This window comes from Stenella coeruleoalba, assembly GCF_951394435.1.
Source record: "Stenella coeruleoalba genome assembly, chromosome: 3".
Taxonomy (NCBI): Eukaryota; Metazoa; Chordata; class Mammalia; order Artiodactyla; family Delphinidae; genus Stenella; species Stenella coeruleoalba.
Window position 1 is genome coordinate 173530208 of NC_137148.1, and position 121896 is coordinate 173652103.

The window sequence follows — 121896 nt, forward strand, 5'->3', positions numbered from 1 at the left end:
TGTCTTTCCTTTCGTTGATGTGGTGTATCACATTGATTTGCATATATTGAAGCATCCTTGTGACCCTGGGATGAATCTAGGTGGCACTTTTAAGAAGAGTGTCCCTTGTGTGTGAAACGTATTTATTGTAGACTTTGGTGCCTAAGCACGTGCCTCCCGTGGTGCCATCTCGGGGGTGGGGCCACCTCACTTCCTGGTCTTTACTAACAGTGGGGGTGTCCTGCTGTCTCAGATGGGCCGTGGCACAGGGTTGAGGTCCCTGCCTGTGTTAGTTTGCACGGCTGCTATAACAAAACCCCACAGACCAGGGGCATAAACAGACAGTGCTTCTCTCCCAGTGCTGGGGGCCTCTTCACTGGTGTGTAGACCTCTGTCTTCTCCCTGTGTCCTCACGTGCTCGTCCCTTCCTGTGTGTCTGTGTCCTGATCTCTTAAGGACCCCAGCCTCACAACCTTGTGTTACCGTGATTACTTTTTTAAAGACCCCATTTCCAAACACAGTCTCATTCTGAGGTTCCTGGGGGTCAGGACTCCAACAGAGGGACTTCGGGGACAGGGCACTGCCGGTCGGTGGAGTGGGGTGTGAGGAGAATGGCGAGAGGCAGCGGACGTGCTGCACGCGGACTCCGGGGCTGCCCCAGCCGCCAACCTGCTGGGCTACTAGGGTCCAGCGTTCTCTCGTGTCAGGCCCCAGGCCCCGCGTGCTGCCGAGACCGTGAGGACCCCCGGTGCTGGCAGCGAGGAGCTGGGTGGGCTGTCTCTGTGCTGGGACCGTGCTCCCCGGGTCATCTTGCCTCCACTCAACTCTGAACACTCCAGCCCTTGTCTCGTGGGCCCCTGGACTAAACAAACTGCTTAGTCTGGGACTTCCCGAACCTCAGAACCGCTGAGGCACTGCGCAGACCCAGACTCCCAGACCCCACTTCCAGAAAGAGGTCCCTTAGGTCCGGGGCCCAGGGCACCTTTCAGCTCCCACGTGACATGCAGGCAGCCAGCACCCCGTTCTGGGACTGGCAGCCGGATTCTCACTCTGCAAACAGGAGGCCGAGGCCCCAGTGGGGGAGCGGCACTGCAGCGCCTTGGCAGGGGTGGGCTAGAACCCAGGTGCCGGGCAGAGGGTGAGGGGGCGGCCAGCGTCCACCAGCCTGTACTTGGTCTGCAGAGGAGCCCAAGGTGGGCATCAAGACCATCAAGGTGTACTGCCAGCGGATGCAGGAGGAGAACATCACGCGGGCCCTCATTGTGGTACAGCAGGGCATGACACCCTCCGCCAAGCAGGTGGGTGCCCGCTGCCTCTGGTCCCCGGCTGTGGGTTGGACTGGCCTAAGTGGAGGCTGGTGGTTGGGATGGGCAGCTGGCGAGCACCTTTGTCCCCGTGTGAACAAGGGGACACAGGCTGTGGGGTCCAGGGAGGGGTTGCTGCACCAGCTCCCGGCAACCGTGGGAGCATTTTGACAGACGGGCCCTCACCCTTTTTGCAATGAGACCGAGGCCTCGGTAATGTGCTGAATGCCTGGGAGGGGCAGGGTGGGCCTCTCCCCAAGTGGAAACCCTACCCACTGAGGTGGGTTTTTCTGATGTGTGACGCAGGACCCACGCAGCTTCCCGGGTGCCAGCTGCCTGCGAGGAAGGGCGTGGTGGGTGGGCCCGGGGCCAGCGCAGGGGGCGGGTGGCCGCCTCAGCTGTGCCTGAGGGTCGGTGTCTCTTCCAGTCCCTGGTCGACATGGCCCCCAAGTACATCCTGGAGCAGTTTCTGCAGCAGGAGCTGCTCATCAACATCACGGAGCATGAGGTAGGGGTGGAGGATGAGACTGGAGACCCGCCTCCTGCCCCCAGGCCCCTCACCTGTTCGGGGTTGGTGGACATCCAGGTCTTGGGGAGGCAAGTCTGGGAGCCCCTTCATGGTGGAAAAAAGGTGGGCTGGGGTCTCAGTGTGTGGCCCTTGGGCCAGGAGCAGCTGGGGCCTTGCTAGGAGGGCAGGTTCCCAGGCCCACCCAGCCTGCAGAGTCAGGAGCTTGGGGTGGGTGGAATCTGCATGTCCCCAGGAGCCTCGGAGCTCCGGGATTGTGCCCTGCGGCCCATCTGCATGCCTAGGGGTGTAGGCTCTAGGACCCCCGTCCCAGTGTGGAGTCAGGACTTGTGCAGATGCCTGGGGCCCCCACGCTGCACCCCTCCTCTGGAGGGCCTGTGGGGTCTGTCGCAGCCCTGTGGAGACCCAGGTTCTCTTCTCACAGCTGGTCCCAGAGCACGTTGTCATGACCAAGGAGGAGGTGACGGAGTTGCTGGCCCGGTAGTATCCTTTCTGGCCCCCGGCCGGGCCCGGCTCCTCTCCCCTACAGCTCTTCCCACAACACCCCCAGTCAGTCCAGCAAGACCTTTTCCCTGACCTGCTTCTCAGTAAACTCCGAGAGAACCAGCTGCCCAGGATCCAGGCGGGAGACCCCGTGGCACGTTACTTTGGGATAAAGCGAGGGCAGGTGAGAAGCCCCTCCCAGGGAGGAGCTGGGCCCACCTCCAGCCCCCTTCAGAGCCCAGGCTTCTGAGCAGGGCAGGAGAGACCCCGGGTCCCGGGAGCCAGCCCACCTGCTTTCCTGCCTCTGCAGGTGGTGAAGATCATCCGGCCCAGCGAGACTGCAGGCAGGTACATCACCTACCGGCTGGTGCAGTAGCGGCCCGACAGACAGACGAGGCGAGAGGGCGCCGAGGGCCGGGTGTGGGCGGCCGTCCCAGCCCTGTGAGTGAGCCCCGCCTGTTACGTGCTCTGGAGGGAGCTTACATCCAGCCTGTGCGCCCAGCTCATGCGACAGGTCACACTGCTGGCTGCCCCCTCTCTCTCGGCAAGTCCCCCGGGGGATGGAAAGATGGGCTGTGACGACCCACCAGGCTGGGATTGTGGTGACTGGCTGCCCGGGGGAGTCCGCTCCTCCTGGGAACCTTGCCTCTGCTCCCCTGGGCCGCAGGGTGGCCCGCCTTGGGCCTGCCTTTCCTGGCCTGAGGGTCCCCGTGGCCTCTCCTGGGCTCCTGGACGCTGAGCCCCACCCTGGATCCCACCTGATGGTGCTTTGGGAGGGGACAGGATACCGCCCGGGCTTCTGTCGCCGTGTCCCCCACACAGTGGCCCTGATGCTGCTTGTCTGGGTGCTCCGAGGGCAGCGGGGAGTGAGACCGATTGCTACGGAATGCTGGATATCTTAACGAATTAAAAATATCTTGAGTAAATAAGTTCACTTGTCTGAAAGACCAAGGCGGAATGTCTCCCCGGTTTGCTGTGAGCAGCCTTGCTCGGGCTTCTGTCCCCTCAGCGGGGTCTCGGCCCACTTCCCCCTGGTGGAGCTGTGAGGGAGGGGCTCCAGTGCCGCCTTCAGCTTTGCTTCTTGGTGCTTTTCTTGCATAGAAGTTTGGAGTCAAACTACCCCCTTTTCCCTCTACTAATTTCAGAGGCCTCCTACCCAGGCTAAGCGCAGTTGTCTGTGGTTTTGTTTAATAGCTTCATTGAAGTAGGATTTATATACCATACAGTTCACCCATTTAAAGTGTGTGGTTCCATGATTCTTAGTATATGCACAATCGGGCACCCGTCACCACAGTCAATTTTGGAACATTCCACCCTTCTAAAAAGAAAGCCTGTCCCTGTCAGCAGTCACCCCCCCTGCCCCCAGCCCCTGACAGCCACGAATCTGTGTCTGTGGATCTGCCTGTTCTGGACGTTTCCCATCAGTGGAATCACACACCGTGGGTCCTTCTGTGTCTGGCTTCTCTTATGGAGCATCGTGTTCTCACGGTTCGTCCACGTTGTAGGAGTGTCGGGGCTTCACCCCTTTTCACGGCTGAGTGATGCTCCTGTGTGTGGAGGGACACGTGTTCATTCTTCAGTTGATGGACTGTTTCCATTTGTTGGTGACTGTGCGTCATGTTGCTGTGGGCGTCCAGGTACGAGGTGGTGTGGTTGTGTTTATTTCTCTGGCTGTGGGTGTGCCTCGGAGTAGAATTGCTGGGTCCTGCAGAAGCTCTTGTTTCCTTTGGAGAGACAGGCTGTCTCCGCCGCGGCTGCCCCGGTTCCTGTTCGCGTCTCCACCTCCTCACCAAATCGTGGCCGGGGGTGAGTCGCTGTGGTTCAGATTCACTTGCCTGATGCTGAGGGTGGTGAGCACCTTTCCCCGGCTCGCCGGCCACCCGCCGGTCATCTCGGAGATGTGTCTGTGCACAGGTCCTTTGCCCCTTGTTTAACTGGGTTGTCTCTGCTGAGTTTTAGGGGTTCTTTATATATTCTAGGCTCAGGTCCCTTATTAGATATACGCTTTACAAAAAATGTTTTCCCACCTTTTGTATTTCTTAGCTAGCCCCTTGTAGCCTTTATACATAAGACTCGAATCCTGGGATTTACTTCTGGGCATCATATGACTTGGGGCTGTCACTCTCCCCCAGACAGCGGTCTTGACGCTGTTTGGTGAAGAACCAAAGGTGCTCTCCTCACTGCCTTGAGTTGCCACTCTCGTAGCATGTGGGTTCATGTGGGTCTGTGTTGAGATCCTCTTCTTTTCCATCGATGAATTTAGGTTTTAAAATCTTAGTTTTATAGTACATCTGATAGGAGAACAGGTCTCCCTTTCCCCCAGATAGACATATATCGTTTTCCAAAACGATGTTGGCCAAAAGGAGCCAGACACGGACGGATGAATCCTGTCCGATTCCACTCACAGGGGTCCCTAGAGGAATCAGGTCCACAGAGACAGGAAGCAGGTGGGGGGGGAGGGGATGGGGAGTCAGGTTTCACGAGGACAGAGTCTCCCTTTGAGAAGATGAGAAAGTTCTGGAGATGATGGTGAAGATGGTTGCACGACAATGTGAAGTTGCTTAGTGCCTGTGAACTGTGCGGTTTAAAGTGGCAAAAATGGTAAATATGTATAATTTACAGTTTTAAAAAATTGTCTTGGCTGTTCTTGAGTATTAATTCTTTCTGCTCCTGGTTAGGGTGCTTGTTCTCCCGGCTGGGCACAGACCTGTCCCCGGGTGCGGGGTCTCAGGTGCGAGGTGTGGATGCCCCTTACGCCCTCCATCCAGTGGCACCAGCTCCCCTTTGGGGTCCCCTGCTTGTTGCTGGGGCACCGGTTCTGCCTGCGCCACCACGCACAGCCTGTTCTGAGTCCCTGAGATTGTGCCTCGGGGCTTCAGGAAGTGGGCCCCCCCGGGTCTGGAGGCAGGGGCTGGCTTTCACACAGCACCCCCAGTCCCCCACTCCGGCCACCAGGACATGTTGTGAGCCTGGGCCAGGCTTGTCTGAAGGCGGTGCAACCTGTGAAGTTGTGTGGCATGATCCGCCAGGCTCCTTAGAGGTGCTTTGGCACCTGACAGTGGGGCGCTTTCTTGCCGTTACCTGTCCTGCTGAGCACTCTGAAATGTTAATAGATTTGCTCATTCTTAGCATTTTTTTTAAAAACATAGATGGGGTCAGCAACGTTTTGCTGTAAAGGGCAAGACGGTCAATATGTTGGCTTTGCTGGCCAGGTGGCCCTGCTACAGTTGCTCAACTCTACAGGGCAGAAGTGGCCACAGGCCACGTGTAACCGAGAGGGTGTGCCCCCCCCCCCCCCCCCCCCCCCGCCCATTATCTCTGTTTGCAAAACACATTGGTAGTTTGCTGGCTGCTTTTCCCTGCTCACTCTTAGGAAGCATGTGCAGGGGCAAAGCGCCCTGACTGCCACAGTGGGTCTTATCTAAGCCTGGGTGGGGGACTGAAGTTTGGGGTGAGCTGTTCTGTATCAGGAATGGAGGCCCAGCAGCTTTTACCATGACTGGGTGTGAATTCCATCTAATTCCTCAAATGAATAGTTGTGTCTCTGCTGAGCCGGCCCCAGCCCTCTGGGATAAACCCGACTGGGGCCTCTGAGCTGGGTGAGGGGTGTTCGCCTCTCCCTCGCTGTGCCGTTCCACGTGGTGGCTACTGTCTTCCAGAGGCCTTTGGTGCAAGTAGATTTCAGCTGCGGCTCCTCAGCACAGCAGCCACACCTCAGTGCTCGGGAGCCACCGGGGGCTGGCGGCCCGAGTCAGCAGTCAATGGGACTTGGGCCCCATGGCCACCTGGGCTCCCGCGCCTGACGGGGCTGCCTTGTGGTGGAATTTCTTCTTCACAGCTCCCTGCCCTGCCCCTCAAGCCCAGCGAGGAGCTGGGGATGGCGCTTAGTGCCCTGTGTGTCTGGGTCACTAGGCCACTGCTGCCAGAGAAGACAGGCTGAGGTTAAAGACTTTATTTTATGCAAAAGGAATGTGCCTGTCAAAGAACTCCATCGTGGAACTTCACTGCATCCTCAGCCCCAGGTATCCAAACCCAGTTTTCCGTAAAGGTATCCAAACCCAGTTTTCCGTAAAAGCCAGGGCATCCCAAGGCCACCCGCCCACCATCCACAAAGGCGTCCAGCCCTCCTCCCAGCTGCCGTGTGGCCTCCACGGCCCAGCGCCAGGGTGGGCAGGGCCCCTCCATCACAGCCGGGGCAACTCCAAGAGCAGAATCCCCCAGCTCAGAGGAGTGGGGCCTGGTGGGCGTGCGGAGCAGCGCGGGCAGAAGCTTCTGTAAAAGTTGGCCAGTGATGCCCTCGCCGCTGTGGGCGGAAGGAGCGGCCTCTCGGTGACGTGTCCACAGGGACAGGAGCCTGGAGCAGACCTGCCCGCTGCCCCAGCTACACGAACTCTGGCCGCCTCTCCCAGCCCGCGCCCCCTGCCAGCCGCCCGCCACGGAGCCTCACGGCTGGCAGGCGGGCCACAGCCACGTTGTTGCACTGGTTGGTATTGTGCTCGGCGAGCCGCCGGGCCGGCTCCTCCCCGAGGTCCTCCCAGACCCCAGGCCCGGGCCCATCCTCCTCCTCCCCGGTAGCAGTGCCCAGCTGCTCCTCACTGCCACTGCGGCTGTCCCGGCCACCCTCCACGCCGCCCAACTTCTCCAGGAAGCCAAGGCGGTGCAGGGCCGCCCCACCCGCTGGGGATGGCAGGTCCGAGGCCTCCTCCAGTTCTGAGTCGGAGTCATTGGAGGCAACGTGGGGTTCTGGAAAGTCCAAGGGAGAGGGACAGGGACAGAGAGAGAGAAAAAGATGGACAGCCTGTGAGCAGGGTGGGGGGCACTGGGCGGAGGACTGGGCGTCCGCCTCCCCCCAGCAGGCCCAGCTCCCCCTTTAGAACCCTCCTGGGTCAGGCGGAGGCACAGGGTCTCAGACACTGGGGTCGTTTCCACTTCGGGGTGCCCATTTCTTGGCGTTGGAAAAAACACCTCGAAAGGGTGTCTCTTTGCAAGAGTTTGTAACACGTTAAAGACAGTGAAAAAGCAGGTGTTACTCATGGTCTCCATGGGAGACAAACTGGGATGCAGCCCTTGAGGTGGACCCACTGTGTCATCCGCCGCCTAGGCCCACTGCTCACCAAGGCCCCCATCCTCAGCTTCCTCCGGCAGGGGTGAGGCCATGCCCCCGCTGGCCTCCGGATACGGCTCCTGGACCACCACCTCGGCCCCCTGGTTGGACGTCACATCCTGCAGAGGCGGAATGGAGGTCAGGGAGAGCCACAGTTCCGGCCATCCCACATTCCATTTTTCTGTCTTGTTAAACCCTAAAAACTTAACACCCGCTGCAGCTGAGCAGGTGAGGCCCCCAGATCCCAAGTCACGAGCAGGCTGAGCTCGTCCAAAGCGGGCAGAGGCCCTGGCCAGAAAGGCTGAGGCAGGCCCTGCATGGACACCAGCGTGGGAGCCACTGTCCTGAGGCCACACCCAGGCGTGTCACCTCCACAGCCAGAGATGCCAGATGAGGGGTTAAAGAGCGTGGGAGCTGATGCTGCCTGGAAGCGAACAGAAACAAGGCCTGTCGGCTGAGGAGAGCAGCAGGCTGGACCCAGAGGATGTGCTGTAGGCAGCCCAGAGACGGGAAATGGGAGAAGGGGCAGGACGGCGGGTCTAGTGCGTTCTGATGTGAGCTCCAGGGGACGTGGGGGAAGGCCGAAGGGCCTCTGCACTGCCTGGGGCTCCGTCCGCAGATCTGAACCCACACTTCATCCAGTTCTTTGCTTAAAAGATGCCTTGGGTGCCCCTGACGGGGCTCTGGCCCCGTCCGAGCCAGACATCTCCCAGCCCTTCTTTCTGTCTAATCCTGCTGTGGGTGAGTGAGATTCCCGGCCCCCATGATGTTCACAGAGCCCTACACCCCCCGCCCAGGGTGGACAACCCTCACCTGGCACCCAGATGCCACCTCGGGCTCCTCCTCAAAGACCAGGCTGTAGTGGGTGATGAGCGTCTCCAAGATGCAGGCCTGGTGTGGGTAGTCCACCAGGGAGGAGAGGGACACGGTGGCCTCAGTGGGCCGGGGCCGCAGCAGCGTGGGCCCAAACACAATGCCCAGGTTCCCCGGTGTCATCTTGTTGTCCTGCTCCACCTCCACGATCCTGGGGGTCAGAGGGTGCAGGAGCAGGTGTGAGCGCCTCCCGGGACCCCGCCGCCCTTGACCCCGGCCTGGCCAGCCCTCACCTGCGCAGGTGCCGCATCAGGTACCGCAGCGTGGCCCAGTTCTCTGGCGGCAGGTCCCGCAGGAGCTCCCGCAGCCGGCCCGCCATGGCCACGGCCACAGCCTCTCTCTCGGTGACATCCGGCCGGCCTCGGGTTGCCGCCTTGGCCTCGGCCTCTGCCTTCAGACTGTCCTTGGCCAGCCCCACAAGCTCATGGTAGAGGCGGAAGGAGATGAGCGGCTCAGGCAGCTGCAGGGTGACGGTTAGGTGTGGGGGTCAATGGGCCTGGCCCCACGCCGTCCATCCTGCACTGGCCCCGCCCCTAACAGCAGCCCCGCCCCTGACAGCCACCGGTCCCGCCCACCCTATACTGACCACGCCCCTGGCCTAGCAACCACAACCCTGCTTAGAGCTGGCCACGCCCCCCACCAAGCTCAGGTCCAGCCCAGGATCTGCTCTGCTCTGTCCCCATCTGTCTCACCTGGCGCAGGTAGAGCTTGAGGACGTTGCTGATGTCGTGGGGCGAGGCCTGCGACAGCTCCACCAGCTCTTTGCCGTTCTCGAAGGCCTGGCACAGCTTCTCCACACGCGTTTTCACCCCATTGACCCGGTAGATGCCCTGTGGGAGCCCGCAGTCAGCCTGGGCCCACACCCCTCCCCTCCCTGCATGGCCCCTCGGCTGGAGCCCCCGCAGCTGTGCCCGCGTCGGTCACCTTGGTGCGCAGCGCCCGCTGCTCGATCTCGAAGACACACTTCTTGACGATGAAGGGCACGCCGTCTGGGGTGCTGCGGGCGGCCTGGCTGAAGTCCTGGCCAAAGAGCTGCAGGCGGCCCTGCAGCTTCTTGTGGCCACACTGGATGGCCAGGGTCTCCAGGCACTTCTTGTGGCAGGCCAGGCAGCACTGGGAGCAGGCGAGGAGTGAGCAGACCTTCCTGGTGCCCCAGCTCCGCACAGACACTCGCGGCTCCCCCTTCCACCGCGACCCCCGCCGCTCTCATCACCCCCCTACAGGGCAGCTTTCACCCCTCCTGGTTGGGAAACGTGCCCCTGCCACCAGTGCAGCCTGGGCTGCTCCCACGGCCCTCTGGTTCCCTCAGCACTGGCTGAGCCCTCCTCCTGGGATGCTCTCCCCCAGAAGACTGCAAGTGCTCCTGGCTTCACTTCCCTCCAGCGCTCTGCATGGCACCGTCCTGAGGGCGCACATGCAGGTGGCTGGCTCCCCCGGGACCGCCGCTCACCTCCTCACACTCGGCGCCCTGGAAGTACACGTAGCTGTTGCACTCCCGGCACTTGGCCGGCGAGCGGAGCTTCCGGAGCCGGTGGGTACGGGCCGCCTTGGACAGCCCCACATGGCGGAAGGGCCCGCTGGGCATGGCCACAGGCAGCTCCGGGGCCATGCCATTGAGGTCATCTGGTGGGGGTGGGGGGCAGGTGGTCAGTGTTACCGAGGCAGGTCAGGGCCAGGCGCACAGAGAGTCCAAACCCCCCTCTCCCCGCTGCCCCACCCAGGGGTCCCCTCACCCTGGTCAAAGGCTGATGCGCCTGTGCTGCTCTCCTGGTCGGCCAGCTCCTCGCTGGACGACATGGTGCCACTGGAAGACATGCGCTCGAACTTCTTAAAGTCCCCTGAGCAGGAAACGGGTTGTCAGAGACTCCCCCAAGGGCCCCCGGCTGCACAATGAGCCCGCTGAAACCTGGGGGCGGCAGCTCTGCGAGCCCCCCACCCCCCCACCTGCCGGCCAGGCCCCTTCACCTGAGCCAGGGTCCAGACTGGCGTCAGAGTCTGAGATGGCGATCGGCCACGACTTGTGCACCTGGTGTCCGCGCCCACCTGCCAAGTTGTCCCCAGTGAAGGGCTGAAGGGGGCTGAAGGGGGCTGCAGGGGGGGGCCCGCGCCCGCCCCTGCCCCTGCTGGACACTCACCCCTGCGCTCCTTGGCAAGCTCCCCGTCGCCAGGCCCACCTTCCTCTGGGGGGCAGCCCGCAGCCTCCGCCACCGCAGCATCGCTGACATTGAAGCTGCCCTTTCGGGCGCGCAAGACTGGGGACCTGGTGGGACCAACAGCCAAAATAAGGGGCCACGATGGGGGTCACTGAGGCTCACTGCCCCCTCCCCCACCTCAGGAGGGAAGTCCGGCTCCCCCAGGCATGCGCAGACGGCAGGGTACCAGGCGTTGGCGGAGACGTGGGGCTCAAAGTCGTAGTGCACGTCTGGCTCCTCGCCGCGCTGCAGCTGGCGCACGTGGGAGGCGTACTGCTGGCCCGGGTCGTACAGCTTGCTGCTCTCGCACAGCATGTGGAAGTGCACAGGCAGCGGGGCCGTCTGCATGTGCATCATCTGGTAATAGGAGATGGTGGCCTACGGGCAGGCAGGTGGGAGGGGCCCTAAGTGCTGGAGGTCCTGAGGCTGGACGGGCAGCGACAGGGGCGGGGGCTGGGGGTGGGAGCACGGTGCTCACCGACTTGATGGTCTGGTCGCTCTGCCGGATGACCTCCTGGATCTGCCGGAGTGCCGTCACCTTGGTGTCCTCAAGCTCCTGCTTCTGCGTCTTAGCATCCGCCACGCACGTGCGGTACGTGGCCATGGCTTCCTCCGCCTGAGGTGGGGGTGGGGGCGGGGCAGGGTGCCCAGAGAGGCCTCAGTCTGGGGTTCAGCCCTCAGGGCATCTTCAAACCCCACATGGAAATCAGCCAGGCACAAAAGGACAGGAAGGCATTCCTGGCAGGAGGCACAACCCAGACAAAGGCCCGGCGGTGGGCAATCCCGCACAGGTCAGGCCCTGACACCATGGGTCTTGTCCCGCACCTCCTGCCCCCTGACCCGCCCTCACCTTGTTTTTGGCCTCCTCCTCCAGGCGCCGCCTCTTGTCCAGGGTCTTGGAGGCCACGCCCCCTGCACCCGGGCCAGCGCCCACCTGCTCTTCCTCTGCCTTGGCCACTAGGAAGCGGGCCTTGTCATGGTCTTCGCAGCGCTGAACGTAGCCCTGCTTGGCCTTGCGCAGATTGGACTCCGCTTCTTGCTGTGGACATGGGAAGGACCAGACCAGCACCATCAGCCAGAGACCGCATTAGGGACCTCTGCCACCCCCATCCCTTGGGCCAGAATCCCATGGCCAGTCAAGCAAACAGAGGCCCCCACCCAAGAACCAGTGGTGGAAGGACAGGAGGTGACACCTACAGGGTGACCCAGGGAGGAGCCAGTATCTGGCATGCCCATTTCACAGCCAGGGAAGCTGAGGCACAGCTAAGCTCTGAAGGAGACACCAACTACATCATCCTCTCGACACCTACACCCACACCTGCCAGAGCGACTTGTGCTTCTATCTCTTTCATTTCCTGTCTCAGAGATGAGAACAGTGAGGCTGCTCAGACAGGAAGTCAGGCATCCTCAGGGTTGGCAGGAAGAGCACTTAGTCAAAACCCAGTGGGCCTTCTGGGGGCCACACCTCACAGTCTACACGATCAGAAGCTTAAACATAAAGAAAACAGCTCACATGAGTACTAGGAGAAACCATGAGAGAATTTCTTAAACATAGCATGGGGAAGGCCTTTCCATACGTGACACAGAACCCAGAAACCATAAAAGACTGCTACTAACAATCATGGGTTTCAACTGGGAAAACAGGCAACAGGTTAAATCAAAAGTCAAAACAATAAACTGGGGGTGGGGGAGTTTGTAACACATGTCATCAAGGGCTGGGTTCTCTAATATGTAAAGAGCTCTAGCAAGTCATTAAGAAACAGGCTACTGTCCAATCCAAGGTGAGCAAAGGATATGAACTTAGAGCTCACAGAAGAGGAAAAGCATGGCTGTGGCTCAGGAGGTCAGCTTCTATGCTCATGACATCTGTGACCCAGCCATTACCTTTCGGGCATTGATCTGAGATAAATGCTAGGTCATATGTCTGAGAACAGGGGCACAAGCTCGTCACAGCAGTGGTGTTTGAAACAGCAACAGCTCAACAACAACTAAACTGTTCATCAATAGGGATTTAGTGAACTAAGCCCTGTGGCTCTGCAGCTGAGCACTTGTAGCTGAGAAAAAGGGAGGAGGAGTTTCACATGGAGTGAGATGGGGCCAGTCCCTGGATATGGAGGTGACTGTAAAAGGCCAGAAGCAGAACAGGGTACTCGGCAAGCTGTCATCAGGTGTAGAAAAGGGGGGAGAGGCTCATTTGCCAGATGTGCCACAGGACACCACTAGCTGGAGCAGGGGCCGTGGGGGCTCTTTGCACTGCAGACCCTGTTAGCAGGCCTAAAGAGCAGTGCAAAAGATTGCTAGTGCCTTTGGAACAGCCTAAAAGAGAGGTGGGAAAAGAGCAACACAGAGGAACCTGGAGCATCCACCAGACCTGAGAGAGCCTCAGTTTCCCTCTAACCCAGACCTGCTCCTGGCGGCCACGGGTGATCCGGTCCCTCCGGACATCTGACCCGTGACAGTGATGGGGGCCCCGGGCCAGGGCCTCTCCTGCTGCAGCTGCAGGTAATGGGGCTGGAGCAGTTGGGAGGCAGGACCCGCTCCAACCTGTGACGCCACAGCGAGCCCCACGCGGGCACAGGGCACTCTGCCAGGTGTCCGCAAAACTCGGGAAAGGACCACCCAGGAGTGCACCAGGGGACTGCGCATGCGCGAGCCGGCCCGCCCTGCCCCCTCCCAGCCCCACCGCCCCGCGGTACCAGCTTCCTCTGGGCGCGGTGCCAAGACTCCTTGATCTCCTTCCTGCGCTTCTCGTGCTCGAGCCGCCGCAGGTTCAGGGGCTGGGGGTGGGGAGACGGGTGTGATGGAGACCCGGGCACCCTTCACCCCACCCACCCTCCAGGGCGAAGCCTACCTGCACGAAGGTCTGGGTCTGCAGAGTGCCCACCGCCTGTACCAGGCCGTGGCCGAACTCCAGGTCCTGCTCCAGGGCCAGCGAGTAGATGGACAGGAGGGGCATGTGCGGCTGTGGGGGCGGGGCCGGCAGTCACGGGGGTGGGACAGGCGCCCTCGTGGAAGCCCTGCTGCCTCCCCAGCGCCCTCAGCTGCCCTTGCAGAGATGGGAAACCCCTTTCCTTTGGCCCATCTTTGAGGGGCGAAACACACCTAGGCTTGAGGGACCCCACCCCGTTCCCTCGAGTTCCCTACCTCCTGCATGACGCTCTGTCTGCAGTTCAGGACGATCTTCTGCAGGCCTTTGGCAAAGTCCATCTCTGCAGGCGGGGAGGGATGTGAGCGCAGGGGGGAGGGGAGGGGAGGGGTGTGAGCGCAGGGGGGAGGGGAGGGATGTGAGCGCAGGGGGGAGGGGAGGGGCCTTCCAGCCAGACCCCGCCCCGCGGGCCCCAGCTCGCACCCAGCGCGTTCCGCTTCTCCAGATAGCCGATGAGGTCCTTCATGTACTTGGCCATGTTCTTGGCGTACTGCAGCGCGGCATGCACACCCCCCTCACAGCGCTGCAGCAGCGTGTCCACCGCCTCCGGGGAGAGGCAGCCTGCGGGACAGACACCTCTCAGCCCGGGCTCCTCCCCAGCCCACCATTCCTTCCGTCCTCAGCCCTCCACCCCTAGGCTCAGAGACTCACCCTCATCACAGTCCTCACTGCTGAGGGGGGCACCCTCACTCCCCTGTCCATACAGGTTCTCCATTGACTGTACCAGAGGGAGACAGGTGAGTCCAGTCCGGGCTGGGTACTGTTTGATGCCCACCCTGCAGGAGACAGTCACCGCCCCCCCTGGACAGAGCGGGAGACCACGGTCCACAGAGCGGGCAGGGGGTACTCATCCGCCCTGCCAGCCTGACCCCGTGCAGCACCCAGGCCATCCCTGCTCACCTGGCCCGGGTCCCCAGGGGGCACTGAGAGGAGGATGCTGCTGTCCACTTCACCCATAAGGAACTCAGACACACTGCAGGGCAGGGGGCAAGTGTCAAGAGGCACATGGGTCCCCACCCTCTGCCACCCTTCCCCACCCCCACACTCACGTGCTGCTGAAGGAGACTGCGATGGTCTCCAAGGCCTTCTCAAACTCCTGCTTGTCCGAATCATTGTTGCACTCATAATGGAAGGCTAGGGACAGACAAGAACGAGAGGGGTTGGCCCAGTCTGGGAGGTGACCACCCGTGCAACTAACTGAAGGGGGAGCATTGGAGTTGTTGTGCCCATCAAACTCCTGTGCATCCTTCAAAACCCACTTCAAACATCCCCTCCTTCAGGAAGCCCGCCCAGACAGAAAGCCCTTGCTGCCCTGTCCTGGCTGACCTTTGACCTTGGCAATGAGGGTGCCGGCAGCTGTGAGCGACTCCACGGTGTTCAGCAGTGGGTACTTGGAGATGACCTGGTGCATCACGCGGAGGGCCTCACCCAGGCACTCATGGGCAAGCGGCCGGCGGGCCTCTAGGAGGTCTGCCGGGCAGAGGGGGTATGAGCAGGGAGGGAAGGAAAGCCTGCCCACCTAACCACCTAACCCTAACCCTCCTCAGAGCTCCTGTCCCCGGGTAGGGAAATTGAGGCCAAGGTGGGAGAAGATAACTGCCTGAGGCTCAGTGTGTGACCTCGTTGGGAGGTGTGTGTGTGTGTGTGTGAGGAACTGTCCCTCTCTCGACTGCTGGCCAGGTCATCAAAGGTCAGATGTCAGTCTAGGCAGTCCTGCTCAGAACACCCTTTCCTCGTCCCTCCAGAAAACAAACTCCCAGTGACCTTCAAGTTGCAGTCCTGGTGCCTCTTCCTCCAGGCAACCCACCCGGCCCCTTCCCTGCCCCAAACTCTCAGGGCTCTGTCCAGCTCTCTCCCAGCCCTGCCTGCCTGGGCACTGGGGCTTAAACACCCCGTTACCTCACTCTCTCCCGACCAGCCACCCCATGAGGCAGGTGCTGTCATCACCCCCATTCTGCAGATGACGAAACTGAGGCATACAGGGGAGAGGTCATTTCTCAAGGATCACGCAGCTTTTCCATCTCCACTAGCTTTGAAGGCATGAGAATGCCAGGCAGAAGGACACTGCCTGGCTTTACCATAAGGGCAATGGGGAGCCACAGAAGGTGTTAGGGCAAAGGAGAGTCAAGATCAGATCTGCATCTTCAAACACGGCTTTAAATGCCCTCCTCAGATGTTCTTAATTGGAAAAAAGCGCTGTGTGTGGGCAGAACACGCACCATCTAGTGGAAACAAAGCCGAAGGAATGTATGGATGGGGAAGGAATGAGCCGACCCTGAGACCCAGGAGGGACCTGGCCACCAGCTGGGAGTATATCTCCCTCACCTGTGTGCCTCTGACTCTGTGCCTGGAACCTGATGCTCAAAAATAAATAATAAATTTAAAATTTTAAAAACGGAATCTGAAAATAGGTGTCTGATCCCTTTTCAGCACTGAGGACCCCCACTGAATGCCACCGACAGGGAGACCCCCGCGGAGTCCCTGGCCCCAAATTCCTCCGAGTGCAGCCCAGTGCCTCAGCACCGGGCAGGATTTTGAATCCGAGGCCAACTCAGGGAGGTGGGAAGGAGCTTACGGAATCCATAAAAGGCCGGCTGAGGAAAGGCCGGGCCACGCCCCTTCCCGGGACATTCCTCCCACACACCAGGCCCCTCATGTCGCCTGGGCCTCGGCCACCTGGGTCCCCGCAGCACACTCACCTGGGCAGGTGGGACTCTGGAGAAGCCTGGACATGCCCAGCTCAGCACTGGCCAAGGCAAGCGCTGGGCAGCAAATGCCCCGAGTGCCACGTGCTCCTGGCCAGGCCCTGCACCCCACACCCCGCACGGGCCCCTCACCTCGGGGCCCCGCCTGGCAGCGCACCGGCGCCTGCTCCAGCGCCGGGTGCACTGTCCCGCAGATACACATGGCGCAGCCGTCAGGGCGCAGGGACCGTGAATGCGCAGGCCGGGCTAGGCAACTGGCTGGTCCGGGGTCTTTGGTGCCAGGTCCTCTGCAAGCAAACCGGCTCTGGCTGGTCCGAAGACCCGCCCCCCTCCGAGGAAAGCTCCGCCCCGGCGTCCTGCTAGCTCCCCAGCCTCAGGTAGCAGGAGCCTGGGACCCAGGGAGATGCAATTTGATTCGGGATGGGACTGGCCAAGGGCAGGCAGGGAAACAGGCCCAGGTACAGGGCGTGGGGAGGTGTGGGGAGACCCTGCCCACCTAGATCCCGCCGCCCACTGCTTCCTAGGTAGACAGCACGGGGTCCCCAAGCCCTCTCACTGTCCCCACAACAATCACTGTGAGCCGAGGACATCTGGTTACAGTCAGCAACTCCCCAGGGCGTATCATTGCCCCGTTTCACAGATGAAATGCCAGAGGCTTAGAGAAGGGACAGCTGATCCAGTCTCACAGCCTGGCAGGGGCAGCAGCAGGATGCAAACCCACATGCTCTCTGCTCCAGACCCTTCCCCTGGCCCAGGGCTGCCCCAATGCTCAAAGAAGGGTGCCCCTGCCCTGGCCCAACCTCCTGCAGGACGCCCACTGGCTCAACCCTGCCCAGGCCTGGCCTCCAAGGAAGCACCAGGATCGGACAGGAACCGAGATTAGAGAGAGTTTCCCCAGGAAACAACTCCAGCCCCACCCCAGGACCAGATAATCCTGGGGGCTGACACCCCCCGACCCAGCAGAGGCCCGGCCAGCAGAGCCCATTAGCTCCTACAAAGCTGAGGTCTCTCCAGTCTGAGGTCGAATCCGGGCTCTGGCCCCTCCTTGGCTGGTTGAGCCAGGAGTCAGAGCCCCTCTCTGGGCCTCAGTTTCCTCATCTGTAAAATGGGCACCTGTGGGGAGCAGGCCAGAGTGTTTAGCATGGCCCTGGCACTGCGGTTTCTGGCAGGAGAGATCATAGTGCCCTCCTTGGCGGCCAAAGACAAACAGGAAGCAGATGAAAATAACTCGGCAGGAAGCTGGGCTGTCAGCAGACGCGTGGAGAAAACGGAACTGCCATCCCACAGGCCGCTCACTCCTGCAGCTTACGTGCTGGTCCTGCCCCTTGTCCGTCCTGAATCTCTCTCTGTCCAGACCTCAGCCTGCCTCCAGTCCATTCCAGTCCAACGTGCAGATCTGACCTTGTTCCACCTCTGCTCTAACACCTTCTACGGCTCCCCACCACCCTCAGGATAACATCCAGGGTCCCTCTGCTTGCCATTCTCAATGCCTCCACCCTCACACATTTCATACACCCGAAACTTGTTCCCCCAAATGCACCTCCACTCCATGTTTCTGAGCCTGTGCATGTGACATTCCCTCTTCCTGGTTGCCGCCAAACTCCTATACATCCCTCAGAACCCTAGCTGCAATGACTTTTTCCGTGAAGCCCTCCCTACAACCCTCTTTGGAGCCTCCCCAAATCCCTCCCTCCATCCTGCCTCAACCCCACAGGGTTTGGGATATCTGTGTCCAACTGCCTTCCACCCAGGCCGCGGTGTCCCTGCCACTCTCACCTTCACGCAGAACACACTCCTTCAACTTCTCAAGGCCCTCGGCAAAGCGGGCCACGTCAGCCAGCAGGTGGGAGATGTCCTCCACAGTGTCGGGGCAGGGTCCCTGGATGGGTCCCTCGGCTGGGCTGGCTGTTGACAGTGGGCTGCGGTGGCCACGGCCCAGCGTCCAGGTGCTGGCTCCGGACAGTGGGAAGCCGGCAGCGCTGGCATGGCGGCTTAGGCTGGTGGGCCTCTTGAGTGTGCCTGTGGCCTTGGCATTCAAGGCCACACTTGGTGGTTCCAGGCTGGGCGCCAGGGACACTGCATCAGCCCCATCTCTCCTGGGCAGCTCCTGGGAGGGTGGGGGGAGCCACTAGAGCAGGTGCCCCCACTGGGCCCTGCCTCAGTTTTCCCAGAAGTGAAGTGGGGCTCTGGAGGGTCTTCAGCCTGACCCCACAGGGGATCAAAGGCCACAGGTCAGAGGGCTGAGATTTGGTATTGTGCCCCTCCCGCACCTGTTACCCAACATCCTCTTCCCCAGAGCTTTCACAAACAACGGCCTCTACCCAAACCACAGCCGGGGTGTGGGGGAGGGGCAACCCACTTCCTGGGAGGGGGGCGGGGTAGGGAGGGCCAGGGTCTCCTTAGCTCCCCTCAGGGGAGGCCACTGCAGACACACCTACTCACTGGTGAAGACACCTCCTCGATTCTTTTACTCTGAGGGTCCGCTAGGCCCCTCAGTCTTGCGGACACCACAGGCCTGCTTCATACAAGGCCCACCCCATGGAACTCGCCGCACACTCTGCTTGCTCTAAACATTCCCCCAGTGGCTGGGCTATAGCTCTCACATCTAACTGTGCCTGGAGGCCCCAAGTTCCCTAAGCCCTCACCCTGGAGTCCCGGACCCAGAGCACCCACACTCCCTGGACCCCACAGGCAGCCCCAGACGGGGTGGGGTGTGCAGTGGCCATCCCAAGGGCTCCTACTGTGAACTGAACGTGGGGATCCCAGCCCGTCCTGCGTGGCCCCTGCAGTCCAGCCTGGGGCCGTAGCTGGCTCCAGCCCCGCGCCGCCGGCCCAGCATGGCACTGCCGGCCCTGCCCCGCCAGGCCCGAGCGCAGGGTGTTCCCCGGTCCCCCTGCTGCCTGGGTGCCGCTCCAAGATCCCCGCCCGCTCCGGCTCCCAGCAGAGGCTCACTCACCCCCGAAGGCTGCGGACAGGGGCTTCCCGCCCGGTTCTTTTTCGAGATAGAAGGGGTTTTCATGAGCTCCCGCTTCTTCCTGGAAAACATGTTGTGGCCAGGCCAAGTGGCCCGAGGGGCCCGAGGCGGGGCGGGCCGGGGGTCTCAGCGCTGCAGCTCCTAGTGTCAGTGGCCTCGGGACCACATTGTCGCTGGCCACCACCCCCCCCCAGCTGTCAGGCCCACGTGACAGGCCCAGCCCTCATTGGCGGGCGCTTCCCCCCACAGGAAAAGGCCTCCGGAGGCGGTGACTCAGACCCACCCCTGACCCTCCGCAGCCTCAGCCTGCCCCTCCGCTCAGTGGGCTTGAAGGTGGGGTCCCAGGCTCCGCCCCCAGCTTCCGCTTTCAGGAGCTCTGCGCAGGCACGCACGTTGGTTGAGGTGCCCCTGCCTGGCACTGGCGTCCCGGGCAAGGCCCTGGCGGGCACACGGGGACGGCAGAGACGTTGACCCCCCCACTCGGCCACACCCAGATGCACCCAGGAGTGCAGACACGGGAGCACGATGACACGCAGGGACATAGGCTTGGACACATGCTGAGACGCCACCCAGCTCCGCAGATGTAACGGATACCCCTGGACACAGACACCTGCCCTCCAGTCCTCCTACCTTTCATGGGTGTGCCTGCCCTATGTCCTCTGGTGACTCCCCTACAGACCCCAGGGCCCAGGCGGCGCTGGGCATAGTGGGTCTCCTCCCCTCAGCCCAGCTCCCACCCCTCACTCCCCATTCTACATTCCGGGGACATGCACCGACCACGACCACGGGACAGCTGGCCAGCAGCAGGGCTGCTAACACTTCTGAGGCCACCACGCCGCCTCCTCCCTTCCCTGGTGGGGCTCCCCGATCTGGAGCGCTGGCGGTGTGTACAGCTTCCTGCCCCCTCCCCCCATGACCACCTCTTCTCTTCGAGCCCCCCAGTCTGAGCCTTCTCCCCTCCCCAGATCTTCCTCCCCCACCCCTCCAGAGTCCCAACACTGGCCCCCACTGACCTCAGGTGTGATCTCTGGGCACGGGGCATGCAGGCCACAGCCCCTCATGGCAAACCCGACTCTCCAGGCCCGAGTCCATCCACAGACCCCTCCCAGAAGCCCCTTAAGGAACCTCTGCCCACCACTCATTGCTCTGGAGACCAGGAGCAGGCAGCGAGGGCCGGCTGGTGGGCTTCTGACCTGGTCGGGAGGCCTGAGGTCTGGGTCGCCCCTGCTGGGCTCCTCCAGCTGCCCCAGACATTCCTGAGCCCTGACCGCAGGCCCATTTCACGACCAGCCACTCACAGGTACCGCCCTCAGACGCCAGAACCACGTGGGCACTCAGGGGCCCCGGGACCATTGTCCAGGCTCTTATGAAGGGCAAACCTGCAGAGAGACACGCCACAGCCCACCACAGAGGGCTTCAGAGCTGGGAGTCCAGTCGGCCGCAGCTGGACTCTCACCTGCCCCCTAGAGATTGCATCTGTCTCCACAGACTAACTCCTGCACACACTCGGGTGCCAGGCCCGATATCCAGACATGGAGAGCCATTTTTGGACAAGCATGCAGCCTGACGCATGGACACACGTGCGGAGGGCTTCACACCATGACTTCTCTGCATTCCCTCCAGGGCAGCAACCCCTCAGGGAGCCTGGGTCCCGGCTCCAACCCCTCTGCCCTGCCTTGGTCACTCCCAGGGCCCCCCACCAGCTCCACGGAGGAGAGGGAGGCTCAGAGCACCGTCCCGGCCATGCTGTGGTCCTCGAGGAACTGGGTGATGAGTCTGGGGTTCTGTGGGCCTGGCACAGGGTCCGCCCCCACTTCTGCGTCCTTCTCGTCCTCCTCCTTCCCCTGATCCTTGGAGAGTTACAGGAATACCTAGTGCTGGGCAGCCCAAGGAAACAGGAAGGGAGGTCAGCTGAAGGGTCTGGCCCCCAGCCCCACCTTTACCACCAGCCCCGTCCTGGCGCTGAGGTCACCTCCTCCAGCGTGGTCTGGCTCACAGAGAAGTCCTCCACACCATGCTCTGCGCCACGTGCCGCCAGCTCTCCAAAGAGGTGCCCCAAGGCGCAGCGCGCTCCCGGAGGCAGCTGGAAGCGCAGGCGGCCACCGCGCACCTCCCGCAGCTCGGCCCCCGGGAACGTGGCTGCCACGAAGGCTGCCACCGACTCGGACTGAGACTCGGACACCCGCAGGGTCAGCGTGTGGCCAGCCCCGAACCTAGGGTAGGGTAGGGTGGGGTGGGGTGGGGTGGGGTGGGGTGGAGTCCCGCAGCCCGCTCTTCCCTAAGACCCACCCACACCACCCTCCAGCTCTCTCCTAGCCCCACCCCTATACCTGGCTCCTGTTGACCCCCTGCCCAACACACCTGACCCCAACCCCTGCTCGTCCTCACCCTTCCTACATGCTCATCCCTTCTCTAACCCTGCTTCTCCCAGGCCCCGCCCATGCAATGCCACGCCCCAGTCCAACCTCTGGGCCACACCCACTTGCAGACCTTCTTGTGTCTCCGCCCATGGACCCACCCTCAGCCATCAGACCTCATCACCCCTCTCATCCTGGACAGTCCATGATGCTTGTCTCTTCCCCGCTGAGAGCCAACCTGGCCCCGCTTGATCTCCCCTCCGGCCCCACCTACACCCCCACCCGGATCTGCCCGCACCCAGGCCTTGAAGCCTCACCCCACTCACCGGCCCTGGAGGTGCTGCGTGCTGACCAGGCAGCGGAACCGCCCGTTCACCATGATGGCCAGGTGCGTGCAGAGCGCCTCTCTCCCCCATGCTGTGGGAGCCCGGAGCCGTGAGCTCTGGCCAGGCCTGGACGGGCGGTGCCGGGCACTGGGCTGCTCCTGCTGGGGACCCTCATCCTCCAGCTCTGGACCACCCTGTGCTCTGAACACTTCCTGTCAGGCCCAGACTGCTCTGTTCCCTGGGCCGGGTACCACCTCCGTGTGTTCTCCCACTCAGGCCTGGCACCCTCCCCCAAGCGAGGACCATGCCATCCCCTGTGACCCTGTGCTCTGATAGCCTCTAGCTCGGGCCTAGTCCACCTTTCTCGCCAGGATGGAACACCTGGACCCGCAGACCCAGCCGTCCGGTTCAGGGCCCACATGTGTGAGGTGGGCACCACGGCCAGAAGGCTGTTCGAGAGAAAACGCCGTGCGCCAGGGTCCGTGCCAGTGGTGGCTCGTCCTGGGAGCAGGGAGATGCTTAAGCGGGGCCCCGCCCCGCCCCTACTCTGCGCACACGCCCCCTCCCCTCCCCCTCACATACCAGAGAGACCACAGCTGGATCCCCCACCAGAGCCACGGCTGTCGCCAGTTTCCGCTTGTTGCCCCGGCTGTAGGTGCCCACGGGGCTGTCCGCACATTGAGGGAGGCCCAGGCGCCCCAGGCCCGAGCTTGCTGTCTGTGGCGGGACGAAGTGGGAGGAGCAGAGTGAGCATTGGGGGGGGGACCAGGTCAGAGTAGGGGGACCAGAGTGAGCAGGGGGGCCAGGATAGCGGGGGTCAGAGAATGGGGGGCCAGAGTGAGGAGGAGGGCCAGAATGAGGGGGGGCAGAGTGAGCATGGGGGAGCAGGGTGAGTGGGAGGGGCTAGGGCGAGGAAGGGGGTGGAAGGTAACTAAAGAGGGTGGGGCCAGAGCGAGTACAGGGGCAGGACTGCTACCTGAGGGCGGGGCCAGAGTAAGGGAGAGGCGGGACCTGGCCCAGGGCAGGAAGCCACCAGGAAGCCCTAAGCAGGAAGTGAGTAGGCGGGGCCATAGCCAGAAGGGTCAAGGAGGGAAGGGGCGGGTCCCTAAGCAGGGAGGACAGTGGGAAAGGGAGGTAGACCCAAGTGAGTATGTAGGAGCTGGGGGAGGGCAGGGGCGGGGCCAGAGGACCAAGCGTGGGTAGACCTGGGCTCAGGGTGTGGCCAAGGAGCACCAGGGTAGGCTACGGTCCAGGGGCGGGGTTGGGGGCGGAGACCGAGGGGTTGGTTGTGGGGAGTGTCACCTGGGCAACCTGGGCCTCGAGACACAGCGCAGGCGTGCAAACAGCTCCAGGTGCTCGCGGCCGGTCAGCAGCTCGAAGATGGCATCCAACTGAGGGCAGTAGCCCATGCGGCAGTAAGCTACGGCCGGTTTCCGAGCCACGCTGGGGATGGGGAACAGAGAACTTCAGGAACTAGCTGGGCCCCGGCCATACTGGGGGCAAGCAGGGGTCTCAGGGCCCGCCCACCCACCCTGGTAAGGGACAGAAGGTGTCTCAGGGCCAAGTCAACCCTGCAGAGGTGTGGGGGTCAGGGACTCAAGCCCCACCCGATCCGTGCATGCAAAGGCGGGGGTGGGGAGGAACAAAGGCTCCAGAGCCCCTCACCTATGGCCTGCCAGCACCACCTCGCCCCCGCTGGGCACCGTGTCCCCAGTCACCATGTGGAACGTGGACGTTTTCCCCGCTCCGTTCACGCCCAGCAGCCCAAAACACTGTGGGTACACCCAGAGACGGTACTCACAGAGGCCTGGACACTTGTCCCAGCATCTCTGATTTCTGGGGGTGGGTTACTCAGTTTCCACGTGGAGGGCTGTGGACAAAGGGACCCCTGGGGCAGATACTGGGGTGTGTGGGTAGGCATACAGCTGTCACACAGCAGGAATTCTGGTTGGCACACAGCATGTGTTTGATCAATCCTGGCACGCAGTACGTATCCTATAAAGGTCACACACAGCCAGTGCTCCATAAATATCGAGGCAGGAGATTTCAGAATGTTTCCTGCCGTGCAGTGGGTACCTGATGGCAATGGCACCTGCTGAGAATTCATGCTGGGTGTGCAGTCAGCCCACAGTGGAGAGGTTGGCTGCACACAGTAGGCACTTGCTAAAGAGTGACGACGACACTAACACACCACACATGTGCACAGGTATGTGCCAGCCCCTAGCAGGTGGCCAGTAAACGGCCCACAGCAGAAAAGTTTGCACAAAGCAATTGCTTGAATGTGAACTGGTACAAAGCACGTGCCTACTAAATACTGGTTGTTAGCAAGTGCTTGACACATATATAGTAGGGGCTCAACAAATGCTGTTAACTTGATAAAAGTTGATCATCACAAAGGTGATGTTCCACACACTTTTGGTACACACAGGGGGGCTCAATAATGCTTTAGTATATGCAACTGGTACTCAATAAGTGCTAGCACATAGTATAGGTGCTTGATTAAGGTAGCAGGCCTATGTATGGGAGCCCAATAGATGCTCAATAATAAATCCGTCCTCACTAGGATCTTATTCATACCTTATTGCACACAGTAGGGATCAATAAATGTAAGCATGCAGTAGGTGCTTAATGAGATTCGCTGGCTCAGAATAGGACTTCAGATATTGGCAGGCAGTAGGTACTCAATAAAAGTGCAGGGCTTCCCTGGTGGCGCAGTGGTTGAGAGTCCGCCTGCCGATGCAGGAGACACGGGTTCATGCCCCAGTCCGGGAAGATCCCACATGCTGCAGAGCGGCTGGGCCCGTGAGCCATGGCCGCTGAGCCTGCGCGTCCGGAGCCTGTGCTCCACAACAGGAGAGGCCACAACAGTGAGAGGCCCGCGTACCGCAAAAAACAAACAAACAAACAAAAGTGCACAGTAGGTGCTCAATAAAGGGAAACAGGCTCACAGTAGGTGTTCAGTAGAAGGAGGTAGGCACAAACAGTACAGAGCACTGGGTGCACAGTAGGGCAGCCTCTCACCCCTGCACCAGGACCTCCACCCTGGACTTACCTCACCAGGGGAGATCCCAAGACACAGGAGGTCGACAGCCAGTGTCCTCTGCCCAGGGCACACCTGGGAGGGATGCAGGTCCGTGAGAAAGGTGGGTGGGCCAGTGGGAGCCACCCAACCCAGCACTCTGCACCCACCTTGGTCAGGTCCCTCAGCACCAACACGTCCCTCTCGGTGGCTCCTTGTACCACCCGCCCCCGCTCACGGGCCACATCCTCATCCTCCTCTCCCAGGGCAGGCAGCAGCCTCAGCTTGGGTCTGAGGACAGAGACATGAGTGGGCCCAAAGCCAGATCCCAGCCCCTACCACCCTCCGTGGTCCCCACTGACTGTGGCAGGAGGCAGTTGTGGTGCTGCAGCAGGAGTGTAAAGAGGAGGAAGATGGGCCCCTGTATCAACATGGCCAAAAGGTTCTTGCTGACAACCTCCCAGCGCAGGGGTGACTGGAACTGCCCATCTCCTGTGAGGACATGAAGGAGGGATTGGGTCATTTTAGGGGTTTGGTTTCTGGGCCTCTCCCCATTCAGGTCACCCTGGGTTCTTAACGGAAAGGACCAAGCTGAATAGGCCACTCAACTGGGGTCTAATTGGCATGGAAAACAGCAGCATCGGGGCTTCCCTGGTGCCGCAGTGGTTAAGAATCCACCTGCCAATGCAGACGACATGGGTTTGAGCCCTAGTCCGGGAAGATCCCACATGCCGCAGAGCAATGAGGCCCATGTGCCACAACTACTGAGCCTGCGCTCTGGAGCTCGTGAGTCACAACGGCTGAGCCCGTGCACCTACAGCCCGTGCTCCGCAACAAGAGAAGCCACCACAGTGAGAAGCCCGCGCACTGCAACGAAGAGTAGCCCCCGCTCGCCGCAACTAGAGAAAGCCCTCGCGCAGCACTGAAGACCCAACGCAGCCAATAAATAAATTAAATTAATCTATTAAAACATATATATAAGAAAAAAAGAAAAGAAAAAGAAAACAGCAGTATCACCACCTCCCTTATTTAGAGCCTTAGACCTTTTACGATGTGACCAAATGGAATTAGATTTTTATGGCTGCTTTGCTGTACGTCTAACTTGGCCTTCAAGCCCTTGGGGGCCACCTAAGACCTCCAGGTCTCTTCCTGGGGGCTACTGTTTGTCCCTACCCTATAGAATTGACTCTCATCTGGCACTTCCCCACCTGGAGGGAAGTTCTCACCCAAGCGCTCAAAAGCGTCAGCCATGGCCTGGTTCCTCACCATGTCAATGAGCGCCCAGCCCAGGCAGAAGCGAGGAAAGATAAGGAAGACCCACTTCAGGATCCAGCTCACCTCCTGTAACTTCTACTCAGGGGCAGGAAGAAGGAGGTGGGTAAGGGGCCAAGGCCGATGCCCAGTCCAACCCCAGCCCGAGGCCCAACCTTGTCGGGTCCCACCTGATCAGAGAAGAGCTCGAGCACAAAGGTGGCCATGCTGCCGTTGATGCCGATAAAGAGGTTGATGCAGGTGAGCACCATGTAGGCCATGCTGGGCATGGAGAAGAAGGAGGAGGGTGGGTACGTGAGCGGTGTGATGGACCAGCTGAGGGGTAACAGGAGCCACTGTTACTGCCAGACAGGGGCTGAGCAGCCCTAAAAGTAATACAGATCTCCCTTCCTACTTCTGTGTTTTAGGCCCTTATAACGCGAATCAAGCCAAGATGAGCTTTTAAGGCCACCTCGGCACACCACTGAATTAGATCACACTTGGGGTCACTTCAGAGCTCCATACCCTCTCCTTAGGAGCTGCTACAGAGCCCCATCTCCCTCCACAGTGTTGGGGGGGGTCAGTAAGAACAAGCCCTGAAGGGCTAGGGGCCTCACTCATACAGTAGTAGCAATAACAGGAGGGCAGGCAGGTTGGCAGAGGCCACGTACGCCCTCTGCTGGAAGGCCAGAAAGATGAGCACCACGATGGACACTGGCACCAAGTAGTTACACTGCATCGGAGGTGGCAGTTTCCCCCCTCGGTGTGCAGGGGTGGGAACTGGCACCCTCGGCACTGTGCCCCACCCTGACCTCCTCCCTGTGCTTTGGGTAGCAGGACATGAGGTCTCCCACAATCCCCAAGACTTTACTTGGGCCATCCTAGACAAGTCCCTGCCCAGAAAGGGCCAGAAGGGACAGTGGCAAGTGGTGGCGGGGCCCCCACCCCTCCAGGCAGTCCCCGCACCATGTCCCAGAGAAAGTTCAAGGGTGAAGCTGGCCGGGACAAAGGACATGGCGAAGACCACACAGATGGAGACAAGCACGTCCACTGAGGAGGCCATTCTGGGGGCGAGGGTACGTGAGCTGTTCAGAGGGGAACTGTGCACACCACTGATGGGACAGAGGTCCTCAGGGCTGGGTATGGATGGGGGAGATGGCTTGAGCCATTTCGGGTCATTAGGCAGGGAGAGGTTTTCCAGGTCTCTAGTAGAATAAAAGTTGATGTGATGAGAATGTGCGGGCAGCTGGAGGAGACTGGAGCCCATGGAGCCTGATGATGTCCCATTACCCTGGCCTAGGGAGTGGAGAGGAGCAGTTCCTGTTCCCCATTTACACAGCAAGAGCGTAGCAGAGCGTAAATCCAACTCCCATCGCCCCAAACAACAGAGAAACCAACGGATGCTGGGGGGATACACAGAGCTGGGGGACTCACAGCGTGGCCTCAGACAGCTGCTCCTTGGTGAGGTTCAGGGGGTGATTGAGCGTGGTGATGCTGTGGGCACGGTGGGCGGGGCTTGGCGGCAGGCGGGCAAGTAGGAGAGCGTTGTTGGCTCGGTTGACAAAGGCCACCACGGCATGCCAGCCCTTGTTGTTGAACCAGATCTGTGGTAGGGTCAGGGCCAAGGGGTCAGCGTGCGGGGGTCAGACCTACGCCCAGCAGCGCCAGCCCACCACTCCCAGTTCCCACCTTGAAGCCATCCTGAATGTCCAGACCAAGAGCCCATACTGTGAGGTTGTTCAGGATGTGGTCGAGGGCCCCTCCCAGTTGGGGGTTCAGCAGTGCCCGCAGCTCCTCCACAGAGCGGCCCAACTCAAGCCCCGAGGGCAGGCCCGGGTCTTGGCCCCCCAGGGAGAAGCCCCCATACCTGTGAGGCAGTGGAGGAGGGGCAGCTGAGGGTCGGGGAGGATGGGGTGGCAGGTCTCCCAGCAGGCAGGCAGAGGGCACAGGAATGGAGCCCAGGCAGAGGACACTCCTCACCTGACTTCGTTCACCCACTTCTTGGTCTTCAGGCTGTGATAGAGACAAACACACAGACAAAAAGATGAGTGAGACAGAGACAGAGAGATTCTGGGGAGTTGAGTTGGGTGAGATAAATAGAAATGATGAGGTATGGAAGGCTCCTAGGAAGCCCCAGCTGGGAACCCCAGGCTGGACATCACCCTCTCCCCAACCTCCCCCAGGAACAGAACACTTCCTCCACCTGAGGACCCTGCTACGGCCGGGCACGCCAAGTCCAGGGCAGTGCTCACCCTTGGCGCACCAGGCGTGGGTAGGTCTTGACCAGGAAGTCAGACAGTTTCCAGCCTGTTAGGTCCTGGACCACTTTGCCCGAGCTGGTCGGTGCCTGGGGAGGCGGGGGGCAGCCGGCCACAGCAGGGCAGTTGGGCAGCAGGCGGTGGGCACCAGGCTGGCTGCACTGGCAGGCAGGGGACGGAGACTCCGGAGTCCAGTTGCCGCTGGCCAGGACCTTAGCCACATCTGCAGGAACCTCGGGCACCGAGAACTGGCAGACGGCAGGCTGTGTGCACTCAGGTGCCCTGCGGGGGTGGGTGCAGGGCTGGGGCACCCGGCTTCCAGGGTTCCTGGAATGTGGGGGCGCCCAGCTCCCAAGCAGGCATGGGGGATACCCGAGGCACCTGAGGCCCACTGGCCAGAGCCCAGATAGGGAAACTGAGACCAGAGAGGAGAAAGGTCCAGGCTGGCGGGCCCTCACCTGTTGGAGTTATTTTTCAGGTAAGCCTCCTCCAATCCGGCCTCTTCCAGCAGCACCTCGAGCAGGCAGGCACATTCAGGGTCCCCTGGGGCATCCTCGCTGCGCAAAGGGGGCGCAAGTCAGGGCTGTACCCACAGGCTCCTGGCGCTCCCACCACCAGGCCCCTCTCCTCTGCACTCACCTGAAGAAGGACACTTGGGAGCCATACATGCTGGGACTGAGCTGCAGAGCTGGGTAGTATCCGAAAGGAGGCATGATGAGGCTGAACACCAGTGCCAAGCCCACGAAGAGGGCAGGCAGCACAATCTGAAGGACCAGCCCATCAGCTGCCCTCCTGGTCTGCCCTCCAAGCTTGCCTGCACCCTTCCCTGATCCCGCTCTAGAACCATCCATAGCTCCCCAGTGCTCTCAAAAAGTGTTCAGAGTAGGGGATACACCTGGGATTAGGCTGTTGAATTAGGTCACAGAGTGGAGAACAGGCACTCAGGGTCCCCCACACGCCCTCCCTCGTGCCTGGCCCCCCTCACCTGTGCGAACAGGCCACAGCGGCTGCAGCAGGCAAGCAGGAAGCGCTTGAGAAGCAAGGCCCGGAGCTGCTGGTGGGCCAGCACCCAGCCATGTACACAGCCTGCGGCGTCTGGCCCAGAGCTCTGCAAGGCCTGTGTCTCGGGGGCAGATCCCGCTGTGAGGGATAGGAGGGTCAGTGCTCATGCCCCGGGGACCAGGAGGGGCCACAGGGCCGGGTGGGGACAACTCACCCAGCCCCCCCATTCTCCAGGGCTGATTCCTCTAGCAGAATCTGCAGCCTTGCAGTCGTGTCCAGATGAGCAATGCCTGAGCACGGGTGCTGCCTGGGCCTACCATCTGTGGAGTTACCAGTGTTGGGGTCAGGTTCAGGGTCAGGGTTAGTGTTCAGCCTGGGGTCTGGGCTAACGTCAAGGTTCACAGTGGAGGGGTCAGGAATCAGGGGTGGAGGTCAGGGCTATGCCTTGGGCCACGTCAGCCAGGGATGGGGACTTGGTCTAAAGTCAGGTCCAACTCTGGACCAGGTTGAGGGATCAAGACAGAGACCTACGGCCGCACCCCCTGGGCCTGTGTCCACAGCACAGTCCTCCACCACCTTCAGGAAGATCTGGGGAGACGAAGCAGGGCGCTCAGAGCCTGGGGACACAGGGGAGGGAGGGGGACTTGGGAGCCACCACCCCTCATACACTGGGGGTCCCCAGGCCTCCCGGAGGGCCCCTGAGTCTCCAGGCTTCTGTGTGTGCCGACTCCACCCTGGGACACCCAGCTGTCAATAGGCAGACGTCTGCCTCTTCATCCTTCCAAGCACCACCTCCTCCAGGCAGCCCTCCTCCTGGCACCCCCACACCTCCCCCAGGAGCCACACCTCCTCCAGGCTGGTGTCGGAGATCCCGAAGCCGGCCAGTCCCAGCTTCCCCAACCGCTGGTCCAGCTCGCAGAAGAGCTCAGCGAAGCTACTGTCCAGGGCACACTGGTAGGGCAGCGCCAGCACCAGCTCGTGTGGCAGCTCTTTGACCAGCCGTGCCCCGGGCACGTGGCTCTGCACCAGGGCCAGCAGCTGAGCATGTCAGGGGCCCTGGAGGCGTGGGCAGCCGTGGCTCCTGCCCCACCCCCCCATCCCTGCCCCCCTGGAGAAGGGGCTTGGGTGACCCATGAGGGACCTGTCCCTGAGGGCAGAGGACGTCAGGATTAGGTACCCAAGGGCAGGACTTGACCCGGGGTCAGAGCCAGAGTCCACCCAGGGTCAGAGTCCAGGAGTAGGTCCATGTGTGGGCTCAGCCTGGTGTCAGGAGTCAAGCCCGGGGTTGTGAAGCCCTGTTGCCCTGAACCAAGCCACTGTCACCCAACAGCCCCTCACTCTGGCTCTCCCACCCCGGCCCTCACCGGCAGTGCTGGCCTGGCTGCCTGGCTCCCTTTCCTGCCCAGGATCCATGTTGTCCTTCAAGTCAGTGTCACCCTGCGGGCAGGGCTGGCCAGAGCCTTGAGAGACAGTGGATGGAGGTCAGCTCCAGCCCTCACTTTTTTTTTTTTTTTTTGCGGTACGCGGGCCTCTCACCGCTGTGGCCTCTCCCGTTGTGGAGCACAGGCTCCGGACGCGCAGGCTCAGCGGCCATGGCTCACGGGCCCAGCCGCTCCACGGCATGTGGGATCTTCCCAGACCGGGGCACGAACCCGTGTCCCCTGCATCGGCAGGCGGACTCTCCACCACTGCGCCACCAGGGAAGCCCAGCCCTCACCTTTTTGCTGGTGGCCAGGGCTGGGGGACACTTCACCAGTGTCAGGTAGTATCTGGAGACCAAATGACACCACAGGAAGAGCGGGGAGCCACAGCAGCACAAGCGGCCGCCCGCCACCACTGCCACACGATCTCCCAACAGCTCTGCCTCATCCAGGTGGTGGGTGGAGAGGATCAATGTGCGATCTGGGCATGGGACCCAACCCACTCACGCCATCAGGCTGCCGAAGCTGTGGTCTCTGCCCCATGCAGTGAACTCCTACTCATCCCTCAAAACCCCATCCCCCAACACCTCTTTGTCAGAAACATCTTCTGGTCTCTCAAGCAGAATCCAGGGGAACCTCAGGCCACCCTCAATTCTTACCATCCTGGTATTTGAGCAGCAGCTCCCGAATGCCTCGACGGGAAGCAGGGTCCACACCAGCTGTGGGCTCATCCAAGATAACGACTTGGGAGCCACCCACAAAGGCAATGGCCACTGAAAGCTTCCACTGAATCCCACCTGGGTTGGGACAGGGGTTGGGATCTCAACAGGACCCACAGGCTTGGGCAGGGCTACCTCCCTTCTTCCTGCGCCTCTCCCTACCCACCTGGACCTCAGTTCCTGTCTCCTCTGACATCCCCCCATCCTCAGGATAAAGCCCTAGCCCCCTCCCCATCCTCATCTCTGCAGACCCAAAGGCTCCTCCCCAGAGAGGTGGCGAGTCTGTGCATGCCGCTTGGGGACCAGTCCCACATCCTGCATCAGACGGTCCTGCTCGGGGCCCACGGCAGCTGCACTCAGACTCTTTAACCGCCCATAGAACCAGACGTGCTCATCCACGGTCAGCCTGTGGCCATGGGCAAAAGACAGGGTGGCTACCATGGTGGGCAGGGGCCCAGAGAGCATCCAGCCCCCCATTGCCATGCCCCAGACCCACTGAGACGCACATGTCAAACAGCACACTGTACTGTGGGCAGACTCCCAGGTGGGGCCGGATGGCTGCCATGTTGGATCGGACATCGTGGCCCAGGACACAGGCGGAGCCAGCAGTGGGTGGGAAGAGGCCGGTTAGGATGGACCTGGGGGTGCAGGGATCGCAGAGCAGCTGCTCCTTCAGAGGGGGAAACTGAGGTTCTCAGAGAAGAGGCACCAGCATATATAGGGCACCTACTGTATGCCCAGACCGAAGGAGTATTATGTTCCCATTTTACAGGGGAGGGAAAGTGAGGCTCAGAGAATATACTTATCGCCTACCTATTGTGTATCCAAAGTGAACTTGCGGGGGGGACCCAAAGTGAACTGGGGAGGGGGGTGTCCTGCCCTCACTGTACAGACAGGGACCTTCTGACCCCAGATGTCCTTCCCCTTGAACAGGTGTGCAAGCTGAGGCCCTGGGGGGCGGGGAGAGAGGAACTGGGGGGGAGGGGAGCGACGGCTGCTCACAGAGTGGTCGTCTTGCCAGCCCCATTGTGGCCCAGGAAGGCGGTGATGAGGCCCTGGTAGAAGTCCAGGCTGAGCCCGTGCAGGGCCGGCTGTGGGTTACCAGGAAAGCGCTTTTCCAGGCTCCGTATGGAGACTCCTGGAATCAGGCCAGGGGGCGCCTCTTCCACCAGCATTGGGGAAGGAGGGCAGACTCAGCCATGGGAGCCCCCGGGGTCCTGGGGGCTGTTCAAGCTGGTCTGTGGAGTCGGGGACTTGTGGGGCAGGGTTCTGTAGGAGTTAGGGGAGCCTCAGGGGGCCTGGAGAACTAGGGGTGTCCAGAGGATTGGGATCCGCGGGAACCTGGGCTTTGGGGGGGCCTGGGAATCCAGACAGGGAAGTGGCTGCTAAGGTCTGTCGGGCCTCACCCTTGGGGTCCTGTGGGGCAGGGGGCTGGGCACTTGGAGGTCTGAGGCCCAAACCAGTAGCTCCTCCGAAGGGAACGTTCCACGGTTCGGGGATCCCGTACTCGCCTGTGGGGAGTGGTACTCAGTTACCGCTTGAGCCCATTCCCCTAGTGTGTGCCGGCTGCTGGCCATACCCCTGGGATTAGGGCATCCAGGTAGGAAGTAATCAGGAAGCCCCGCCCACCCGCCCCAAACCATCCCTCAAACGCAGCCACCTGTGCGCAAGTGCTCAGGTGCCAGGAATCCCCACCCTCTCACCTCCGGCTTCCAGACCCCTAAGCCCCGCCCCATCCTGGGCCCCGCCCCTCAGCCCAGCCTCCCTGGCGCCTGTGCACCTCTTACGGCCCACCTGGGCACACAGCCTCCAGGTACCAAGTGGCGAGGCCGTAGAGCGCAGCGTCGAGCAGCAGAAGACCCGAGACCTGGGCCAGGCTGAAGACATCGGCTATAGGCCCAGTGCCCACGTTGTGCCACTGCGCGCCCTCGCCCTGCTCCTCCAGCAGTGCCAGGCTCTCGCAGCCGAAGCCGAAGGCCACGGGCAACAGAAGGCTCTGCGGGTTGGGGCAGGTAGGTAGGTGGGTGGAAAGCAAGGGCAGCTAAGGGTGCCTTGCACCCCCGCACCCCACCCGACCCGGCTCTCACCGCGGCCACACGGCCGCCCACGGGCAGTTGGTCCCGCCAGGGCACGCACAGCACGTAGGGCAGATAGAGCACGAAGTAGGCGAGGCCCCCGCAGGCGGCTGCCAGGTTGGCTCGGGAGAAGCAGGCGCTCAGAAAGAAGCTCTGGACCACCGTGGCCACCTTGAAAGCCGCCAAGAACGGGAAGGGCACCACCGCGTGGCTGTAGGGGAGGATGTCCCCGACTGCAGGGAGGCAAAGGCAGCTGGAGGGAGCGCACGGATTCGCCCAGGGACGCGCAACCCCGCGAGGCGCCCCCTGCCTGTTACCCTCCCGCGTACACGCGCACCCATTCTGGAGCCGGGAAGGCCGGGGTGCGCCCACCTTGAGCACCAGCACGAGCAACGCGGTGCTGAGAAGGAAGGGCCCGAGACAGCTGAGGAACCAGCCCAGCCAAAGCACGGCGCCACTGAGCCCCATGGCGCACATCGTGCAGCACAGCCTCGTCTCCTTCTCACGCACCACAGCCTTCGCGGTCAGCGCCACCGAATAGATCCAGGCCAGCATCAGGAAGAGCGGCAGTGACCGGCTCAGCACGCGCAGGAACCTGGGGCAGTGGGCAGCTGGGGTGGAGGCCGGAGACGCCGCGCTGCCCCCATCTGGCACGAGGGTGCGCGCACTGGGATCCCAAGGTGAGGCCAGCCGGGGACATTTGTCCTCCCTTATCATCAGACCCTTGATGGCGCCTCAGGGTTCTGGCTGTTAGGCCACCCCGGAGACCCCCGACCCTCAGGAATCCCTCCTCCTCCCGCTACAAGTCACGGAGAGTGGTCCCTCTAAACTGTAGTTCTCAGCCTTGACTGCGTGAATATTCCAAACGGAACCCAGGCCGCACCCCGAGACCCGGGATCTGGCATCTGAGTGAATGAGTGAGGAGGGGGCGCTCACGCGTCGTCCACGTAGCACGTGTAGGGCATCTGCTGCAGGTAGAGGCCGGCGCGGGGCGCGGCTCCAGTGAGCACGCGCAGGGCTGCGCGCTCCAGCAGGTCCTGCAGGTACACGAAGCTACCCCACACCAGCGCGTCAGCAGCCGCACCGGGGTCCCAAAATCTGAGGCGAGTATGGGAGTGGCTGGGACCTGCCCATCACAACTTTAGTTCCGCCCTCACCTGCCTCCTCAATTATGCACGTAGCCCCACCTGCCAAGCGCTTTTTTTTTTTTTTTTTTTTTTCTGTACGTGGGCCTCTCACTGTTGTGGCTTCTCCCGTTGCAGAGCAGGCTCAGCAGCCATGGCTCACGGGCCCAGCAGCTCCGCGGCATGTGGGATCTTACCGGACCGGGGCACGAACCCGTGTCCCCTGCATCGGCAGGCGGACTCTCAACCACTGCGCCATCAGGGGAGCCCCAAGCGCTCTAATCTTATCCCAGAAGCCGAGGGTTGAGCCCGCGTCTGCCAAGCCCTTGGCCGCGCCCCTCACACCATAGGCTCCACCCACCGCAGGCCCCAGTTGGTCTAAGGAGTCTTGGGCTCCACCTACCAAGGTCTATGGTAGGTGGGATGCTCCCTGGCATCCCCATTCCCTCGGCCCCGCCCCACAAGGCCCCCCACCTGTCCCTGATCTTATTGGCTCTTGTGACGTCATCGATGTCCATGCGGATCTTGATGCGCACATGGCCAGGGCCTGGGGACTGCGAAGAGTCCGGGAAGTCCTCGGGCTCGGAGAGCAGCTCCAGGGCCCGCTCCACCAGGGCAGCCTCTGAGGGCGCAGCCTCCAGCTCGTCCAGAGTCACGCACTGGGAGGGGCTTGGGCGTGGGTCCGAGGTCCCAGGGTCCTCCTCTGGACCTGAGGGTGGAGCCGCGTTTCCTCCTAGGAGTCCCACAGCAGGGCTGCCCCTCCCCTCAGAGAGATTTCCCCAGGTGGGAGGCCCCTCACCTCCATCACGGCCCAGTGTGCCCACCAGGTGTCCCATATCAGCATGGGCCTCATGCCAGCTGCAGCCACCACTTCGGGGGTTCAGAAAGGCACGAAGAGCCTCTCCCCGGTCCTGGCCTCCAGCTCCTGGCTGCCTTCTTCCTGTGACCTGCAGGAGCCTCTGGGGGGTGTCGGGGAAGGTGGGAGTCTGTTTCGGGCATTCAGGGCCTGTCACCCCTCTTCCCATCCCTGCGGCCGGAGCTCACCGTGGATACCACTTCCCAGCTCCACACCCTTGCCCAGAAGGCCCTGCCCTTTTGCTCAAATCCTCAGCAGGGCATGACTCTGCTGCCCGGCGTCCTGGCCCCACCTGCAGCCGTGCGACGCCGGCGCTGTCGTTCGCGAAGTTCAAGAGCGGGGCGCCCAGCAGCTCCCACACCTCCTGGATGCCCTTCAACAGCGCCAGCCCCTGGAAGGTTTGGTTCACCTGCAGGAGGCGGGCGCCGAGGTCTATGCCGGCCTTGCCTGTTCACGACCCTTCCCCTCCTCTGAGGACCCCTGCCCACCCCTCCTGCTTCCCCCCCTCTGCTCCATCCTGTGCCTCTGAGCGCTGTCTGTAACCTGGCAAACTCTTACCCCTTCTAGACCCCGCTTCCCGGACCCAGCCCAGGGGCCGCCCACCTCCTGGTCAGGGCCCTCCCTCTGGCCTGGCCCTCCCCGCCCTGGTCTGAGGCCGGGACGTGGGACCCCTCCCACCGTCACCTGGGCCGTGAGCTGAACACTACTTTCCCCAGGACCAGCGGCTTCAGGCGCCTCCAGAGCCGGTGGGACAGGGGGTGGGCGTCCAGGGCCCCCACCAGCTCAGCGCGGGTGGAGCCTAGCGCCGAGGGGTGCACCATGAGGCCCTGCGCCCGCCCACGTCCTGGCCCCACCTCCCCGGCTGGGACGCCAGCTCAGCCACTCAGGCTGTGGTGTGGCAGGGCCCGTGCCGCTCCTGCCACACCAGCTCCTTCAGGTCACTGGCCTCATACCGGCTTGCTGGGCCCCCGGCACTGCACAGGGCTTCTGCCACCGCCTCCAGGGGGCCACCTGGCCCTTGGGGTCTCCACAGCAGTGCCCACAGCTCCACCAGGCCAGGTGGCGCCAGGAGCTGGAGACGGGTCACCAGAGGGCCCGGGCAGGCTTCCCTTCCACGTGGTCCTACCGCCAAGCCTTAACCAGGGCAAGGGACTCCGCCAGGAGCACCCTCTCCCTCTCTTTCTGCCCAAGTGCCCCCCAAAACCTACCAAAGATAGGTGCCTGGGGCTGCCCTGTCACCTCCCCTTCCAGGCAGCCCACCCAATTTCCTGGCTGGGGTAGAGACTGTGCGGGCCTCTTACCTCCTGGGCCAGGTCTTCTGCTGCTTCCACAAGGCTGTCTAAGGAATCCTGGGCCTGGCCCAGCACAAACGCCAGGGATTCCTGGGGAGAAAGATGACAAGGTGACAACGACGTTCACTGCTGTCTCACCAGGGGTCCAGTACCTTGCCAAGTTCCCAGGGGGTCCATACTATCATAGGCCCCATTTTACAAACAGGGAAACTGAGGCTGCTAGAGGCAAATGGGCTTGTTCAATGTCTCAGGGCTGGAGTATCTCAGGCCCTCCCAGGCACCAAGGAGGGCCCAGGCAAAGGCCTGGAGGCCGGCCCACGAGGGGCAGGGCGGGACTCCACGAGAACAGCGTCCAGGGCTCCAGCTGGCCTTGCCCTGCCCCACCTCACCCCTTGCATCAGTGTCCCCAGCAGCTCCGTGGCCAGGGACGGTCCCTCCTTGGGCTAGTCACTCAGCTGAGCCCAGGCTGAGGGAGTAAAGCACAGAAGCCCAGGGTTAGGCAAAGCTTAAACCGAGACACGCCCCACCCCGTGCTTCACAGCCCAGCAAGTGGAGGCAGGCGCGTGCTCAGAGCCCAGCCCCGCCCTGCCTGCCATGGGCCCTGCCTTCTCACCTGCTCCACGTGCAGCCCTCAGCGTAGGCATCAGCTGCCTCAGGCTAGCCAGCATCCTGTGGGCCCTGGGGCCCCCCAGGACAGTGTGGGCATCTGCCAGGAGCCGGGAGACCCTGGGGACAGAGAGAGGGCGGGAGGCGGTGGCTGGGCGGCCCTCCACCCACACACACCCGGCCGCCCCCGCTGCCGCTGGCTTACAGGGAGTCCTGAAGGTGCTGAGGACGCCAGGCTCCTCGGTGAGCATGGGCCGTGGGAAACAGGTGTTGCTCATGTTGCAGATGAGGCCCTAGAGTCCAGGGACGGTACCCGCTGACGGCAGCGGCTTGTTGGGGAAATGGCCTGCGGGGACGCCGGACGTGGGCTTCTCGTCTGAGTCCCCAGCGTGATGACAGCCCCGGCGACAGAGTGCCCCCTCTCAGCCATGATTCGGGTGCCCGGCCTGTGCTCCGGACTCTCCCTGGGGCCCCTGTGCACGGGGTGACCACTGCTAACCCTAACCCCAAAGTGCTGGACGTTGGGAGGCTTACATTCATGCTGCCCAAGTTGGGGGTGGGAATGGCGTGCGGCCACATCAGCTCCACCAAGAGCTGCAACGGCGGGGGCAGAACAGGCGGGGGGGAGTGGGGAACCGTGGGGGGCGCCCGGGCCGCCCCTCCCTGGCCCACCCGACCAGACATTACCGGCTGCCTCCTGCGGTACAGGCAATTCTTCCAAAGCAGCAGCATCAGCTGCGTCCAGGAGGCCATGGTGGGAATGGACGGGAGACAGGACTGAGGGGTCAGGCTGAAGACGTACTGTGCGGCTGCGGGCAACTCCCCGTTCCTCTCTGAACCTCATCATCTCTCTATCGCTCTTCTATTCCTGGAAGCTCTGCTTAGAGCCGAGCAAACAGTCCACGCTAATTAAAGGGGCTCCTGTCTCCCCAGAGGGGCGGAGTAAGCCAATGGGAGCCCTGCCCGAATCCATCCTCGCATCTCATTGGTTGAGGGGCCCAGGGCTGCAGCTGGGGGCCCAAAGGCGATCAATTAATCCTGCAGGTGGTGGAGCCTAGGCTTAACTCTCTCCTCACCAGGCTCCACCCTAAGCCCTACTGGTGGGGCCTCCAGGTCCCGTCCCCCAGCCTCATCCCTAACCCGGGGAAGGATTCCCTTCCCCCACCCCACCCCACCCCGCGCTCTTCTCCAATGATAATAGCAACGAGTATTTTACACGACTGGCTGGAAGAGGGGCCACCCCAGGCCCCCAGAGAGACAGGCAAGTTACCCAGCTGGAGGCAGGGCCCCAGATCTGCCCTCCCCTCACGTAGTATTCTTCAGCTCAGAAGACCCACAAGATCCAGAAAATGAGTAAAGAGCAGGGGCGGCGCCTGGAACCAGCGATTCCTGATCCTGTTCTTGCTTGGAACTGTCCAGCCTGGCCTACTTCATCATTGTACAGATGGGGAAACTGAGGCCGCCAGAGGGGCAGGGAGTGGACCCAGGACCCCTGACTCTCACTCCAGGACTCTCCTTTACAAGTGGGACCTGCGGGGAACAGCCTCTGTTTCTGTATTGGTAAAACGGGGCAGAGAGCTTAGCGGCGTACTAATGGGGAGAGGGGCTGCAGGTGTAGGTTGGTGAGTCTGATGCTCATACCTCCCCGTGGAGACTTAGTGATCAATTCTGCCGCACCCAACACTCCCCGGCAGGGTGTGAAGGTGAGTAACAGTCTGGAGTCGGGCCTCACCCCTGATTTCCCACGGAATCTGCCTCCTTCCCACCCATCCGCACCCCTGCATCCTCGAGTCTCAGGGCCTTCCTCTCTCTCCGGGACACTCCCACCGTTCCAGCCCCCAACTCTTTCCTCCTTCCCTCCGCCCGACAGCGGCTGGGGAGAGCGGCTCCTTTAAGAGGAGCCCTCGGGGCTTCCTTGGTGGCGCAGTGGTTGAGAGTCCGCCTGCCGATTCAGGAGACTCGGGTTCGTGCCCCGGTCCGGGAAGATTCCACATGCTGCGGAGCGGCTGGGCCCGTGAGCCATGGACGCTGAGCCTGCGCGTCCGGAGCCTGTGCTCCGCAACGGGAGAGGCCACAACAGTGAGAGGCCCGCGTACCACAAAAAAAAAAAAAGAGAAGACCTCGCAGCGGGCGCGGCACCGCGGCAGCGACCTGTACCTGGCGTCCCGCGTCCCGGCCAGGCCCCGCCCCATCCGCTCCCATTGGCTTCCATAGCCGCCACTCAGAGGCCGGGCCAACCGGAGCCGCGCGCGCCGACGGGGGAGGCGGGGTCACAGCCGGGCCGCGCCGAGCCGGGTTTCTTAAAGGGATCGCTCGCCTCTTGCTGCAGCACCCCAAGGAGGAGGGGCGCCCGGCTCACCCCACGCGGGTTGGCCTCCGAACACACCGGCCAGGCCCACGTTGCATAGCCGCCTGCAATACCGCAGCTCCTGGTCTCAGGAGGTCCCTTTCTCCCCACTCTCCCTCCAGCCCTAGCCAAACTCGCCCTAATACTCTGGGACTCCATTTGCCCATCCAGAAAATGGGGGTTCGACTAGAGTCATCATTTGTTCATTCATTCATTCCACAAACATTCCTCGGTCCTTACAGTGGGCCAGGCGATGGCAGAAGGGGGAGGGGGCCCTCAACATCCTAAGATTAGAATCTTGGGTCACGATGGTGACCCTGATTTGGAAGAAACCTCCAGATGTTTCCCTCTCCAGAAAATTGGGTATATTTCACAAGGTCCTAATGAAACAAGTGTGTGGATCCACAGCTCTGGAGGTGCTGGGAAAGGTGAGAAGGGTGGGAAGGGCTCCATGAAAGGAGAGTTTGGGGGCTTCCCTGGTGGCGCAGTGGTTGAGAGTCCGCCTGCCGATGCAGGGAACACGGGTTCGTGCCCCGGTCCGGGAAGATCCCACATGCCGCGGAGCGGCTGGGCCCGTGAGCCATGGCCGCTGAGCCTGCGCATCCCGAGCCTGTGCTCCGCAACAGGAGAGACCACAACAGTGAGAGGCCCGTGTACCACAAAAAATAATAATAATAAATTAAAAAAAAGAAAGGAGAGTGTTGTTGTTGGCACTGGGGCTTTAAGGATGAATAGGAGTTTGCCAGGAGGGTACTCTGGGACGAGTAAATGCACAAAGGCCTGGAGGCTGGATGAAGCCACCGTCCTGAGGACCTACTTACAGGTTTGCCCTTTGCCCCACCCCCAGGTCCCCCCCACCCCCAGATCCCAGGACCCCAGAAGGTATCCAAGCCAGGCACCGCCCCCCAGGCTGTCTTGGGCACCAACTCCAGCACCTTCATTTCCGAAAAAGAGGTTTTATTTCCTTTGGTCCACAGTCGGTATTTCACATTATTTCTTGGTCCCAGGGCTCCTGGGCAGGGGCTGGTCCCCGGGAGGGCCTCTGGGTGGGGGTCCCTGTGCAGTATTTGGTGGGGTGTGGGGACAAGTATGGGGGTTTCTGGCTTTGCCTCAACCACTCAGAACTGCACTATCCTGCCTGGGCCTCAGTATCCCAACTGGGCCCCTGGCAGGGGACAGGGCCGGTGGTCTGAGGGTCCTAGGGAAATCCAGTACCTCACGAGGCCTAAAATATTTTGGGACTGTGGCCTGACCTTCTCCCAGTAGCCCCCTCCACCATCCCCCTACCATTCCCCTGAAAAAAAAAAAAGTATTTTCATTTCACTAAAACGGCCTGAAACTTCTGTGGGTACAGAAACCACAAACTGATCGGCAGAGAAAAGAGAAGAAGGGAAGAAGCAACCGGAAACCACTTGGGGTCGGTCCCCCTCCCTGCCCGGGTTTCGTCTTTCTCCCCTGCAACTTGGCCCAAAGCCTGTTAGGAAACATGCCTGGAGGTGCCCTGGCGGGGACCCCCACCCCACATGCATCTGGATATGGCCTTCACCCCTTCTCCCCAGACCTTCAGCTGGCAGCACTCAGACATGTAAGAAAAACAAGACAAAAACACAGAAAAATCCGAAAACCCGGATGGGGCAATGATGGGAGACAGCCCGCATGGGCGCCTCAGTAGCCTGCCTCCTCCTGGTAGTAGGGGGGGTACCCTGGGGCCTCCCCCGGGTCTGGGACATCTCCGGCAGCCGCTGGAGCCCCATCGGCCGCTGGGCCTTGCGGGCAGTACTTGGGGTCGTATATCTGCCGGCCCAGGCCAAATACCTGGCCGCTCTGATTGGCGCCCTGCGTGTAACCCATCTGCAGGGACATGGAAGAGTTGTCACATTTGTCTGTCCCCAGCTTGGTGTCGTAGATGTGCCGCCGGGTCCCTGGAGCCGTCATGCCCACCTGGAGAGAGAGAAGCGGCGTCAGGGAGGGAAGAAAAGGGGAAACAGAGGCCCCAGAGAACTTCCCCTAAATTCTCACACCTTTTCCCACCTCCCTGTCTTTGCACTCACAGTGCAGACTCCTACAGATCCTTCCAAGCCCCGCTCAGAACCCTCTCTTTTCTGACTCTGTGCTGAGTTGATCTGGTGTTTGGGTCCAGCTCTCTCTCCCTGCCAGCCAGGAAGCTCCCCAGGCTGGGGCTCAGGCCTGCCAGGACCTGAATGCTCCAAAGGCATCACACTGATACACCAACATAGCAGGAAAAGTGACAACTGCAGGGTCTAAAAATATCAGAGCTGGATGGGCCTCTGGGCAAAACTTTGAGGGAAACTGAGGCACAGAGCTGGTAACTTCCCCTGGGACACACAGCAGGCTGAGGCAGAGTCAGAGCAGGCACGGCCAGAGGGGTAGGAGGGAAACCCAGAGTGGGTTTCGGCGGGAGATGCTCTCAGCAACAGGGATGAGCCCTCAGGGTTTGGTAAGGTGGGTGGGGGCCCGGGGGGACTGGGGAGGCCCACCTGGCTGGCACACTTGTTTGTGCCCATCTGGAGGCTGATGGTCGAGTGGTCCATGGGGGGCAGGATATGGTTCTTGGGGTCGTACAGATGCCTTCTGGTGCCATACGCCGTCATGCCTGACTGGCTGGCACATTTGTTGGTGCCCATCTGCAGGGACGCAGGTGGGAGAGGTCAGGCTGCCCCCACCAGGCCTCCAGACCCTGCCCCGAACTTGAGGGGCTACCAGGCTGGACAGGGCCTGGGTCGCATCACAAGCCCACCACCCACGCACCCTGGGGCTGGAGCAGCCGCGCACCCACCTGGAGCCCGATGACACACTGGCCCGCCTTCATGGTGGCATCATCAAAGTTCCGCTCCTGCTTTTCCGAGTATTTGACGCCGATGTCCACGCCACTCTGCATCCCCTTTGTCTTGGCCTGGGGAGAAAGAGGGGGTGGGAGTATCAGGGAGGGGCAGCCGGGTCCCCCCAGCCAGGCCCGGGGTGTGTGAGCCCAGGGGAGGCCCAGGTATCTGGCTGCAACCTGCCCCCCACACCAGCAGCCCAACACCTCGGGCTCAGCAGCCCTGTGGCCCCCAGCCTTCCCTCCCTAGGCAATGGCAGCCCCAGCCTTACAGCTGCACAGGCCAAGAATTTTAGGGGGCGTCATCACCTCCTACCTCTCTCACCTTCCATCACCTCCTTCTACCCAGCCCCAGCCACTCGGCCAGGCCACGGCCATCGTCTCTCCCCTGGACGCCTGTCCCCCACTCCTCCCTGGTCTCCCCACCTCACTACCCACGTGGCAATCACAGGGGGCTTCTGAAAGCACCGTTCAGAACACAATTCCCTGACATGAAAACCTCCTCCTCCTGAAACATTGTTCCAGCCCGTCTTGGTCTCTGTTTTAGACCCTAGACATCGGCCTAACGCTTTCTTCTCCTTCAAGGCACTTCTCACGATTTATAATTTGTAAAACAATGATTTGAAGAGCAAACCCTAATGGGAACTCTGGGTGTTAAGGAGATGTCCACGGAGGTTCACTGATTATGTAAAGTAGGGGGGGCTGTGCATGAGTGGGGGCAGGGGGTAGACGGGAAGTCTCTGTACCTTCCACTCTGTTTTGTTGTGAACCTAAAAATGCTCTAACATAAAATTTTTTGTAAATAAAAAAGTGGAGATTTGTTCGTTGTCTGCCCATAAAGGGGTTGACTGTGTCTGCCTTGGTCACCCTTGGATCCAAAGTGCCCGGCGCCTCGTGGGTGCTCAGAAATCTTTGTGAAGGAATGAATGAACAGCGTCTGAAAATCCCCGCCTGGCTCGCTGTGTTACTTTGAGCAGATTGCTGCCCCTCTCTGGGCCTCACCTTCCCGGCCAGGGCAAGAAGAGACACCTGCACCTGTGTTAGATTCCCACTCTCAAACAGGTCGTTGGCCTCGAACAGGTCCACAGGGTTCATGCCGTAGCTGACCATGGCCTTGATGAAGTTGGAGAGGTTTTCTAGCTGGGAGGAAGCAGGAAAAGGACAGTGAGGGGCCTCGGTCTTACCCCCCCCGTCAGATGGGGTCCCCCAGCCCCATCCTCATTCCACCCCCCTGTCCCTCACCTGGTGCCAGTTCTGCATGGAGCGGTTGATCTTAGGGACTGAGCCTGGCTGCAGCTTATTCATGAGTCTGGGGGGGGCATATGGGATGGTGGGGAAAAGGGAACCTCCATTAGTGTAGCAGGACTTCAGAGACCCAAGAGACTAATTCATGCCTTCCTGGCCAACCTCACTGCCTCTCCCTGGGCCTCAGTTTCCCCTCTTGCAATCCAGTCTTCACCCACCAAAGATGCAAAGATGCCAAAGAGTGACAATAACCAGCACTGGGAGTATAGTCCAGAACCACCGAGTCTGGGGAGTGAATCTGGGAATTTCCGTTAACATTTTTAAGGTGCAAACCATGGAACGTTTGAACCACGGCTGAATAGGGTGCAGCAAAGAAGGTCTTCCAGAAATGTTATAGGCTCTCCCGAGAGGATGCTCCACATTAGAGATCCTAGACAAAGCAGTAACACAAGAAAAAGGAAGAAGAGCAAGAAAGACCAGAGACCCATCAGGAAAAGCAAGCAGGCGTCACACAGCACGTGGAGCGTGACCTCATTGTGCAGAACAGTCAGGGTGATGAGCATATGCGGATACACGCACTCACGTGCATAAGATGATCCCATCCTTCAGACCCTTCTGGAAGTCGGGGCCGATGGAGAGGCCAGTGAGTCCCTCGATCCAGCTTCGGAGCTCTGCCTCCTTCTGAGGGTCATATTTGGATAGGAGCTGGAGGGGCAGAGGGCACAGTGTTGGCGTGAGCACATACCCAGCGGGAGCCCAGTGAACCTCCTAATGCGGCAGGGCCCAGGGCTCCAGGGGAAGAAAAGACCGAGGGGCCTAGAGGTCCCCACGCCACCCAAGCAGACCCTTTCCCATCAGCACAGATAAACCACCCCACATCTCCCACTGACAATCGTCGGGGCTAATCTACTTTCACTGGTGTCAAACCCCACAGGGCAGCCAACACGGCCCTGGAGGGATCTGCCCCCACGTCCGCCACCTCCCTGGTCTCCCAGCACTAGAGACACTGGCCTTTCCCTGTTGTTTTTAAATTGTGTTGAGAAACACACAAGAGGTACCATTTTAAAGCTCATTTTAAAGCTCATAAATCAGTGGCATTTAGTACATTCACCAGGTTGTGCAACCATCCCCTCTGTCTGGTTCCAGAATATTCCGTCATCTCAAAAGGAAGCCCGTCCCTATAAGCTGCCACCTCCCACTCCTCCCTGCCCTCAGTCCCTGACAACCAGGAACCCACTCTCTGTGTCTGTGGATCTGCCTGTTCTGGACGTTTCCCATCAATGGAATCACACCCTGTGTGTCCTTCTGTGTCTGGCTTCTCTCACCGAGCATCATGGTCTCAGGGTCCATCCACGCTGTAGCGAGTGTCAGGCTTCACCCATTTTCATGGCTGAGTGATGTTACCGTGTGTGGAGGGACACGTGTTTAACCATTAACCTGCTGATGGGTATTTGGGCTGTTTCCACCTTTTGGCTCTTGTGAATCAAGCTGCTATAGACATCCATTTACCAGTTTTATTTGAACACTTGTTTTCAATTCTTTGGGGTATATACCAGGGAGTAGAATTGATGGGTCACAAGATAATCCTAAGCTTAACTTACTAAGGAACCACCAAACCTTTCTCTGCCCCTTGAACTGGCCACAGGGCCAGTTACTGCCTCAGGGCCTTTGCACATGCTGTCACTTTGGACTCAGATGTCTGCACAGCTGGGTCCCTCCCTTCACTCCAGCTGTAGCTTGGAGAGGACCTCCCTGACTACCTGGCTATGACAGCCCTCCTCATCCCCTCCACCCCCAGCCCTCCTTTATTTTCTTTCTAGCTTTTCTCCACCTTCTGCCATATGATCTATCTCTTAGCTTACGTTCCATCCTCACTACGAGCCGCGCCATCCAGCTCAGGCTGTCTCTGGATAAAGATGCTCATGGTCCTGCATCAGCGCTCACTGCTGTCCACAGACACAACACTCCCTGCTCCCCACGACAGCATCTCACAGCACCCAGGGAGACCCAGGACGGTGTGGTGTGCAGGCAGCCCCAGGGCGGCTCCCTGGAGGGGTGGGAAGAAGCTGAGGACCTGGCTGCCCAGCTGGGTGGGCTTCGACCCCAGACCCCTGCCCACCTTTACTCACGCCATCCCTGCCCGTCTCTTTTCCTCTCCTCTACACACCTGGAGGGCACAGGGACCCAGAGCTGCCTTTGCAGCCCCAAGTCCTCCTCCCAGCTCTGCCCCCAGCTCCCCAGTGACCATGGAAAGTTTTCACCCTGTGCCTCCGTTTCCCCATTTATGTTTGAATTGTTTTCATAAGGCTTTCCAAACTTGGGCGCCGCTTCCTGCTTCCTGCATATAAAGCCCCAGATGCAGGACCAGGGCTGAGCCGCCCAGAGCACAGGGGACACAAAGGCGGGAGGTTGGCCTGCTAACCCCATCTGCCCGGTCTCTGGCTCCCGCGGGTCTCTAGTTCCCGCAGGCCGGGGAGCAGCAGGGCTGGAGGAAGCAGAGGGTGTCATTATGAGAGCCGAGCTTGAAGCAGGCAGGCTGGTCTGGACGCCTGGCCCGCCTGCCCAGCTGGGCCCCGTCCCCGACGGCTCGCAGGGCCCAGCCCCGCCCGCAGTGGCTGCCCAGCCAGCCTTCAGCACATTCCTCCCCACCGCAAACTGCCAGGAATGCAGCCGCTGCCTCCCTGCTAAATCGGGACCAGCTGTTCCCAGTGGTCTAGGCCCCCCAGCCGGCCAGGGATCTCAGAGGGATACACTGGACCTCAGCCTGCCTCCGGGCCATGGGGGGGTGGGGGACTGAGGCCTGGGGGGCTGGGCAGAGAGGGCCCCGGGTCTCCCTCCTCCTCTCAAGCAGCTGGTAAAGTGGATGGGGCGTGGCTGAGAAGCCACAGGAACCTGGTTTCCAATTCGGGGGTGGCCCACCCATTCTCCAGACCTGCAAACTGAGGGCTGGTCACAGGGAGCCTTCTGACCTCATCCCCGACAAGGCAGCTGTCAATCTGGCTCCACGGACTCCATTGCAGGAAGCGGCCCCCACCCCGCTAGGGTGTTGTACTCACCCACTTCCTGCTGCCTCAGGGGAGATGCCTGGACTGCCAGGAGGACCGGTGGCCATGGGGCAGTGGCTGCGGCAGGTCTGGGTTCGAGTCCTGACTGACTCTGCCTCTGGCCAGCTGTGTGCTTCTGGGCAGTTTGAGCAATGTCTCTGAACCCCGTGTGCAAACCAGGGGTCTTAGACCATCCTGGCGCTGGGTGGGGCCCGTAAACACCCCCCTCCTCACCATGGCATTATTGCTGGAGTGGGGAATTGTGCGTTTAAGGGGGAATCATGGGGAGCTTGCCCAGGGACCATGCTCAGTCCCTCGACTTCCCAAACGGGCTGGAAGGAGGCTCCTTGGGGCTCACAGAGGTGATGCGGAAATTCTCCCTCGTGTCTGCAGGCCCTGGAGTGCCGACCGGGCAGGGGCCTGGGAGCTGGCAGGGCTGTGTCCCCGGCGTGCCCAGGCAGGCTCCCGGCGGGGCGGCTGCCGCTGTGGGACCACACTCCCAGGTGTCGGTGTGTGCGTGTCGGGTGGACAGGGATGACACACTCCCCTTCCCCCTTCCGGCTGGATGACCCTTGCGGGTCAGGCTTAGGACCTCCCTCAGGGCTGGGATCATCCTCTGCTCCTCTCTCCCTAGGTGCGCTGACCCTGCTGTGTGGCCTTGCAGACGTGCCTGCCCCTCTCTCTGAGCCAGAACCACAAGTGCTTTCTTTAAAAGTGTGTCCCCAGGTCCCAGCCCGCATTTGCAAGTTACAAAACCCACATCTTAGGGTCACATTCAGGGGATCCCACGGGTCCTGCGGACGCCTTAGCTATCCCTTTAAAGTTTGTCAGACGGGGACAAAGAGAATGTGGAAAGGAACAGCAGGGGGTGCGAGGTGGAAGGCAGGCCCCCTCAACTCCACCTTCCCCCTGGGTGCCCCGCCTCCCAGGTGTAAGAGGTCGGGGAATTCCTGGGGGGGGCAACGGGCTTCTCACAAACACTCGGCCCGCCCCCTTCCCCTCCCCTCCCCTAAGCTTAAGTGGCCCCAAAAGCAGAAGTGGGGGAGGGGGATGAGAAGGGGGCCGCTGGGGTTCCCTCGGGCCTTCTCAGGCCTTGAAGCTCTGGAGGGGCCCAGGGCTGGGGGGTTGAGAGCGGTGGACTGGGGGCTTCAGGCGGGGGAGGGCTGGAGGCGCAGGGCTGGGGAAGGGGTTAGACCCAACCGCTCCCAGATGTTGGGGGCTGCCAGAGCACAGACCTCACTGCTTCCGCCGAGTTGGGGGAGCTTCGGGGGCACCCCCCAGAGGTTAGGAAGGAGGGCCGCCCCCGACGCTGGGGATCCGGCGGGTCGCCCGCCCTGCAGCAGCGGAGGGTGCGACGGGCTGGGCTGGCGGGGCGGGGGTGCGCCCCTCACTCACCCGGTTCTTGACCTCGGCCGAGAGCCCGTACGAGGGCCCCTTGTTGAACTGCGTGGAGCTCATGGCTGGCGGGCGCGGCGCCGCGGGAAGGGACGGGAAGGGACGGGACGGGACGGACGGCCGGCCGGGCTGGCAGGCGAGCCGGCGGGGGACGCGGACCCGGCGCCCCGCCCCCGCCGCTGATTGGCGCCCGGCGCACATGTCCTTATAAGGCCGCTCGGCGCCGGATTCCTGCGGCTGCGGGCTTCCTGAGCCCCTCAACCGCCCGACCCCCGCCCCGGCGCAGCACCCAGTCACCAGAAGCCCGGAGGGCCCCGCCCTCTCTGAACCCACGGGAGACTGAGGCAGGGAGGGACCGGGGCCCCGCACCGCCGAGACCCGGCACCCCTGCCCTCTCCCTGCTGGGAGCCCCAAGGCGGCTCTCTCACCCTTTCTGGGTCTCAGTTTACTCTTTTGCACGATGATGGCAGGGGGGAATGGTTGGGTGGGACCCTAATTCCCTTGGGACACTAATGAGGACCCCCCTCTCTGCCACTTAGAGGCGCCTCCCAGTCTAGGTCCCCTTCTGGGAACTCTCCTAGCTGGGTGGTTAGCAAGGGAACTAGGGCAGGCTCTTCAGAGGAGGGGCCATTGGTGCTGGGGCTTCGGTGGATGAGTCGGAGTTCGCCAGTCCAAAAGGGATTAGTGTTCCTGGCAGAACATGCAAAGACCTGGAGGGACCGTCAGTGGTTGAAAGCGTGTAGAGATCAATCTGATAGGTTGGGGAAGTAGGGGATGTGAAGGGGCCTTCAATTCTGGGCTGAGGGATGGTGGGGAATAGGGAAGGGGGTGAAACAACAGAGAGTTGAAGTCAGGAGATGCCTTGGGGGTAGGGCTGAGGCTGCCAAGGGAACCAGGCCAGGCACACACTTGGCACTCAACAGGAGCTGCCTGCTTGTACAGATAAATCAATAAATTAATAATAGAATAAATAAATTCATTTCTTCAGTAACTCACTCATTCATTCACACACCTATTCATTCATTCATTGAAAGCTCCCTGATGGGGCCTCTGGGCCAGCCCCTTGTTAGGCGATACTGGCTCCCAGGAGACCTTGGCTCTGGCCCTGTCCATCCCTGGGAAGACAAACCCAGGCATAGGCACCCCTGCTCCATGCAAGCAGGTACAGGACAGAAGGAGGGACCGGCGGTGGAGGAAATAGGGGAGGGAGTGGGTGCTCCACTGGAGGGGTGAAGGAAAGAGGCATGTAAGAGGGGATGTGGGGTGTGGGGTTCTGAAGCATAAGTAGGAGTTTGACACATTTGACAAGTGGCTGGTTGGGCTCTGTGAGGGCTTAGAGATGACTCACCCTGTCCTTCCCTGGGAGCACTCCTCCCTGGCACCCCACTCCCCGGATAGCTACTGACTTTCCCTGACTGTACGTCTCCCATTCCATCTATCTGAAGGCTTTCTTCAGGGTCCAAGTCCTAGCCAGGTGGTCTTGGGTGAGTCCCTTCCCTGCTGGGTGTGTTTCTTCATGTGTGAAATGGGAACCAGTGGTCAACAATGAGACAGTGAGGTGGAGTGTGGGAACGGGTGGTTCATCAGTGTCTAGGTGGGGAGTTGTGGGGGCAGAGGGCGGTTTGAGTGGACCCCTTGCAGGTCCTGCTGGGGCACGGGGGTGGGCAGGACTCAGGGTACTGTGGGGAAGGAGGCTCGAGCCAGTCCCCTGAGTACCTACTCCAGCCTGGGGTGGTCAGTGGCTGCCGGCAACACGCCCATGGTCCTCCTGTCATGCCCCGACCCCTGGTGCTTGTCCAGGGGGGCCACCAGTGACTCTCTAGGGACACCATCCAGAGCTGGGGGCCTCTGGACAGGGAAGTTGCACGTGACACCCGCTGATACTCACCGAGGCAGGCATACTCCAGTGCAGGGGCCGGCCATGTCTGGGGCGCCGGGCGGCTGTGGGGCCTCTGCAGGGCTGGACAGGAGCTAAACCACAGAAGACTGAGCCTGGATGATTCCAAACTTTAGAACCACCTGCCTGCCTTCCCTCTGGTGAACTGGACAAGCCCCCCAATGCCGTCAGGCCTCAGTCTCTCGCCTGAGAAATGGGCTTACCTCCCAGGCATTGACATTCACCAGGTGCCCAGAAAAATGCCTGGGACATTGTAGGTACCACATAAGTGCTGGGTGACGCAAATCTTGGCATTTAGACCAGTGGTGACCAATGGGACCGAGATGGCACCGAGAATGCCCTCCTGGGCCCTGTCCCGCCGGCTGCGCGGCTCCTGAGTCCTGGAGGTGTGGCTGGCAACGCCAAGGAAGGGAAACCTTCACTTTCCTTGATTTTAACTGATTCCAATTTAAAAGTGCAAACCAACACCGGATCCAGTTTTTGGAAAATGTCTGAGTATACGTGAAACCATTTGGGTGTGCACGCGTTTTCCTTTTCAGCGTCAGTTTTACGCAGTCGGGCTACATATGAGTGTCTCCGAGGAAACGTCAGTGTCGGGAAACAGGCCAGATTTCAGACACGGGACAGAAACAGGTGTGAAATACCTCATACATCATTTTTCATATCGATTACCTGTTGCAATGATCATATTTCCCAGATATCAAGTGAAGTGAAATATATGACCAAAAACTATTCTCTTTTAGTTCTTTAACATGAGCCAACATTTAAAATTCTGTGTATGGTTTGTCTTATTTTTCTACTGCCCAACGCTGTTCTGGACTGTGGGTCAAATTCAGATGCTATTTTTTCTTTTTCCGGTATAGCCCGCGAGCTAGGAATGGTGTTTACATTTTTAAGAGGTTTTTAAAGAATCAAAAGAAGAATACTATTCCATGACACATGGAAATCATATAATATCCAAATTTCCATGTTTGGACAGAGATTTATTGGCGCCCAGCTGTTTGTGTACAGACTGCTTGTGGCTGAGTAGTCCCTGGGCTGCAAAGCTGAAAATATTAACTTTTTGGCCTTTTACAGAAAAAAGCTTAAAAAAGAAAAAAAGAAAGAAAAAAGCTTATTGACCCATGGTCTAGATTCTCAGCCTCCTGGAACTCAAGAAATTCAGATCAGACATCCCAGATTTTGAAACCCTGGGGTTCCAAAAGCTTGTCATATTATAATTTGAGAAACTCCCCCAGGACCTAAAACTTACAGAATTATGTGGTTCTGTATGATCCTATGACCTCAGCGGCCCCCACCTGGGCCTGGGTTCCAATCCCCAGTCAGCTGAGGTAAGGGCATGTTGACTCAACACATGTCAAAATCTTAGGAATTTTGGCTTAGCCTCAGAACGTGGCAGGGAGGTCTGGGGCCTCTGCAGCTGTCCTCCGCCCTTGACCAGCCACCCTCTCCCCGCCCCCCCGCCCCCGCACTCACCTCTTTGTCCTAGACTGATACCAGGGAGACTGCGTTGGGGGTAGGGGAGGTGTGGAATGATGCAGGCTCACTGGGGGTGGATGTAGGTATTCTGGGGCAGGATCTCCTCCGCGATGGCAGAGGGACGTGGGCCAGGGGCTGGAGGACCTGGAGTTGCAGGAAACCCTAGAGCCTCAGCCTCCGGTGCTGGGCTATGGGGGTGGGGCCTGGCAGTCTGGGTGGCTGTGCACAGGGGCTGCAGGTGTGGTGAGGGGCTTGGGCCCCTTCCCTGCAGTGTCAGGGCTCTGAGTGAGACCCCGGAGGGTCCTATGGCCCCAACGATGCAGCGAAAACAAAATAACAGTAACAACAGGGACTTCCCTGGTGGTCCAGTGGGTAAAGATTTCGTGCAATGCAGGGGGCCCGGGTTCCATCCCTGGTCGGGGAACTGGAGCCCGCATGCATGCCGCAACTAAGAGTTCGCGTGCCTCAACTAAAGAGCCTGCATGCTACAACTAAGAGCCGGTACAGCCAAAATTTAAAAAAAAAGTAACAATAAAATCTCAAGCCTGTTAGGTCAGGAACCTCCCTTGCTCCCAGTCCTCCATGGCTGCCCACTGCCCCCTCAACAAAGGTGTCCTCCAGGCCCCACGCTCTCCCTTGCTCACTCTGCTCCAGACACGGGGGCTTCTCCTTGCTCTGCCGCTAATGATCAGCGCCAGGCCTGCCTCAGGGCCTTTGTCCTGGCTGCGCCCTCCGCCTGACACTCTTTCCACCTGGCCTGTTCACTGTCCACCTTCCAGCACCTTCTCAGTGAGCCCCAGCCCAGGCTCCAGGTCCCAATGCCACCCACACATCCCAAACAGGTACCACATGATGACCACAGCATCCTCCGAAATCCAGCCCATCTTCTAAATTCCCGACTGTGCCCAGAAGGGCGGGCCTGGGGTCTGGTCCTTCCTTGTGTCTTTGGCTTAGATTTGGAACTCTCTCCGCCCCCATCTCCCGCTATACTCCTTTTCTGTGATCATGACTTTCACTTGCTCTCCAGGGTCGCATGTTTCCCTGTGTGGGAGTGAGCACTAGACGGCGCTGCCCAACACAGCAGCTGCTTGCCACACGGGCCCATTTCCACACAAATTACACCAATAAAAGTAAAGTTTACGGGTTTCCCTGGTGGCGCAGTGGTTAAGAATCTGCCCGCCAATGTAGGAGACATGGGTTTGAACTCTGGTCTGGGAAGATCCCACATGCTGCGGAGCAACTAAGCCCGTGTGCCACAACTAGTGAACCTGCGTGCCACAACTACTGAAGCCTGCACGCCTAGAGTCTATGCTCCGCAACAAGAGAAGCCACGGCAATGAGAAGCCCACGCAAGGGAGAGTAGCCCCCGCTCTCCACAACTAGAGAAAGCCTGCGCACAGCAACAAAGACCCAATGTAGCCAAAAATAAATAAATAAAATGAATAAATTCATTTAAAAAAAAAGAATTTGCATCGATTGAATGCCTACCGTATGCCAGGCCCTGTGCAGAGCACTCCCTGTGAAACAGGAAGAGAATGATTTTAGCCTCCTGGTTGTGGTAGACCCGTCCACCTCCAGGGAGTGGGGCTCCCACGATTATGAAAGCCGGCAAGGTAGGTCTGGAAGGTTCTCTCAGGCTCCAGGTCACAGCTGAAAAGTCTCCTCCCTCCCTGACCACCCAGTGCAATTCAGAATAGGAACCCACCCCCAGGAACCAACACCCCCACCCCAATGCTCTGGGCTTTCTCAGAGGCCTTGACTGTGCCCTTCAGTGGGATTGTCACCATCGGGAACCAGACCAGATATCCACTTGACGGTCTGCCTGTCTCCTGTTGGTCCCTGAGCTCTGCTAGGGCAGGAACCGGTACTGCATTGGCCGCCGCTGTGTCCCTAACACCCAGTGCAGGCCCTGGGACACGAACGTGTCCTTCCCCAGGGTCAGGCATCCTCTCCCAGGCCCCTCGCCTCCGGCTCCTCCTGCCCTTCCACACTTCCTGCCGCAGCCCACCCCGCCTTGCTTTGGAGCAGGAGGTGGAAGCACCTGGCATACCGTAGGTACTCAATGAATGTTAGGTCCTATTACTACCATGGCTGCTGGGAGGCGCCGAGACGTTTCAAAGATGAGTGAGCGTGTATGTGGTCCAGACGAGGGACCCCAGGCCTGGGACACCGCGGGCGGGCACCCGGTGGCAGCCAAGAGGAAGGCAGGGCCAGGTACGGACCTTTCGTGACCCCACTTTAGCCGGAGGAGGCCTGTCCACTCCGTCATCCCCGAATGGCCGGGACAGGGGCCTGGCGGCCAGGGAGCAGGAGAGAGATGGGGAGGTGACCCACCTGAGCGGCCCGGTTCTCAGAAGGAAGAGCTAAAGTCACTAGGGCAGGGGTCCCCAACCCCTGGGCCGCGGACCGGTAGCAGTCCGCGGCCTGTTAGGAACCGGGCCGCACAGCAAGAGGTGAGCAGCTGGCCAGCGAGCGAAGCTTCATCTGCCACCCCCCTTCGCTCGCATTACCGCCTGAACAATCCTACCCCCGCTCCGTGGAAAAATTGTTTTCCACGTGCCGGAAAAGTCGGGGAATCGCAGCTGGGAGGTGGAAGAACAAAGAAAACGACCTTGTTTAACCTGTTTTGCTTGCGGCCAGGCGCTCAGGTAAACGCCCCAACCGACCCCAAGAGCGGAGAAAGAAGGAAGTTATATTGCTTTTTACCGTTCGGCGGAAGACGGGGATAAAACTGCAACCTTTAAAAACACCCAGTTCGCGCTCTGCCTGGGTGGGGAAGGGAGGTTCCTAAAAAACTCAAACCAAAGTTTTTCGCGAGACTATTTAAAGGCCGGAAATTAAATCACTTTTCAGCTAGAACAGCCTAACGTAATCTTATCTTCGGCATAGTTTTCCAGAGCGCCAAGTAAAAAACATCTCCAGCAGTCGTATTTCCTTTCAGTTTACTTTAACACCTCTAAATTCCTCAGAGATTTACTAATTTTACCGCCCGCCTTCTTGCAGCCGCGGAGGCTTGTGGGGGCGATAGGCAAAACACCCGGACCAGACGCAGCCCCGCCCCTCGCCGCTCCCTACCCGGGAGCCAGGCCACAGGGCGGGGCCGCCGCGGGCCGCCCAACCGCATCCCAGCGTTCCCCGCGGGCGCAGGGAGGCCGCTCTTGCCGGCGCGGCTACTCGCTGGCGTCAGCTGGGGCGCGGAGGCGGAAGATGGCGGCGGCGCTCGGGCGGCCGTGAGGAGCGAGGCGGTGGCGAGGACGGCCGATGGCGGCGGGGAGGCGTCCTCGGGGACCCGCGGGCCGTTAAGGCGCGACGGTGGGCATGTCGGAGCTCGCGGCGCCCGGGGCCCCGGGGCCCGGGCCCAACGGCGGCGGCGGCGGCCCAGCCCCCCCGCGTGGGCCTCGCACCCCCAACCTCAACCCCAATCCTCTCATCAACGTGCGCGACCGGCTCTTCCATGCACTTTTCTTCAAGATGGCTGTCACCTACTCGCGCCTCTTCCCGCCCGCCTTCCGTCGTCTCTTCGAGTTCTTCGTGTTGCTCAAGGTGACCGGGGCCCCGAATCTTGACCCTGGCGGCCGGACCCTTTCCCCCAGGTCTGCGACTTCTGACCCCGCCCGGGGCAGCGCGCCCCTCCCAGCCGGTGGCGTAGGCCCGGCCCTACCCGTTGGGACCCTTTCCTTAGGCCTGCCGCCCCCGGCCCCCTACCCAGAAACTCCCACCCGGGAAGGCCCGGGTCTCCCCCGGTTAGTGGCCCCTGATCCCGACTCCAGAAACTCACTCCCAGCCCCCTCCAGGCCGCACCCCACCCCTCGCCTCGCCCTTCCCAGCGTCCCCCACCTCCGGAGGCCGGAGCCCAGCCCCGTGACCCCCGGCCCTGCCGCCTGGGATCCTCAGTCCGGGATGACCGCCTCCCCACTCTCCGAGCCTGGCCTGGCCCCGAACCCCAGACTCGAGGGATTCCGGGCCTCACCGCCACTGCCCCCTCCCAGAACACACCCCCGGACCGCCCACCTGCACCTCTTCCCTCTCCCCCTTTTTCTTGGGGCTCTTCTCCTCGGGCCCTTCTGCTTGCCTCCACTCGGATTCTCCCCGCTCTGAACCCCGGGGGGGAAGGTGACCTAGCTGAGGTCACGCCGTGGGGCTTAGTGGCAAAGTCCAGCCAGTGGTGCTGCAGGTGGCTCTGTGAGGGGCCTCCCGTGGACCCGCCCCTTGTCCTCGCTCGGGTGGCAGAGCTCTCGGCTGTTCAGCGGTGCCGGGAGGGCCGGCACAGATTCCTCCAAGGAGGGGTCTTAACTCAGAGAGGGAGCTCGCTGGGTGCCGAGCCCGGCTGCCTGGAGGGTCTGAGGAAGTGGAGAAATAGCTGTTTTGTTTCGTGTCCCGTCCTGGAGTGGCCCCCGGGGCGGGGGCCGGGGCCAGGGGTGCTGATGTCCGAGGAAGCTCGGATTCCTCGTCTGCAGGAAGGGGGCTGGAGCTGGCGGGCAAGGCGCGTGGGGTGCCGGCTGGGCCAGCTTGGTCGGGAGCCGGCAGCTCTTTGGCGTTGGGTGGCAGCGGTGCGAGCCGTCCCGCAGACCTGGTGCGGGTCCCAGCCTGAAACCCCTGGTCCCGGAGCGGCAGGCGTCCCCTGCGGGGGCGTGGGGGTGGGACTCCGGAGGATTCCTGAGTCGGCCTTCCTTTATCCCAATCCTGGAACCCATGGGCGGCTTGGGGCGTAGGCAGAAGGCCATGTGAGGCCGTGATTGGCTTGGGGAACAAAGCACTGTTCCTCCCGACACGCTCAGAAGGAGCCCGTGTCACTCGAGGGGGTGCCCTGTGTGAGGTGGGGCCCCCCGTGGAGCTGAGCTTTCCCTGAGAGCCCGGCCTCAGTGGCTTTGTCTCGCCAATTCCTGCCCGAGGAGCAGGCCAGGGGTTGGGCTGGCCAAGCAGATGGGCTGCACATCCAGGCCGCGTCCCTGGTGTGTGGGGCCGGGTGAGCGGGCTGCCCTCAGCCCCCTGCACCTCCTCTCTCCTTGGGGCTGCGACCAGGAGGCCCTTCATTCCCCGAGAGCCTGCCTGACCCCTGGCGCCTTTGGTTCCCCTCGTGTGCAAAGGGAGGGCTCGGCTGGCTGATCTCTGAGGCTGCCTCAAGCTCCAGAAAGCTCTGCTCCTTTGCCTCTCAGCCGCCCAGCTTCTGGGCTCTTGCTACAGAGATCAAGTTCCCCTCCCAGCCCCGCTCCCCAGCCTCTTCTTGTGGCACCTGTTCCTCTCTGCTCACTGCTGGCGGGAGCCGCCCTTGCCATCCTCTTTGCCGCCTCGTGCCAGTCTCTGGGCCCAGCGATGAGTAGGGTGACCAGGAGGAAGGGGGAGAGACGGCAGCCAGCAGGGCAGGGTCTGTGTCACATCAGGCAGCCTCAGGCTGCGAGGAAGGAGGTGGGTAGCAGAAGCGGCGCATGCAGAGGCCCTGGAGCTGGCGGGACGGCGCAGCCGTGTGGCTGGTGAGTTGGAGCATGGGGGTCACAGGGTGCCAGAGGTTGGGGGGCTGGAGCACCCAGGGCCTGTGAGGTGGCCAGGCCAGCTGGCAGGCAGAGGGCAGGAAAGGCCCTGGACAAGACTCCTGAAATCCTGAGAGCGAGGTGGGCGGGGCTGCTGAGTACACCCTGCTTTCCCCGCGTGGGTAGGGCTGCCCTGTGTGCCTGATGATAGGTTGTAGGGGGAGGGAAGCCTGGGCAGACAGCTTGTTCCATGGTGGGGAAACAAGTCCAGATCTGGGGCAAGCCTTGTCAAGGGGTGAGAGAGTCTTGGCCTACCTCTGGGGACCCACACACTCAGTCAAGGGTGATGGACCCCACCTGGGGTTTCAGGACCCAGATAAGGACAGTGATGGGGCAGACACCAGTGAGGGGTGCTGGAGGGGGCGCCAGGGTGACAGTGGGGTCATGGGGGCCACTCAGCGAGGTCATGGTGCCACCAGCCCCCCGTCCGTTCAAGTGCCCCTGCTCTCGGGGCCCAGCTGGCCCTGCCTGGCGTGTGTTCCAGGTTGAACTCCTGGCTCCACCCCTCCTGGCCGCGTGGTCTCTGTGCCTTGGTTTCCTCATCTGCAAACTGGGGGTGATGGCAGGCACGTGTGTCTCCGGGGGAAGTGCTCGGGCAGCCCCTGGCATCGGGCCATCCTGCGTGTCAGCACTTTTTGTGGTATCTCATCACGTTGTACAGCGTCGTCCTTATGGCCCAGAGCAGACAGTGTCCCAGACACGGCTCTGCTGGACATCTGGGCCCAGAGGGCACGACTGGCGCTGTGGGTCAGCTCTCTGACCTCACCCTGCTGTGCTGTGGGTCCCACACTGTCAGGATTCCCGTCGCCAGCTCCCAGGTCCCCAGACACAACGTTGGGGAGAGGTGCTGGGGGTCCCGAGTGACGCTTGGCCTGTGGCCACGTCTCAGGGCCGTGGCGCAGGCTGGCCTGTGGGAGGCTCTGCAGACGTGGGGGCCTCAGCTGGACTTCCCCACTGCCTCCCCAGCCCCTCCTCCCCAGGCAGGGTCCCAGCTCTGTTCTCAGCTCAGCATCTGTCTGCCGTGACCTGAACCCCAGGGGCTTGGGATGTGTAGTCTGTCTCTGCTTAAATCAGCAGTGCTCTGATTACCGCCCCGTCAGGACAGGAGCGGGTGCTCTGCTGACCCAGCCCGTGCCCAGTCTGCAGGGCAGGCTCCAGAGAGGAAGCCGGGAGTTCCACGGCCAGCGCTGGCACCACCCTGTGGTGCTCCTGGCAGGGCATGGAGAGGGCGAGGTGCTGGCGGCCCTGCCGGTGGCCGCGTGGCCACCGGAAGTTCACCACACCCCTGAGCATCATTGTTGACAGGACAAGGAGCGGCTTCGTACTCTGGTCCCCCACGATCATTTGTACCACACAGGGAACTCACCCCGGGAGCGATGCCCTTGACACGGCGTCCAGGCCGAAGGGTGACACTTGGCCAACCGGGACCCCATGAGAAACACAACGGTCAGACGGGGGCTCCTGGAGCAGGGGGTTGGGGTGACGTCAAGCAGGGCCTCTCCTCAGCACTGTGGACATCGGGGCTGGGACGTTCTCTGTAGGGGGCCATCCTGGGCGCTGTGGGGTGTGGAGCAGCCTCCCCGGCCCTGCCTACTCGATGCCGGGAGCCCCCCAGTCACGATCACCACAGACGTCCCAAGATGTGGCCGTGTGTCAGGATCCCCCCAGTGAACAGTTAGGGCTGTCCCGTCTCACTCGGGGGACAGGGCGAGCCCTGCCATGGGGCCGTTGGCATGGCCAAGCGGGTCGGCTGTGTTCAGCGGCTCAGGCTGGCCCGGGAGAGGTGCAGAGGGCGCCCGGCCGGCGAGGGAGGCCATTTTTAGCCAGTGAGGTCGGGAGTTTTCTCCTGGGGCAGCTGGGTGATGGCACCACGTGCTCTGCTTGGGCCCGTGCTGACCGCCCCCCGCCCCCAGGCCCTGTTCGTGCTCTTCGTCCTGGCCTACATCCACATCGTCTTCTCCCGCTCGCCCATCAACTGCCTGGAGCACGTGCGGGATGAGTGGCCGAGAGAGGGCGTCCTGCGCGTGGAGGTGCAGCACAACTCGAGCCGCGCGCCCGTCCTTCTGCAGTTCTGCAGTGGTGGCGGCAGCTTCCCTGGGCTGGCTGTGGGGCCGGGAGGCCTGGAGCTGGGGGGTGAGGACGACGAGGAGGAGCTGACCGTGGAGGTGTTTGGGAACAGCTCCGTCAAGGTGAGCTGGCTGGAAGCGGTCCTGATCTTCAGGGCCACAGGCCTCCCTGTCTGCTGCTGCTCCCGCTCCCGTGGCCTCGCGGCCAACTGGGACCCCGGGCTGCTTCCCAGCTGTCAGGTGAAAGGGATTGGCCCAGTTCCGGGGGTGCCAAGGGCAGATACAGCCGGGAAGGCGGCTCTGGGCATCCTGGTGATGCAGCGCCCCGTCAGCAGAGGAATGGCAGTGGACACGGGCCCACAGCCCGCAGGGAGGGCTGTGCTTGGGCAGCCAGAGGCCAGGAACTTGCGGGCCAGGGATCCGTGTGGGTAGGGTATTGGTGCAGACCTCAGCAGGGGGCCGCATCCCTCCCACACCCTCACCCGGAGACAGGCTCTCAGGGAGCTCAGTGTTGGGGGTCAGGGTTTTGATGGGACAGGGGCGTATCTGCTTCCAGTCAGTCAATGAGGGAGAGGCCTCCAGGCCCGGCCCTTTGGCACCATGGGCCTGCTGACTCCTGCCTCCCTCTCTGCAGTTTGAACTGGACATCGAGCCCAAGGTGTTCAAGCCACCAGGTGGCCCCGAGGCCCTAAACGACAGCCAGGAGTTTCCCTTTCCTGAGACGCCCACAAAAGGTACTCACTGCTCACTGGAGCTAAAGGCCAGTGCCCCCGGTGGGCTGCGGTCACCCCGCCCCTCCCAGGGGAGAGAGGCTCCGCGGGCTGACCAGGCCTGTCCCACCCACAGCGTGGCCGCAGGACGAGTACATCGTGGAGTACTCGCTGGAGTACGGCTTCTTGCGGTTGTCGCAGGCCACGCGGCAGCGGCTTAGCATCCCAGTCATGGTGGTCACCCTGGGTGAGTGTCACCTGCAGAGTGAGGTTCTGGGGGAGGGGTGGCCCAGAAGCACTCGCTTCCGGGGCCTGGGGGGCCCGCCCGTGCTCTCCAGCTGAGGGAAGCTTCCCAGGCTTCATCCCTTGACTGTTCCTCTGGGGCTGTCACGCACATCACTGCTCGGGTCGGGGGTGGGCGGGGCCTCCTCCACTCCCACAAATGGAGATCTGGCCTTCCCCGGGCCTCCACCACGACTGGGGCTGGCGGGGGCCTGGCCAGGTGCACACCCCTGTCACGGTCCTGCCCACAGACCCCACGCGGGACCAGTGCTTCGGGGACCGCTTCAGCCGCTTGCTGCTGGCTGAGTTCCTGGGCTACGACGACATCCTCATGTCCAGTGTGAAAGGCCTGGCGGAAAACGAGGAGAACAAGGGTGCGGGGCCCAGCCGGGTGAGCGGGGCCGGGGCGGGGCCGGGGTGGTCTGGGGCGCAGGCTCACTGCCTCCCGCACAGGCTTCCTGCGGAACGTGGTGTCCGGGGAGCACTACCGCTTCGTGAGCATGTGGATGGCCCGCACATCCTACCTGGCCGCCTTCGTCATCATGGTCATCTTCGTGAGTGCCGCGGGCGGAGCGGGGGGCCAGAGGGCGGGGGGCGAGGCGGCGGCCCCAGGCCTCACGCTGCACTGCTTGCAGACCTTGAGCGTGTCCATGCTGCTGCGCTACTCCCACCACCAGATCTTCGTCTTCATTGGTGAGTTTCCCCGCTGGCCATCTCCCCCGCCCACCACCCCCGCACCGGGCGCCTCACCCGGTCTGCCCGCCCGCCACCCTCTGCCCGCAGTGGACCTGCTGCAGATGCTGGAGATGAACATGGCCATCGCGTTCCCCGCAGCGCCCCTGCTGACCGTCATCCTGGCCCTCGTGGGTGAGGACCCTGTGCTCCCACGCCCTGCCCCCTGCCCTGGCCATCACCTGCCCGTTCCCCTCAACCAGCATTCTCCCATCTCCCCACAGGAATGGAGGCCATCATGTCTGAGTTCTTCAACGACACCACCACGGCCTTCTACATCATTCTCATCGTGTGGCTGGCCGACCAGTATGACGCCATCTGCTGCCACACCAACACCAGCAAGCGGCACTGGCTTCGGTGGGCACCGGGGTCTGTGTGGTCCAGGGTGGGGGCAGCCGGGTGGGCAGCGCCTCACTGTCCCCCTCGCAGGTTCTTCTACCTGTACCACTTCGCCTTCTACGCCTACCACTACCGCTTCAACGGGCAGTACAGCAGCCTGGCCCTCGTCACTTCCTGGCTCTTCATCCAGGTGAGGTGGGCTGCCCTTGGGACTGGTGACCCCGGGGTCCATCCAGCCTGTCGGGGGTTCTGCGGAGGCTGCGTTCTGGCTTGGGCCTCGCCTGACCCAGTGCCTGCCCCCCAGCATTCCATGATCTACTTCTTCCACCACTACGAGCTGCCCGCCATTCTGCAGCAGATCCGCGTCCAGGAGATGCTGCTGCAGACGCCCCCGCTGGGCCCTGGCAGCCCCACGGCCCTGCCAGACGACCTGAACAACAACGGAGGCACCCCGGCTGCCACGCCCGACTCTACCAGCCAGCCCCCTGCCCTGGGCCCTGGCTTGCAGGGTGCTGGCGGAGGCCCTGGGCCCATGGCTGAGGCACCCAGCTCCCTGGTGGCCGCGGCGGCCTCGGTAGCCGCAGCAGCCAGTGGTGACCTGGGCTGGATGGCAGAGACGGCTGCCATCATCACAGACGCCTCCTTCTTATCTGGCCTGAGCGCCTCTCTCCTGGACCGGCGGCCGGCCAGCCCCCTCAGCCCCAGTGGGGCGCTCCCTCGGGCCCCCCAGGACAGTGCCCCCACAAGCGACTCCCCAGGGTCTGACACAGCCCCGCAGACCGCTGGGGTGAGTGGGCCCAGCCTTGCGTCCATGGCTCCAGTGGATGCGCCCTCAGAGGTCGGCTCCTGAGCCGTGGGCAGCTCACCGCCTCTGTCCCTGGCCATCCAGGCCAGCTGGGTGTGACCTGGCTGGAGCCCTCCGGGGTCAGGGAGGCTGTCCCCAATGGCTCTGGGACTGCTCAGCCTGCCTTAGGCGGTATTGGAGTCCATCAGGTTTGCTTGGAGGCGGGCTTCTCTCCCCCAGGGCATGGGGCCTGCCTGCAGCCTGTCCCTGTCTATGGTGGGCCCACTCGGCTGGCTGATGAGCCAGGGTGGGAGAAGGGATGGGGGCTCCATGGAAGGTTCTGCAATGGGTTGGTGAAAGGTCCGGAGTGAGCTGTCCCAGGGCAAAACGGGCAAGCCTCTGAGCAAGGTGAAACGAGTGGGGCCGGCTCAGCTGGTGCTCCCTTGTGTGCAGTGCCTTTCCACCGCCAGCCCACACGCCCAGGCTGGGGCCCCGGACGCGGCCACGGGGGGCGCCGGGGTCCTGCCCTGCTCGGGGTGAAGACACGGCCGGTGGCCCAACCCAAGTTACACCGTGAGGAATGGAGCAGAGGGCTCATTCCACTCTATTTAATTGCAGTGTACAAAATGGTGTTTGTATATAGAATAAACTGTTGACAGCGTCCAGCCAGCGTTTGTGTGTGCGGGGAGGCCAGGCGAGGCCCCTCGGAGCCCCCGCTGCAGGTGGAGGAGGGCCTGGTCCCGCGTCACTGGGCGGCCACGGGTGCTTCCTCGGAGGCCTGGAGCCGGCTGCGCGGCCCGTGGCGGGCGCCGTCCCCGAGCTGGGCGAGGAGCTGCCCGCGCCGCACCAGCGCCTGGCAGAGCCTCTCGCGTGCACCTGCGATGCGCTGCTCCAGCTGTTCTAGCTCCTCGGGGCGTGGGGCGCCCAAGAACAGCTCGGCGGGCAGGCGGCCGTTGGAGCAGAGCCAGACAGGGAGCCCGGGCGGCCCATCCCCGCATCCCCATCCGCGTCTGGGGCATCCTCAACGGGAGTGGTGGCAGCGGCGGCGGCCACAGCCGGCTCCAGCAGGAAGTGCGCGCGACACTCCCTCACCGAGGCCTGGCGCACCCATGTCCAGCCCCCCAGGCTGGCGGGGGCGGCCAGAGTGCCCTGCTGCGGCTCCTCGAGACCCCTGGGGACGGATGGGGCTGGGCAGCCGCATCCTACCCACAGTCCCACTCTGCCCTTTGGGACTGGTGATCCCGGGGTCCATCCAGCCTGTCGGGGCTGGAGGGCAGGGATGGGAGTTGCTGGGGTGGAGAGCGGCCCCCAGGGCCCCTTACCTCGGCTCCGGCTCCTCCTGCCTGTCGGGCGGCTCCGTGTTGAGGGCGCGATGGATTCTCTAAGAGCCAAGACAGAAGTTGCGTCGGGGTCGGGTCAGCAGCAGGCCATCCTGCACGCCCTCCCCCTTCCTCCACCCCGCAGCCCCCGCTCCTCACCTGGCTCGTGTGCAGCCAGTACTGCAGCTTGTTGCCCCTTCGGATGCGCGGCAGCGCCAGGCGGTAGAAGACGTGCTCCCCCAGCGAGCTGAGCAGAGCACTGCCCAGGCCCAGGCAGAGCAGCACGAAGAGTCCTGAGAAGTGGTAGATGCCCATCTGGAGGATCTGCGGGCAGGACGCAGGCACAAAACCTCTCCTGGTCATGGCAGACCCTTGGGGAGCCCGGGCCTTGGACGGGGGTGGGGGCAGAGGTGGGGCCAGGGAGAAGGGCCTGGGGCTGTGGAGCCGGATTGGAAGGCTAGGGCTCCATTTTCAGAGGTGAGGTGTCACAGAAGAAAGGCCACTGGAACTGGGGTTTTGGAGGATGAACAGGGTGCAGAAAAGCAGGCAAACACACAGTCTTGGGAACGAGCAGGGGTTGGTCACCTTGGTGAAGGACACACAGGCGCAGAGCCCCCCACGCCTACCCCTCCCTGCGTCCCGGGCCTGCCCTACCTCTGTAACGGCGAAGACCCGCTTGCCACAAGGCACCATCTTGTACCACTTGTGCAGGAGGTCGATGAAGCCGGAGGACTTGTAGCGGCTGATGAACTCGGACAGGTTGGAGGTGAGCGGCGAATTCCGGGGGAGTCCGATGCCATAGCCTGGGGGAGGCCGGGCCTTGGGTTGGGACCGGACTGGACGCAGACCCACAGGAGCTGTGCCCGCCTGGAGCCCGCAGGTCACTGGTCCCGGGGGCCGCTCACCCTCGATGGCGAAAGGCTTGCCCACGGTCAGCAGTCTGCAGTCCGCGTCAATGGACACCTCGTAGTCCAGGAGCGACTTGTCCATGATGAAGGCGTTGAGCTTGGGGGGGGGGGGTCGCTTCTGCTCGGGAGGGGGACGGGGACGGGGTGAGCATCCCCGCCCGCCTGGCCCCGCCCCGCGCGCCCCCCTCACGTCAGCATGGCGACGCCGTGGGGCGCGGTGGGCGCACTGTGGCGCCGCACGTGTGCGTACATCTCCGGGAAGCTCTTCTTGACGTAGGCCTCGGCGCTGCTTTCCCACACGGTTCCGAAGCGGAAGCCCTGGGACGGGTGGTGCAGCTGCGGGCCAGCGCCCGGTCAGCGCCTGTGGGGGTCCCTTGATCCCAGCCCGGCTCTCCCCCACCCCCGTTCCGTCCGCCAGCCCGGAGCACCCAGGCCCAGGGCTCCCAACCAGCTGACGTGGGCCACGTCATCTCTGGGGAGCCATCCTGGGCTCCGTGGGGTGTGGAACAGCATCCCTGGCCCCAACCCCTAGATGCCAGGAGCCCCCTGCCCTAGTCTGACAACCACAGATGTGCCAGGACATGGCCCAGTGTCCCCTGGAGGCAGGACCGCCCAGTTGAAAATGTTCTAAAACCCGCACGTCCATCTCCAGGCCCTTAACTCCACACTTCCGCCTCCGCCGCACCCGCTGCGTCTCTCCTTAGGGTCCCCCGGGAACCCCAAGCTCGCCACGTCCAAGACCCACTCTCGAGCCACCCCACACCTTCCCACCGCAGTCGCTCTCCCTCCTCTGCCCGCCTCTGCATCTCTCATCTCCACGTCCCGTCCACCTGCAGATCCTGTGGGCGCTGCCCTCCGGACACCCTGGACCTGCCCGGTGCTCGCCCCTCCGCAGCCCCCACCCAAGGCCCCCATCCCCCATTCCTCCTGCACCAGCGCTGCCCCCTCAGCCCCGGGCTCTCCGGCCCGCCCACTGTTTGTGCAACCTCCCTAAAGCAAAGCATGAGTGGCTGCTGAGGCCACCTGACCAGGGCCTCCTTGTCGGGGCTACAGCACTTCCGAGAAGCCAGACCGGAGGCAGGCAGGGCCATCTAGAACTTTCTGGGGAAGGAAATGCTTTATACCTGTGCTGTTCTCAAGTGGCTGTTGAGTGCTTTCAATTAAATCAATTTAAATAGTAGCCACGGGACTTCCCTGGTGGTGCATTGGTTAAGAATCCACCTGCCAATGCGGGGGACACGGGTTCTATCCCACATGCCGGGGAGCAACTAAGCCCGTGCACCACAACTACTGAGCCCGCGCGCCTAGAGCCTATGTTCCGCAACAAGAGAAGCCACCGCAATGAGAAGCCTGCACACCGCAACTAGAGAAAGCCTGCACGCAGAAACAAAGACACAATACAGCCAAAAAAAAAAAAAAAATTATTTAAAAAAATTATTTTAAAAAAGTAGCCACGTGTGGAGAGTGGCTGGCCCACGGGACAGCAAGCATCTAGGTCTCATTACTGGTTTAACAGAGGACACTGGGGTGGGGGAGAAGCAGGGGACAAGAGCAGCTAGATCCAAACACTGGGAGATGCTGCAGGAGAAAAAACAACTTCTCCAACAAACAAATCGCTAGTGAACAAAAGGATGGAGTGTCCAGATGGCCCCATGGGGCCTTCCCGGGACAGACCCCCACCTGGTCCTCTGCCTGCCTCTTGTCTGTAGAAAAACTTTAGTCTCCTAGGCCTTCCCCGAGTTCCAAAGAATAAATTTAATCAGAGAAGTGAGAAAATGCTGAAACAAAGGAAAACAGTCAAACAAGACAAAATAATAATAATAGTTTAGCCATTAAAGTCAAGGAATTTTCATTCCTTCTCAAGGGCTGTAGATAATATTCTGAGCCAGTGAACTTCCCTGGCGGTCCAGTGGGTAAGGCTCAGTGCTTCCACTGCAGGGGGCATGGGTTCAATCCCTGGTTGGGGAACTGAGATCCTGCATGCCATGCGGCATGGGGAAAAAAAAAAAAAATTGAGCCAGATCCTTTGAGCTCTTTTGCAGACACTGAAACCCCCACCAGGTGGAAGAAGTTAACTGCATGCTGCCCACAAGCATGTAGACCCCAGACTGATTGGAGCCAGAAGGTTGATGATGTTGACTCCCAATTACTTCACCACCAACCCATCAGAACATCCAGGAGCTAATCACACACACCCCAACCCCCCTCCCTCACCCGCTCTTTAAAAACCTGTCCCCAATACTTAAATAAAAATTAAAAAACAAACAAACAAAAATAAACCTTTCCCTGAAAGCCATCCAGGGGTTCAGGTCTTAAGCACTAGCTGTGCAGACTCCTTGCTTTATCTGCAGTAAACACCGCGCTTTCCTTCACCAGGACCCTGTGTCAGTAGATTGGCTTTACTGACTGCAGGTGAGTGGACCCAAGTTTGGGCCTGGTAACAAGGAGGTTTCTACCTTCCTCGGGGTCTGTACATTTTGGCTCCAGATTCAAACAAACCGTGGGGGGAAAAAAAAAAAATGACAACTGAGAAAAATGGCTGCCTGATGTTTAAGTTCCCAGAATACTCATGACGAAATGATAGGAGGCCTGGGATTTCCCTCATGGTAACCCAGCGGCTATGGCTGGTGCATGGACGAAACTGGTCAGGAGTTGACTTTGGAGCCGAGCAATGGGTTCATTCATCGTGGGCCTTGCTCCCTACTCCAGAATATTAAAATCTTTTCATTAAAAGAGAAAAATATGTAGGCTGGGGCATGCCCTGCTCTGCCCACAGCCCTCCAGGACTCCTGGTGAAAGTTCTGTCTAAATGGAGCTTCTGTGGAGGCCCAGGTCCTCCCACATGTGCAGGCCCTGCATGACCTGCCCCATCCCCCTCCCTGCTCTCGCCTCCCCCCTCTCTCCCCTCTCCCCTTCACTCACTCCGCTCCAGACACACACAGGCCTCCTTGCTGTTCCTCCAACCTGCCAAGCACAATCCTGTCCCAGGGCCTTTGCACAGGCTGCCTCCTCTGCTTACCATATTCCTCCCTGATATCTACATAAAAGTCCCTCACCTATCACCTCTCCCAGAGGAATTCCTGACCCCCATTTGAGAAATCATCCCTCCCTAGTGCTCCCTATGTCCCCACCCTAATTTTCCTCCCTGGAACTTTATCACCAATTCACACACCATCTACTTTGTTTCTCTGTCTTGATTCTCACCAGCAGCCTCGCCTGTTTTGTCCCAGCTGGGTTCAACATGAGTTTGTGGGAGCAGATGGCCGCCCTCTACTGGGTGGGGACTGGGGGCGGGGGTGACCTCCGGGCTCTGACCCCTGAAACCCCATGGCCACGCACCTTAGGGTCGTGGATCCCCGAGAGCTCCTCAAACGTCTTGTCCCCGACCATGACGGCGGCCAGGTTGGCCGTGTAGCTGGACAGCACGAGCAGGCAGAAGATGGCCCATAGGTTCATGAGGAGGCGGCCCGTGGGGCACTTGGGTGTCTTACTGGACACTGTGCGTCCAAAGAGAATGGCGTAGCAGAGGTTGAGGGCAGAGGAGTAGTAGAACACGGTGCCCCGGTTGCGGCCGCGGGGCGTGAGGCCGAAGGGGCTGCGCCACTCGTAGAGGGTGAGGAAGAGCGCAGTCAGCTGCAGCGCGGTGAAGACGCCCAGCCACATGGACCAGTGCAGCGGCCACGTGAAGGCGCCGATGGGCGACGCCGTGTCCCGCGCGCGCACCATGATGCCCAGGCTGGTGGAGAAGAAGGGGCTGGTGAAGTCCACCACCTGCGAGCGGGCTGAGTTGATGCTGAAGCTGGTGACAGCCATGTGCGCCCGGCCGGCCAGCAGGTCGCCCACCAGGCCGGTCCAGCGGCCGTCGCGCAGCGCACCGTACTTGCCGTCGCCCACGATGTACAGCTCGAAGTCGAAGGGCGCGTCCTCCGCCAGGCGCTCCAGCAGGTCGATGCAGTAGCCGTAGCAGCACCTGCGCAGTGCGCGGGGCGCCGAGCCGTCGGCCAGCGCGGCGAAGTGCGCGTCCAGGGCGGCCGAGTCGTTGGTGCCGGGGGGCCAGGCACAGCTGCCCCGCCGGGCACCGACCGTCCTCGTCCGGCTCGCGGGCGAACACGAATGGGTGCTCCACCAGTGTCACCACGCGCAGCTTGGGCCGCGCCCGGGCTTCCGGCGGGGGTGGGGGCCAACCGGCCGCGCCCCCTGCCTCTGACTCCAGCCGCCCGTCCTGCCACCGCCCACCGTGGCCCAGGCCGGGGCGCCCCGCGGGTCCCGGCGGAGGCTCCACACGCGGAAGCGCCGGGAGATGTGCACCTGCGAGGAGCTGGTCACCCACACCGGCCCCGTGTGGCCCCGGAAGGACGTGTTGTCCAGGAACCTGGTGGGGGTGGGCGGCATCAGGGTGGCGGAGGGATCCCTCCGCCGAGGTGAGACCTATCGCTCCGCCTCAGACACACCGGGCCACGGGGGATGCTGCTGTACCCCTTACTCCAGACCCCCTTCCCAGCCGGGGTACCCACGCCCTGAGGGCTGGGGCGACGGCCCAGACCAAAGCCCAGTTGAGAGCCTCAGGTGGGACCTCCCTTCCCGCTTCTCACAAAGCCACACACACGGCTTCCTGCAGCAGGGTCCCCGCTCACCGTGCCAAGAGGCGAGCGGAGGACTCGGGCCCGGGCAGCGGCAGGTCATTGCAGTTGATCATGGCGGGGAGGAGGGCACGCTCCGGCTGCACGCGGGCCGCACTGCCCAGCGCGCGGGCCACTAGTTCCACCGCGTCGTGGATGGCGGCTTCCAGCGGGGGCCGAGCGACCTCGCCCAACGCCAGCAGCCCAGGCGGCAGGCCTTCGGTGGGGAGTGCCTTGGCGGGCAGTGGCGTGCCCAGCAGCCAGCGGGGCCCGGGGGGTGCGGCCTGCAGCACCTGCCGGGCGCCGGCCTCGTTGCAACCCAGGAGTACGGCCACGGGGACTGGGGCCGTTCCCCCCGCGGGCACCCCCAGTGGGGCCAGGCGGGTCCGCAGCCCTGCATCGCTCGGGTCCGGCCTGCTCAGGTCCAGCACGAGCTTCGGAGCCCGGCCCGCCCAGCTTGTCCACAGGGCCACAAGGCCGCCAGGGTCCCGCACGCGGCAGAGCACCAGGCCAACGTCCTCCCAGCTGTGCGCCTGCAGCACTGATACCAGCACGTCCAGCAGAGTCTCCAGGGGGCTGGCCCAGTCCAGCTGCAGGTGGAAGGGGTTCTGGCAGAGGGGTGGTCACAGTTAGGGCTGGCAAACTCAGTGTCCCACCACCCTCTTCCCACTCCATCTGTACATGTTCAATAAACGCATGACACCTTGATAACTGGACCTCGTGCTTGCTTCTTCCCAGCCCCACACCTGCTCTAACCCCTTCTGTGGCTCCCCATCGCCATCAGCACAAAGCCCGGCCCTGGCCTGAGGCTTTTTGCATTCCCCAGCTGGAATACCTTTTCCCATCTATGACAGCCAACTCCTACACATCCTTCAAAACCCAGCTCCACTACCGCACCTCTATTCAGACTTACGAGGCAAGCTAGGGACTGAGGGGCCCCCCCTCCGTGCTCAGGGACCCAGAAAGTTCTCCTGAATTTGCTTTGAGCATGGGAAGGACGAGAGAGCTTTGCCAGACACCTAATGTAGGCAGGGTGTTGTCCGTGTGGGGACAGGGTGCTGAGTGCAGGGGGAAAGGCTGGGGGCTGCTGCTCAGTCTCCCGCGGGGCGGCGGGGCAAGCCAGTAGTACCCCCCCCAAAGCCTGACAGGTCCAACTGCAGAGGGTGCAGTTCCTGGATCCGGCTGCAGAGGGCGCCACAGGCATGGATTTGGGTCCTACATCTCTCCCACCGGGAGGGGATCAAGGACAGAGGGGGTTAATGAGACCCAGGCCTCCTCTAGGGTCAGGGTCTCCCCGCCCTCAGGAGAAGGAAGGCCTGAGGGGGCTTCAAGGTGGGTTTGGAGAGAGGCAGGCCCCCTTCCAGACCCCATGTCCCAGCGTTGGGCCCCTCCCTGCTGGCCCTGGGAGGGGGTTCTTTCCCTGGGGCACAACAGGGTCCCCAGAGCTCTGCCAGTCACCCTTCTCTCCTCCTTGTCCCATTCTCTTCTTATTCGGACCCAAATTCCAGCCTGGGGGTGTAATTAAGAAAAGAGAATAAACTCCAAGGACGAGGATAGGGTGGAGGAGGATGGAGGGTTTAGGAGAGATAGGGTGGCCCTGGGGACCTGAGAAGGCCATCAAGAAGGCTGTGGCGTGTGGGTAGCCTCGGCCTCGAGGGCCTCTGGTAGGATCCTGGCAGGAGGAAAGTCCCCAGCCGCAGCCCCTGAAACTGCAGACCCTGGAGAGAGGGAGACCCGCTTCCCCATCCCAGCCCCGCGGCCCTGCTTGGTGGGAATCCGGAGGCACCCTGTGACCTGACCGGGGAAGGGGGCCGCGCTGCTGGTGGGACTCCACCGCCAAAGCCCAGGGAAGCGTCCTGTGGGATCCGCCATCTGGGGTCCAGAGGTATCCCGCGGGGTTCCCGAGCCGCGGGGTTCCGTGGCTCTAGGTCCCTGCGCCCCTGGGCTCCCGCCTCCCATTCCGGGTCCTGATCTCCGGACACATCCGGGGTTCAGGGGTCCAGGTTCCGCTAACCCGAGGGCCGTCCCTGGGCCTCTGTCATCTGGACTCCGAGTCTCCCCGCATCCGGACTCTTGCATTTAGGGTCCAGACTCTGAGGCCCGCGCGTCCCAAGGACTCAGCTATCCGGACCCCCGGGCCCCGCTCTCCAAGAGCGTCCCAGGGTCTCTCCCGCCCCGACCCTGGGTCCCCGCACGTCCTGACCCCGGCGTCCGCGCGTACCGGGAAGCCGAGCGGAGCGCGGGCCTCCCGCCGCAGCACGCTGAGCACGGGGGTCTCGGTGGCCGCCGGCAGGAAGTGCAACTGCAGCAGCTCGGGCCGCGCCTCGGGGAAGGCTAGCACGGCCGCCACGCCCGGTGCCGCCAGCGCCTGGCATAGGCCGCGGGCCAGCGAGGCGGGGTCGCGGGAGGGGGGCACGGCGGCCGCCAGCTCCAGGCTCAGGTTGTGCGGCAGCCGCGGCGCCAGGGCGGCCCGGGCCAGGGCGGCGCGGGCGCGGGCGGCGGGCGCGCGGGGCAGGAGGGCGCCCAGGCGCACCGAGCCCCCCAAGCGCGCCAGGACGCCGCACGGGTGCGGGTGGCCCCCGGCGGGCCCCGGCCCCAGCGCTAGCGCCAGGCCGAGCCACAGCGCCCGCACAAACTCCATCCCAAAGTTGCCGGCGGGCGCCGCGGGGCGGAGCCGCGGGTCGCACCACGGGAGGCGGGATCTCGGTCGCCCCCGCCGCTCCCTCCCCGCCCCCGCCGGGCCGGCACCTCCCTCCCTGCCCGAGCCCGCCCACCTGCGCCCGCCCTCCCCCCTCCCAGTCCCCCAGTGCCAGGCAGCCCACTAGGGAGGCGTGGGTCCCACTACGCAGGGCGGGAAATTGAGGCTCAGATGGCCACAGCAGGCGGGGGTTGGGGTGGGGTGCGGAATCGAACCACTGCTCCTCCTGGCTCTGTGCCCACTCTACAGATGAGGAAGCCGACGTTCGCAGCAGGGAGGGATTTTGCATCAAGACCCGTACCCACACTCACCCCTGGATCCCTCCCTCATCCCGGCAACGGTTCCCAATTCTCAGTCAGGGAAACTAAGGCCCACAAGGGGTCAGTGTGCGTCCATAGTCACCCAGCTGCACCCTCCTCCTCCAGGGAGCAGTGTCTACCCAGACCAATCCGTCCACGTGCCCTACCATCGTTGGCGCCCCAGGGAAACTGAAGCAGACTTGTCTTATGGGGACCTGTGGGGAAGATCTCCTGCCCTCCAGCTGTGGACAAGCAACTTGAGCCAGAGAATTCCTCTTCACCCTTCAAGACCCAGTGCCAAATGCCCCTGCTGGAAAAACTTGCCTAGCTTGTCACCCAGAAAGATGCAGAACACCCTTGTCATCCCTGCCTACATGAACTCCATCACACGCTATCGTCTTTTTGTCCCTTTATTTGCTTTATTCAGTGGCCAGCTCTGGGAGACAGGGCCGGGTCTGGCTCGTTAACTGCTGTCTCCAGTGCTTGCACACAGCAGGCACTCTATAATTGCTTGTTGCTTTGAGCAACTGCTCAGACAAGGACGCGTGGTTACATCACTCTGCGCTGCCCTGGAACTTTCCTTAGCTCCCCGCAGCCTACCAATCCCCCAGCCTCTTCCTACATTAACTGGGCCTCCCCATGACAAATGCCATGGAGACCTTCTTGTGGCCCTGGCCTGTGGGAGGCGCTCAATAACCACCGGTCAAATAAGGGCCCAGGAGCACCCTGCATGGAATTCTCCCATCCCAGGTGGGGGACTGGAGAAAGCCAGTCTTCTCCCCAGACCCCGCAAGGCACAGGGCAGCAACTGTGCATGGAACATTCCAGCTCTAAGGAACGCGTCTACACTCAGCTGATATCTTTCACGCACAAGAAACCATCTCCTTTTGGAGCCAGTGTTAGAGACGCAGGGGACAAACTCCATTAGATGAAGAAAAATGCAAGTACCGGCCAGCAGCATGAATGGAATTTTGAGATGACTAATGAGAGCTGGGTGGCTGGCTTCCAGGTGACAAGGCTACCTCATCCAGCCACCTGGCCAGGCATCCCAGGACAGGGAGGGTCATACCAGGGAGCCCCCACCCCCACCACTGTTCTGGGTGAGGTGCCAGGTTAAGACCACCTGGGACCACCTGGGCCTCACCCCAACCTGGGGTAAGGTCCCTATGCCAGCATGAGTCCCCAGAAACGGACCCATCCTGGAGAGGGGATATCTTCTCACCCTAATGTGGCCCTCAGCAGTCAGTCAGTCAGTCAGTCGACAAACATTACTGGCTGCTAGTTCTGGTAGGTACGCAAGCACCCGACGGTGCCTTGGGTCCCCGTCGGATTCACGGGGGAACCCCCTGTAGCCGCCCTATCTCGGGTCCTGCTGTTACACCTCACCTTCCCCCAAGGCCCACTACTTGCATGACCTGCGCTGGGTGCCCTGGCCTCTGCGCCTCAGCTCCCAGCTCTTTTTTTCAAGCTTTTTTTTGATGTGGACCATTTTAAAAGTCTTTATCGAATTTGTTACAATATTGCTTCTGTTTTATGTTTTTTTTTTTTTTTGGTACGTTCATCCCTGTTGTAGCAGGTGTCAGAATCTCCTTCCTTTTTAAGGCTGAATAATATTCCCTTGTGTGAATGGACCACACTGTTTTATCATCTGTCAATGGCGACTTGGGTTGTCTCCACCTTTTGGCTGTTGTGAATCACATTGCTGTGAACACGAGCGTGCAAACATCTCAAGTCTCTTGCTTTAATTTCTTTGGAGGATGCACTCAGGAGGGGGATTGCTGGAGTGTATGGTGATTCCACATTTAATTTTTTGATGACCCTCCAGACTACTGGCCACAGCGGCTGTACCATTTCACCTTCCCACCAGCAGGGCACAAGGGCTCAGGTTTCTCCACCGCCTCCTGACACGTTTTGTTTCTTAAATAGCAGCTGTCCTGGTGGGTGAGAGGCGGTATGCCACCGCGGTTCACATAAACTCAGCACACACGCAGGAGTCATCTGTGAATGCTGGGTGCCGCCTGCACCTGCCCCTCTGGCAGTGATGGACCAGGATTCAGGGTCAGATTGTGCTTCTACAGATTCTTACAGACGGCATTACTGGCCGTGTGCCTGGCGCCTGTGACACACCTGCTCAGCCGCACACCAGCTCCTGAAGGCTCCCCGCAGGCCGAGGTGGTGTACGTTCCCTTTTACAGATGACACGGAGCCTCGGGGCCAGGTGTGGCTTGCCCGGGGCCCCGTAGAGATTTCAGGGAGAGAGGCAAACGGGCTCCAGCCTTCACGGCCCACCAGCAACCTTCTCTGCAACCAGCTCCTGCCAGCTGACCTCCAGTGAACTCCCTCGGCACGGCCCGCGGAAGGGGGACAGGAGACCTTGCAGGCCCGCAAGGACAGGCGGCAGGGACAGCGTGGGCAAAGACGGTTGCGTGTCAACTGGAGGATCTTCCCAGGCCCAGCCAGGCAACCCCCTCTTCAGGGCTGAGTCATTAAAATGACAGCCCCAGGGGTGGGGACCGCACCCGGGGATGCCTACCCTCACCCCCAGCCATAGGTGTGGCAGGTGAGCCAGGAGGAACCCCAGGACCCAAGGCGGCAGCTGAAGGTCCAAGGCAATGAGAACAATATCCCTGCTCCCCAGGGAAAAACCCAGAGCCCAGGAGGTGGCTGCCAGACATTGGGTGATCTCCAGCCCATCTCCTGGCCACCTGCCAGCTCCTGCCTGGGACTCCACCAGACAAAGAGCAACACCGGGGCCTCAAAAACTGGCATCTCCTTCCAAGCCACTGAATCACGGGGCGAGTGCAGACAGCTGGGGGCGTGGGGCAGCATGCCCCAGGCTCGGCACCAGGGCCAGGGCACAAGGGGCCCGGGCAGGTGAGGTGGCTCTTGGCCCCAGGGGAATCTCAGCCCAATTCTGAGGCCCTCTCATCATCTTCTGGACCCTCTGGAAACCAAGGGAGTGAGGACGGACTGGGCGCACACTGCAGACAGGAAAACAGCTCTGGGTGCTCTGGGGAGGAGGGCGCAGCTCCAATCCCCAGCTCTGCTCTGACAGGCTGCCTCGCGACCCGCCCCCCCCCCCCCCCCGCCTCACTTCTTGGGATCCACCAGCGGCCCAGGGGCTGCACCTACAACGTGGACCCTATCAGCCAGCAAGACTCCTCACCTGGCAGCTCCCTGGTCAAGGCAGGCCATGAGGGTGGGTGCAGAGCCCCAGCAGGGATGCCCACTAGCTAAAGATATGAACCAGGCGCTGGCCCCCAGCCGAGGTCATTACAGCACCTGCTAAGTCATGCGGATTTTCTGAACCATTAAGCAGACTGTCATTTGGGGGCAGCTTTCTGGAAGGTTCCATGGGCAGCCTCAGGGCCCACCTCTCGGCTGGGCTCCGGGTGCCAGCTGGCGGTGTCCCTGTCTCCCCTGGGCAGTGGGGGTAGGGCCTGGCTTCCCTCCGGCCCCTGACACCAAGAAGGTTCTGGTCAAGATGACCCTGGCCCAGAATTGGCTGCCACCCCAGAGCCAGCTGCCCTGACCCAGGTTGGGGTGACGGGACCAGTGTGACTGCACTGCTGTCCCTGAGTCACTCCTGCCCCTGGGGACCTCGTCCTGCAGCTCCCAGGATGCCCCTGCCCTGTCCCACTGGTGGCATGGTCTCTGGGTCATGGAAAGGCACTGGGGCAGCAGGTGAGTTAAGAGGCGAGAACCAAGGCTTCTCGACGCTAGATCTGAAACTCGGACGCTGTGATGGCTACGGCGAGGCCCCTGAGGCAGGTCCCGCCACCGGGGTCCTGAGCCCGGCGCGGGCACAAGGAGGCCGAGAGGCAGGATTTCAGCTCTTTTGTTAGATGTGGCACAGCACCAACATGACATGGGAGGTCACGGAAGGACAGCGGGTCAGCAATGGACCACGACCACTGGTGGGGGTGGCAAATCCAAATGATAGGACGCTGGCAGAGGATGGGCGCGGGCCTCGGGCTCTGCCAGCCAGTCGGGAGGGTCCCGGGGGGAGCCCAGGGGGCAGGTCCGGGTGCGGGTCCAGGCGCGGGTCCGGGCTGTGTGTGTGCTCACTGGGCCTCCCTTGGCCGGGGTCGGGTGCACGCGCTCACTTGGCCGGCCGAGTGATGATGCGCGTGGAGAAGTCAAAGAGGTCGCGGTTGATCTTGCGCAGGTTCCGCACCTCGTCCTCCAGCTCTGCCACGCGGATCCGCAGCTGGTCCTGGCCACCCAGCACGCTCTGGGGGAGGGGCGGTGGAATGCTCAGAGCGGGAGGGGGCCTCAGACATCCCACTGGCAGGCAGCGGGGCGAGGCTGGCACTGAGGGCCACCGTCCCCACGGTCCATGACGGGGGGTGGGGCGGGGGCACATCCCTTCCAACCCAGGCCCAGGCCCCCTGCCGCCCTTCCCTCCGGACAAGCCCCCATCTTGGGCCCCCGCCCCCATCTTGGGCCCCTCCCCTCCCCCATTTTGGGGCCTCTCCCCTCCCACCTTCTCCAACGTGCTGCACATCACCCCGTGCAGCTGTTCCGCCCGCTCCAGGTAGCTGGGCTCTGATCCCTGGAACAGAAGGGGCCGCATTAGCTGGCCACTCCCATCAAACCTCGAGGGACGTGCAGACAAACGGTCAGCTGGTGCCTCCAGCCCTGGGAGGGCTCAGCCGCCCTGTGAGATGATGGACCCTGCTGCCGCCCAGAGGCCATCCGTCTCTCGCTGGACCCTGTCTGGGCACGCTGCCCTGGGCCAGCAGCCCGGAGCCTGGCACAGCCATCCATCAGGCCGCCGGGAGGGGTGTGGACAGCCCCGCAGGCTCGTGTGACTCCGAGGCGCAGACAGCAGACAGAGCCTGGCCTCAGTGGGCAAGGCTGGCCGCGCTGAGGACAGGTAGGGAGGGGCCCCAGGGGCCTGGAGGGGCAGGCAGGCCGTCATGAAGGGGGTCCCATGGGCACTGGGGCTGTGAGCGCTCCCGCCGCCGAGCTGGAGAAGGTGGCTGCCCGTGCACAACCTCTGGGTCCTGATCGGCCCCTGGAACACCACCCTGTTGTTGTTCTCAAAGGGCAGCGTGGCCCGCTCCCTCTCTGGAAGGTTCCAGGGCTTCCTGAGGCCAGGGACCAGCCATCAGACTGGCCTCAACGACAAGGGCAGAGAAACCTCTTCAGCAAAGGAGCATGTGGAAGGTCCCCACCAGGACCCGACCCAAGGGCACCCAAGGCCACACGGCAGAGGCTGAGGCCCAAGGGTGGGGGTCCCTGCTGGGGGTGAGACGTACCTGCTGGTGGAGGCCCAGGCGCAGCGTGAGGCCCCCGTGGCGCGGCTCGTCCCCATGCTCTGCGCCCAGCAGGTGCTTGTTGAAGTGCGGCAAGGGCAGGCTGGGCCTGCAGTCGGAGCTCAGCATGCTGACGGGCGCCAGCACGATGCAGGCGTTGGTCACAGGGCCTGGGGCAGGCGGGCAGGCAGCGTCGGGACCCGCCCTCCGCCCCTCCAGCCACCCACCTGGCCCTGACACTCCCGTGCATTCCCGTCCCCACCCTCCACGAGGCAAACCCTGGGGCCTTGCTCCAGCCCCGGGCCGCCCACGTGTGGACAAGGCCCCCCGGGCCCAGGGCCTCCAGGAGGGCTGCGTGCGCCCACCTTTGAGAGCCACCGTCCTGAGGCACTGCTGGCTCTGCACATCCCAGAGGCGCACCGTCTCGTCGTGGGAGCCCGAGAGTAGCACGCTGCCATCCGTGGACACTGACAGGCAGGTCACCTGGTTCCTGGGGACAGACAGGTCACCTGGCGCGGGGGAGGGCGGCACAGTGACCCCCCCCCCCACCTCCTGGTCGACCCCATCTCTGTACCTGTGCCCTCTGAACACCTTCCCGTGGTCCTGCTCCGGCTGGAAGCTCTTCTCTCTCTGCCCGGGCTGCGGAAGCGGGAGGGCCGGTGAGCACAGGGCACAGCTGCATCTCAGCCCCAAGCCGCGCACACCGCCGCCCCCCACGCCCACTCACCCAGGTACAGAGGTCGACCTGGAAGATGGAGCCGTCACTACCACCGCAGAACATGTGATGCTCAGCCAGGTCCATGGTCACGGCCATGATGCTCACGTCGAAGAGCACAGACAGCAGCAGCTCGCCGGAGGAGACCTCCCACAGCTGGGGGCAGGGACGGGGGCATGGGTCTCAGAGCGGAGTGGAGCGCAGCGGCCCAGCCGGGAGACTCTGGATGCCACAGGAACCTCAGACGGGAGCTGTCACCACGGGGGGCTCAGGGGTTGAGGGACCTGCTTCTCACGCTGGGACCCCTCGCCACCACCGGCTTCAGTTACTGTCAGCCCCCAGGCCACCACCAGGTCAGCCCTGGACTGCCCCAACCAGGGACGAAGACCTGAGGACTCCCTCAAATCCCCTGAGGCTTGGCCAGGAGCTGCCAGGTGCAGTGGCCGAGTGGGAACTTCCAAGCCAACAGAGGCCTGGACTGCCCGCCCCCCGCCCCCGGCCGTCCTTGAGACCCCAGGCAGCGGGGGATTAAGAGCTGTCTGGAGCCACCAGCCAGCGGGAGGAGATGATGCTCTGGTTCCTATGGGCCAGGAACCCGCCAGCCGCCGGGCTCAGCTCACAGATCCACTGCAGGGGTCAGGGCAGGGCCCTACCTTCACTGTCTGGTCCAGCGAGGAAGTGGCCACCCGGGCCAGGGGCCCACCAAAGCCGCAGTGCAGGTCTGTGATGGGGAGGGTGTGGCGAGACCACACGTGTCGGGGGGCGGGGGTCCGGGAGGGGTCTGCCTGCAGCACGCTTGGGGGGTGGGGAGGAGCCGGACCTCAGCGGGGAGGGCGGCCCACATCTCGACGCCTTTATACCCTGTCTCCGGGCAGCAACCAGGCCCCCTCACCCGAATAAAAGTCCTGGGTAGCTGCCCAGGGCCCCGTCCTCCTGGCACCAGCCTACCTGACCTGGAGCCCCTTCCCACCCCGGGGCCTGGCCTCTCTGCACAGCAGGTTCCCCGCCCTCGTGGTTAAGGCCTCGCCCGGCCAGAGGCTACAGCCGGATGGGGAGCCGCCAGGGCCGGGGCTCTACCTGCAGAGGCTCCAAGCCAGCACCAGGCAGTCCTTGCCCCCCGAGACGAAGTGGCTGCTGTCCCCCGTGAACTGTAGGCACGACACATCCTGGTAGTGGCGGCTCAGGATGACCAGAAGGTTCCCCGTGGAAACCTGGGGAGGCGGAGGGGCACTGGGTCACGGGGAGCCCTGGGGGAGTGGGAGGGGAGAGGGGGGAGGGCCCTCCCCAAGCGGCTCTGAAGTGAACAGGGAGGCTGCGGGGCCGTGCCCCCTTGGATCCTGCGAGCACCTGTTCCCACCCTGTCCCCAGTGAGATGACACAGCCCCAGGGAAGGTGTCAGCAAGGGGACAAGGCCGAGGGGGGCTGGTGAGGGAGGGTCTCTCCAGGATCGGCTGGACCCAGGGGCGATCTTTGCAGCCACAGCTGCAAGTCACCATCTTCCGAACTGGCTGGCGGGGGGCACAGATGCTGCCGCAGGTTGAACTGTGTCCCCCAGACACACGTGTCCACGCCCAACCTCCGGAACCTGTGACCTCCCTTGAACGGGACATAATCTCTGAAGATGTAATCAATTCAGAAGAGGTGACGTGGGAGCGAAGTGGCCATTGTCTCTTTAAGAGGGACACCTGGACACAGACACACAGCCGCTCACCCCGCTGCAAAAGGAAGGAGAGAGGCTACACACAGAGGCGGATACAGGCATCAGAAAGGCCCCAGCCTGTGTGCCAGCCTTCGGTTAGCCCCGTGGGGCGCCCCCTCGTGGCCACAGCTCACGCTGGCCAGGAATTCTCCAAGAGGGTGGAGAGCCAGGACCACACAGTGTCCCCCATCAAGGAAGCCAACCACCTGAGACATCTGCTGACGGTGGACGGGCCGCTAACGTCTGCCCACACCCCCTGCACCAGCTTGACAGCGAAAAGAAGGAGTATTTCTACCACAGGGCGACCTGTCTCAGTTTCTCTCCCTGCGCCTGAACAAAGCCTCTTAGTTTCAGAATCACATACTGAGGTTTAAGAGCCCTGGAGTGAGGTTACCAGCTCTCTCTCATATCCTCGAGCCTCACACAGTCCACAGAGAACAGTCGGTTCTCTTTGCTGATCTCTGGGGCAGCCAGGAAGGTCGTTCTGCCGGTGCCGAGGTCAGGAAAGGCCTTGTTCTGTTGCCTCAGATCCTGCACTGTCTACGCAAGAAGTGAGGTGAGCTTCCCCCACAAACGTAACAGACTGTCGGTGACAACTGGGTCAGTGATCTCAGCTGGCAGCCTGCGAGCGGAGCCCACCACCCCGGTTCTGTGCTCCTATGCTCACCTCCCACAGGTATATGCTCTCTGTGATCCCTGCCAGAACGTAGAGGCCATTGGGCGACGTGGTAAGACAGGTGACCGGTCCGGGGCACATGATCTTCTGCTGAAGCTGGTCCTAGAGAAAGAAGCAGCTTCTGAGTTTCATGCCCGATGAGGGAGCAGGGGGAAGCGAGGCGAGTGGGAGCAGCACCCAGACAGCTGGTAAGTCCAAAAGCACCAGAAAGAGGAGTGGGGACAGGGGTGGTTTGACCCAATCCATGGTTCAGGAAGGGGGGTGTTTGCTCCAGCTGAGGCTTTGCAGGGCGGGGGTGGAGGTGGAGGCCTGTGGATTCTCCTCAAAAGCAAGACAGCGCTGCAACTCCCCATGCTCCCAGTGCGGGAAGGTGGGGGGGTATCCAGGTTTGGTCCCCAGGGAACTAGATCCCGCATGCCCCAACTAAAGATCCCGCACGCGGCAACGAAGATCCCATCTGCCACAACTAAGACCTGGCGCAGCCGAATAAACGAATAAATACTTTTTTTTTTTTTTCTAAAAAGCAAGACAGTGAGTCTCTGGACTGGGGGTCAGAGGAACCGTCTGGCCACTAGGCTTTCGCCCCAGTCCTGCATCCCCTGAAGTCTCGCCTGGGATCGTAAGCGTCAGTTTCTAAATGTCTAAAATAGAACAACTTCTCAAGTTTGTGTGTGTACCACACCAGGCAGAACCGGAGCACTGAGCTTGCCGAAAGACATGGCAGCTGGCAAAAACACGTGGCGAGCAGCTTCAGGGGCTGCATTTCGAAGTTTCTGTAGGAGAAACCGTGGGCCCTAATGGCAAAAAGTAAGCGTCTTTTCAGGGGTGATAAATACACGAGTCTCCGGGCTCCCCTTCAGCGGGCTCCCCCAGGCCTCAGACCTTCACCCTCCAAGCCCACGATGCCCACGGAAACCCTACGGCAAACTCCTTTCAATTACACTTCCCGCCCCACGCCGGCTCCAGCGCAGGGCCCCCAGGAGACCCACACCCAGCTCTCCTTGTGCGCGTGCGCACCGCTGGCTGCCCCGAGGCCCGCCCGCCACACCTCCAAGCGGCAGCCCACCCTCAGCTCAGCGCGTGCGCGCAGCGCCCTAACCGCTCCCACCGACGCCGGACGCGCGGCTCCCTCCCCCCACCAAAAAGCCCCCAGACCCGCGCGTGCGCAGAGCATCCTAATAGGATTCCCCACTTCCCACCGGGGTTCAGGGCCCGTGCGGCCCCCACCGCCCCCTCTCCCGACCCCAGGCCCCTGAGCCCCGCGCATCCCGCCAACGGCGCCCAGGCGCGCGCCGCCGAACCTTCCTCTGTAGCTCCCAGGCGCTGATATAGTTCTTGCCCAGCTGCGCCGCCAGCAAGTACTCGCCATTGAGCAGCGCCAGGCCGCGAGGCCCGGCCTGGCCGCCGCGGTATGTGAGCAGATTGGCGCCCGAGTGCAGCTCCCACACGACGCAGCTCCACAGCTGGGCCGCCGAGTCGGTACACACGGCCACCTCCACGGGCGCCGCCATCATGCTTTCTCCACCGCCCAGGACATGCGTCATCACCAGCGAGACGCGGGCGACTGCGCCCTGCCGGCTAGAGCGGTGCCCACGTTGCCCGGCTCCCGGCGGCTGGCCGATGCGAGCGTGCGCACAGGACTCGGGGAGGGGGCCCTGTGAATCAGGCGGGCTCTTCTTTCCCGCTCCGCGGAGAATCAAGGGACGCACAGCCTGGTTAGAGATCTTGGAAGGAGATTTCTTTCAAAAATAGATGGAGAAACCCAGGCCGAGGGTCGCCTGAGAGCGGTTAGTAGCTTCAGAGCCTGGAGGTCTGGTTTGGCTATTTCCACTGGGTGCTTTTGGTCAAGCGCTCAACCTCTCGGATGATGATGGTGATTATTTTTAACGTGCGTATATTGAATACCGACTTCACAGGCCCGAATGAGACATTGCACGTAAAACAGACTACGCACCTAACACAACAGGTAGCTGGTGTTCAAAACGTAGTTAGACGGATATTCACGGATCCATCGTCCGCCTCCCCCGGACCTCTCTTCTTTGGGGGCCACAAAATCCACATTTTTATTTCGGCAACTTGGTGCGGGTCGAACAAGTCGCGAGCTCTGTCTGGGGAGCACCCAACAATCTCGTGTGAGCGCTCCCGACCGCAGGCCACGTCTACAAACAGTGCATTTTAAAATGTGGAGTTAGTTGTTAACCTTTGAAAACGGGGAATTTCGCTCAGGAGTCGCGGTCTCATGGCTGTCTTGGGCGGCGTACCCACAAGCAACATTGGGGAGACTGGGTGCGGGGTGCGTCCCCCAATCCCGCTCTGCCATCCGGGAGGGGATGGTGGAGAGGAGAGCGGAGGAGGGGCCTTCCTGGAGGAGGAACGGCGCCCGGAGCCTGGGGCTCCGCAGCCCCAGGCCCGGCCGCCAGGTGGCAGGCTCGAGCCACCGACCGGGATGCCGGTCGGAGTTGCTCCCGGCCCAGGGGCCACAGCAAGAAGCAGCAACCGGGAGGAGGGGCGTCAGGGGGGACCTGCCTGATCTGGAGGAGGGGCTTCCCAGAGCAGGTGTCCTTAGAGCGGGAACTAACAACCTGAAGAGAAAGAGGGGCAGAGGTGCGTGCAAAGGCCCTGAGGCAGATCATGGAGGGGGAAGCTGGATATGGGGACCTGGATTTTATTTTATCCCCGGCAGGGTTGGGGGGGAAGGACATGTGAAACTGAAGAACTTTTGTAAACTGGGGAGAGCTGGGTGTCCAAACCTCCAGAAGCTGCCAAAAGGGGACACTGAGGCAAGGACCATCTATTCCAAAGACAGATTGGAGCTAGAACCAACTGTTCCTGATTTCCACCCCCAGAACCAGCTGATGTTCCCTCCCTGCTTCCTCAAACTTTTTTTCTTTTTTTCTTACTGCGAGTAAGAAAAATGAAACACCTTAAATGCTAGTTTACATTTTTCAGATACTGTTTTCCCAAAACCACATCCTTCTTTGAATCCTGAATCCTGGGCATTCTGTGGACCCCCATTTGAGAATGGGCACACTCTGCGACCCCCGGGGGTGGAACAAGGCAGCCTTCTTCTAGCCACCAACTCAGGGCTTGAACCTGGTCCTGAGCAGTGGAGCAGGTCACTGCACAGCTCTGGGCCTCAGTTTCCCCATGTGCAAATCAGGGATGCTGATTCGAGCCCTGGGTGTGTGTCCTCATCTGCGGAGGTCTGGCCTGGAAGTTTCCAAGCACCCAGGTTCCAGGACGCAGGGTGGGCCCTGCAGGTGCCGGTTGCAGGGGGACCAGTTGTGCAAACAGAAGTCGCTGCTGTGGTCACTCAGGCAGGGGCAGCCCCTGGCTCTGCTGGAGGGCAGGGCAGCTGGAGTGCTGGCCCGGCCCCCTCCCAGGCCTCTCCCTCCACTCCTCCTGTTTCCCCTCTGCCCCTCCGTGGGGGGACGCAGCTCGGCCAGGCTGCTGTGTGAGGTCAGAGGTCACCCCACCCCCAGCCTGGTTCCGGAATGAGGACAGACCAGTTGTGTCAGAAGGGCAGGACAAAAGCCACACTTTGGGGGCCTCTCGGACCACCCAGTCACCAGACCTCCTTGGTGCCAGCCTGGTTCCTGGTCCTAGACCCACTAAATCCTAGGCCTGGAGGGCATGAGGCTGGCGGCAGGAGCAGGATGGGGAAACTGAGGGACAGAGGTCTGCACAACCCCTCCGGGTCTAAGCCCCGCATTCTTCGTTCCCTACACATGTACTGAGAGCCTCCTGTTTGCAGGCCCAGGGTACACTGCCCCATCTCACGCCCTGCCCACCTGGGGCGGCGGGGACCCAGGAACAAACCCAGCAACCCTGGCCTTTGTGGGGCCGCCCCGTTAAGTGCACTAATGGCGGAGGGGAAGGCGGATGACTCAAGCGAAAACCCTCTTCTTTTTCCGGCGTCCTTTCATCCAAACCTGCCTTTGGCTGCTGGTGGGCTCCCGCAGCTCTGCTGATCAGACATGGTTTTGAGTTTCACCTGGGAGGCTCCCGGGGCCTCCTCACAAGCACAGAGCGGGAGGCCCAGCAGGCGGGAGGCTCCTCGGGGATCTGGGAGGCTGGGGAGGAGGTGGCGGGGCCCGACCCCCTCCCGGCTTCCCCCCTGCCCCAGGGCTGTGTGACCTCAGGGCCTCTTGCCCCATCTCTGGGCCTCTTCAGAGGAGGAATGAAGATGCTGGACAGGCCGATCCAGTTTGCTGAATGGGCCTTTTTAAAACAAAAAAACAAACGAAACAAAAAAACACTTTTCCTTTACCTCCCTGGGGGGGCAGGGGGCTCTGAGGGGCAGGTGGGTTGACCCCTGTCCTCTGACCTCTCCAGGTCCCCCAGGCCCGCAGAGGCTGGAACCACGTGGATGGGCCACAGGGAGGTGTCTCCAACAGGAGTGAGTTGTTTTTCCTCACTCAACACAGACCTGGGGGCTGACCCCGGCGGGAGGGACCAGCCCAGGCCAGCCGTGGCCGGAGCGGGTGGCAGGGGAGCCATGTGGCAGGAGGCCCGCCCTGCCCACCATCCGGCCACGCTGACCTTGAGCCCGTCACGTCCTCTGGGCAGGGGGTGGGGTCAAGACATGGCTGAGGAATAGATGCCCAGAAAATCTTGCTGTGCTGGTTTGCCCGTGTGTGGGGTTTCCCTTCCACGTGTGCTGAGCCCAGGGGTCGCAAACTGCCCCGAGGGCTGAGCCCGCCCCTTGATCTGCTTTCTTTGCGGCCACAAGTCAAGTGTAAAAATGTGGACTGAACCACAGCAGGAAGGCTGGGGGTTGGGGAGGGGGCAGAGTGGACCCCTGTCACGGCCAAGACTGCTTGGGCTGCTCCCAGTGGGCGTGGGGCAGCTCCGTGCATCTCACCCACATAAGGTCAGGGTGACACCACTCAGCACTGCTGACATGGGGGAGGGTCGTCCTCTGTGGGGCTCCGCCCCCCCCACTCGATGCCAGGAGCGCACACATCCCTGGACGTGGCCCAGTGTCCCCTGGGGGGCACAGTCCCTGCTGGACGCTGTCTGGGTCAGGCCCTGTGCCTTCTGCTGCCAGGACCCAGGGTAGGGGTGGGGCGACGCCCAAAAAACCACCACAGGAGCCATTCTCTGTTAAAAGAAGTGTTTTGTCTTGTTTTAATATTTCATCAGCTTTACAGGGTTACAACTGTCTTAAATATTTCTGAAGTTTAAATACAATCTGCATAATAATGTTATAAAATGTAAACTTTCAGTGTTCTTTTAAATTTCAAAATCACACCTTTTTTTTTCTTTTTTTCTTTTTTTGGTCTTTTTTTTTTTTCCCTCCCTTTTAATACCTGAATGTCCTGCAAAAACTGAAATAAATCGTCACAGGCTGCCCCGCCGCGGCCAGGGTGCGACAGGCTGGGCCCGGCCAGAGGTAGAGAGTAGTTTTACATCTTTTTATTAGAAGTTTTTTTTTTTCCCTTTAACCTGAGTTCAGGCGCGGTCCCCACGCCCTCTGACAAACCCCAGAGAAACTGAAATTTCACATGTCAGGAATGAAAGGCTGAAGTCATGTTTGCCAAGAAAAAATGCAGAAGCAAAATTAAGGGGGGGAAAAAAAAAAAAGGATGGTAGTGGGCAAAAATGCTAACAGTGAGAAAAGTGACTGTACAAACACACAACTATTACAAACCAACCCGCCACCCCGTGCCCCGTCCCGCCCCCCGCCCGCCCCCCAGCCGGACAGCTACAGCCCTGCAGCCGGTTTGGAGGTCACAAGGAAGGTTCTAGAAGCAGCCCTTCCACAAGCATCTCCAGAGCAGGGGAGCCCCTGGAGCCCCTCTCCACCCTGAGTTTGGGGGTCCCCACCCTCAGCATGCTGCTAAGCCCCACCTGTTCTGGAATGAACAGCACTCAGCCCCCATCCCCGTCCCGGTTTGCATAAGGGGTGCTGAGCAGCACCCCAGAAACCCCCACTGACAGGTAGCGGCGGGGTTGGGAGCAGGGGGGGCTGATGGGGGCGCCCCAGTCAGAGGCAGGGCCCCCTGGGGGCTGAGCGCCCACTGGCCCCGGGCCCCCCTCGCGTTTCCACGGCCGGTGGACTCCCCCCATCCTGGGCCCACGCCCCCCCCCATCCCTTACAATCATCAGCGTCGCCCAGCACCGCAGGCACACCCTGAGTTAGACCCGGGGGAAGGCGCCTCTCCTGCAGGACACCCGCTCCCCGAGACACACGTGGATCTCAACAGGACGCACGGGGGTGGGACCCTGAGCTGGGGGCTGGGGGCTAGGGGGGGTGGGCGGCCTGGCGGGGGTTTTGGCATCAAAAGTCAGACCTGAGGTAGAAAGAAACTCGCAGCAGAGACCCCCCCTCCCCCCCACCCACGCGGCCGGCAGAATGGGGGGCGGAGTGGGGGGGGCAGAGGGCAGCCGCCCACACTGCTGCGGTCAGGTGGGGGGAGAGGAGAGGGAGAAGGGGGGGTGATGGCGAGAGGGGAGCAGATTGTGTCTGGGGACAAAAGGATCCCCCTCCCACAATGATTGTGCCGCTGCAGTGAGAGACGGGAGGGGAGAACCTTCCAGAAGGAAAAGCAGGAAGAAAGCCCCGCGTCCAGCGCTACCCCCTCCTGGAAGGGTGGGGGGCTTCAGCGACCCTGAGATATACCAAAGAAACGGGCTCCCTCCCAAAGACACACATCAGCCCTGCAAGGCAAACCCAAACCCAGAGAGACTGGGGGCGGGGGGAGGGGGGCTGAGGACCACCCTCACGGTCTCCAAGGCAACAAGATGACGCCGGGGTCTGGAGGCTGGAGGCGGGAGGCGGCCGGCGGCGCCCTCCCGCTCCGGGCTCGTTAGGCCGGGCTCCCTGGGCCCATTTAGAGGTTCCAGGCTCACCCTGGGAACAGCTGAGCTCCTCCCACCCCACCCCAGAGGAACGTGAAAGAGCGCTACCTTGTGGGAGCTACGGCCCCACCCAACAGCACCTGGTCCCCAGGGACCCCAAACCGCGCCTGGGCTTAGGACGGATGTGCAGCTCGCCTGGTGGAGACCTTCACCAGCCCTGAACTAATGCCCCCCAGCTGCGCGCCCCCCCGATGCCCACCTTCTGACACGGGGCACAGGGTCGCAGAGGGAGGGGCACGGCCCCTTCTCAGCCTCTATTTAGTTCCTTTAGTTACTGCAGGGACCCCAGGAAGTACGAAGGGACAAAGTGGAGGAGATGAAAATGCTGGGGGGAGGGGTGGTGTTCAGGGTGCCGTGGCCCCACAGAAACCCTGCCCTGAGCTAAGGCCGGCTCACCCGTGTCCCCCGCATGGACAAGTCTCCAAAAGCAGCCCTTTCAGGCAAGGGAGTCCCCAGGCCGTATTCATCCCTGAGACAGGAGCCTGGGGCTGACAGGCGAACCCCCTCCCAGCAATTTCTCCTTTCGAGTTAAGACTTTGGGGTTCCTGACTGAGGAGCCCCGCATGAAGTAAGAACAAGTACGGTGATGTCTACCATTCAGCATTCCTGCTCCCCTTTCCCGCGGACCCCCGGCATGCAGCCCCTACCACAGCACCTGAGTTCATCGGCTCTGCTGACTCTAGCCCAGGGATCCAGTGTCCTGGGCCCGCCAGCTGCCCACTGCGCCACAGGAAATGCACAACCGAACCCAAATCAGTCATGGGAAAAATAAAAAGGGTATTACTTTTTTCTTTTTTTTGCTTTTTTTTTTTTTTTTTTTTGCTTTTTCAAGTCCAGTTTCCCTGAATGAACACAAATATATAGATATATATATCCTTTTCCTAGGTTTGATTCCTCCCCCAAGAATAAAATAGAATATTTACAAAACAAAACCCCCGAAACCTCTTAAAAACCCTACAGACTTTGAAGTTCACTATTTCTTTAAAAAAAAAAAAAAGTTCCCGAAAGCAACAAGAAAAAAATTCAACTGCTCTTGGCTCAGGGGTTTCATTCAACTCAAGGAGCTGGGTGTGGTGAGTGTGTGATGAAGAGGGAAAAAAAAAAAAGGGAAAAAAACAGATAAAAATGAAAAAACACAGTGCAGGGATGTATGAGGTAAACAGGATTGGCCTGTCCAAACCAGACACCAGTCCACGTGGGTCCGCTAGGGCTACAGGAAAGCCCTAGGAGACATTTGCCTCTCTTGTTTCTAATTTCCTTTGCTGCTCTCACAATTCATCTCTCTGAATGTCCGAAACCTGAGTAATTCAAGTGTTCCTTGGTTTTCCCCTGTTTTATTAAATTTTCTTTATATATATATATATATATATATGTATATATATATTTTCTTTTCTTTTTGGCGTCAGCTGTCGCTCCTTTGTGGATACCTCCCCTCCCCACCCGTATCTCCCGCCATCCCGGCCCCTGCTTGGCCCACCTGGACCCCCTGACCCGTCTGGTGGGCTCCCAGGGTGAGGAGTGTAGCGGTTAAGGCAATGAGTTATTTGAGGTAGAAGATGCGGGGGGTGCAGACAACCCTGCTGGCCCCGCCTGGCTGCCTGCGCTGCTGCTGGTCCCGCTGTTTGCTCCCCGGCTGCTGCCACCTCCGCCTTTGCTGGGAGCTGAGGGTGGCGTGGGGGCCGGCGGCTGGGCGAACAGCACTCCTGGTGCAAGGACAGGAGACAAGTCGTGGAGAATTTAAAAGATCATGTGACAGGTGCAAGGGATTCCTGAGCGCTGACCCCCTGTAAAGAGCGTGCCTGCCCCCCTACCCCCGGCTTGCAGGACACTACCATCTCCTCAGCCTCCCACCATGGGGGTCTTTACAGCCACCGAGCTGTTCTGTGTCAACATCGCCACCTGGTGGTCTATAGGAGCCATGGGTCTGATCACATTTTTTTTAGAAGGAACCTGGAAACATCATTTGCTATAAGATATATAACACAGGATATGTATTTCTGAGCACTTACTCTGTGCTGAGCTCCGTGCTAAGTATAGGACACAGACTATCTCACTTGAGTCTCATGAGGGACGAGGTCTGGGCTCAAGAAGGCCACACCCCCGGGGGGTGGGGGTGGGGGCAACCAGGACTCGGGAGGGAGAGATGTGGTCAAGGTGGGCATGGGGGCTGGGTGGTCCTACCTGTGTACATGATTCCATTAATCTCTACTGACATGCTAATACTGTTGCTGCCATTGGTGTTGGTCAGGTTCGCAGCTGAGTCCTGGCGGCTCTCAGAGCCTGCGGGAAGAAGAAAAACCACCCTTTGTAATCATAAACCCACCTATGCAATGATCTGGGTGACGTGGGTCACCCACCAGACGTGAAGCTTCTCGAAGTGCTGGACAGGATCTCTCAGCAGCGCACACAGTAGGTACTCAATAAATACTTATTGAATAAGGATGTATTTGTCTCAGATTTGCTTTTTTCTTGATTAGAAGTATTTTTTCTTTTTTTTTTAATAATTTTTACTGGACTATAGCTGATTTACAGTGTGTTAGTTTCAGGTGTACAGCATGATTACAAGTCTTAAGTGGTGTCCCCACACCCAAATCATGTCATTCTTTTTTTTTTTGGCTGTGCCACACGGCTTGTGGGATCTTAGTTCCCCAACCAGGGATTGGACCTGGGCCCTCGGCAGTGAGAGCGCAAAGTCCTAACCATTGGACCGCCAGGGAATTCCCCATGGTATTCTTTTTTTTTTTTTTTTTTTTTGCAGTACACGGGCCTCTCACTGTTGTGGCCTCTTCTGTTGCGGAGCACAGGCTCCACGGCCATGGCTCACGGGCCCAGCCGCTCGGCAGCATGTGGGATCTTCCCGGACCGGGGCACGAACCCATGTCCCCTGCATCGGCAGGCGGACTCTCAACCACTGCGCCACCAGGGAAGCCCTCCATGTTATTCTTTTTAATGACCACAAAGTATTCCAGACTTGATTCAAGAATTCCCCTACTGATGGACACACTAGTGACGTCATGCAAATAACTGCAGTGAACGTCCTTGAAAACCTGTGTTTCCTTGTTTCCCTACATTAGTTCTGCTCTAGATGCCAAGCAGAATCACCCAGTCATGGGGCAAGCACATTTTCTATTTTTAAAAGAGATTGCCAAGTTGTCACCTATTTACGTTCCCACCAGCAGGACCAATGGGGCCCCTTTCCGCACATCCTGACCAACGTTTGATATTATCAAACTCTGACGGGTGAAAAACGGTATCTCCTCGTTAACTTGCAGATCCCCAACTAGATGGAGTTGAACGGTTTTTCCTATGAGTTTACGAGTCAGAGCTGCCCATTTCTTCTACTGGTTTGTCTGCCTTTCTATCTTACTGATCCGTAAGCACTCTTTACACGTGGTGGCTACGGGGCCCTTGTGCGCATGCAGGAAGCACAGAGGGTCTGAGCGCCAGGGTGGTACCTTGGCTGTTGATCCGGATGCTCATAGGCAGCTGGGCCGTCATGGCCAGAAAGTTCTGCTGTAGCGCTCTCTGCATGAGCCGCTGCTGTTCCTCTGCCACCAGGGCCATCTTCTTCTCAGGAGGCTCCCCAGACTCCAGCTTCTCCCGGAGCTGCTCCAGGGCGGCTGCCTGGGCCGCCACGGCTGCCTGGGCCGCTACTGCCTGGGCTGCCACCACGGGGTGACCTGCCAGGGAGACTGGCAGGCGGCCGGGGACCGTGATGGGGATGGCCGAGTCCTCCTCTGGACAGGAGAGAAGAGGGGTTGGTGGCCAGAATGGAACAGAGGTGGCCCAGTCCCCACCTCCCACCCAAGGTAGGAATGTACCCCCTTGAATACCTCCACCGATGGGGTGCTCACTTCCTTTCCAGGGAAGTGTACAGGTTTTTGAATAGACACAAGTGCTATAAGATCCTTTCTAGTATCAGGCTGACATCAGATACCAGCATAATGGTAATATAGGTCACGGAGACAATACTAGTTACAGTGACAGTATCATAGTAGTATTTAGCATTAGTGTTATAGAGAGACCACAATAGCACATGTTACATATAATACTAGTTATGACAAGAGCTCACCACATGTCTTGTCTAAAGCACTTAACGTGAACCGTCTCAACAATCCCATAACCACCAAGTCACCCCTTTCTCCACTTTACCGCTGAGGAAACCAAGGCTCAGAGAGGATGGATAATTTTCCTGAGGCCACAGACCTGGAGAGAGGCTGAGCTGAAATGAAACCCATGCAGCCCAACTCCAGAACCAGCTCCTAACCATTCCCGTCCTGTGGTTGAAACAAACGTCCCCGTGGTTCCCACCCACTGGTCCCACTGTCTCCTCTTCTGACTCTCCCTCCCGTGTCTATCCCTGGTGGCCTGGGGCTGCCTCTCCAGGAGGGTCCCCACTCCAAACTTTGCAGTTGCCAGGCCCTCTGCTCTGGAGTCTCTGCAGCCCTTTCTGGTTGCCTCCCGCTCAGCTGAAAAGAGCCCCTGGGACCCATCAGAACCAGCTTTTCCTGGCCCCCTCGGTAGCTCCATTAGGTCCGAACCTCTCCCTTATCCGCCCCCGTCCTCCCTAGCTCCAGCACAGGACCTCGCATGCAGCAGATGCCTAATGACATTCACGGGTATCGCTGCAACTCCCCAAGGCTGGGGGGTAAACTGAGGCTCACAGAGGCCGGAGGGAGCTGTCACTGGTGAGACCCCATTCACCTTAGATCTGACCAGCCCCAAATTTTCAGGGCGCTGTGAGGATCACCTCGGATCCCCGGGCCAAGCTTGGAAAGTAGGGAGTCACAGCTCATGTGGCAAATGAGAAATGGAACCTCGGACAGGTGCACCGACCTGCTTGAGGCTGGGCTGCCACATGTGTTAGCGAGGATTCAGAGACTTGCTGGAAGAGGGGACTGTGATCGGCTGGTGATGTCTGCCATGGATGGGGATTAGGGGTGGGGGGCTGCCAGCTACCTGCAACCTCAGGCCTGTTGCACGCTGGGCATTTTACACACTGCAGGCTCCCCAACACCCCCACAGAGAAGGCATAATTTCCCCCACTTTACGTGTAAGGAAAGCTGGGCTCAGCAAGGGGCAGTGAGCTGCCCAGGGGCACCTAGCAATAGCTTTAGGGGTGGTTAAAGAGTCCATTTGGGGCTTCCCTGGTGGCGCAGTGGTTGAGAGTCCGCCTGCCGACGCAGAGGACACGGGTTCGTACCCCGGTCCGGGAAGATCCCACATGCCGCGGAGCGGCTGGGCCCGTGAGCCATGGCCGCTGAGCCTGCGCGTCCGGAGCCTGTGCTCCGCAACGGGAGAGGCCACAACAGTGAGAGGCCCGTGTATCGCAAAAAAAAAAAAAAAAAAAAAAAAAAAGTCCATTTGATGACCCACACGACACCCTTGGTGTCTGGTGGGACAGTGTGTTCAGGAGAATTCTAAAGCTCAAAGGGAAAAGAATACAGTGATCAACTAGTAATGTCCGCCATGTGCAAGGGACTAGAGAGAACGACAGCGATGAAAAGCATCAGCCTTGGACTTCCCTGGTGGCACAGTGGTTAAGAATCTGCCTTCCAATGCAGGGGGCCCAGGTTTGATCCCTGGTCAGCAAACTAAAATCTCACATGCTATGTGGCCAAAAAATAAATTAAAAATCAAAAAATTAAAAATTAATTAATTAATTAAATAAAAACACCAGCCACAGGCAAGTGGACTGGGCTACAGTAAAACAGTGATTAATCAGTAATGTCTGCCACGGGTATAGGATGGGAAAATTGGGCTTGATTTGCCATGTCTGCCTTGGCATAGAACTGGAGGAAAAAATTATCGGTTCGTGATGTCTGCTGAGGGCACAGGTTCAGGGGAAATGAATTGATTAGTGATGTCTGCCTGCTACGGGGCCTGGGGCTGGAAAAATGGCAATTGATTAGTAATGTCTGCTACGAGCACAGCATAAGCAGGTTGGCTGCCTTCTTACACACCAACTTTGGGGTCTATCATCCCAGTTACCCAGGGAGGGGAAAAGGCAGTCCCCTCCCTGGGACACACCGCCAGGCTGAAGCTGAGTCAAGATCAGGCCCCAGGCCCCATGCAGCCCTCACCTTTCTTGATCTTGGGGGCTGGGGTGATGGAGCTGCCGTTGGTGCTGGCGGCCAGGCCCAGGGAGGACACAGGGAGCTTGGGCGAGGAGAGCATGCTGTGGGCCCCGCCCGGTGAGTAGGCGAAGAGGGAGCCCCCAAAGCTCTGGCGCCGGCCCTCCCTCCGGTTGCTGTCGATGGCGGCCTGGAGCTCATTGGGGTTGCTGAGGCCACGCTTCTCACACTCGTAGGGGTACAGGTACTTCATGTACCTGCAGGCAGGGGCAAGGGGACAGGATGGCACCTGGGATGCCTCTGGGGTCTGCATAAAGCCAAGCCCCGCTGCAGCACCAGCTCCTCAATCCCCATCCCACATCTCTGCCCGGAAGCAACCGGCAGCCCTCCAAGCCGTGGTCCTTGCCTGTGCTGTTCCCTCTGTCTCAATACCTGTCCTGTGACATGTCCCCAATCCCGTCCCCACATCGACTACCTGCTATTCCTTCAACACTCAATTTGCATAGCCTCAGAGCCAGGACATTCCACCCTCCACCCTGTGGTCTGGCCGCCCCCCGCCCCCCCCCACTCCTCCCTGCCTTGGGTCCTTTCTGCCCGGACGCTGCGGGCGGGCACTCACTGGGTGCGCAGCGTGAAGGCGGCACTGGTGATGGACGTGGGCAGGTTGAGGCCCTTGGTGATCTCCCGCCACAGCTTCTTGTTGATGACCTCCACCAGGCCGCCCTTCTCCGTCACCAGCACGTACAGCATGAACAGGTCGAGCACCTGTTTGGCCATGATGGGGATGCGGTTCACGGGCGTCCCTGCGGGGAGGGGGGGTGCCGTCACCTGGGGTGGTGCCCGACGTGTCGGTGAGCGCAGGTCCCCTCGGCATAGCTGACCTGGGGCGGCTCACTCTCTTGGGGGCCATCCCGGACGCTGTGAGGGGTGGAGCAGCCTCCCTGCCCCACCCACTGGATGCCAGGAGAGGATGCCAGTGTCCCAGTGCCCCCTGGGGGGGGGCAGGGTCACCCGGGTGAGACCCCTGCTTGCGAGAGCCCTGAGGAGGCAGCTCTGCCTCAGTCTCTCCATCAGTGATCTGGCCTCATGCTGCTCTCACCTGGGTGGGTGACGGGGGAGCTGCAGGGCCAACCTGGGGGCCCAGCAGGAGAAACACAGCCTTTGTTATTCCTCCTACAGACACGACAGCTGCCAAAACAACTCTGCTGTGTTGGGGGCTTTGCAGTGGGGGAGGGAGGGCTTGATTAATCCACTTTGCAGCTTAGACACTGGGGAGGTGGGCCAGACCTGGGAGGGAGGGGGGGGGGGTGGCCCAGCCTCGGGAGGGGGCTCCTCCCTACAGACAGCCCTGCTCCCATCTTACACCCACCCCGATGCTCCAAGCCCCTGCACAGCCATCTCCCTGTCACCCAGAAGCCCCAGCCGTGGGAGCCCTTAGGTCTCAGCTTAGCCTGCCTGGCACCATCATGGCTGAGGGTGGAGAAGCCCCCACTTAAACCTCTCTCCCTGGCAGGGAAAGTACGGGTTTACTGTCTGTGGCCCCCACCTGCTGTCCTGCTCACATGGGGTCCCCCGGTGCCCAGCCTGGCATACAGCAGGTGCTCAATAAACAACAGGGAAGGTTGAAGGCCCCCACCCCAGCCCTGGGGGCATGCTTGCCGCCCCTGCAGAGGTGGCAAAGGGAAGCTCCAGGGTGGGTTCCTGCTCCCTGCCCCCACCCTGGACAATGCCCTGTACCCAGGACCCTGCTTCCTGGTCCCCCCTCTACAAGCTGGACATCCCGGAACCACCTCCTGCCAACCTTGGCCACTGCCGGGCCCTTCCTGGGTTGCAAAATCCCCAAGGAATGAAGACCTTCTGGAGGGGGTTGAGGAAGATGGGCCTCAGACCCCCACGCTACCCACTTCATTTTCCAGCCCAGGAAGGATAGAGAAAAGCAACGCCAGGTGTCAGCAGCACACCCAGCCCCACAGATGCACCCACAGCGCCCACCTGGCCCACCCAGGACACTGGTTTAGGCTCTGCATTGGGAAAAAGAAGGAATCACACCAAAGCTCCTCCTGGGACCCTGCGCCCTGGTCCGGCAGCCTGGCGACGGATGTTTATAGAAGGAGTGGGGCTGGGAGAGCACAGAGAGGCACTGATGGAGGCGGGCGGGGGTGGGGGGGCGATAAGGAAGGGCGGAGAGGTTGTCAAGGAAACCGCAGGAAGGTGGGGTGCAGGCAGGACCCCTCCTCCATGTCCAGCCCCCAGAGAATTCAGAGAGATATCCAGTTGGAGGCTTTTACTTTGTGATGTGCGGGAAAAACTACTTTATTATGGGATGCAGGACATGGTATCCAGATTCTCAGCCCCAAAGCCCCCGACCCCAATTATAGAGGGGAGGATTCAAGAGGAAGGTAGGGAAGAGAGGGCCTTGGAGCTGGGTTTTGAGGGTTGCATAGGAGTTTGTTGCTTCCTGTCCTCCAGGAGCACCTGGCTTGGTGAGGGAGACAGGGCTGGACACAGACCCTTGAAGCCCTGTGTGGCCAGGAGCTGGGGGCCCCAGAGGACCCCAGCCTCATCACTCTGGGGCAGCTCACCATACTTCCTCCGTGCCTCCAGGACACCGGGAGCCCAGTCTGGGGCAAAACGGGTGGGCTCTGGGCCTGGGAGCTTGGAGCCCCGTGGTGGGGGGAGGGGGAGCGGGGGGCTCAGGTAGGTGTGGACGGGATGATAAAGGGTGGGTCGATCTCTCTGACCACATGGGGGGTGGGGGGCAGCAGGCCTGGCGGGGTCTGGATTCCTCCACCCCCGGCACAGGAGGAGTTAATGTGGAGGCCGCAGCCCCCTCCCCTTTCATCTCCTTCCCTTCCGGCCTGGGCCTGGTTGGGCCTGTGTTTACAGAAGCTGCTGGCAGGGAGGGGCGGGCAGGGGCCCTGGACAAAGAAGCCGCCTGGCTGGCCCCTGAAACAGTCATAGCTCATGCAGCTCCCCTGCCCGCCCCACCCACCCCCAGCAGCCCCGCCCCAGCCCCGCCCCTTCCTGCTTCTGTGGCTCAGAGGCCCTCTCCCCTCTCCAGGCCTCAGTTTCCTTCCCTGAACAGTGGGGGTCGTGATAACCCTGCTGGGGGTGTGTGGGGGGAGGAGGTATCAAGGAAATGAGCCCCACACGCAGTGGGTGCTCCTGAGACCCCTGGCTGGCTGGCAGCTCTGAGCTGAGGGAAGGCCCTGGGGACCCTCTGGGTGCCCTCCTCCCCCATCCTCCCTGGGCCTGGCTCACCCTGAATGCCCCCGACGCCCCCCCAGCGTCTGGGCCGTCCGTTTCCCCACCTGGACACCCACCCAGACCAGTCCCTGCTCCCCAGGCCTGGCCTCCGTCCCTGGTCGTCTCGCTGTTCTCAAGGCCGCGTCTGGCATCCGCCTCACCCCACACCCCAGGGTGTAGGGGGATACAGGTGGCTTGGGCCTGGTACACTGTTGGCGCATAATAACTGTGGACCTGGCACTCAGCACATCTGGGGCACTGCCACACGGCGGGGAGTGTTGGTGGCCCACCTTACAGATGGGGTAACTGAGGCCCCAGGTGGGAGCAGGGAGGGGCCGGGACCCAAACCTCCCACCAGTGGCGGCAGGAAGGCCAGACTCTAGCCTGTGGGGAGCTTCTGTCCTGCCACCCAGCGTCCGCCCGCCTGCCTGCCTGCCTGCCTGCCTGGGAACGCAACCCTGCTCCCCAGACAGAGGCCAGCCCCGCTGCGGGGGATCCGGGGAGCCAGGATCTCAGCCCCCGGGTCTCAGCAGCAAGGGAGGAAGCCTGGACTGTCAGTTCCGGGTTGGGGCCCTGAGAGCCCCCCCGCACCCAAGGACTTACCCCTCAGACTCTCACAGCTGTCTCTCCCCCATCAGACCCTCAAGGCTGGGCTGTGTCTCCTGTCAGATACCCAAGGCAGGATGGTGCCTCTTCTCTCAGACCTCCCCCGCCACCATGGCAGGGCTGTGTCTCCCCCCTCAGGCATCTCTTGGATGCCTCCGGCCACGGAGAACTCACTCACAGCCTGGCTGACACACCTGCCCCCGGCAGTGGGCAGCAGGGCCCCCTCTCCTGCGTGCTCATATCTGGGACTTCCCGGCGGGCAGGCCTCACCTCGCTTCTGCATGAAGCTGAACAAGTCATCCAGGAACTCCTTCCTCTTGGGGTCCCCGTCCAGTTCGTAGAGCTGCGACGGCAGGGAGGGGATGGATTAGTTGGTGCCAGAGCTTGGGTGTGGGTGCCACGTCCACATGGCACGGAGGGCCAACCGAGGGGTCCCGGCCCCAGACCCCCGGCCCCCCACAGTCCAAACATCTCCTGAGGCCTGCCCCCACCACTATCAAACAAGGACCGAGACACCTGTCCTGGGGCGGCCGTAACAGCTGACCACACACTTGACTTAAACCAGAGATTTATCCTCTCCTGGCTCTGGAGGCCAGCCGTCTGAGATCAAGGTGCGGCAGGGCTGTGCTCCCTCCAGAGGCTGGGGCGGGGGGCAGCTGGGGGGGGATCCTTCCTGCCTCTTCCAGCTCCTGGGGCTCCAGGTGTCCTGGGCCTGTGGCTGCATCACCCCGGCCTCTGCCTCTGTCTTCACGTGGCTTCTCCCTGTGTCTGTGTGTCCAAATCCCCCTCTTCTTATGGGGCATCACTCACTGGCTTTAGGGCTACCTCATCTCCACCCGTGACTAATCACATATGCAAAGACCTGATTCCCAAATCATGTCCCGTTCACAGGAACCTGAAGCTCAGACTTGAACATGTTCATTTTGGGGGGCACAATTTATCCCACCTAGACCATCGCCACCGTGAGGATGGTGGACGTCCGGTACGGTCCACTGAGTCACACGCATGTGCTCCTGAGAGGTGGCCCATTTTGTAGCTGAGGACAGAGGCAGGCCTGAGCCTGGAGTCAGGACTCTCGGGGACGCTCAGCCCAGGCTCTGTCCTGCGCACCCGCTGCCTGGGTTCACCAGTCACCGGCGTGGGGAGAGGGCCTCGGTCTGGGCTATCAGCGGGGCAGGGGGTCCCCAGCCTCAGCTCCCAGGTGCTGGCAGGCAGGGGAAGCCGGCAGAGATAATTAGAGAGCAAAGTTCGGGGGGGGGATTTACCAAGGGGGGCAGTGCAGATAGCAGGCTTCAAATTAAGCTTTGGGGAATGCAGTCCCCATGGCCACCTGGACACAGAGCAAGCGGGACTGTGTGGGGCCTTGAAACCACCAATTAGCCCCAGCTGAGACAATCGGTCATCAGGGCCCAAGAACACACTGGTGCCCAGCTCCTGCGGTATGGGACATCCCCGGGCCTGGGGAGGCAGGGTCCTCGGGTTGGCTACCCCTCGGCCACCTCGCCCCTCTCTGGGCCTCACTTTCCCCATCTGTGTAATGGAGAGATAGTGGGGCACGCAGGGTACAGGCCGGGGCGGGGGGCGGTGGCGGCTGCCAGGAGCCCAGACCTGGGTGGTCGAGGCCGGGCCTTTGTCTCCACCCTGCCAGAGGCCGGCTGGCCAGCTGCATTCCTGCACTGATTTATGGTGGCCAGGGAGGCCCCGTTTTTCCTCCTGCCTGAGGGGTGTGGGGCCTGCAGGTGGACCTTCCCGTGGGCGTGCACCCGCCTGGGCCGCCTCCACTGCCCCTGCCCCATCCTCATTCCCCCTGCCCGCACAGCCCCCAGCACTGTGTGCGCCCCTCGGCCCCTTCATCAGATCCCCACGATTCACAGCCTGGTCCAGTCTCCTGTCTGTCTGCCCGGCTGGAACGTCGGGGATTTCGTCTGTTCTGTTTTCAAAGTCTAAAGTGGGGCTGAGCACACAGCAGCTGCTTAATAGATGCTCGTTGAGTGAACCCTGATTTTCTCGGCCGCAACGTGGGCCAGGCTGGGCACAGAAGATCAGAGAGACTTGTGGGGAATTGCCCTCAAGTTCCCATCTACCCGGAACCTCAGGATGGGACCTGATCTGGAAATAGGGTCTCTGCAGATGACATTAGTTACGATGAGGTCCCACAGTAGGGTGACTGGTGTCCTTATGAGAGGAGGAGAGACGTAGAGACACATGGGGAAATAGAGGCAGAGATTGGGGTGACGCCTGGAGCCCCCAGAAGCTGGAAGAGGCAAGAAGGACCGTCCCCTGGAGCCTGAGTAACGCCCAGCCATCCCCTGGCCCCAGACGTCAGTCCTCCAGAACTAAGAGTAAATCCCTGCTGTTCTAAGCTGCCCAGTCTGTGGTCATTTGTTATGGCCGCTCCAGGAAGCTCACCGGGGACCACCGAACCTCAAGCCCTTCCTGACGAGGGGGCGACATCTCCTCTCTTGAGATCCCGACCCTGGTGGAGGGGGGTCCACCCGGCATGAAGCCCTTCCTGGGTCCAGCTCCCACAAGAGATCACAGTGCCCCTCCTGCCTCAGTTTCCCCATCTTTCAGAGACAGTGGGTGATAAACACAATAGCTTCACCCTGAGCTCCTGGAACCATCAGGACCCCCATATTCCAGGTGGGGAAACTGAGGCTCAGGGCAGAGAACAGCTGCTGGGCAGAGGTGGGCTGGCTTGGTGGGGGGCCGTTAACTCCCCGGCCAAACGGTGGGCGGGCTGCCGTGGCGCGGCCAGCGAGGCCATAAAGGGGGTGGGCAGGCTGCCGACAGAGAAGGAAGAATTAATGGCTGTTGCTGTGGGCAGCCAACAACAAAGACGGGCAGTAAAGGCCGCCCCAGCTATATGGGGCTCTGGGCCCAAGTTCCGCACCCCTGCAGGGTGTGTCCTGCCCTGGCCAGCCAGCTAGGGCTGCCCACCAGGCCTCAGGGATGGGGGAGCTGGGGGCGGTGTCCAGGCCCCCCGTGGTGGTGTCCAGGCTCCCCTCGTGAGCCCCTGGGCCCGTCTGCCTGTCCTCACAAGGCTCTCAAGCCACGCAGCTGGGCCACAACAGATCCTGAGCCACACCCAGGCCTCGGGCCCACCTGGGCCCTCTGGCTGAAACCCTGACCCTTTCTGGACGGACCAGGAGGCACTGTCATACCCCGAGCTGCAAACCCAGGCTGGAGGTTGGGCAAAACCTCAGGAAACACCCCCGCCTTGGGCTGAGGCCCCAGATAAACTGCCCCAGTCTCCCCTCCCCGGAGCCTGATTTCCCCGGGGCCACTGGGCGCTCTGATCACGGGGCCACCTCCACCTCCCGCCAGTTCTGAGGACACCCCGCCTCTCTGCAGCCACGGGTCCCAGAAGACCTGCCAGGGCCGCTCCCAGCTGACCTCTCACCAGCCTTCCCACTGCTTCTCAAACCCGCCAGGGGCCGAGTCCCCCCTCCAGGCCTTTGACCTGGCAGCTCCTCTCCTGGAATGCCGTCCTGGCTCTGTCCTAGCTCTGTCCCCGCGGGCTTCCCCGTTGTCGCCCAGGTCTCTGTTCCCACGTCGCCCTGGAGAGAAGCCCCGCGTGCCTGTGCTCTCACTTGGAGCACATGCACCGATTACAGGCGACTCTCCTATGTACCCCATTCCCCCGCACCACCAAGCCGCATGGGTTGACACACTGGTATGGTCTCCTGTCCACCTGCCCCGGTAGGGTGTTTGGGATTTTGTCTGCTTGGTCGCCAGGATCTAGAATTGGGCGCCCAGCAGCTGCTTCATAAATGCTCGTTAGGTGGACCTTGATTTCTCCGAGCAACGTGGGGGTGGGAACCCCTATCCTTTCCCAAACCCGAGATGTGTCCGTGCACAACCCACACTTCGGGCCACCTGCGTCCTGGCGTCGGGCAGACAAGGGTCTTGGGGGCACTTGGGAGTCTGCCCTGCTGGGTTCACAGCCTGTCCTCCCCAGGCCACATCTGTGAAGGCGGTACAGAACCCCGAGGATGTGGGTGTGGACGTGCGGGCCCGGGCTGGGGGCTCCCACAGAGGCTCCCAAGCACACACCTCCCTTCCCGTTTTCCACCTGCTGGGCGGGGTCACCGGGACAGGCCCCTCCGCCGGTCTCTGCTGTGGCTGGGCCCCTACCCAGTGACGGAGGGCATCCATCCGCTAGTTACCAAGGCTGGACTGCCCGCGTGTCCATCTTCCCCTCCCCGGCACCACCCACTTCACAGACGGGAAACTGAGGCACAGACCAAGCAGAGCCAAGCCCCCACCCCTGCTGAGCAGCCAGAGGGGCCTTCCCGGGCAGCCCGGGAGAGACTCTCCCCCGCCTTACAGTCTCCCATGGCTTCCCATTGCCCCCATCGAGGATCCCACTTCCCCTGCGGTCACTACTGGCCTGTCACCTCCTTGCCCTCACCTCCCTCTGCTCGGCCCCCTTGGGCCTTGTCATGCTTTCTGAGCAAAAGCCACAGGCCCTCACCTCAGGGCCTTTGCACCTGCTGCTCCCTCCTCTGGAATGCACTTCCCCGGATCTCCGCAAGGCTCCCTCCTTCCCCTCCCAGCCCCTCCTCACCCTCTGACCCCGGCCTCTGCCTCAGTTTCCTTTGCAGCAAAGGCGCCACCCAGCCTCATGCCACACATGGATTTCTCAGTGGGCCCTCGACCGCGTCGGGAGGATGATGAGCGCAAAAGGCCACCTGCCTCGCTCTGGGTCCAGCCCAGGTGGGAGGGGGAGGCTGGTGGGGAGAGGAGGGGGTCCCCGGAGGGACCCCGCCACCCACCCCTCCGCAGAGGGTGGAGGGGACAGTCTGCAAGGAGGAAGCAGATAAAGCAGGACAGGCTCCGGGTCAGGGAGTGGGCAGGGGAGGCGGGGGAGGGGCCAGGGAGGCAAAAGTGAGATAACCTCCCCTCCCCCAGGTGCGCGAGGGGCAAACAGGAAATTCTTGTTTGTGGCGAAAGGTGAGCATTTTCACTACCACCAGCTTCGAGGAGCTCCCAGCCAGGTCAGCGGGTTGTGCTGCGGACCAGGCCTCGATGGCCCCCGGGGTGGGGCCCCCTCCCCCGAAGCCGCCCTGCGGGCACAGCGGACCCCTCGGGAGCCAGGGCACCACGCATGCCCTGGATCCACCTGCCAGCCTGAAAGAGGAGGACAGGCCCGTGGCCTCCATCAAACCGCGAGGGGGGACCTGGTGCAGGGGGGAGGGGCGCCCCCAGGGCCGCCCACACGCGGGAGACCCCTCCCTGGCACCGTGTCCCCAGCTCCAGCCTGCACGGGCCCAGGGCGGCGACCAGCCCAAGGCCGAGGGGCCCCAGCTGTAAAGAAAGCACCCGCTCCAGGGCCCCCAGGAGGAACTTTGCCCCCTTAATGGTGTCCGCTCAGCCCCCCTCCCGACACCCAGGCGGCTCCAAAGTCCGCGGGGCCCTACCTCGGATGCATGAGGCCACTGGGCGGCAGGGGGACTCCAGGAGTGAGGCCATGTCCTTGGACGGCAGATACAGGGACAAAATCAGGAGGAACCTGGAGCGTTCGGGCGACCGGAGACCCCCAGCCCCAGAGAGGGACAACCTTGTCCCTGGCAGCCACCAATGTGGCAGGGAGAGGCCCACAGCTGGGAACAGGTGGAAAAGGCCCCCTCGTGGTTTTTTTCTTTTTTTTGGCCCCACCGTGTGGCCTGTGGGATCCTAGTTCCCCGACCAGGGATTGAACCCGGGGCCCCTGCAGTGGAAGCCCCAAGTCCTAACCACTGGACCGCCAGGGAAGTCCGGAAAAAGGCCCGTTTTTGCACTTGTGTCCAATACGGCTCATATGGGCAACCAGAGAAGGATGGCTCCCCCCACGGCCAGAACGGCAGGAACAGACACCGTCCATGTGTGGGGACCATGGGGACCCCGCTGGAACCCTGGCCCTCGGAGGGGGTCTGGGAACGGACAAGGATGAACGGCGGAGTGAGGCGTCAGGCAGGGCTGGCGCCGCCCGGGAGCCTCAGGGCCTTCATCTCACCTACCTGGTCCTGGATCGTTCAAAAAAATATTTACGGAGGTGAAAGTCACGTAACACAGAATTCACCATTTTAAGGTGAACAATTCAGTGGCCTTTGGTGCACTGAACATTGTTCTGCAACCACGACCCCTATCTAGTGCCAGAACCTTCCATCATCCCAAAGGAAGCCCCGTCCCCATCAGGAGTCACCCCCTGCCCCTCCCCAGCCCCTGACAACCAGGAACCCACTCTCTGTCTCTGGGGATCTGCCTGTTCTGGACGTTTCCCATCAGTGGAATCACACCCTGTGTCCTTCTGTGTCTGGCTTCTCTCACTGAGCATCGTGTTCTCAGGGTCCATCCACGTGGTAGTGAGTGTCGGGGCTTCACCCCTTTTCACGGCTGAGTGATGCTCCCGTGTGTGGATGGACCACATTTGTTTATCCATTCACCACAGATAGACATTTGGATTATTTCCATTTTTTGGCTATTATTACCAATCTCACTATTTCTATATTCTTTGGGCTTTGGACAAGAACTGATTCATTGTAACTCCTGTAAGCAAAGTGAAACTGCACTGAAAGAGCAGACAAGCCCGCACAGCTGGTTTTTATCCCTCAACGTCCCCCCACAGAACACCCAAGAACAATAGGATGACACTTCCTCCTTGCAGCCCCCCAGGGTGGAGAGTCTGGGGAGCTTTTAATCTTTACATCGAGATCAGGCTGTGTCTCCCCTGCTCCGAGGAGGCCCCTGGCTCCCTGTTGCTGTCAGAAGAAGCCAGACCTCCTGCCTGCCAGGCTGTGGTCCTGGCCCCCCAGATGCCTGCACCTGGTCCCTCCCCAGCACTGGTCCCTCGCTGCTCCCAGCCTGCTCCTGCCCGGGGCCTCTGCATTGCCGGTCCCCCCACCTGGCTCCCCCTCCTGGCGGCCCCACCCCAGCTGATAAAGCCCCTCCTCACATTATCGGGCCCTGGGAGGCCCTGCGCCCCATGACTCAGCGCTGGCAGCCGTTACCCAGGTGGGCAGGGGCTGGGTCCCTGGGGGCCAACCAGCCTCCCCCATTCACAGAAACGCCCACGCGCAGGGCTGGGGGACGGGACGGGGCAGGGCACGGGTGGGGCGGGGGCGGCACCCACATCCCCCACGGCCCCTCCCCTCGTGCCCACTGAGGCGGCCAGGGGCTTCCGTGCGGGTCTCGGTCCGGCACTGGTGCCGCCCCGCTGTAGCCCCGCTGTAACCATCCTCTTCCGCAGCCCAGCCCAGAGGGTGCGCTCCTGCCCCTTCTCGCCCCCTCCCCAGACACCCCGGGGCAGGGACAAACGGATGGATGGATGGATGGATGGACGGATAGATGAAGTCTGGCGCGGGGAGGCCGGGTGGGGCGGAAGCACCCGGAGTCTGGAACCCTCCCTGTCAAGCCCTCGGGGCTGCGGCCAGGTCAATCCATCTTGCGGCCGTGACTGAGCACCTTCTGTATGCTTTTTTTTTTTCCTGGGCTGCACTAAACTGTTTGCGGTGCACGGCTTGCGGGATCTTAGTTCAAGGGTTGAACCCGGGCCCACAGCAGTGAAAGTGCAGAGTCCTAATAACCACTGGACTGCCAGGGAATTCCCAACCTTCTGTATGTTAAGGCCCGTGTTGGATGCCCAAGAGAGACCCAGACAACCCTTGGGAGCCCCAGGCCTGCGAGGGGGACAGCAGGAGTCACACACGGGCAGGGGGAGGTGGTGAGGGAGGGGGGCGTCTTTGGAGCCGGCCATCCCTGCGGCAGGATGGGGGAAGGGCAGCCTTGCTTGCTGCTGCACACAGTAGGGGCTTAATCAGTGTTCACCGGGCGACCTCAAGCTCTTCCCACAAGTGCCCTCCTGGCGCACCTGACCCCTGAGGCCACCCACCCCCGCCAGACGCAGGGCCACATGGCCCTTTCATTTCCCGTCAGCGCTCCAGGGCTGCAGGGGCCCCCACTGGGCCTGCAGGAAATTGGGGAAGTGATTCTGGGCCAGGCAGAAACATCTGCCAGCTTGGCCAACCCCCACACCCCCAACCAACCAGCATGTGCCCCCTCTCCGAAAAGACACGGCACCCCCCCCCCCCCCCCACGGAACAAATACTAATAAAGGTTCCAGAAACAAGTCAGAGAGCCTGACCACGAAGCTGACGATTAAAGGCGCTTCTTCCTGGATTTCCAGGTGGTGAGGTTCCGGGGAAGTGCCCTCGTCTCTGGGTCAACCTTTCATGTAACTGGGGTCTCCTGGAGCCTCAGTCTTCCCACCTGTGAAGTGGGCAGGGTGCACCTGGGTCCTCCAGGTGGGGGACGAGGGAACCATGGGAGCAGATTGCGCAGAGAGAAGAGTCTGGCTCCAGGAAAATGGGTGGGGGGTTGGGGGGCAGGGAGGAGGAGCCACCTTGGTGGCAGGACAAGGCTTGTCACCCGCCAGCTCCATGTCACAGCTGGGGATGCCAGCAGGCCCAGCACTGAGGACGCACTCAGGATGGGGAACCATGAGGAGAAACTTCTAGGAAGGCAGCTGCCCTGCGGCATGCAAACGACATGCAAATCCGGGCGGGCCGCCTCCCATCCACCTGGGAGCCCCCACCCACAGGCCTGGCTCTGAGCAGACTGCTATCTGCATGGGAGCCCATTTCACAGACGGGGAAACTGAGGTGCTGAGAGAAGGCCGCAGAGCTGGACTCGAACCCCGTACTGAGCCCCTTGGTGCCTCTGGACCACCTCAGAGCCTTGTGGGGCTGGGGGTGGGACCCTGCCCGAGACCGCCTGGCACTCAGGGGGCATCGGGCAAATGCTTTGGAGTCAGACAGCCAAAAATCCAGAATCTTCTCCCTCTTCATTCCCTCCGTCCCTCCCGCCAGCAATTACGAACCCGATGTTGCATGCTGCTCTCAGGGCGTTTCGTTTGGGGGTTCCAGGCCCCCAAAACCCAAGGACGATTGTCTAGCTGCCACTTAGCTGCTGGCTCAGGGTTCTGAGCCTGGCGCCCGGGGATTAAAACTCCTACCATGGGGTTTCTTCTGAAAGGAAGCAGCCCTGTTTCCCTGCAGAAGAGCCGCCGGCAGCGGGGAAAGCACCAGAAGGGACTCTCCTAGCGGTCCGGCTGTGCGTGAGGATCCACCTGCCCAGGGAGCGAGGGCCCCGTCACTCCCAGCCCGGGTTCGCGGGAAGGAAGTGCAGTAGCATAAGAGAGCTGATTGCTGCCCCTCCCTGGCTGTGCTGACCGGGTCCCCACCGTCCCCGGGCCTCCCCCAGACAGCACAGGAAGGAAGGGGGGTGCTTCCCGCCTCCCGCCCAGGAGTCAAGAGGAAGGGGCCCTGGACGGCTCAGGGCTGGGGGTTCCCGCCTGGCACACCTGCAGGAGCCCCTGCCAGACTCCAGGCCGATGGTAAAACAGAACCTGCCCGCGGCGGCCAGCGGGCTCAGGTTGCCAACAAACCCGCCCGCCGACCGCAAGAGGGGGACTCTGCTCCTGGAACATCCCGCCGCCCAGGGAGCAGCTCCTGCAGGGAATGAGGAGGACAGACGAGACCCACGCTGGGCACCCGGGGGCCGAGCTGGTGCCCACCACGCCTGCTCTCCTCCACCAGGACCCTCGGTGACCGGTAACCGACAGTGATGACAACAGAACACCAGCTCGGACACTGCCCCTGTTTTCCAGACGGGGAAACGGTGCCCAGAAGGAGGGTGTCAGGAGCAGCTACCACCCGCACCCCAGCTTGGCTGGGCTCCCCCCAGACGGCAATGGCATCGAAGAAAAGAATAACCCTCAGGGATTCCCTGGTGGGCCAGCGGTTAGGAACCTGCACTTCCACTGCGAAGGATGCGGGTCCAATACCTGGTCAGGGAACTAAGATCCCGCAAGCCACGCCCCAGAGGTGCCCTCAGGCCCCACTTCTCGTCCAAGAACTGGGCACCCTGTTGGTGGATGCGTGCGCCAGCTAGAGGACACAGGGAGGGGCCGGGCGGGCCGTCGGCCGGGCAGGGTGCCAGCTGAGGCAGGGGCCGCCAGGCCGGGAGAGGGCGGCAGCCAGGCCCACGCATGCCGTCCGCTGGGCACTCACGGGAAAAGGGCAGCTGGGAGTAATTACAGGGTGATGGGGGCAGGTGGGCAGATGAGGGTGGAGATGGGAAAGAAGAGAGGAAAAGGACAGAGGGTCCGTCTGTCCCCGGCCAACTTCCAGGCCCGGCTCCCCCATGCCAGGCAGGGTGGCCTGGGGGAGTCACACGAGTTCCAGCCTCCAGCAAGGCCCCAGGCCCAGTCAGAGCCCCGTGGAACAACATAACGGGGCTCGTCCTAAAAGGGGGGATAAAGTAAAGAAGGAAGGGCTTCCCTGCTGGCGCAGCGCTTGCGAGTCCGCCTGCCGATGCAGGGGGCGCGGGTTCGTGCCCCGGTCCGGGAAGATCCCACATGCCGCGGAGCGGCTGGGCCCGTGAGCCACGGCCGCTGAGCCTGCGCGTCCGCAGCCTGTGCTCCGCAACGGGAGAGGCCACAACAGTGAGAGGCCCGCGTACCGCAAAAAAAAAAAAAAAAAAAGAAAAAGAGAAGGAGCGGGCGGCCCACCCCGACCAGAGTTGGCAGCCCCTGGGGCTGGGGGCGACCCCCTGGGTAGGGGCCTCACAAGCCCGGAAGACCCACACTGGAAGCCATGGGGTGGTGGGCTGGGGGACATAACCTAACAGGGCAGAGGCTGGGGTGGCCACGGGGACCCTCAGAGACCCCTCACGGGGCAGAAAGAGAATGTGACACAGCCCCAGGGCCCATGGCCACTCCAGCCTGGACAGAGATGCCCCACCTACCCCCAGGGACAGTAGCAGGAGGCACGCCCCCGCCTTGAGAGAACCCCGGGCCCCGCCCAGACAGACCACATGGCCCCCCCACCTGGACCGCTACGTGGCATGGGCCCGGGTCTGCCCCATGGCTGCACACGGACCCTCCCAGCCCTGTTTGGACGCATGCTCCCACCCCGACACGTGGACCCTCAGCCCTGCCCGGACCCAGCAGGTCCCACCACCTGGCGTGGTCTCCAGGCGCATATGGACACACCCGTCCAGCCAGACTCAGACACACAAACACAGACACACCCTCGTCCGCTGGCTGGCTCTCAGATAATGGCCCCAGACGGCCCGCCCTCGGCCGAGGCCCCCACCCGGCCCCCACTGCTACGTGGCCGCAAGGGCGGCCACTTCTGTCTGCTTTGTTCACAGGTGCATACCTGGTGCCCAGAATGGGGCTGGTACACAGCAGGCACTCCATACATGCCTGTGGAAGGCCCAGACTCAGACACACACGCACACGGGTGCCCAGCCCGGCCTCTGCGCCGTAGAGCAGTCCCATGACCCCGTGGACCACACGGTCGGGGTCCCCTAAGGAGGCCCCACGGCCGGGCAGGCTCCCTGAGAATCTGCCCGGCATTGCTGAGCCCCAAGGATCAGGGACCCAAAGCCCTCACTGGAGTTTGTACTCATTTCCTGGGGCGGCAACAGGCCGGGGGGCTTGGCACAGGGGTTTTTTCTTACACGGCTCTGGAGCCCAGACATCCAGAATCCAGGTGAGGCAGGGCTGCGCTCCCTCCAGAGGCGCGGGGGAGGGTCCTCCCTTCCTCGCCCAGCTTCTGGGGGCCTCTGGGCTTGTGGCTGCATCACCCCAGTCTCTGCCGCCAACGTCACACGGCCATTTTCTGTCTCTGTGTGTCCCTCCTCTATTTCTAAGGGCACTGGTCACCCTCCTCCACTGTGGCCTCATCTTAACTGCATCACACCTGCAAAGACCCTATTTCCAAGCAAGGTCCCCCTTCTGAGATTTTGGGCAGACGTGCCCATTCGTGCCCCCCGATAGGTTTCTTCCTGGAATTAGGGTTTCATCTGTTTCTTGCTCATTGTCTGGAAGGCGGGGGTGGCGGCAGGCGGCGCTGACTCTGTGTCCGCCACACCCCTCGGCCCCACGAGACCCCCGCCGGCCCTGACGAGGGGCACGGCTGCGTCCCGAGCTGGGGCCTTCAATAGGCAGATTGGTTACCGTTTAACCCCGTGACCCCCAATTGTCCTCTGGCCGAGCGCAACTGGGCGAGCAGAGGAGGGCGGGCCGGCCCCGCCCCCACGTGTGCCCACCCACAGCCCACAACCCCAGCTGCCCCCGGACCCTCCCGGAGCAGTGGATGGCGTCTGCAAACGGGGTCGCTGGGCCTTCCAGAGGGCCCGGAATGCCCCTCCAGGTCACCACAGGGGGTGCTGGCTCAAGATCAGAAGGCTCGGTGGGTTGAAGGGTCTTTGTCTCAGGTGGGGAAACTGAGGCACAGAGCACGTGAGCCCTGCTCGGCACCCCCCGACTGCACCTCTGGATCAGACAGGGCGCACCCCTGTCCGAGATCACACAGCACGTGAGAGGAGGAAGGGATGTAACTTGGCGGTGGGACCCCCTGCAGCCCCTGAGGCCCTGGTCACACCTCGCGGCTCCCTGGGGCTGCGTCAGCAAGGCGGCTCGGGAAGCCACGCGGACGGGCGCGGGCAGCTGACCTGTGCCCGGGCCGCCGATTCAAGCCACTGACTGGGGCAACGTGACTTTCTGGCTAACGGTTAATGGGCCCCACCGCACGCTCAAGATTCCCGAGACACGGGGCCAGCAGGGCCGGCGGGGGGGGACGCAAGGCTCACACACGGGCACACGTGCACGCACACACGTGTGTGCTTGCAGACCCACAAGCACACAGCCATGTGCACGCAAAACAGCCACGGGAAAGGGTCACCTGTCATCCACCGTACAGACGTGTGGAACAGGCAAAGCGCTGGGATCGACACACTCGGATACACAAGCTCAGCCACCCAGACCTCAGGACACACTCACAGCACGTCCACACATGCCAGGGCCAAGTCGTACGGGGGTGCACGCAGACGTGCACAAACACTCCAGAAACGGGGACACACAAGCAGGCGCCTGAGGGGACAGATACACGAGACACTGCAGATGGGTCCACGTGGCCCCAGACCATGCACACAGACACACGCGTGGCCACGGACACCACAGGGGGGCCCAAGACGCCCCCAGAGCCCCGGCTCTGCAAACAGACACCGACACACACGGGGTCCCTCGAGACGGGAACCCCCAGCCCACAGGGACCCCACGCAGCCACCACGTCCCCACGCACACGCGCTCACCCAGGTCAGCGGGCTGGACCCCCCGTGCACCCCACGCCCGCCGGGCACCACGTCCTCCGGCACCATGTGTGTCATTAGAAAGCGTGGGGAGGGGCTGGGCGCTTGGCGGTGGCCACCGGGGTGGGGAGCAGCGGTGGGCGTGGGGGGCCAGGCCACAGCGGCAGTGACCCCTCGGCGGTGACCGGGCAGCCGGGCGGCGGCGCCAGGGCCAGATAAGGCTCTTCCGGCTGAGTCAGTGTGGTTCCCAGGGCTGGCACGGGTGGGGGCACGGTGCCAGGGCTGCAGGCGGCATCCTCCCCACGCCCGCCACGGCCCATCTGGCTCCACGCCAGCAGCCGCAGTGGCTTTGATGAGGTGGGCGCTGTCCCAGGCGGGCAGAGCTGGGCTCCCGGGGGGTTTCCTGGCACCGGTCCCGCCCCCAGCACGGGGCCCAGGGACCCTGGCGCCCCAGGAAGACGCTCGGCGCCAGAGCTGGCCTGCAGGACCCATGGGCCTGGGCCCAGCCCACGCTGCCCCAAGCAAACCGGCTCAACGTCATTGGGCTCAGAAGCCAGTGCCTGACCTCCAGCCTGTGTGCCTAGAACACACTCCACCAAAAAATTCTCCTCCTCCACCCTGGTCCCACAGGACCGGCTGTAGCGCTGGCCTCTTCCACTCCTGCCTGGACTGTGGAGCCCAGAAGGGTTCTCCCAGCGTCCCTCTCCCTCCCCCAGCACTAAACCATGCTAAGGCCCCCCTCTGAGCCCCCCTTTGCTTTGCCCTAATGTCTGCCCACCCCTACCCCTCCCACTTTATGTTCCAGCCACGCCATTCCAAGATGCAGGCCCTAACCCTTCTCTTTCCATCTGGCCAACTCTTACATGTCCTGCAAAGCCCCAGCTCCAAAGCCCATTCCTCTGGGCAGCCTTCCCTCTGGCTCAGCCCTGACTCTTCAGGGCTGAAGTACGTGTGTCCCTCTCTGGGCCCCCAGCCTCCGGGGGCTCCCAGGTAGGATGAAGAAACCATCTGCCACCTCTTCCCGGAGACCCGGCAATTCCTACTCCCTAACCCCACCCCATTCAGCCCCAAGCAACCCTCACGAGCCCAGAGATGTTCACTGCAGTGTTGTTTACAACAGGGAAACAGGAAAACAGACCAGCGTGCTGGTGTCAGCTCCACAAGGGAACCCGCAACGGCTAAAAAGAACTCGGCTACTTGAAACACTCTGATGAAACAGACAGATGCAGAGTGAAAATTATGAGAAAAAACGAGAAAAGCAGTACGTCCAGCACAGCGTCTGGCAGATCCTGGCAGACCCCCGAGAGACCACACTTCGATACCTTACGCGTCACATTTCTGTGTAAACGGACAGAGAAAGGCCTGGGAAAACCGTAGCTGCTGCCAGCTAGGTCACAGAGGGGGCTGGCAGGCCTCAGGCCTCACTGGAATCCCTCCCTTTTTATCCCCCACCGGAATGGTGTCAAGTGTCACTTCTGGCATCAAAAAAGGACTTTAAAAATGTATATATGCGTACCTTCCATAATTTAAAAAAATCGAAGTGAGGCGAAAGGAGCAGAAAAAAAAAAAACCCAAAATGTGGCCCCGGCCTCCTGCTGAGGATGCATCTGAGGCCCAGGGCTTCACCCCAAGTTGCTTGAACCCATTTCCGGGGCCACACACTCTGGGGTGGAGGAGGACACCCACGGGAATTCAACAGGCCCCAGGAGGCCCAGGGAGGGGAGAGGGAACGGGCGGGGTCCTTTCCTGCCTGGGGGCCTGTGTGTCCAGGCACCGGGTCCTGACACCCTGCTGTTGGGCCCTGGACCAACCGCCTCCATTTCAGACGAGGAGGGCCACCCGGGCTCCCCCGAAACCTGCAGCCAGGGGGGCGTGCCCCCTGCCCCTCACCATCTGTCCACTCCTCCAGTACACCCTGGGGCCGAATCCCAGCTCTGACACCTCCCCCGTGTGACTGTGGGCAAAGCTGCCTGACGGCTCCGTGCCTCAGCTTCCACCACTGTACGACGGGGCAAACACAGCGCCCCCCGCCTCACCACGAAACCAAGGTACACGAGACACTCGCGAGACGCTCCACCTGCCGCCTGCGCACAGTTGGGCGACAAATACCACCTAGAACTGTCATCTCTATACCTCTGAGCTCATTTACAAGTTGTGGGGAGCAGACACGACCTTGGAGAGGAGGGAAGATAATCATCCCGACCTTTAATGCAAATCGGAACCACAGTGAGATTGCACGCCACCCCGCCAGGACGGCTGGAACCAAAGTCCTAACCACAAGCGTCGGAGAGGACGTGGAGAAACTGGAACCTTCGTGTGGCTGGCGGGGATGCAAAATGGAGCGGCCACTGTGAACAACAGCTCCTCAGGAGGTTAAACACAGAGTTACCACATGACGCAGCGCCTCCACTCCTGGGTACGTGCCCGTGAGGACTGAAAGCACGCGTTCACGCACAGACTTGTACACGCACGTTCACAGCAGCCAAAGGGAGAAACGACCCAGTATCCGGGGGTGGAAGAATGGGTAAATAAAGTCCAGGATATACATGCGTAGAATGGAACATCACTCAGCCACAAAGAGGGGTGAAGCCCTGACACTCCCACTACGTGGACGGAGCCCCAGAACACGATGCTCAGGGAGAGAAGCCAGACACAGAAGGACACACAGGGTGTGATTCCACGGATGGGAAACGTCCAGAACAGGCAGATCCACAGAGTCAGAGAGTGGGTTCCTGTTTGTCAGGGGCTAGAAGAGGGGGTGGGGGTAAGAGCTAAAGGGTACATTTTAAAAGGTTTATTTTTGAGGTGATGAACATGTTCTAAAATTGACTGCACAACCCCACGAATGTACGAGAAACCACCAAATCGCGCTTTCGACAGCTGAATTATGTGCTAGGTGAATCTTAAGTCAATAAAGCTGTTAATAAAAACCCCGGCGTTTGAATCATCGAAGCTACAGCTTCAAATGCTTAAGTGGCTGAAGCTCTGCAGTTAAGACTCCGCTTGCTTAAAATCCCACGGTGGCACAGCCCTGCTGGTAACAGGAAACCACCAGGATTTCACCAGGGTGCCATGCCTGGTGGCCGCAGGCTGAGATCCTATTCGCTCCCCATGACACGCGACGATCCCAGCCAGTGCTGGCCTCCACCAGCTTGAGTCCCTGGGGCCCCACGGCAGCGAGGTTCCAGGCTTTCAAGGAAAGATTCCGTGGCCCTGAGCCCGCTGCTCCCGGCCCCTCCCCAGCCTGGCTGCCCCCCAGACCCTGTAGCCGGCGGCAGAATTTCACGGCTGTCGAGGGTTTTCGGGCGGAAGTCAGGCCTGGGCCCTGCCAAGACCGGGGAGGAAGAGGCAGTGATGGTGCCAAGCAGGCGGCCGGCCGGCCCGGCTGCCACGTGCCAGGAAGGGGGTGGGGCAGGCGCCAGAGTCAACACAGCCCCCGACATCTGCTGGGCTGGCTGAGCCCAGGCCACTGTTGACACTGGCCGCACAGATGCCTGGCCAGCTGGGCGGGAGGGCAGTGCTGGCAGCTGGACCTGGCACAAACAGGCAGGCGCAGGATCCTGGCGCTGCAGGGCAGCCCCCCGCCTGCCCACAACTTCCCTCAACCCCCACCGTCTTGGAATCCAATTCCATCCCCCGCAGGGCCCAGCCGGGCGGCGGCGTCTGGCCTCCACACACAAGCCAAGCTGCATCCTACCCCGGGGCCTTTGCACGGGCTGTTTCCTCTGCCTGCCGCACCACCATCCCTCAGTGTGAGGGCCCAGCTCCTTCTCCGACCGGGCCTGGAGCAAGTGCCACATCCCGAGAGGCCTCCCCACATCCTCAGCTGGATGCCAGGTCACGTCTCCTCACCCCTTCCTCCCCGTTTGTTTACGGACCTTCTCTGAGTCCAGCAGGGGAGCTGTGTATCCAGTAGGCGCTCTGTAAGCGTGAGACTGACTGTGTGACCTGGGTTCCCTGGGCCCCTTGGGCCTCAGTTTCCCCAACCGTGCCCTGACCCTGGGAGTCCTCGAGACATCATCATCGTGTCCAAAGACTAGCGGGACGATGGCCCCTGGAGGCCCTTTGTTCCTGATGGGCCGAGGGGGCTTTGCGGCCAGGACACCTGATCCCTGGACTCCGCCTGGCCTGGCCACCCAAGCCCCATCTCCCGCCAGTGTTGGGCCACGCAGCAGAAGCTGCTGGGCGGGGCCGGGGCTACCTGTCGACCCCCAACCCCACAGGGGCTGCGGCCTTGTCCCTTCCTCTGGCCTGGCCGTGACCCTGTGAGGCGGGGGGTGGGAGGTGTCTGGCTCTGGTCCCCAGCCTGGGGCTTCCTGATGGTTGGACTCAGGGCAGATGGCAAATATTCGGCGAGTCCATAAATATAACTCGCCCATGAGGTTCCCGTTTGTGTTATTTTGACACCAGCAGACGTCAAGAGCTCGGTTCTGGGAAACCCGTCCCCCACCCCCAATGCCTCGCCCCTGTTTTCTTATCTGCAGAACTAGACAGACGGCAACCCAGCCACAAGCAGCTCCTCAAGAAGAGGAGGGAAACTGAGGCAGGGAGCAGGGTCGGGGGGACCCCGATCCCAGGCACTGGCTCAGGCTGGGGTCCACACGCAGAGGAAAAGCCTTCAGGCGGGAGGGGGCAGCCGGGGCCACGCGTGGGGAGCGGCCAGCCACGCCCTAAGGAGATGACGTCTGCTGGCTGTCATCCCACCCCTTGGCACTGCCGCCCGCGTGCCAGGACCCAGCCGGAAGCCAGGCAGCCCCACCCATCCCGAGATGCCTGGGCAGGGGATTAACCTTCCTGCCCATTCCTCAGGCTGGCCTCCTGCCTCGGGGCCGCTGCCCTGGCCGTGCCCACCCCGCGGGCACCGTCCCCTTCTGCCTTTATACCTGCCCCGTCCCTCCCGTCACAGCCCCTGGCTTGTTCCTCTCACGCTGTGTGTCCAGTTTCCAGTTCTGTACTTTATCTGAGCTTTCTGAGGGTTGCCAGAATCCCAGTGCCCTTTTCCCACACGGCGGCTGGGCCTCATGCTCCTTCCAGGAGGATCCCACTGCCCATCCTGGAAGCCAGCACGGAGGGAGGGTGCCCCAAGGCCATACACGGCCACCTCCCGGCTCCCATGTGCCTGGCGCGTCCGTAGCCTCAGATGAGGCTCAGGCGCTGGGCCTGGGAGGTTAGGTCCCCACCGTCCACTCTCGGAGGTCGGGGCAGGGCCCAGCTGGCCTCAGGCTGGAATGCAAGCCCAGCCGGCCGCCCCGGCCGCCATCTGGTTTCCATCTGCCCAGCCCAGCGAGGCCCAACTTCAAAGGATCCCCCGCCCGGCCACTTCCTCTGCCCTGGCCGCCCGCGGGGAAGGCACCAGGACGGCCCGCTTCCTCCCCACCCCTCTGGAGCCCCCAGGAGCTGCTCGGCCGTCCACACCAACGCGGCCAACCCCTGCTCACCCCCCTCTCCCCAGCCACAGGCTCAAGAGACCAGACTCGACGCCACGGACGAGGCCTCTGGCCCTGCGCCCCTGAGCCCCCGCCCCTGCCCGCCTGCCAGCCACACCCATGAGCCCCACGGAGCCTCGTCCTTTCCCAGGCCCGGTCCCTCTGCTCAGGACCCCCTCCCTTGCTCTATCTCTCTGCTTGTTCTCTGGTGCAGATGGAGCCCCCTGAACTTCCCCCTCGTGTCCCCACATGCACGCGTTTACCAGCCAGCCCGTCCCACCCACGTACACGACCCCACACCGTGGCTTCCACGAGAACGTCTGACCCCCTGGCAGCGACTGCCCACAGCCCCTGTTAGGACGCGAGGCCCACCTGCTTGAACTGCTCCTCGTACGTCCAGTCCCCGTGGTCCGGCGGCTGCAGCTGTGGCACTGTGTGGGCAGCCCCTCCGGGGAGGGCCGGGCCAGCCCCCGGGCGCTCCTGGCCGCCCAGAGCCCGGGGCCCGCCATCACCGCGGTACGCCTGCAGCGGCTGGGCCTTGCGGGGAAACAAGGATGCGGGGCCCGGGCCGGCGGAGCCGGGGGGCCCGAGCCCCCCCTCGTCCTCGTAGTCCTCGTCCTCGTCCTCGTCCTCGTCTCCCAGATCCTCTTCCAGCTCCTCCTCTTCCTCCTCCCACTTCGGCTTCCTGGGGCAGACACGGGGCGCGGGTCAGGGGAGAGGGCGAGGCCCGTGCCGCCTCCTGCCTCGCTTTCCCTGTCTGGACGTGGGTGAGCAGCCCCACGTGCTCTGGTTGTGAAGAGCGCCCGTGAGGAGGCCAGCTCAGGCCGTGGGCCTTACTCTCCTTGTCCCCAATCAGCTCAGAGCAACTAGAGGTGCTCCTTGGGCATAAACCCCAGCCCCTGCCCACCTGCTAACCCCGTCTCCCCTCCCGTCCCCTCCGTCGCACAGGCTTCCTTGCTGGGCCTTGAAAATACCAACCCAGTTCCTGCCTCGGGGCCTTTGCTGAGGCTGTTCCCTCTGCCAGGCATGCTGTTCCCCGCTCCCCCTTGCCCTTCCCAGAGGCTGTCACCTCCGCAGGAAGACCTCCACCCACCACTGCCTGAAGTTGACCCCGGCCCCAGCCACCCCCCTCCCCAAGACCCCTGCTTTATTTTCTTGGCACCTCCGATCACAGCCTGCAATCGCCCTGCTGCTTTGCTCGTTAAACGTCTTCTCAGAAGGCTCCCACTGGGGTTTTGCCAGCGCCCTGCTCAGGGTCTGCGTCAGACCCCGGGGAGGCACGTCCGGGGGCAAATGGATGCTCACTCTGCGTAGGTTGCACCCGGGCTACGGCCTCTATCATCTGTCCCCGCCACTAAATCTAGTACAGCCTCGCCAGGCGATAGGGGCCATTGGCCACGTGTGAGTAGCTCCATTTAAATTAAGGTGAAATAAAGCTACATGAGGAGATCCCAGCCGCAGTGGCCACACTTCAAGTATCTGTCAGCCTTCTGAGACGGGTGGCCCCGATCCTGGGTGGTGCGGGTGGAGAAATGTCCACCGTCCCCCGGGAAGTTCTAAAGAACGGTATGTCCTGGGTGGACAGCAGGACAGGGGTTTTGTCCTTCCTCTATGGCTGTGTCCCCAGGGCTGAGAGCCGCCGGCACGTGGCAAGTGCTCGGCGTGGGGGGCCCACACACCCCAACTCACAGGTCATCGTCGGAGCCCTCGAAGTGGCCGTCACCTTCGGGGAGGCCGGCCGCCTCCCTGCCTCGGCCGGGTGCGGGGGGAGAGCCTGGTGCCCCCTCTGGGGCCACGTCCTCGTCCTCTGAGCCGGGGGGCCCATCCTCGGAGCTGCCTGGGCTGGGCGCGTGGCCGAGGCCGGCGGCGGCGGCTCGCATGGCGGCCAGCGCGGCCATCTGCGCCCGCTGCATCCGGGCGCTCTCAGGCTCCCTGTCCTCGTCCGGGGCGGCCCTGGCACGGGCCGGGGGCCCGGCCGCAGGCTCGGGGGGTGGCGGCGGCGGCTGCCGGGCCTCCAGCTCCTGGCGTGCCCGCTGCTGCCGCTGCAGGAGCGTCTCCATCACGGCCTGCAGCTTCATGGCCCTGCGGGCCGGGCCGCCCCGGGCACCAGGGCGGGGCGGCGGCGGGGGCGGCCCCTGGGGGGAGGGGGCCCGGCCGCACTGCAGTGTGGGGGCCGCGGGGGAGCCGGGGCAGTGCAGGGTGGCGGGGGGCAGGGGCGGGGGCCGCCGGGCTCAGGCTCAGGGCTGGCGGGGCATGCCAGCGGCAGGCGGGCGACGCCTCCTTCTCACACCGGGAACTGGGGGGCGGCGGCTGGCGGGTGGCTCATTCACGTGTCGGCAGAAACCTGGAGGGGACAGGAGAGACCGTCAGACCACGCCTGGGCTCCTCCCCACTCAGGTCGGACCTCAGAGGCCTCTGGGAAAATTGTTTCCATCCACGCCCATCAGTGTGCAAACCTGGGGGCCTCCCTGGAGGTGGAGGAGCACGTTCGTCCCATCTGCCCCCACTCTGTCCACCCTCCAGAGGGCTGGGAAGCAGGGGCACCCCGCACTGGACTCCCGAGGGCCTCGAGTCGGCCCCCACCCGTCTGGGCCACAGAGAAACACTTAGTGGACGACAGCACCCCAGGGAAAGACCTCGGATTATAGCTTCATAAACAGAAACAGGGGAACAGAGCATTTCTGGCTTCTGATTGGCTACAGCCAGCTACTGGGCACCAGAGTTCTGGGTTCCGGTTCTGAGTTCTAGGTGCTGCTCACGGCCCAGGGGGCTCCGGGCATCTCACAAGCACGATGGCCGACCCAGATTGAGCACCTACTGTATACAGGCTAAAGCTTCCCCACTCATGTTCTCACCCCATCCCTAAACCTCAGTCTCTCTAGGCCTCAGTTTCCCCATCCGCAAAATGGTGCCCGAATGGCACCCACCTCGCTGCGCCCAAGCAGGGATGAAGCGAGTGTGTGATGGTAAAGGCGGGAGCACAGCAGGCACTCGCTGGACTTAGGGAAGGAGGCTGGATGGTCCCCATTTCACGGATGGGGAAAACTGAGACTCGGAGCTGCCCTGCTGGAGGACACACAGCAGGTTCCAGGCAAGGCTGGGAGTTGAACCCAGGTCTGGGTGACGTCAGAGCCTCCCACGCGGCCCCCATGTGCCTTCTGCAGGGAGTTCCCCTGCCCTTTGGGACCCCAAGTGGGGCCAAGGTCCCAGAAGGCAATGCGCTCTACCTCCAGTCCAGGGTCCCTTCGGACCACTGCCAACCTACCTTACCAGGGCCTCAGGCGGGCTCTGGGTACAGATGTCCCAGAGCCCTGCACAGCTGGGCACCACCGAGGACAGGAGGATGCAGGTCCCACCCCAGCCCCACTCACCCAAGCCCAGGCCACACCCCCACCCGCCCAGGCCGCCAATAAAACAGACTAGGCAGAACCCAACAGGCTCGGCAGTGACACCACGGATGGTACATCACAAGAACACAGGAGGGTCCAGGAGCCACTCCAGCCAACAAATGAATCCCCAAAGGCTCCTGAGCAGCTCCTGGGGCAAAGGCGGCCCACACACAGGAGGGCCCAGCGGCCAGAGGCTCCTGGGAGCGGGCGGACACTGGGTCACCAGGCTGGCCGCCCTTCCGGCCCCTCCTGTGACCTGGTAAGAGAAGCCTGACGACCGCCCCCCCCCAGGGGAGTCTTGCAGTGTAGGCCCTCCCAGCCTCCCCAGTCATGGGAGGGGCCCTGTCCCCAGTGCTGGGTCTTCCAGCAGGATGGGTGAAAGGGCAGTGCGGGAGGGGGGGGGCAGGTAGGGGGTCCCTGTGGGAAAGTAGGGAGGGACCTGTCCCCGAAGGGCCTCAGTATCTAGCGGGGCAGGGGTCCCAAAGCACAAAGACCCTCTCAGAGGCCATAGTGCTGGAGAATGACCAGCACAGCCTGCCCTTAGAGGCAGCAGGACAGCACCCAGCCCCCAACCCCCGGGGACAGGCGGTCACGCCCCCCCCACCAGCCCCAAGAAGTGCTGAGGGGACACTTCTCACCCAGTGTCTAGTCTGGTCTGCTGCCCCTCCCCCACCTTTGACAACTTCAAGATGAGCCCCCCCTCCCCACGGAAACGCTCTGGGCAACGCCCCCCCTCTTTGGGGGGCAGAAGGAAGAGGCCAGAGGAAGCCACGCCCCCTCAAGCCACCCCCCCCCCCCCACACACACACACACAGGCCTGCTGGGTTTAATGACCCTTCCGGGTCCACGGATGGGGGAGGGGAGCAGGGCAGGCCACCACGTTGGGGCTGGTAGAGGGGGCAGGTGGGAACCCCGGAGCCCCCCTGGGCTCTAGCCTGGGCACCCCCCCCATGGCCGCCATTAACCCTAAGCTGGTGACGCCCACCCCCTCCAGACCCCTCCCCCCCAAGAGCCCTTTGTCCTCAGGCCCTACCCCCACTTTATGACAACCCTAGGGGAGAGGCATTCCCTGGCAGGGACCGGGCGGGGATGGGGGGGGGTGCTGGGTGGCCCTTGGGACCTGGATGGGGGGGCAGGGAGGGATCTGGGGCCACACCCTCCCCCCCCATGCCTCCCGGAGAGAGAGGTCACCCGCTCGGCCCAGAGCTTGCAAAACACGGTTATTTAAAGAGTTGTGCAAGGCTGGGGCCCACGGGTGGCGAAAGGGGGCCCTCACTTCACGAAGGGAAGAGGAGGGGGAGGGCGGGACAGAAAGCTGGGGAGGGGGCTAGGAGAGTCCGGAGGGGGCGGCCCGGAGGAAGTGAGAAAAGAAACACTGAAAAGGGAGAAGAAATAAGACGACAGAAACCCCAGTCCGATTTCAAAGGCTTCTTGGAAAGCGGCCGATTTGCATGGTGGGGGGGCAACCCCTCCGGGCCGGGCGACTGAAAACGGAAGATTATTGACAAACCGGCCGCCCGGGGTCCGCGGAACGTTGGAATTGACCAACGCGCGCTCCCCGAGCTTCCTGCGCCCGCTTTTGTGTCTGGGGGGGGGGGGCACTGAACGGGGCACGGGGCGCTTTTCCCGGGGATCCCCGCCAGAGAGTCAGGGCCCGGGCAGAGCCCACCCCAGCCGCGGGCCCCGTGGTGTCCCCTCCAGGGGCCCCTTTCTGCCCCAGAGCTGACGCTTTATAAATAAACCATCCAGGCTGGGGAGGGTCGCCAGGGAACTGCCCTCCCCACCCGGCGCTCCCACTCTCCTCGGGGCTCCCGAATAAAACACCAATTCCAACGGGAGTAGATGAAACAACCCCGACCACAGCCCCCCGCGCGCGCATAGAGACCACTTCCTTCCGCTGGGAGGGGGCGCACACGCTCGCGACCCCCGGTCACCCCCGCGCCCGCCCCCGTACAATATGGCAGGGGGTGAGATCTCCAATGGAGTCGCAGAGAAAACCACACCAACTCCGACCCACTGGGATCGCCTTTCCGGCCCTGGACCCCCACCCACGTCCCTGACCAACTTTGGGGAGCCCCCTCATTGGCTTCCAGGGCGCGCGGCGCCCACCCGGGAGAGAACGCGCGATTTAAAAGTCCGGCCCACCCCTGCCCCAGCCTCACCGCGCGGGGCCCGCTCGGGGGGCGCAGGGCCCACTCGGGGGGCGCATGCCCCACGTCTGGCGTCTGGCCCTGCCCCGGCCGCGCCTGGCCTCCAGCCCGGGCCGCGAGCTGCGCGCTGTTGGCTCCCGGCCACCGCCGGGTTTGTGCCGCGCGCCGACTCACCGAGTCTCCAGCCGAGTCCGCGTCTACACCCCCCACCGACCCGATTGGTAAAAGTCTCCCCGCGCGCGGCCTCCCCCGCCCCTTCCCTCCCCCCCCGCCACCGGCGCGCTCACCGCCCCGCAGACAAATCACCGGGTGACAAATCGCTCTCAGATGCAAATACCTCGCCGGTGATTCAGCGCCGCGGCTCGGAACGCGGGGAGGGGTCTCGTGAGGCCCCCTCCGCCTTCCCGGACGCCCCCTCGCCCCCCGCGCTTCGTCCGACGACGCTCGACTAGCACAGGGGTGCTGGGGAAGGGGAGAGAGTGGACGGAAATTTTCACGTCGCGGCCCCTTTAAATGATAATAAATAATAAAAGGGAAGGGGAACAGGGACGCGGTATACCCCGCCCCCTATCTAGGGACAGTGGGCAAAGTGCGCGCCGCGGGCCCGAGCGTACATGATGCCGAGGGCGCAGGCGGGGCTGGGAGCGCCCCAGGGGGATAGGGAGGGGAGGAGGTTGGGGCTCTGTCTGGATGGGATTTGGGGACGCTAGCCTGGTCCGGGACCCCCCCTCCCCATCTTACCGAGCGC

At 61.9% G+C, this 121896-nt stretch overlaps 8 protein-coding genes across 15 annotated transcripts in view; 2 read left to right on the forward strand and 6 right to left on the reverse strand.

Moving 5' to 3' along the window:
- Nucleotides 1-3221, forward strand: part of POLR2E (RNA polymerase II, I and III subunit E) — a 7486-nt gene extending 4265 nt beyond the window's left edge. The window contains exons 3-7 of one of the 2 annotated variants that reach the window (XM_079918084.1): nt 1162-1277; nt 1711-1791; nt 2234-2292; nt 2398-2476; nt 2603-3221. In XM_079918084.1, coding sequence (XP_079774210.1) covers nt 1162-1277; nt 1711-1791; nt 2234-2292; nt 2398-2476; nt 2603-2668 — 401 coding nt within the window. In that variant the 3' untranslated portion in view covers nt 2669-3221. Of the gene's footprint in view, nt 1-1161; nt 1278-1710; nt 1792-2233; nt 2293-2338; nt 2477-2602 lie in introns of both variants that reach the window. The other variant, XM_079918085.1, reaches the window with a different exon arrangement.
- Nucleotides 3222-6235: 3014 nt separating this feature from the next.
- Nucleotides 6236-19264, reverse strand: ARHGAP45 (Rho GTPase activating protein 45). 4 transcript variants are annotated; one of them, XM_079916340.1, is made up of 23 exons: nt 19049-19264; nt 17869-18199; nt 14714-14857; nt 14437-14521; nt 14288-14360; nt 14039-14105; nt 13811-13948; nt 13606-13670; nt 13313-13423; nt 13158-13238; nt 11312-11500; nt 10940-11077; nt 10649-10839; nt 10405-10529; nt 10235-10312; nt 10003-10107; nt 9720-9892; nt 9194-9382; nt 8962-9099; nt 8503-8729; nt 8210-8420; nt 7407-7515; nt 6236-7035 (listed from the first exon to the last, which is right to left on the reverse strand). In XM_079916340.1, exons 1-23 carry the CDS (start codon nt 19136-19138, stop codon nt 6674-6676), a joined length of 3420 nt encoding a protein of 1139 aa, XP_079772466.1. In that variant the 5' UTR covers nt 19139-19264; the 3' UTR covers nt 6236-6673. The 4 variants fall into 4 exon arrangements, with proteins under 4 accessions (XP_079772466.1, XP_079772469.1, XP_079772467.1 ...); XM_079916343.1 differs by lacking the exon at nt 19049-19264 and adding an exon at nt 16225-16379 and having other exon boundaries at nt 17869-17971; XM_079916341.1 differs by lacking the exon at nt 10235-10312.
- Nucleotides 19265-20567: 1303 nt separating this feature from the next.
- On the reverse strand, nt 20568-38160 carry ABCA7 (ATP binding cassette subfamily A member 7). The gene is given in 54 exon segments (XM_079918724.1): nt 20568-20925; nt 20929-20937; nt 21039-21279; nt 21750-21875; nt 22169-22241; nt 22244-22250; nt 22332-22466; nt 23052-23071; nt 23074-23192; nt 23415-23521; nt 24802-24864; nt 24939-25059; nt 25131-25260; nt 25995-26118; nt 26211-26355; nt 26637-26752; nt 26986-27004; nt 27006-27083; nt 27454-27623; nt 27709-27886; nt 28000-28032; nt 28272-28559; nt 28736-28834; nt 28917-29041; nt 29263-29441; nt 29807-29867; nt 30126-30317; nt 30618-30716; nt 30997-31181; nt 31360-31497; nt 31671-31825; nt 31926-32057; nt 32422-32598; nt 32826-32892; nt 32895-32930; nt 33214-33415; nt 33507-33727; nt 33824-34089; nt 34431-34592; nt 35093-35277; nt 35418-35424; nt 35426-35577; nt 35767-35906; nt 36159-36169; nt 36171-36273; nt 36358-36387; nt 36390-36546; nt 36776-36856; nt 37156-37209; nt 37351-37492; nt 37550-37665; nt 37669-37718; nt 37907-37942; nt 37945-38160. Coding segments are annotated over 54 exon segments (6378 nt in total). The 5' UTR covers nt 38126-38160; the 3' UTR covers nt 20568-20790.
- A 2506-nt stretch (nt 38161-40666) lies between these two features.
- Nucleotides 40667-48391, reverse strand: CNN2 (calponin 2). The gene is made up of 7 exons (XM_079917612.1): nt 48243-48391; nt 44387-44508; nt 43801-43867; nt 43561-43698; nt 42517-42633; nt 42218-42364; nt 40667-41660 (listed from the first exon to the last, which is right to left on the reverse strand). The coding sequence occupies exons 1-7, from the start codon at nt 48303-48305 to the stop codon at nt 41385-41387; spliced, it is 930 nt and encodes a 309-aa protein (XP_079773738.1). The 5' UTR covers nt 48306-48391; the 3' UTR covers nt 40667-41384.
- Nucleotides 48392-54811: 6420 nt separating this feature from the next.
- Nucleotides 54812-62666, forward strand: TMEM259 (transmembrane protein 259). Of its 3 annotated transcripts, XM_079916292.1 has the most exons (11): nt 54812-55161; nt 59060-59335; nt 59847-59946; nt 60059-60169; nt 60456-60578; nt 60658-60758; nt 60840-60897; nt 60988-61071; nt 61161-61293; nt 61366-61465; nt 61580-62666. In XM_079916292.1, the coding sequence occupies exons 1-11, from the start codon at nt 54937-54939 to the stop codon at nt 62123-62125; spliced, it is 1857 nt and encodes a 618-aa protein (XP_079772418.1). In that variant the 5' UTR covers nt 54812-54936; the 3' UTR covers nt 62126-62666. The 3 variants fall into 3 exon arrangements, with proteins under 3 accessions (XP_079772418.1, XP_079772417.1, XP_079772419.1); XM_079916291.1 differs by having other exon boundaries at nt 60840-61071; XM_079916293.1 differs by lacking the exon at nt 54812-55161 and adding an exon at nt 56825-57089 and having other exon boundaries at nt 60840-61071.
- A 26-nt stretch (nt 62667-62692) lies between these two features.
- Nucleotides 62693-71597, reverse strand: GRIN3B (glutamate ionotropic receptor NMDA type subunit 3B). The gene is given in 13 exon segments (XM_079916294.1): nt 62693-63047; nt 63050-63230; nt 63382-63440; nt 63538-63702; nt 64033-64181; nt 64284-64392; nt 64395-64404; nt 64477-64622; nt 67626-68336; nt 68338-68516; nt 68519-68658; nt 68921-69513; nt 71127-71597. Coding segments are annotated over 13 exon segments (3105 nt in total). The 5' UTR covers nt 71547-71597; the 3' UTR covers nt 62693-62804.
- A 3400-nt stretch (nt 71598-74997) lies between these two features.
- On the reverse strand, nt 74998-83664 carry WDR18 (WD repeat domain 18). Of its 2 annotated transcripts, XM_079918925.1 has the most exons (10): nt 81555-83660; nt 80245-80355; nt 78956-79089; nt 78532-78673; nt 77891-78034; nt 77738-77802; nt 77529-77653; nt 77167-77333; nt 76389-76457; nt 74998-76136 (listed from the first exon to the last, which is right to left on the reverse strand). In XM_079918925.1, the coding sequence occupies exons 1-10, from the start codon at nt 81795-81797 to the stop codon at nt 76005-76007; spliced, it is 1332 nt and encodes a 443-aa protein (XP_079775051.1). In that variant the 5' UTR covers nt 81798-83660; the 3' UTR covers nt 74998-76004. The 2 variants fall into 2 exon arrangements, with proteins under 2 accessions (XP_079775051.1, XP_079775052.1); XM_079918926.1 differs by lacking the exons at nt 74998-76136; nt 76389-76457 and adding an exon at nt 76477-77020 and having other exon boundaries at nt 81555-83664.
- Nucleotides 83665-86419: 2755 nt separating this feature from the next.
- On the reverse strand, nt 86420-121350 carry ARID3A (AT-rich interaction domain 3A). Its single transcript, XM_079916960.1, has 9 exons — nt 121161-121350; nt 117299-117953; nt 115982-116294; nt 97314-97386; nt 93811-93994; nt 93201-93448; nt 90573-90854; nt 89299-89397; nt 86420-88820 (listed from the first exon to the last, which is right to left on the reverse strand). The coding sequence occupies exons 2-9, from the start codon at nt 117685-117687 to the stop codon at nt 88645-88647; spliced, it is 1764 nt and encodes a 587-aa protein (XP_079773086.1). The 5' UTR covers nt 117688-117953; nt 121161-121350; the 3' UTR covers nt 86420-88644.
- Between the last annotated feature and the right edge of the window lie 546 nt (nt 121351-121896).

What these genes read in the sequence shown, in the direction of transcription:
- TMEM259 (XM_079916291.1), top strand. Translation starts at nt 54,937, where the DNA reads ATGTCGGAGCTCGCGGCGCCCGGGGCCCCGGGGCCCGGGCCCAACGGC. An exon ending in TCCTGAGACGCCCACAAAAG is followed by an intron (nt 59,947 to 60,058) that starts GTACTCACTGCT and finishes TCCCACCCACAG; the next exon opens with CGTGGCCGCAGGACGAGTAC. An exon ending in AGCAAGCGGCACTGGCTTCG is followed by an intron (nt 61,294 to 61,365) that starts GTGGGCACCGGG and finishes TCCCCCTCGCAG; the next exon opens with GTTCTTCTACCTGTACCACT.
- CNN2 (XM_079917612.1), bottom strand. Translation starts at nt 48,305, where the DNA reads ATGAGCTCCACGCAGTTCAACAAGGGGCCCTCGTACGGGCTCTCGGCC. An exon ending in CGGCCGAGGTCAAGAACCGG is followed by an intron (nt 44,509 to 48,242) that starts GTGAGTGAGGGG and finishes CTGCCCCTCCAG; the next exon opens with CTCCTATCCAAATATGACCC. An exon ending in CAAACAAGTGTGCCAGCCAG is followed by an intron (nt 41,661 to 42,217) that starts GTGGGCCTCCCC and finishes CTCTCTCTCCAG; the next exon opens with GTGGGCATGACGGCTCCAGG.
- ARID3A (XM_079916960.1), bottom strand. Translation starts at nt 117,687, where the DNA reads ATGAAGCTGCAGGCCGTGATGGAGACGCTCCTGCAGCGGCAGCAGCGG. An exon ending in ACGAGGAGCAGTTCAAGCAG is followed by an intron (nt 97,387 to 115,981) that starts GTGGGCCTCGCG and finishes CTGCCGTCGCAG; the next exon opens with CTCTACGAACTGGACGGGGA. An exon ending in CATCCGGATCAACAGCCAAG is followed by an intron (nt 89,398 to 90,572) that starts GTACCACCCTGG and finishes TTCTTCCCGCAG; the next exon opens with GCTCTGAGAGCCGCCAGGAC.
- WDR18 (XM_079918925.1), bottom strand. Translation starts at nt 81,797, where the DNA reads ATGACGCATGTCCTGGGCGGTGGAGAAAGCATGATGGCGGCGCCCGTG. An exon ending in AAGGTGTTCAGAGGGCACAG is followed by an intron (nt 77,654 to 77,737) that starts GTACAGAGATGG and finishes GTCTGTCCCCAG; the next exon opens with GAACCAGGTGACCTGCCTGT. An exon ending in GCCTGGGCCTCCACCAGCAG is followed by an intron (nt 76,458 to 77,166) that starts GTACGTCTCACC and finishes CTTCTGTTCCAG; the next exon opens with GGATCAGAGCCCAGCTACCT.
- ARHGAP45 (XM_079916340.1), bottom strand. Translation starts at nt 19,138, where the DNA reads ATGTTTTCCAGGAAGAAGCGGGAGCTCATGAAAACCCCTTCTATCTCG. An exon ending in GGAGAAGCGGAACGCGCTGG is followed by an intron (nt 13,671 to 13,810) that starts GTGCGAGCTGGG and finishes CCCCGCCTGCAG; the next exon opens with AGATGGACTTTGCCAAAGGC. An exon ending in CACGTCTCCGCCAACGCCTG is followed by an intron (nt 10,530 to 10,648) that starts GTACCCTGCCGT and finishes TGGTCCCACCAG; the next exon opens with GTCCCCAGTCTTGCGCGCCC.